Source organism: Poecilia reticulata, chromosome 22 (assembly GCF_904066995.2).
Source record: "Poecilia reticulata chromosome 22, P_reticulata-male-v2, whole genome shotgun sequence".
Classification (NCBI taxonomy): domain Eukaryota; kingdom Metazoa; phylum Chordata; class Actinopteri; order Cyprinodontiformes; family Poeciliidae; genus Poecilia; species Poecilia reticulata.
Genome location: NC_088851.1, coordinates 5,153,908 through 5,276,649, shown reverse-complemented (window position 1 = coordinate 5,276,649; position 122,742 = coordinate 5,153,908). Strand labels below are relative to the sequence as shown.

The following is a 122,742-nucleotide window of genomic DNA, read 5'->3' as shown; positions in this document are numbered from 1 at the left end:
TGGTCCACCTAACAATCTAGGTCTCTCTCTTTTCAGCTGAAGTGAACTCTGGCACGGTTAGAATGCATATGTGAATGCCAAGCAGATCAGAGACAACTCCAAAAGCAGAAAGTGGTCTATTCGGCATTCTGGGTAGATATGACCAAAACAAACATACAAATCTAGAAATGGGTCGTGGTCTTTTATCAAAGACAAAAGAGAAATCTTACAGCCGCTAAAATCTGATGCTGCTCTATTTATGTTTACATTTCGTAAAGAAGGAAATTGCACTTAGTGTCTTTTTCTGAGGTTTTCGTGTCATTTACTTCAGTGGTTCTTGGTGCAGCGCCCCCACAGGCGAGGAGGTAAACAGGTTTTTCAAAGGTTTTGGTTGGTTTGACAAAATGCAACTGAAAGTGTAACAAATGTTGCAATTTTGGTCCCCAATTGAATTGAATTTAATGGACTATCAAATGTGAAACATCCAAAGTCTCATCTCAACAATGAACATATTTAAAGGCACAGAGGAGCCCAGACGTCCACTGATGTAATTTAAGGATAGGAAAGACTTTTTCTTATGACTCTTGACCAGTTAGCATGTTGATAGCATCTACTGGTTTCTGCTCTGAGTTGCTGTAATATTTGGAGATCTCTTTGCCATCCAGAAGGAGCCCGTTTCCTTCCATCGGAGTGTTTACCAGCGAAGCAGCGGCTGCCTGTGACTCCCACTCCCCTGCAGATTTGACATTTTAGTCCACCCTGGTGAAAAGAAAGGTTACCGGTTCAAGAGAGGGGGGGAGAAAAAAAAAAGCTGTGCGGCATGATTTCTCTTCTGCACATATAATTAATTCATTGAGAATGGACCCTTTCTCCAAATATCTGCCCTTTGGTCACTCATTTCTTTTACACTTTTATCCTCTATTTTTAGAGTTTTCATCAAAGAGGAGGATATTGCATTGCATAACAGACTTTTCCTCACGCAGTAAATGTGTTCATAGAAGACCTATTAAATTAATACTTGTGATTCTGGCTGTAACTATCACAGGTGCTGCACATAATTAGCAGTTTTCGTATTGGATCTTTTTCTCCATATTATGTCATTGAGGTTAATTGGTTAGCTTTTTATTTTCAACAAAAACAAAATTTCACACTCATGCTGATGCTCTGAATTCATCTTGAAGACTGCCGACTCTGAACGCAAATGAAAAGATAAGAGCGGATCTATTCAGTCTAATTCTATGCTTTGTGAGCGACGTCATCATTTATTATTTATTTTATAGTTAGAATACTATTTGATTGATTTGATTTGTTAAGGTTCATTGTTTTACATATTTGACCAAGGTAGTCATTCTGTTGTTTTTGTCAGTTTCACTTTCGTTATTATTTATTGTACACTGACTGAATAAATTAAAGTTGTGTTGTTTTGTTTGACCAAGCTTGTGAGGCTATTTATGTGTTTTAGTGTGTTGTACTGGTGCAGAGGTAGTAAAGGAATTTGTAATTCAGTACATTTATGTCTGTGTTTTTAAACAATAAACATTTTAAATCAATTCAGCACCGTTTTTCTGTCGGATTGGTATCAGCTGAAACTAAACCTCAGATATCAATATCAGTACCGGTATCAGAAGTGGGGGAAAAAAAGTGAATCGGTGCATAATGTAGAAATATTCAAAGCAAATTCATACTTTTTGCACAGTACTTTATCTCAAGCTAAAAAAAAACACACATCTGTAATAACACATATGCACAAATTCATAATTTCCGTTTAAGAGGAAAAAGCAAGCCAAAAATTTTGTCAAAAATGTTACCTAAACTACAGTGTCAAAAATCCTTCCTTGTGTCACCAACATGCCTGAACCCTGTTAGAATATCCAGTGACATTCACTGCTGGACCTAATTATAGCCAGAAGTCCAGGAAAATCCCAACGTGTGTTTAGATGCTCGTATGTTTGTGTGTCAGAGGAGCCAGAAGAGATCGCCTCTAATTGGATCCTGAAGGTGGATTGTGAACTGGAGCAGGGAGGCCCGGTCGCTTTGAAACGACCTCCCGCCGCTGCATGATGTGGCGTGGAGACGACCTTTCACCCTGACAGTCCGTCTTTGAACAATGAAACGAGCAAATGAGGAAACAAATAATCTTGATGTGAAATGTCTGTTTAAGACCATATTAACCCAGAATATTTATAGCTATATTTGGTCAGCTTATTTTTTTACATATATATATATTTATTTCATATTCGCACAGAGTGATACAATTATTTAGAAAGTTAACACAAAACACCATATCAGCTGTACTGAGGAGATTTTTCAAAAGATGCCTATGCATCTACAGCATTTTCCTTAAAGGAGTGAAGCTCATCCTTTTTGTTTGCCACAGATCTCACGTTTTCCATCATGATTGATGGTAAATGGTTTAATCTTCATCTTCTTTCTCTCCGCTTTGCTTTTGTTCTAAATTCACATACCAGCTCTCTAAAGCATATATTTGGGGTTGTATTTATGGATATTTTTTTTATTTTGGAAAACTCAGTACCTGCTTCCACTTGGAAAGAGCCGTCTTGGTTATACGTCAACAACTGTTCAGAAACAAAAAAAAAACTAAAACGCAAAGATTTTTCCAGCTCCACAGCATCTAAAACCAGAATGGAAAATTTTTCCAAAAAGCATTGTTTCAAAAAAAAAAAAAAAAAAAAAAAAGTAATAAATTGCAAGAATTGTAGTGGAGCTACAAGCTAACTCAAGCAAGCTAGTCTGTTGTGAAATTTTAGACTGTCATAATGTATGTCAAATTCTTTGGTTGCTCTCATATAGTAGCCAAAGAATAATGCTAACATAACTTGTTAGCAATGGGTTCTACAAAGACACATGTACTGTGTACTGTTTCAGTTGCTTTAAAATGCTAAAGTTAGCTAAAACAAGTAGCATATGTCTCATTAGCTGTTAGCTTCCACCACAGAAAATGTAACGGTTCCAAAAAAAAACTGAAGTAAAAAGACATTTTGCTACAAAAGGTAAGCAAATTATTGCTAACAATACCTTGACAGGTTTTTTTTTCAAAGAAATCTTGACCTTTCATTGAGATATTTAAATTCATAAAGCTAAATGCTATAAATATTCCCACTGCTTAAAAGTTAGAAATTTAGAGTTTAAACCCCGCCCTAAAATTTTTTAAAATGGTAAAAAAAATTGTAGTAAACAATATTCACAATCCACAAAATAAACAAGTAAATATAACTAATCAGTAGTAAAATATGTTTTATGATTAAAATTATAGTAACCAAAGAATCAGAATAAAGAAAACGTCTGTAAAGAAATGAATTTTTCATTGATTCAAACTGGACCAAAAAAAAAAAAAGCATCAACAATAACAAAGAGACGACGGGAAACTTACACGTGTTCAGTGAATCTAGGTAAATGATGGTTTCACTAAAACAACATTTATGACATGACCTAAATTGCCCCAGTGGATTAGCTGTGAATCTAATATGGGAAAAGGGATCTGTGAACTGTGCATGTAATCTCTGAGCATTCTTCATTAAACTGAGAGATTTGATCCAGGTCCAACTCCATTTTATCTCTGATTAAAGTCATGTTCAATAGCCATTAAAAAGGAAAACAACGATCGCCCTGATAAGTAAGAGTGTTTTAATGCTCACGTGTCACACAAAGAGAATCACAACTTGATTGCCGGAGTTTCCATATATACAGTTGTATTTTTACAAAAAAATAACAACAATAAACAAACGTCCTATAGACAGTGCATCAAAGTTGTAAACAAAAAGAGATATTCAAAATAAAAGTTTAAAGCGTAAGTAGCAACAGAGCCGTTCCAATGCTTCATTCGGAGTTAGACATAATTTGATCCATATATTATATAACTGAAATATTTATAGCCGTTATTTACAACTAAACAGTCAGATCATTCACGCAATGTATTATGTTGATTGACATTGACAAAGGACTGCATGGTGCTTGAATTACATTCACTTCACATAAAGCGAAACAAATGAAAATATGTTAAGCAGAAAAGTATAGTTAAACTTTAGAGTTGCATCCTAAAATGTACATTGTAATAATAAAAAAGATTTAGACTATTAATATCTCTCCTGATTGATATTTAACATTATATGATTTGCATGTAAAATTTAGAATTTTACAATTTATTAATTGAAATTGTACTACAAAATTATTATAATATTAAAACATTTTGAAAATATAAAAATTGTCAAGCTATTAGAAAGTAAATAAATAAATAAACAAGTGACGCATATAACTAAGTATATGCACAATAAATAACTTTTATATATACTCAACATTTATGTACTTAAAGTTTTTCATGTACCAAAATTCTAAAGTAAAAGATTTTGCTTAAAAATTTGATTTGTATTTTCAACTAAAATGATCAGTTATTTTGATCCATTAGTATTAATCAACAAATAAGACCTTTAAAAAAAATCCAATATTAAAAAAATGTAATAATAAAAACAAATGAACACAAAGTTTTGCTATGCATTTTTTTAAGACTACACTAATTAACAAATAACATTTTAAACATTGTGAATCCCAAATGTAAATGTGCAAAACAAAATCTTACTCTAAAACTTTTGTGACAATTCTACTGCTCTTTAATTCCCCTGCTGGTGTGGAGGGGAACTGCTTAGCTCGCCGATGCCTTGGGCCGGCTCTGTATAACGCCAAACCATGATATTGTACAAGTTTATATTACATCTAATCATGCTCACGATACCAAACAGGCTACCTTTAGCAAAGGTCTGAGAGGGTGGACGTACTAAAGCAGCCAACAACAAACAGAAAATCTCCTGCTAAAAAGCAAACAAACAAAAAAAAGTTCATTACAGCATCTTCTCCTCTTTCTCCCACGGAACTGGATCGTGCTCGTCCTCCACGTGCGTGTTCCGGCGCCCCGTCCAGAAGTGCTCCACGTCGGGGAACGTCGCCTCCTTCGTCTGTGAGACGGCGTTGCCCACCGCGTTCGCCGCGACCTCCGCCCCATTCCCCTCGGTCTGCGGGCACTTCACCTCGGGCGCGCGCTTGTCGCTCCTGCACGTCGCGACGAACCAGATCGCGACCAGTCCTTGGCGCACGTCGTCGTACATGGTCATCAGGACGACCGGGGACAGGGCGCTGCACGCGTAAAGGAGGACCTGCGCGAACATTATCAGCCCCGCCGGGGGTCTGTTGTAGCCCAGTCTGATCCACGTGAACGTCCCCCACTCGGGCAGCAGCATGAGCCCCACGGCGCCGCTCAGGCACAGCAGAACCAGCACCACCTTGCTCTGATGTCGCGGGCTCGGCGCGTGGTTCACGGCGGTGTACAGAGTTTTGGTGTAGTACGCGATCGTGAAGATGACCGGCGCCACGAACGCCAAGGTCGGGTAGATCTTGTAGAACAAACTCATGAAGTCAGACGCGCACACCGGCATCTCGGAGACGCAGACGAAGTCGTCGCCGCGCGGCAACAAGGCGGCGAAGAGCATCTGCGGGATGGGGAACATCATGGACACCGTCCAGATGAACGCCAGCGCTCCGTGGATCCACGTGGGACTGTAGATGGACTGCGACGCGGCGGCGCGCGGCAGCAGCGTGTGCTTGGCTTTGGTGGTGGCGACCAGGATGAAAGTTTTCGCGACCACGCACGAGTGCTGGAACCAGTCCGTGGTGCGGCACGCGAAGCTCCCCAAGGTCCAGGTCTGTCTGTAGTAGGTGACGGCGCGCACGGGCGCGCACAGCAGCAGGATGGCCAGGTCCGTGGAGGCCAGCGAGGCGAGGAGGGCTTTCACCTCAGAGCCCCTGCCGCCCCGGAAGTCGCGGATGAAGATCAGCAACACCAGCAGGTTGCACACCGCGCCGGACACGCAGATCCCGATCAGGAGGACGGGCATGGCGGTCCGGGTGTCCTCTCCCTGGAGGAGCTGGACTCCTCCGACGAAATCGAAAAAGGAGACATTAGTCGGTCGATCAATATCCATCTCCTCCTGCTTCGAGTTTCTCGATAAAGTTATCCACCCCCCAAAAAAGATTCAAATGAACGATTCTTTAATTTTATTTTTTTTAAGTTCAAAATTCTCTCCAAAAGCAAAGCGGAGGAGCTGCCGTAGTGCTGACACGCAGCAAGTGGGAGGGCAGGCTGGTAGGTACGGGCTATTTCAAGTCCTGCCATTTAGCATCGTCAAGCGCTCACGTCACTTTATCAGTGGGACTCCAGGCTGCAGCGCGCGTAAAGGCGAGCGCAGCGTACCGCGGTTTACACTCCAGCCTCAGAGGAATCGCTGCTCACACACAAACACACACACACACACACACCTCCTCACACCTTCCGCATTCATCACGTTGCAAACCGCAAAGTTCAAAAAATATCACTGGGATTTGACGGGACAAACCGAGAGGAAGTATTAAATGATTGTGAAACAGAATAAAAATACATCTTTTATTTTGTCCTTCCATTGTTTACAAATACACATGTGAAAAATGAAACAAATTGCCTTCAGAAATCAGCAGGCGAGTCATTTTGAGTGGAAATTAATCTCAAGTAATAGAATCCTATTTTTCACAGGGATGTTCTGAAGTTGTATAGGGCCTTGAGCAGAATTTGATTTGGGGTCCCTCTCCCGGTTTAGAACATCATCACAACTAACAGCCTTTCAATACAGATTTGAAATCATGTTATTTTATGGATCTAAATAAAAATAAGAAAAATCCATAGAGAGGTAAATGAAAAAAATGATGTGATTCTGCCTCTCACACTGATACCTAATGAAAAGCTACATCTTGCAGTATGTTGTGGTGGATGGATAAATCCAAAATATCGATAATATCGATACCAAATGTATATCAGTATCACATCAGTGTGGTAAGAAAGATACTTTACTTTCAGATTTCGTTTAGAATTTTTTTTTGTATTGAAGTTTCTCAACTCTACCTCAGAAAAAAAACCATTTTGATTTGCTTTCAAATTAGCTTTTTTTTAGCACTCAAAATGTTTTTATTTTTAAATTTTTTTATTATGTTAACATATTAAAGTATTTTACAGGCACCTGTGGACTTTGTACACATTCTGTCCTATGTTATAACAAAAATAATTCAAAGGAAAAACCACCAGAAAAAATACACATAAAAAGATCAAAAGTTTAATGATATATCATTAAACTTAAATAGCAAAAAAGTGTCAATATTGATAATGCTGGTATCGACGATACTGACCTAGTATTCATTTGGTATCAGATCGATACCAAAGCATAAACTATCACACACCTTTAGTTGTCCTGTTGTTAAATGTTTTTTGTAAAGTTTGCGACAGTACAGGGTCAGTGCTCTCATATTTGATTTGGAAATTTCCCCCAAGAAAACGTACTGTGGGCGAGTCAAGACAGCAGGCCGTGCTCTTCCCCAGGCCGTGCCTTTGTAATGTGAGCACAATGGGGCTTTGCTTTGACTTATTAAAAATGTATAAATGTCCCTGGGAAAAACGTATGTCTTGGAGACAGCATATGCTGCTCCAAAATCTTATTCTTTTCTGTATGAACGCTGCCACATATAGTTATGAACCAGTTCCACCGAGAATGCTGGTCTTGTAACGACACGTCTGTCTGATGGATCAGACATCACAGGTGTGAAGTTAGGCTAAACATGCCTAAAACTTAGTTTTTTGAAATAGTGTTCCTCACTTTGTCACATTTTATCAACAAACTTTAATGTATTTTATTGATGTTGTGATAGACCCTCAACAAACTGTGCATAATTAATTGCAAAGTGGAAGGAAGTTCCAAAAAACTAGCAGAGCAGATACCATCACATTCCAAGTAAACAGTATAAACTAATTGAAAACCTAGTGGCCATGTCATTATTTAACCATTATGTACACATGTTTGAAATATTAATATAACAGTGGCTCATTACTACAGACCCAGTCAAAGTCCAAACCTAAATCTAACTTGGATTTTGTGGCTGGTCTTCAAAAATTATTGTTCACAAATGGCTTTTATCTAATATGATTTAAGAAAAATGAAATGGGTAAAAATTTCAGGCTATGGGAAAAAAAAGCCAAACAGGAATTCATAATTATGAGTTTTATAATAATAATTAGGAGAATAAAAGTCGTAATTTCAAACATAAAAGTCAGGATTTTGACTCGCAAAGTCATAATTATGAGACTCAAGTCAATTTTAACTTTCAAAGTCAAGAATAAAAAGATAAAAAGACACTTTCTTTTTTTTTTAAAAAAAGTCTGCCCCGGCGTCTTGTAAAGATGAGTTTGAAAGTCAAAGTTATAACTTTCTCTAAAAATTTTTACTTTGTAACTCATAATTATGACTTTGAATCTCATCATTATGACTGTGAAAGTCAAAAAACATGACTATCTCGAAATGATGACTTCCATCCATCCATCCATCCATCCATCCATCCATCCATCCATCCATCCATCCATCCATCCATCCATCCATCCATCCATCCATCCATCCATCCATCCATCCATCCATCCATCCATCCATCCATCCATCCATCCATCCATCCATCCATCCATCCATCCATTTTCTTCACACCCTTGTCCCTCAGTGGGGTCGGGAGGGTTGCTGGTGCCTCTCCAGCTAACGTTCCGGGCGAGAGGCGGGGTCACCCTGGACATGTCGCCACTCTGTCGCAGGGCAACACAGAAACACACAGGACAAACAACCATGCACACACACACTCACACCTAGGGGCAATTTAGACAGACCAATTAACCTGACAGTCATGTTTTTGGACTGTGGGAGGAAACCGGAGTACCCGGAGAAAACACACGCATGCACAGGGAGAACATGCAAACTCCATGCAGAAAGACCGGGGCTGGGAATCGAACCCAGAACCTTCTTGCTGCAAGGCAACAGCTCTACCAACGCCACTGTGCAGCCCAAAATGATGACTTTATATTTCATAATTATGACTTTAAAATTTCAAAAAATTACTGTGAAAAGTTGGTAAAAAAAAAGTCAGGCAAGCAGCTAGAGACAAACCCTCAAAGACTCTACAGCAGTAGTAGAAATTGGTCAAAACTAGATCAAAAACTTTTGAACTTGATCACTTCAATGATCTCTAAATTCAGCCCAATTATCGGTCTGGCGGTGGGCCTGAGGTTCACGACACCAGTATGCAGCACAGCGAGGTGTTTACTGGGCTTGAGGTGCCTCCGGATGGTGAGGGTGGTCGTGGTCACGGGGGGTGAGGAGAGGGAAGAGGAGGGGATGAATGTGGAGAGGTGTGGGTGCCCACTCAAATGCTGTCACCTCCTCTAAGAGGGCTGGTTGCTAGGAGACCGGCACTACCATCGCAGCACGGGGCAAGAAAGATGTGTGAGGTGTCATGAAGTAGTGTGGGATATGGGTGGATGAAAGGATGAACGGATGGAAAGGCACTAAAGGGAAATCTGGAGATTTAGATCTGTTCAGTGCAGCTTCAGCACAGTGGCTGAACCCACTACATGTCTTAAAAACATCCATCAAACTGTTTTTTTTAAATCAAAAATAACTTCAGAAGCGAAGGAATGTATTAGAACAGCTTGAGTTTTTAGTCACCTTACATAAATGGATGCAGTAACACTTTTCAGTGTTACTGAAAAGTGATTATTTTGTTTTTGTCTAAAAACAAAATAATCAAAGAAAGGTTGTCATAAAAACATATTTTATATTGTGGATGTCAGAAAAATGACAGTTTGCATGAGAAAAAAAGCTTCATGTGCTCTATTAAACTGGGCACAGGTGTCCCTCAAGGACGTGTGCTCAGTCCTGGGTCTTTTATTTTTCTGATAAGTCCACTGCCAAATTCAGAATAAACCGGCTTTTCTAAAGAACGCTGATAGATACAGGAGTTATGGAGCGCAAGAACTTAAGAGCCAGGGGTCCATCAAGTTACAAACAAAAAGGCTATCTTGAAATCTCCTAACTACTCATAACCATTTAATATACAGCTCTGGTAAGAATTAAGAATAAACTTTTCATCAGCATGTATGTCATAAAAATCTAAGGGTTCCTGAGGTTTTAGCTGAACGTCAGATGATTTGTCATTCTTTGTGAAAATTCTTAAATCGACATGTCATACAGGCTGCATTTGCAGTCCCGTTTACATTTGAATGTCCGTTAAGAAGTTGCTGAAAAACTACAACTTTGTCTTTTGGTTTTTGTTTTTTTTGGGGAAAGAGGGTTTGCTATCATCAAGTCTCTGGTCAGATTGTGAATGGAGTGTTTTTTAAATTGGCTGGGTTTATGACTTCTTATTATATAATGTTTTTAATTCTCTAAAGGGGAAGAAATTGGGTTGTTTGGGATACTTAATATCAACCTGCTGCTTGATTAATTCCAGAACTAACATCTGTACGTCTGTAGTGACGTACCTTTCATGATTCTTGGGAATCCCCATCCTCATTTCTCATAGACCCGCATCTTCCCCAATTTTTGCTTGTGCAGAGCTTCAAATCACTGCAACATTCAATCCTCATTTTAACTCGGTCTGTTTATCATTCGTGTTTTAATGTGGCCTGAATGATTCCTGGAGGAATATCAATCTCTCTGAGGTTTGACATTACCAAGGTTTGATTCCTTTGACATAATTTTCGATGTTTCTGGAGCCATTGGTTTTTCCTCTCACCGATCTTCTGTCTTGGATAGACAGAAGATTCTTTTCTGAATTGCATGCGCACCTGCACCTCCTTCTTTGAATAGTAGAGCTTCTTCTTGGGAGATGACCAAAACCAACTGAGAGGAACAAATGTCCATGAGTGTCATTACCTCCTTTAGATCCCTGGATCCGCCACTCAAGCCTCGACTGGGTCGGTATTGTGTGGGAGTTGGATCCCTCGCATCCTCCTGAGGCTAGCACGAAGTCGCAGAGGGACAGAATAACAGTAAAAGGGAATGACAGCGAGAAGGGGGAGCGCATACACAAAAACGCCGGTGTGGGTAAGAGTAAGTAATGTTCCCTTTGGAGAAATTCCAGAAGAGACTCAAAAGAGAAAGTACTTTTTCATCCACAGGGACGTCTGTCCTAAAAAGCAGGCCTGGCTGTTGCAAATGCTTGTCCCACATCCCTGGGTGCAGAAAAGCTTTCACAGTGCTAAAGAAAAGCAGCACGTTTCATTCAGAGAGAGATCAAGGGTCGCCTCAGTAACTGTTATTGATGTCATTGCTCAGATGTGGAAAACCGATTAGTCAGTTGCTTGTGTTGTTATTGTTAGCCTGTTTTACATAAACACTGACTCCTTTCAAGCCACCAAGGGAGAGCCGCCATCAGACTGAACTGTCGGCTCCTCAGTAATATTCATACCAGGGCCATTTCTGGTTTTGTGGGCAACCTACACAAGATGCTGTTTGGGAGCTTAGGAAAATTTTTGGATCACATTTTTCTGTATCTCATTGGTTTAGGAAATGATTTTAGTATTTTACCAGCAACAAAAATGAGAACTTTCGTCAAAAACCCTATCTGTGTTTAATCCTTCATGATGACACTGGTGTTCTTATGAAACCATGACTTACATGTGAGCAGTTTGACAGTGACAGTTAATGTATTAAAACACAGTTAAGGTATTAAAGAAGTTCAATTAATTAAGTTTGTTTCGTAAAGTTAGAAAAATGCTGGGCATTGTTTGGTTTGTCTCACCGCATTACAACAAAAGTAAAACAACTAACTAACTACTAAAAGGAACATACTTTGTGTTGTACCTAACCTTTATTTTATTTAGGGAGACATAAATATGAAAATCTCCTAAAAATGTACAAAAAGCCTTCACTCGTATCTCCTCCATTTGCTGTGTGGCCAAATTTGTATCACTATTGAACTGCTAATGGAGGTAACAAATAATTATTTCAAGGGCCACCAATGGGCCCAATGGGCCCCGGGTTCCACAGTTTGGACACCCTTGCTCTGAGGACATATTCTTACTTGAATTCTGCATCTCTGCAAAGTTCTCCCAGAGCTTCCTGACTGTTCTTCATGGTGCCATATGTTCACTAATGTCTTCTAGCAAAAAAAACTCTTGAGAACTGTAGAATCTTCTCTGAGAAAAACACACACACACACACATTAACTTGTTTAGAAAAAAAGTGACTTCTGAAGGCAGTCGATTGCAATAGCTATTATTTTAGCGGTATCAGAGTAGAAAGGGTTGAGTACACACTCTACATTTTATGAATCTGTTTGAAATAAACAAATAAAACTGTAAAAACCATGTTTTGTTTGCATTCCATATACAATTAACCCCTAGCTTTTTTTGTTTTGTTTTGATCTATCACATAATATTCCACTAAAACACATTTCAGTTTGGGGTTGTAACATCACAAAATATGGGAAAAGTTCAAAAGGTTTTCAAGTCTTGAAACAATGGAACTACCAGTTTTAATTTCCCTTTATTAGCTTTGCAAGCGACTGCAGGAAACATAATTATCGTCATCATAGTTTTGTTAATTTGAAATCAGGCATCACGCGAAGACATAAATGAGTCTCTTTAGCAAAAGGGCAGACTCCCCTCCTGCAAAACAGCAAATAATTAATGGCGGGCTTTTTTATAATGTGTAAGTGGATAGGGAGGTGGGGAGTAGCGGGGTGGCGGATGTAGGCTTTAATCATAAATACATAAAAAGCTGAGACATACCCTAATGACTGCTCAGGAATATGACATTAGCAGGTGCTGTGTATGTTATGACATTCAGAATTTTTTACTTCCTGCTTTTAAAAGATTGCTTCTTGTGTTGAAGGTTAGCTTGGTGCTGCCACCTGCTGTGCTCCTGCTGGTTGTTGTCGTGGCCTGTCAAGTCCCAACGGCGATACCGGATCGGTAGTGTGTCTGATAGATTTCAGTGAGTTCGGGAAAATAAAAGACTGTAGCTTAATGTTTAACCACCTTAGTTCCTATTAACACCTTCCATCAGAAGCTGAACACTCAATTTGTGGGTTTTTCCAGGCCTTTTAACATGAACTGGGGCTGAGGGAAGCAAACTTGTGTCAGAGAACTTTAATAGGAGGCTGCCATCTTGTGACGGAAGAGGGTAAATGCATTCCTTGTATCAGAAATTGTAATTACATCAGCCGGTTATTTTAGGGGCACAGTATCTCTTAAAGTTAAAGAATATTAGCTTTTTTTAATTGTATGTTAGAAAAATATTTTTAAGAAATAGCCATCAGTTGGTAAGAACAGTTTTTGTTCAAACAATCAGAAAGCCATTATAGCCATTCACCGCTAGATGGAGACATTAATGCATTTTTTTAGTGAACTACGCAGTGAATTGCTTTAGTTTGGGGCCATTCTTTAGATAAAGCTGTGTTTTGGGGGATGATTACGTGCTTATCAGATTTGTTATTGACAAGGTACTATTTTTTGTTGTTTTTGCATTTTGTAGTTACACACACAAACCTCATATCAGGACTTTGTGTAGGAGATAAACAGAATGTAGTACAAAGTTGTGAGATTGGAGGGAAATTATGAATCATTTTAATGTTTTTTTCAAAGAAGTTAAAAATGTTTCTTTCAGAATTACTAATATGCACATCCAGAGACTGAAAGTGAGGCCCATTCTTCTTTGAATGGGGTAGTATGTGAACAAAAGTTTGTGGGTCTTGTTCCAAATTCTAGATTTAAATCTGGACTGGAACAGAAGCATTTAATACAGTTTTTTTTCCACAAATAATAAATTGTTCCTGAATTAAGTGACAAAAATATGTCAGTGGACCTAGTAGTTTTTGTAGACATATGTCGAAGAATTACTGACTTAGAACAAGCCGATTTATATACCTGAAAACTTGCTTTTAAGTTATTCTTGTCTTAATTTAAGTTACTGAGATATTTGCACTAGAAACTAGACAGAAATTCCTGGTAAGATCTTGTGTTTTTGCAGCGTGGAAAGCCATACTACATGTGTGTTTTCTCATTCCTCCCCTTGGAAGGACTATTTTATCAACAAATGCTATGTTGTGAGGATCCACTGCTCCATATGGGGCCCAAAACCCAGGCCCCATAAGAAGAAGTGCTGTTTTGTGTTAGGTTTTAAGTTTAGGATGGTTAGGTTCAGGGTTAGACTATAGAACCACATAAAGACAGTTAGAAAGTTGGCCTTCTATCACCTGAAGAAGATTTTCAGGATCTAGAGAAACTCATCCATGAGTTTATCTTTAGACGGATTGATTACTGCAACAGTATTTTTACAGATCTGCCTAAACAAAATCAGTCAGACAGCTGCAGTGATCCATAAACTTGATTAATTGATGTAAATGAATGAAAAAATGATTGGAAGTAAATCAAAGTCCTTGTGAAGATAGAAACACACACACACTCACACAGAGCTGAATTGCTTCAAGTTAAAGTTTAATACAAGCAATAAGAGACCAAATGTGTTTTTCTTATGGACCCGCAACATAAAAAAGACTCTCTTTGTCTAATCTAGATGACGTCTACGTTCTCGACTTGATGGCGCGCGAGGCCCCCCTAATCTTGTTCTCCATCGGCCCCCGGTGTGTGCATAATGAAAACGGGCTTATCGTGATGTTGGCCTCGGGGTGACGTCGACTTTCTCCGTCGCTGCAGAGGACAAGGTGAAAGCCGGTGAAACCACGTGACCCGGGGTGGGTAAGGTAGGAGGGGGGGGATCTCCCAGCAGCCATAGGTGCCATCAGTGGCCGGAGTGCGAACAATAACCGAGAGAGAATAAAAACGAAGAGTTCAATTGGAAAGCGATTAAAATGAATAGAAGCTCGGTCCAGATAAGGCACATCCCATTTCCTCATCTATTTAACATTCATTGAATTGAATAATCCTGCCTTATTATCGTAAATAGTCTGCATATTTACCCTGAATATGCTAATTTATGTTTGCTGCGAGCGCTCGGCGACTTAATAATTTTTTCATCAATATATGCATATCTCCGGCTTCCTACTATAGCTATCTCTAGAGAGGAAATGGAGAGAGAGAGAGAGAGAGAAACCTGGAGACACAGTCATATGGTACTCTTTGAGTCTGTAACTTTTCTATTCTCCCCCCCTTTTATTATTTTTATTTATTTATTTTTTTATGTTTTGCACTTTGCCCAGGGCCAACCCAGTTACATTTCAATCAAAAGATTCATTGTAAAGTCATTATCCCAAACTAGGCTCTGATAATTGGCTGTCGTTTTGCATAGTGGTGGCGGGCTGCCTCCGGGCCAAATGACTGTGGCCTTATCTTTCACTTTTAAGGAAAAATAATAGACAATTTATCATTAATCTTTTCCGGGAAATAATAACAAGTTAAATGTCATTCCCTGTGTCATGCCTTACAAATCAAATTGTGTCGCTCTGGGCCCGAGCCGATCGCTGGCTGACCTATCCTCTTCATTGTGAAGGTAACAGAGAGCACAGAGAAACTATTACCATAAGTCTTCTGCGCTGCATAAATATACATGTAATGCTGGATATAAGGATGTTTTCCCTTTGTGAGCCTGTTAGGGCTTTAGCTCCTAGTGACTGAGTAGTTCATTTTTCCCCTTAGAATTGCTTTTCTCCATGTTCTCCAGTTACAAAGTTTTCAATTAGGTTATTGTTCCTCAAAACTCTCCCTAATGCTAAGCAATGCATTTGAATTGCATTTTGGGCCTATAGAGAACGTTGATTGCTTTATTTGCATCAATATTCTATTTTTTCCCCATGAAAGTGTAATTGGTCTCCAGGTGATCATGTCTGTCTTTGATTCTCATAGTCATTTCTACAGTCTGGTGTGATACTTTAGGCTTTACTATATCAGATCAGTACTAAGTGGTGTATAATGGTGAAATAAATGATATCTAAACCCGTGTCTCTCAAACTTTGGCGCAACTGCCGCTGGTGATATTTGGGTTGCCTTGAGGCAAAATGTTTTGGCATTAATTATTTGAGAGATAAATATGACTAACAGAGAACTCGAGGCTAAAAACACACCAGTTTAGAAACAGTTGGTCAATATAATTGTTTAGAGTTAACCAACAAAAATTGTGCATTGTTCCAGTTGGTCATTGGACGTTTCTGGATATTGATGATTTTGACGATGGCACTCGACAAAATGTAACGTCTGCTACTGTTCTGTTTGGTGTTTTTTAAATTACTTTTTATTGTTATATTTTTTCAATATAAAGCACTTTGAACTGCCTTGTTGCTGAAATGCGCTATACAAATCAACTTGCCTTGATTTAACTGGTATGACCAGCAGCCAAAACCATCTGAATTGTAGAAATGCAATTTTTGTTTGCTTTGTCTTCTACTGCAGTCCTCTCATCAATGAGGCAACCATTTTGGATTTGGAGGTTGGGATTGGTGGAAAACGTCCGATTTTGCTCCTTGGGGTTCACAACTAGAAATCTCCGTTTGTAAAAAAACTGAAAACGTATCGAAACTTCAAACCTTCGGCTCTCTGTCAAGTGCCAGCGGGTAGGACTGAACAATTCCAGAATCTGGTGTGCTACTAATTAAAAATAGGAATATTTAAAGTCTGTACCTCAAATATTGTAAAATATGAACCAAAGAATAATAAAAGAATCTAAAAAGCAATTTGTATTTTTTATCTAAAATGTAGTTAAGATAAAAAAATAGATTCTCAAATCAGATTTAAGTACAATAAACACATTTTTTAAACCGAATGGTTTTCCAGTTACCTGCAGCTGGGTTGGGTTTATTGAGTTTCTTACTTTTGTCCAAGCAAAAGTTGTAATTCTTGTTTTTGATAAAAGGCTGTGAGGCTCAGTGAGTGAGTGACCCTGATTGTGCTGAGGTTCCTCATCAGCAAACACTGCCAGATAAACGGCAGAGTGGCCGCTCTCATTCCCATTCGTTTATTGGATTAGGCCGCGGAGGCAAGATGAGGCGAAACGACTCGCTCGGCATTCAAAGGCAACTGTGGCCCAATGAGAGCCTGTTTGAACAGGGATCAATTATCAATCAGTCTATAGAAGGGAAGGAGGGATTACCAAAGCCTTTCTAGTCGTATCGACAAATAAACCTCAGAAATCCTGTCAATGAATGCAAACAGACAGCCGCCTTTGGCTTTGACACTGGCCACTGCTGAAATTCAGATTAGAGTCCATCTTAGAGGCAGATTGAAGCTGTTTATGTCTGTTCAGGTCATTTCAGAGATAATCCCCTGACTGGACCCCGGTCAGGCCACCACGTCTTCACAGCCTCACGTGGAACTGAGGCTACATTTTCTCTGTGACTTTACATATTTTCTGTTAATGATCTAAGTTTTAAAAAAACGGAATAACATTGACTTTACTTTAATTCAAAAATTCAATTAAAAAAAATTCAAAAATCATCCAAGTATATTCAAAGAGTCATAGGCTGCGTTTCCATCAACCACAGAATTGTGCAAATCGAAATTACGAAAACAAATTCACTTAACAAAAACAGAGCAATTTTGGAAAAACTTGTGTGTTTTGATGAAATATTTTTGTGCTCGGGTAAGATAATTTTTCTGCTACATTGACTGTGGAAACCCACAAGTCACACATTATCAACAACCAGATGTTACTACTGGCAAAACCCATGACAAAGACAACAGGAAGTAGTAGGACGATGGTTTGTTTTTGATTTTTTTCAGACAATGTGCAGCTGGCTCCATCAGAGCTCTCACAGCATCACATGGTTCATAAAAAGTCATCTATCATTCAGACGTATTGAATCCATAACTCTTCTGTAAAATCACAAATTACATTTTCCCCAAAGCTTGTTGCTCCAACGCCTGAGTAAGTCTCCTCTGACAGCTGATGAGTGCTAGCACCATGTCTAAAATATCAATATATCTCATGTAAGTGTTTATAACCGTCGCTGCCATAATTTTTAAATCCATATCACATGAACAAACTTATTCATGTGTGATTCTAATTTAATTTCTTATTTAATCAAAGCACATGTCCTCCTCAGCAACAGCATCTTTTTGCAACTTGTGCATCATATCATCTTTGCATTGACAAACTGACTGTCTTATGTCTGGACATAGTAGTTCATATAATGTATGCCTTGGTGAAGAATTCTGTAATGTGGAATTATACACTTCTCTGACCAGCATTCATGTGACCAAATATTTCTGATGCTAGCTTTGCAAAGTTCAAGAACAAGTTCCTATCCTTAAATAAAGATGGATTAGACATGTTGTCTTTATTCTTTTGTGCATCAATAGTGGCAGTCAGTGTGTCAGTTTGGAGGGCAGGTTGAAGGTTACGGAGCGCCTCAAAGAGCAAACAGTCCTGATGTAATCCTGACCTTCCCTTTCTCCTGGTTCAGGCAGCAGTTGACCGTGATCGGTTAAGACACACAGTGGCTCCTGGGACACGTCTGGGGGCCCTGAAGACACAGATGGACAGAGGAGATGTCTGTGCAGGAGATGAGATGCATTTGTGCAGATTGGGCAGAATTACTACAGGCTTACCAAGAATGGCTACACTGACATTTGATACAAGCAGCCCAGAAGTTGGAAATTACAGTTTTAGAGTCATTGCTAGCCTGGTAAAACCTAGTCCCTTGTTTCAACAGAGTCTGGACCGTCACCAGTTGAAAAGCGATTGCTTTGTGGAGGCCTGGACTCTGTTGAAGTTTAAGACTTCACCCAATTGCTAGCGTTTGCCCCGTGACATACGTAATACGCCAGTTCAACGCTATGAAGCTTACCGGAAATTGCCTGCGCTATAAACAACCGTCCTCTGTTCCATTCTCCTCTTAGCTGATTGGCTCGGTTGAAATTGTACTGTAGAAATCTATTTCAACGGGAGAAATCCCATTGAAATTGAGCAGAATTGCGTAGAAAGGCAATGGCCAGACTAGGTTGATGCAAAAAGTCTCATTAAAAAAATCCAACTAATTTTGTTTTTCATTTACATTACCATTCATTTACAGGGTCTGGGGCAGTGGTTGAGAAAGTACTCAAAAAATGTACTTAAGTAAAAGTACAAATACACAGACAAAAATTTACTCAAGTAAAAGTAAAACTACCACATTAGCATTTGTACTTAAGTAAAAGTAAAAAAGTACTGGCTTTTAAAAATACTTAAGTATTAAAAGTAAAAGTGCTTGCTGAATGGATTACCTAATCGCTAATATCATTAAGTGTACCGATCGTATTTAATTTTAATACATTGGAAAACAACCTGCTGAATACTATTAATCAATCATTAATCATTTTGTCTAGATTAATGTCAAGTTGTCAAAACAAAGACATTTTCAATAATGTCAACTTTGTATTAAGTGTCATGATTTACTGAATGACGCTTTATGACAACAGTCATAAATATTTATGAAGACTTATTCATGTTTATGACAGATGTTTATGATGGTGTCATGTCAGTCTTATTCACTTGCCTTCAAATAAAGTGTTACCGGCTGGGTTTATGTAGCATTTGATTTTTTAACAAAATATTTATAACTGTATTTCATAAAAATAATGGTAGACTTTCGGCATTTATTTTGAAGTATGTTGGTCCTGTTTACAACTATGATTTTCATGTTCAAAAACAATTTTTTATGTTCCATCTTATAGTAATAACTTAACAAAACTGTTTATTTGACTTCAAAGACTAGAGTCAAAAATGCTTTACATTTAATTTATACGTTGAAAATGTGTATAGTAAAATGCAATAAATTAGTTGTGATGTACAGAAGATAAACATTAGCAAGCTCAAGAATATGTTTAGCTCTTAATATATAATAGTAAAGGTTAGTTATAAAGACTAGATGACATGTCAATTTATGGTCTTAAATTGCAAAATAAAGTCTGCAAATTGATTATAGAATGGTTTCATTTTCAAACTAAGTGTTTTGTGTTCTACAACTACATTTCCTGTGGACTTAGAATTTAATTTTGTTTCAAAATTATGTTAAGAATATATTAAATACATTAACTTTAATATATTTTACACTATAATTAACATATGGTATAGAATACAGACTTCAATGGTTTGGAGGACAAAAGTATTTGGAAATGTAAAAGGTTTTAAAAAAAGTTTGTGAATAAATCACAAACGACAGAGTAAAAAGACAGAGAATTTCAGTTTTGGGTTAACAAAATATTGGTAAATTTGACATAAAAACTGTTAAATTATGGAAAAATTTTTGATGGAAATTCTAAAAAAAAAAAAAAAATACAGAAAATGTCCTGGTAATTCTCTGCCATGATATTTTCAGTGTTTTTTACAGAATTTCCATCAGAAGTTTCCCGTAATTTAACAGTATTTTATTTCAAAGTTTTCCATACAAAAACAGGGAACTGTCCTGGTAATTTATTATTATTTTGTCAGTTTTTTTTATATGATTACTCGATTAATCGTAAGAATAATCGATAGATTACGCGATTACTAAAATTTTTGTTTACAATAGCCCTAATTATATAAATAAAATAGCATTTATAGGTGGATCGGGGGGATTAATTCTCTCCTTCACCCCCCTCCTTCTACAGCCAGACCTCCTCCCCCTTCTTGCAATTCGCTGTCCGGCCGCCCCGCCCACCCAGCACTCAACGGTACGCTAGACCGGCCCCACCCTCTTTGACCCCTCACATATACCTCTACATTGAGGGGAGGCTAGTGTACCTCTCATGGTACACTAGCCCCCCGAATGTCTCTCCTTCGACCCCCTCCTTCTACAGCCAAACCTCTTCCCCTTCTTGCAATTTGCCGTCCATCCGCCCCCCCAGCACTCAACGGTACGCTAGACCGGCCCCACCCTCTTTGACCCCTCACATCTACCTCTACATTGAGGGGGGGCTAGAGTACCTCTCATGGTACACTAGCCCCCCGAATGTCTCTGCTTCGCCCCCCTCTTTCTACATACAGCCAGACCTCCTCCCCCTCCGTGCAATTCGCTGTCCGTCTGCCCCCACCAGCAATTAATGATTCGCTAGACTGGCCCCACCCTCTTCGACCCCTCACATCTACCTCTACATTGAGGGGGGGCTAGTGTTCCTCTCATGGTACACTAGCCCCCCCCTCAATGTCTCTCCTTCGTTCAATCCTTCGCTTCCCCCACCCCCCACCTCTCTAACGATACGTCAGCCCCCCACCTTCTCTCCTTCTTCTTCGAACCCCTTCTAGCCTCCCAGTGGGCCATCGTTCCCTCGGCCTCCAATTCTGATTCTTCGGGTCAATCTACCCGTCTTGCTCTCACTATAATAACGGATGACTAAAGGTTTCCGGTATTCTCAGATTGAAAACTTGCAAGCAATCTTTAAGGCCATAATCATCCGCTCTGGTAAGTTGCGAAGTTCTGCTGAGGAACAGTTTTGACACTTCTGACAAGGTGTCACTACGTTGGTGAGATTAGGCATGAGGACTCAGAGGTCTGTCGTGAGTGGGAGACAGGTCCTGACTCAGAGGCAGGTCATAACTCTGAGGCAGGTCCCGTTTCTGAGGCGGGTCCCGACTCAGAGGCGGGTCCCGTCTCAGAGGCGGGTCCCGTCTCAGAGGCGGGTCCCGTCTCAGAGGTCGGTCCCGACGCTGAGGCGGGTCCTGACTCTGAGGCGGGTCCTGACTCTGAGGCGGATCCTGACTCGGAGACGGGTCCGGGGACGGGTCCTGACTCGGAGACGGGTCCCATCTCAGAAGCAGGTCCCGTCTCAGAGGCAGGTCCCGTCTCAGAGGCAGGTCCCGTCTCAGAAGTCGGTCCAGTCTCAGAGGTCGGTCCCGTCTCAGAGTTCTGTCCTGACTCGGTGACAGGCCCTGACTCTGAGGCGGGTCCTGACACTGAGGCGGGTCCTGACTCTGAGGCGGGTCCTGACGCTGAGGCGGGTCCAGACTCTGAGGCGGATCCTGACTCGAAGACGGGGATGGCTCCTGACTCGGGGACGGGTCCTGACTCTGAGATGGGTCCCGTCTCAGAGGTCTGTCCTGACTCGGAGACGGGTCCCAACTCTGAGGCGGGTCCTGACTCTGAGGCGGGCCCTGACTCTGAGTTCGGCCCTGACTCCTCCAAGTCAGTACCAACTTCTGAGTTGACCAAATTTAGAGGCCCAGCCAAGTGTGGACTAAACACAACATTTGATCCACTCTTGGTGGGCTCTTGCCTCTCTTCTTCATCTGGATTGTCTCCACAACCCGCAGCCTTTTTCATGAGGCCCCATGCCTTTTGAAGAAAGGTGTCTTTGAGATTGATTTTTCGTGGTCGTGCAAGGGTCCTTTTAAAGCATTCCACAACCTTGTAAATCACTATTGGGTTGTTGCTTTTGATCATTTTGAAGAGCAGTTCTCTAACTGCGTCTTCATTGCCCCAGAGAAGTTGCAGGATGTCTCGGCAGGCTTTTTTTTCCATTTTGTCATAAAAGACAAAATCTATATCCTTGACTTCTTTCCATATTTTTGGAGCAAGCTTTCTCTGGACCGGTTCGGTGTGCTTCCTTTTGTAATGCCCATAGCTAGATCTGTAACTGGACTTGTAAATCAATCTCCAAAGAATATTATGAACCATAACTCTCCTTTCTTCTTCTGTTCCATGTCTAAATCCCATCCTGTTTGCGTCCCTCAAAAATTGTTCAGGGTCCATGGTTGCCTGAGTATAATCTTCACTCAGGCAGTTTTCATCTGCGTACAAGTCTTCAGTTGGAAAAAAAGTCTTTCGGATCTTTCTTTTGGTAGACGCTAACATTTTCTTTGGAGGAACAGGATTCTCCAGGTGCTTTTTGAATTTTTCCACGATGACTTGGTGTCCTTCTGGGTAATCCAGTAGTGCGATTAAATGCAGTCCACTGGCAAAGTGGAATGCATCTCTTGCAAGACTCTGGAAAATCCTTTCACCAAGGTCTTCTGAAACCTCCGAGAGTACGTTCACATTTATATCTCCAGTTTTTCTCAAAAGCAAGATCAAAATTTTGCTATGTTGTTCCTCAAAGACTTGTCGGACAAGATGCAGAGTTGGTCCATCTGCAGCCTTTTCAATCACTTCCCACAAAAGTTCACTGAGAAAGTTTCTCTTTTTGTAATCTGGGCTTCTTTGACCAGGATGAACTTTGCTGGACAATGTCTTTTTCACTTTCGTCCAAAAAGAAACCTTAGGTTTCACATCCATTTCTCTCTGTGGGCTTTCGTCGTTCATCTTTATTGTGCTGAGCTAAAACGTCCAAATGAATCTCGAGTTGGCTGACTTGTTAACTGATTTGTGGTAACTGATCAGAGAATTAACTGATCAGTTGGTGATGTCATAAAGTCATCCTCAGAAGGGCCTCATGACACATACATCATTTGAAGTCATGCTGATGACATCATTGTCAGCAGCATGGCAACTGTTGCTGAAGGTAAAAATAGCACGCAGTGAGCATGCGCTATGAAAAACAATTTAATCTGTGGCCACTAAATGCATTATTCCCGCAAGTCTGAACTGGCAGTGATGTGCGCAGCTTAACAGGAGGGGCCAGGGAACCATTGGCCCCTCCACTTACCGCCCACCCATTTTTATTTGGGTTCCATCTCCTAACAGGAATAGAGCAAATGTCAGTGGAACCACAACATGACCTGGGCCGGTCTATCAGTCAAACAAACCTCTTGTGATGCCCACTGGTGTGTGAAAAAAAAGTGAAAAAAGGAGCATTTAAATGTTGGGGTCATGGGGTTATGATGATAATAATAATAATAATAATAATATTTTACTTGTTAACGGGTTAAAGACGATGGGTGCAGTAACGGTGTTTCACCGGTATGTGGTGCATGGGAACTCTGAGCTGCCAGTTGCTCTGCAGTTTCTCATAAACTGAGAGAAATTGGAGTAACACAGACTGCGTCTCCCGTGTGCTAATTTACTTGAGGTGAGAATAACCCTCAAGTTTATTTTAACCAGTGGTGGAGTACTCAAAAAATGTACTTAAGTAAATGTACAAATACACACACAAAAATATACTCAAGTAAAAGTAAAACTACCACATTAGCATTTGTACTTAAGTAAAAGTAAAAAAAGTACTGGCTTTTAAAAATACTTAAGTATTAAAAGCAAAAGTGCTTGCTGAATGGATTACCTAATCGCTAATATCATTAAGTGTCCCGATCGTATTTAATTTTAATACATTAGAAATGTGCCATTTTAATGAACAATGCCACAGATAAAGCATGTTTTTATTATGTTTACTCTCTGTAACATGGTTTAGACTTAGATATGTGATTCTATGCATCATAATTTCAGGGATGGAAACATCTTGTCTCCTGTCCTAACATAACATGAACTTCACTTTTTTTTTGTTACTAGTGGCATTTATTTTTTAAAGAAATCCAACAGAAAGGGGATGGAAAGAAGGTGGGTGGGAGAGGACAGGCAACCCAGGAGCCAGTAGCAGAGTTGTAGTCAAGGTCACCGACCCAAGACCAAGTCAAGACCAGCACCCCGCGCTACGTGACACAAAAAAATTAACTTTTACTTATCAAAATTGCTTCTCAAATTGATCCGAAAGATCCACATTCCCATAAAAAACTAGTTATTAAATACTTGGAGCTTAAATAAATGCAATCAGTAAAGATCCGTCCAGAAGAATCGGATCGTTCCTGAATGTACCAGCGTTGTCCCATATTTGCAACACCTCAGTCAACACCTCCACACAATAATTCAGCGCATGAATGACTTTTTTTCATCGCAGATGCAACGTGTGTCTACGTCAGTACAGCTAGCTTTGCTAGCATCACGTCCACAGATCTTACCTTTCTTTAAGATTTCCTTCCAAGTGACGCTAAAAGTTGGACGAAGTCCCCACCGTCTGTGAAAGCGAAGCGCTCCTGATTTTACATGTCGCCATATCAATTTATGTAGCGCTATTATATTACTGATGATTAGACTCGCTCAGAGGAAACCACTGCGCATGTCTGGAGCTTCGCGTGCGAGTAAAGGTGGAGGCGATGGGTGACAACAGACACGTAAGTTACGATATTGCTCGGATTTTACGGCGCCACCTTAAGTCCCTGAACTTCACATTTTAACGGAAAAAAAGCGCAACGCGACTTGGATGTAACGAGTAACGCGACAGTTTTGTAGAAATGTAGTGAAGTAGAAAGTACAGATACTTACTGTAAAATGTAGTGGAGTAAAAGTAGAAAGTATACATTATTAAATCTACTTAAGTACAGATACACGAAAATTGTACTTAAGTACAGTAACGAAGTCCTTGTTCTTCGTTACTTCCCACCACTGGTCTGGGGGAAATATCTACATCTGTGAACCTTTCAGATGTTTCCACATTTCCACTGTGTTCAGCAAATACTTTTAAAGTCAACAAGCATTGTACCACTTTTATCCAATTGTAAGTTTCTATTCTGCTGTAACATAATATCAATGAGTCACTTTTAAATTAAACTTTGTAAAGATCACCCAAACACAGACAGACAATTTGTGTGTGGGAAACTTTTACTCACCTCATATTGAGACCTGAGATCAGGGGTGTGTGTGTGTGTGTGGGTGGGAGGCATCTGGGGGGGGGGGTCATGTCACTTTTCTGCCCTCGTGACCTCCAGGGGGTCAACAAGAGCAGCTTTACAAATCCCAACCTTATAAAAACACTGGAGGAAGGTCCTCAAGGGAGTTACGTGTGCCCAGGCAACTCCAAACAGTAAATTACAGGGGGGCTTCCATGATTTCTGCATTCCCCTGGGACATAAAACACAGAAACAGAGCAGCCCATTCCAATTTCTTTTTTTTTTTTGGCCCACTTTTTTAGTTGAGTGAAGGGAAAAAGCTGCTATGTCTCTGCCTACTCGACATCTCATCATGTCAGTCTTGTTTAGGTTTGTTGGGAATCACAAACTCAGGTGACAATGAACTTGTTGGTTGTAAATTTGTAAAAAGAAGAAATATTAAAAGAGTCATCTGGGCCATTTTCTGTATGAACAATACAACGAGCAAATTCGCCACTTGTTAAATAAAAACATATAGTATAAATTAAATGCTTGAAAAGACAGAAAGAAACATAGTAGGGGTGTCACGACACAACTTCACTTCCAATATGATACCAATATTGCAACTTTGAGTATCAGCCGATACCAATATTGAATCCAGTGATATTACTCAAACAGAGAATGACAGTCAACAATAATAGGTATAGGAACAACTGACCCATTTATTAATCAGTGGGTCTGCAATATACATACAGCATGCAATCTTACAACACATTCAGCCAAATTGGTTACCGTGGAGACTAAATGCAGACTGGGGAGACACTGCTGTCCAACATGTACTATTCATTTCTCCTCCACTACTTTTCTTCTTAGAACTGAGGACTGTGGAAGTCATTAGCAACATGCTAATGACATTTTTAGAGGCTAGAAAGATGTCTTCTCAAGGTTTAATAAAAAATGGATGAAATGTTAAAATTAGTGATTCGCTAACAGTTATTGCTTTTGTTTTAATGGTTTAATGTAGCTGTATCTGAACACATCTTAAAAAATACCCTTTTTTGTGTGTATTTGAATTACACAGGATAGCTGTCCAGCATCGACTCAGGGACCAATGCTCCTGTATGTATTTCTTTTTTCAGTACTTCATTGGGGTGGAGGAGCCCCCACTGAGATCAGATTAGCCTCTTCATGGGAGGGCGTGACGGATGGAGAGGAAGTATCAGAGGAGGACAAACACAAGGACAAATCATCAGGCTGACTCTTAATATTCACTACAGACATACAGGCAGCAGGAAGGGGGCTTCCTACAACCTGCAGGGCCATCGCTTGTTTTCCTCTCATTTTCAACTTTGGTTTTCCAAGAAGTAACAGACAAAAAGTAAAGAAAATTAAAAATAATAATAATAGTAAGAAAAATTAAGGGGGGAAAAATCCATAATGAGCCAACTGCTAACATGAAGGCTCCAACATTAGAAATTAGATTTTTTTTTATTAAGTACATTTACAAACATGGTAAAAGCAGTCATCTTAACTGAATTGATAATTTACATTAATAGAAAAAAAACTGATGACACGTGCATAAAAATATATTAATTTAAATCTGAAAAATAGTCAGTGAGAAAATAAATTGATTTGTTTACTTAATATATTTAGCTTCAAAATAAACTACATAATAAATCAATTTTACCAAAAGTTTTTTTTCTTCCCCTAAATAAACTTTTGGCAAAATATAACTTTAACTATTACCTTAGGAAGGTGACGATTATTGAAAGGAAGACATTTAACAATATATTTTTAAAAAATAACTTGTGATTTGGTTTAAAGGGTTAATTTCGCTACCAACAGATGGCGCCAGAGTACAAACTGGCGTCCACATAAACACCGCTTGAAAATTAATTTCTACAAAGAAGTGCGTCGTTTGTGTCCTTCTATTTTAGCACAAAACTCCCCTCATCGAATCTTGCTGGCTTTACCTATCTGTTGAATGGCACTTCAACCACAAATAATAGAGCAGCGTTGGTGTTTCTGTCTACAACCTTTGACCTCTTCTTACTGAGTGACTGACAGCTGCCGAGGTCAGCCAGCGGCTCTTTCCCACACCGCCCTCAGCCACAGTTTAGCAGATAATTAAAATATAAATCGGACAAAGACCACTAAGCCTCCCGGCTGAGCGCTACAAAAGCCGAGCTGGTAAACCAACACCTTCATATGGACGGCGCAAAGAAAAACACCGAGCTCTATGCCAGCTGTTCAAAATGGCCGACTGGTGTGTTCACGGTCCACACTCAACAAAGGCAGCGGGAGCTACTTTACGTTCAGGTGAAGTGGGAAATTTGAAGTTTGCCATTTTACCCGTTTTATGTAAGTTTACAAATATTCTCCAACTATAAGCGAGCGGGTGTGCTAATGCTAACCCCTTTGAGTTTCAGTTTTAAACTTTTTACTGTGTTTTCCATTGAGGTCTAATACAAATGACATAACATACAGTGGCATTCAGAAGTGTACATTATTTTTCCTGGATTAAATTTTTACAAACAAATATTGGAGCCCGATAAGAAAAGCGGTTGAACCAAATCAAGAAATATTAGTGGAAGTGCCTATATTTGAGCCTATGTGTATAATTTTGAACTAGTGTAAATTAAATACAATTCTGGAATAAATTCAACTTTGTTCACCCTGAAAAAAAAAGGTCAAAAACTGAAAGCCCACAGTTACTTTCATGCTGATGATTTATATAATAAGCTTCCATTTTCCTGCTACGTGTATTCAAAGTGGACTTATGGAAATAATAATGTCTCTCCACACATGATAGAAAAGAAACTGTCCAAGGTCCACACCATTTCAAAACAACATGTCAGCTCCAGATGCTTTATCATTCCTATGCTAATCTGTTTGTGCATCGTTAGCATCATTAGCATCATTAGCTTACGTCAGACCAGTTTTATTTTGGCTATTAAAGTAAGCAAAAATTATTTGGATTTTCAAATACAGAGGGATATTTATCAGTGCGCTGTTATTTTAACTAATTGCCAATAAGCACATAATTTACAGTTAACAAGTTAACATTTTAATATTTTACATTTCTCCAACAGTGGCAGCAGCAGAAAGATATTAATTTATTATTTGTGTACCAACTATAAAAAATAATATAGAAATCTTTTCCCCATGTGTAATAGAATTTGGTTTGTATTATTATGTTATTTTAAATACATAATTATATTTTATCATGTTCGCTTGGTGCTCTTGAGGGCCCCCTTGCGTTGTGGAGGCCCTACGCAGCCGTTTAACCCGCATTGCTTCAGGCGATTCCACCTGAATAAGAAACACTAGATTGTATTCATTTTTGATCAGTCTTCAAGTGTTTTTTTTTTCTTAGCAGAATCCACGTTTATTGATGTTTGGTTACCATGGAGACTAAATGCAGGTTGGCGAGAGACATTGCTTACCAAGGAACCCCATTTAGCTTAGGCTAGTTCGTCTGGGTCTTCTGTGATTTGTGGTCACAGCTGTTCTGGTGTCCATCAGTCTGGGCCGGTCCCAGTGCCACTCACCACGGGAGCACGCGGCATTTCATTACGTTCATCAGTAGGGAAGAAATGAGCCCCGCTTAGGTTTCTAATTACTCACTTTAAACTCTAAGTAGGCCATTTGCACTCTTGTGCTTGAACTGGATCCACCTCGGGCCTTGTCTGTGTGTTTCTCTTGCGTGCGTGCGTGTGTGTGTGTGTGGCAGCTGCTGGCCTTTACGTTGTTTTATGTGCGCGCGCCCGCATTCAATCGCAGCATCTCGAGCCCGGATTAGCCGTAGTTATGTAACAGCTGTTGGTGTCGGGATCTGATGTGAATGCGCGAGCCTCATCAGCGCGTGATTGGCAGCTCCGCGTCTAGAATAGCTGAAGCGTCTCAGTTTGATGAAGCCCAGAGATCAGGCCTGATCTCCTTCCAGTCCCTGTCTTTAGAACCTCTCTGATGCCTTTACGACCGGTGGAGATAAAATCTTAACTAGATTAGATTACTTTCTGAAAAAGAACCGCTAAATATTTAAAGCCTTCGTTTAAGGTTTTGGAATTTGGTGATTATGAGGATCCAAACGGCCACAAGATCTCCAAACTAACTCGGGAGGGTATTTTAAAAAACCTTGGTAATTTGAATAAATTAGAATATACATTCTAATGAGTTTTGTTTGTCAAATTAAGAGTACATTTTGAACAACCTCTTCATTAAGCCCACGTTTCTGTTTTTGAAAAGTTTTTTTTTATTTATTTGATGTAATATTCTAACTTTAAATGTTATTTTCAGCAGCTGTTATCAGAAAAGCATCATGAGAAATAAAGGTCTTTAAAAAACATCAGTCTTTTTTTATTAAACTGTCAGATTTTTAGTCATGTGGGAGTTTAATTGTACAGCAAGTCATAATATATGCGTTTTTTTCTTTGTTTTTTGTTTTATTGGACTACGGATAGAAATTAGCATTGACAGAAGCATTGGATGATCATTAAGATGGACTTTCCCATTTAAATAAAATCAACCTGTCAATCAACAAAACAACAATACACCAACAATTCATATTTAGCTTTTCAAAGTTTTCAAATAGCTTTTCTGCTCTATATTAATTTGAGAATAGAAATATTCTCAAATCTATACAGAAATGTTTATGACTTCAAATTAATTGACAACAATCCATAATTATGCATCATAATCTTTTGGTTTTTTAGTTTCTGTATTTTGCAGCTTTCATTCTTTCACATGCTTATTTGCATCATGATTGAATGTTTCAATATGTTAGCAATGTGTTGTCACATATGTATTAGTTTCAAGGAATTGAAAAAAAAAAAAAAAGATTTCAGTGCAAGTGTTTGAAAGTTTTCTGTTCTCGCCATCACTCTGCGTGGAAAACATTTGTCACTGTAAATAATTATTTCAATTTTAATTTGCTGGACAAATACACCAGTACTTCAGAATTCCATTGTGTTCCTTTAATGAAGTCCTTTAGTGGAAAACGCGTTCTCTATTTTCAGAAGTGTTCTAATTATTTATTTAATAGTGATATACAAAATTAAGCAAGGTTGCATTTTCATGTGAAAATATGTTTGTATTGAATTTATTTAACTAAAAAAAAGCCAGATTTGCATAACATAAAGAATAAAAAAAAAAATACGAACCTGCAAATAAGTATGAGTACAAATAATTAACTAATTTAATTTTGCCTGCAGCAAAATGCTGCAGCTTGTTTAAACTTGCATAAATGCTGACCCTCCGGTTTGTTTCCCCGGAGGGTTTGTGTTTTTAAATTAGCCCAAAAGAGGGCGCTATAGGCTGCAACTCCGAACGGTATATCCCCGCTCATCATTTGTGCAAAGTATTCGACCTAATAGTTTTACTTCGCGTCACTTATAGATAAACACTAATGACTTAAAGTGCTGCAAGTAACGGGAATGCATCAGTTATTCTGGTTTAATATAAAGCAAACAATATAAAGGTTTGAGTGTGCATTATTAGAAAAAAAAAGAAGCAAAAACAAACAAAAAAATTTCGTAAAACCCAAAAGGCAATGTGAGGTTTTTCAACTTTCCCATCGAGCCTCTTTGATCCGATTCCTCATGCAAAGCAGCAGATTTTCGCCGTTTTGATTTGCATGAATAGCAGAACTGATGCAGCTGAGGTCACAGATGAGTCAAAGCTTTTGCATCGTAGCCTGATCCATAGATATAGCATCAACTCATATTCAGATGAAACTTGCGCAATATTTGAACTGTGTCATTTCAAATATGAAACATTTTTGACATTTAATGCTCTTTAAGGAAAGTCTCACTAAAGTTCTACTTCCTGATTTCAGCGACTTTCAGGATGAAACGTTCAGACTCTTTCTATCCCGATCTGCTTTGCTGCTCTGCCATCTTTTCATCTTGGCAATGCTATGTTTTTTTTTCTCAACTGCGTCTTCCAAAAAGTAATTATCTCCAGATTTTCCCAATTTTTAATCCATAATTATGTTCAGTCAAATAGGGGGGAGGAGGGGTTGGGACAAAAAACGATTAAGGTTATTTTTGTTCCCCAATTTAAACTGGCATTTCTAACAAACCCCAAACTTATTTATTCCCAAACTTAATTACTGCCATGACTATTAACTTCAGTCCCATGTCTGGTATCTAAAATGATTTGACCACAGTGGACAAATTGTTTTTTTTTTCTTTCTCTGCAGCAGTAATAAGTTAAATGTCTAACAGTGAAAAGGTCATTTATTATCTTCCCCTGTGTTCTACAATCGCTTTTCTACTTATTTTCAGCACCTTAAATGTAATTGCTGGAGTCAAACTTTGGGATTCCACTTTTTTGTTAGAGTTGGAATCCAAAAATATTTTTTGCCATTTAGAAAGAATAAACATTTTTAGCCTCTTTTTTTTTTTTTTACTTCAGATGTCTCTGAGATGTCTTAAGTGGACCATCAGCCTCTGTTTTTGTGACTGACTTTGTTTATCCAGATTTTATCTGAGTGGAAAAACTCAAGTGGCTCTGTCAAAACATCACCAAGAAATCCCTATAGAGGAACAAAAACTTTCCTGTCAACCTTAAATCAGTGTAATAATTTGTATGTGGGTAGACGTTATAAATGTCACGTTTTGCCACGTTGCAAACTCAAACACTGTGCTTTTATTAGGACGTTTTGTGACAGCAAAATATCGATACCACATCGGTTTCAGTATCGTATCGACACTGAATGTTTTGTTCCGTTTTGAAATTATATTTTGTTTTTGCTGTTGCAGTTTCTCAACTCTTCCTCAAAAAACATTTAGTTTTGATTTACTCTCAAATTATAATTTTTTTTACGCTTTGTTTATAAAAACAAACACAAATCATGTTAATATGTTGTTAAAGTATTTTTCAGATACTTATAAAAAAATAAAATAAAATAAAAATATAAAAACACCTAAAACGTCAGACATTTGATCATATATCAAACTTGACAAAGAAGTATCGGTATCAGTATTGGTATCAGCAATACGGGCGGTGTATCGGATCGATAGCGAAATATGCAGCATCGCACGAAAAAAGCAGGGCTTAATTTTATAAGGAATAGAAAATGATTCATGTTTTTCAACCTTTTCTTGAAAAAAAATATATTTAGCATCCATTTTCTGAGCCCCCTAAATAAAATCCATTGCAACCAAATGCCTTCCAAATTCACCTGAAACTGTAGTATGTAACTTTTATTTTTAAAAAAAAGTATGTATTTTTTTGACATACTTTAAACTGTCAATCTTGGACAGTATGGTATGAAACAGATAATCTTGAAAAATGTTCTCCCAGTGCTAACTGGAAACAACAGCAGGGAGGTGTGTGTCGGGTAGCAGCTCCCTGTTTGGAATACTCTGGATTTATCCCACCCTGAAATCTCTTGTAATTTCCTGAATTTTAATTGGTTGGAGAAAGAGGAAGTCACCCAGGGCATTATTGATGCAGGAAACGTCCACCAGCAAACGAGTGGAAAACCTACTGAAGACATGGCCGCCCAGCACACTGTTTCTGTAGAAGAACAGACTATCAACACCGGTGTTGATGAGTCCAAACAGACAAAAATACTAGAAGCCACTCCTGAAAATAGATCATCAGTTTACTCTTCAGATATGAGATAAGCATCAGTTACTTTCATTGTCATAAGAACTGTTACACCCAATTCAACTCAGCAGGACGATCAGTAGCCAGAAGGTGGGTCATGTATGTGGAACTGCTTTTCCTGCATGTTCCTTAATGTGGCATTTTTGAGCTTGAAATCATCTGTAATGTTAATCTTATGAAACCAAACATGTTTAGCCATTCACACAGGGGACAAAAAACCCTAAACATCCAATCAGAGCTACATTTTTCAGTAAAAACATCATACCTTCTCAGAGTTCTCGGTTCTTCGTGTTCATTAAAAAACAACACTGACGTTCACCATGAAGGCTTTCAGTATCAAACAAACGTGGATCCATGGATGATGATAGAAATGAAGGACAGATGACAGAAGGAAGGACGCAATGCGAGCATAACGGGATACAGAATAAAGATTGAAAATACGAAGAATCTTTTATACTTCAATCGTTATCCAGATTGAAGTATCTGGATAACGATTTCTGAAAAACTCAGAAATCAAGTCCCAGACTGTGTGAGAATCCTGGTTCTTCAGTCAAAGTCCAGATCTGGGAATCTGTGGCTCGACATTGAAAGTGGTAGAGACATCCCCTGATAGATCTGTAGCTGGAACTGCAACAAAAGGTGATTTTTACAGTATCAACTGAAGGAAGCTAAAGAAACATAAAGATGCAGCCACGTTAAAACCACGTATAATTTCCTTTTCACTTTAAAACCAGGCACTAAAATCACAATAAATTACATGGAAGTTTGTAGTATGAATGCAGCAAAAAGTCGTGCAGTCATTCAGCTTGAATCAGATGCTATCTTATCTTTCCTAAGCTAAACGCCCTAAATGTTTTAAGTCGTTATAAGAATAAAAGGAGTTTTGGGGGGAGGAGGGTTAAGACAACAAACTAAAACATGTTGCCTCCAGCTTTGATAGAAAGTAAATGTTGATCCATATTCTAGAGCTACAAACTGGGAACTGACAGAGCTACGCTATATTAAAGCCTTATTCCAAAATAGGTCAAATTCCTTTTCCCTGAAACTTCTACACACAGACCTCCATAATTGGAAAGTAAAATAATAAAACAAAAAAATAAATATAAAAAAACTAAAACATCATCAACATAAAGCTTTGGCCATAAAGTTGATCGTGTTTCCAGGATTTATATCTTAGATGTTTGTACAATGTGACTGCATCCATCTTTGCTACAATGGGTTGACTGGACAATTGTTTGGGTTGGAGCCAGCCTCACTAGAGAGTCTCTGAGACTACTGACTGTTTGACATCACTGGTGTTCAGTTCTTCAGAAAAAAAAAAGAGTTTAATCCATTTTGGAATAGGGTTGCTCCATAAAATCTGGAGGTAGGGGATGAACTAAGCACCAGTTTATCCAGTGGAAAAAAACTGTGCATTTAGATAGCTCAAATCAGCACAACAATAAGATCTTTTAACCTTATTAGAAAAACAATCAGTGGTACTTCCTCCCGAAACAACTCGGTGACACAGCCTCGCGTTTCCCTGCGTCGTACAAGGCCTTGCTCTGCTGCAGGAGGAGACAGACTGAAGCTGCCAAGTCAGCTGGGAACTCCTTCACCATGACAGCTGGTGTGAGGCAAACAGGCTCTCAGAGGTGAAGAGGGGCAGGAGCGGGGGGCGGGGGAGGAACAAAAACAAAACCTCGAAGGAGGCCAAGAAGATTAGCTGCACACACATCCCCATACAAATAAATACTTGTTGGCTAAACACGGATCATTTTGCAAGTTCTAGTCGGTCCTACGGTTCTAAGAGCTCGGGAGGTTGTCATGGAGCTGTGGTTTTATTGTCAACACACACTAAATATTTTTATTAGGTATGTTATTATTGGTAAGTTGCAAAAAGATTTCTTACCTTTCACTGTGTGCAGAGCTGGTTTCTACCATATGCTCCACTTGATCTATGTCTGAAACTTTGTTAGACGTTTTGCTTTGGTTTATTTCAAATGTAATGGACACCGAGATGGAAAAGAAAAAAACAAAAGAAAGGGAGAAAGGTGGGAAAAGCTTTAAAGGGAAAGAAGAAGAGAAAGAAGCATGGAGAGAACACAAGTCAACACGGTAAACATCTGCTCCTAAACCTGCAGAAAGAGCGAAAAAAAACCTGAGAAACCACCACAGCAAACAACATTCGCATATATAATAACAACACAAACAAAAAAATATTGATGTAAATATTAGAAAATTGATATGGCTGCAAACATTTTTGACTGTTGTCTGCAGCCTTTTGCAACTCGATCATTCTTAGGAGTTTTTTCTGTGCAGCTGAAATGTTCATTTTTCATCCAGCGGTAAATTTTTTGTGGCTAAACTAATCTGCTGTTATGTAGGTACATCTAAAAAAAAGTTGGTTGTTATGAGAACAGGTCAATATTTTTTGTCACTGGTGTCAGAAAGTGACACTCATGTATTCCATAGATTTGTTAAACACACAGTAGAGGGAAATATTTTAAGACTTGGTCATTTTTGATTACAGTCAACAAAAAGCCAGAATTCAACGTCTCAGAAAAACAGCATATTAAGCAACATCAGTAGTGGCATTGATGTTGCCACTATTGGCAGATGGTGGCAGGGATATCCAGTGACACCCCGAAGATGTTTTCTATTGCTTTAAGGGGGCAGTACTGTGTATTTTCCAGCACAATTAACTAATTGTTAACTTCAGTTTTTATAGAAATACTACATACATATCAAGTACGAGTTGAAAGAAATTGGAATTTGTAATTTAACGCCTTGAAATTGGGCTTCTGTCTCTTAAAGAAATGCTACCTTCAGGAAATCACCACAACATGGCTCCTCTATCAACCCTTGCACGTTTTTACCAGCTTTGCACTGAAAAGTAGTTTGAATAATGAGCTCTGCTGATGAGTTCCGCCAGGTGTTTGCTAACTGCTGCTGGCTAGTCTGAAGGAGCCACCGAATATTAAAGGATTTCTTAAACATGCATAAAATAATCAAGGCAACACTCCATGTATGTTTTTGATGAGGAAATAACATTATAACATAATGTAAAGCCCCAAAAAGTTGATTTTACATAATACTGCCGCCTTAAGACGTGAGGTCAATGGCGTCATATTTGTATCTCCGTAGCTTTCAGCTGAAAATTATCCCACCATCATGGGTAACTTAACGTCTCATTCTAATGTGTTGGATGCGGTAGAAGATGTGTGTAGTAGAAGCTGATAAAGTAATTTTCTATAATGCTACATTGTTTTATGTTGTAGTTAGTTAATAAAAAAACACTTATTTGCCTAAAATATTTGTCTTGTATTTGATTAAAATCAACTAAATTAATTCAAACCATCAAATTATTCCATAATAATGACATTCAAAGAAAAAAGTATAAATATCAGTACAGGTATTGGTGATACTAGTCCTGTATTGACTTGGTATCAGATTGATGATTAAAATTCCCAGTATGGCACAACCCTACTTAAAAGTGTTGTGGTAAGTTTCGTTTTGAACTTGGGCTGAAACGACTAATCAGATTAATTTTTGACTCGTGATGAATCGTCAACTTTAGTAATGGATTAATCGCTAATTGCAGTATCAATTACAGACTCAAAGAAGGGAGTTTCCTGAAAAACTATTCAGTGCAGGAACTAAGCCACAACTGTACAAAATAAACAAAAAATCTGCATATAAGATAAAAACACCTTTGTCTGTGAATGTGTTTTATCCAAAACTCCTCAAGTGGCATAGTTTAAGCAATTAAATGCTTACTTCTTTTTGTTTAAAAAGGGAATTGTATTGTTTGTTTGCATCTTCTGATATACTTTTGCAAAAAATATTAAAATGAAAAATCTTTAGAACGTGGTCATTTTTGTTATCAGATAGAACAATCGATTACAAAAGCAAACATTGGTTACAGGCTTATTTTTGAAACATTATGTAATACAGAAAATTTGTGTTCACTTTAAATTTAGTCAGCTAGTTCTGGTTGACTTTGTATATCGAATTTTTTTTTTTTTTTAACAGAGGGTTTCTCTTTTATCCGGTTGAGTGACATGTTTTTACTTTTTAAGTGCTAATTTTGTGAAATAATAGAGCGAAAGGAAATCTCACATCCGGCGTTGCAGCACACAGGCGTGTTATTGTGGTCTCTGTTTGCGCTTGCAGCCATGTGCTGAGAAGCTGCTTGAACTTCCTCGTCCTGCAGACGGAGGATGGAGGAGGCGTGACGTCGCTGTCCGCAGACAGGCCCATACAGCAAGGGGGAGCGAGGCGGGGACGGACGCTGCATGCTGCCGCAGAGCACACGGAGCAGCGGCCGAGGCTCAAAACAAACTAACCCTAACCGGAGGGGGGAACGGTGAAGGCGGCCATAACAACAATAGTAACAATGCGGCACCGCCCGCGGACCCCGGCGCTGATGTGACCGCGTGCCAGTTCGGAGCAGCTGGGAGGAAGCGGCGGACGGACGCCACCACCTCCTCTACTACCGCGGTGCGCGCGCTCGGTCTCTGTCTGGAAAGGTGGGGGACATGTCCTCACTAACCGTAGACAAGGACCAGAGGTGGGTACCGACGCACGTCCAGGTGACGGTGCTCAAAGGCAGGGGCTTGCGGGGCAAGGGCAAACACGGCACCAGCGATGTGTACACCATCATCCAGCTGGGGAAGGAGAAGTACTCCACCGGCGTGGCGGAGAAGACCACCGAGCCCGAGTGGAGGGAGGAGTGCTCGTTCGAGCTGCAGCCCGGCGTGCTGGAGAACGCCGAGCGGAGCGGATACCCGGCCGGGAGCAACGAGCTAGTCCTGACCGTGATGCACCGGGCGCTGATAGGACTGGACGTGTTCCTCGGTCAGGCTGTGATTCAGCTGGATAAACTATTTCACGAGAGTAGATACGTCAAAAACGAGTAAGTTAAACTGCGAAGTATGTAATAGTTGTCTGTGTGTAGCAGCTAATGTGCTTCGTCTTCTTCATCTGTTTTTCTGCTCACTGAGCCTATCGGGGTGTTTGTTTCTTTCCCACTCTGCTCTTTTTTTTTTTTTTAACTGGCTGCAATAGTTTGTTGTGGGACATAAACACAGCTGTCAAATCTCCCTATGCTGCATCAGGGCCCTGCAGACACACCCTCCCTCCTCTCAGATACACAAAACCAACTCTGAGGACATCCACCACTTCCTCACTCAGGCCCAAGGCAATCCCCCCCACACACACCCAAAAACTTCTAGAAACATCACCCATTTCCAGTAAGATACTGGAGGGTTCTTCAAAATGTTTGCCTCTCAATAGCCAATGTGGAGAGCATGCAGGAAGGGGATTAATGCTTGTCCCAAATCCAGGGATTAACTCAGAGTTTCATGATCCCAAAGCTACAAGGTATTTTTATCATAACATGTTATCTTACAAAGGAGGGATGGATGGACAGTTGGTCTGCAGTCCCTTCCAAGAGCATACAACATATTTTTACAGTATTTAGTTTGGACTTTGTATGATAGATAAAGTAGTGCCTATGCAGTCCTTCCAGGATATTGCCATGTTTTTTTTTTTTTTGCTTGATTGTTGTGGCTTAAAATGACCGATTTTGTGGCAACATTAAAAAAAGAATTTGCTGTTAAAGTTGCAATTCTTTTTAAAGGTTTAGTTTTTGCCATAACATTGTCTTACAAAAAAGTTGGAATGACTTCCAAAAAAAGACAGTATTTTAACATTTTATGTGTCAAGTAACATTTTCAAGTACCTTCTTGAAATCGTACAAATAAAATCATGTCCTGAGGAGTGGTCAAAGGGCAAAAGAAGAATTGCATATTGGTCAGTCGGGGCTAACATGAACTGTAAACACAGTAAATCCTACAGAAGATCTAAAAAAAGGAACAGCGTGAAACTCTAAGTTAAATTAGAAGGTGGCTGCTGGGAATCGACTCAAAATTCAGCCGAGTTGCAGTGATTGGTCAGAAAAGAAGGAAATACGGATTAACTTTAAGGTGATTGGTCAGATTTGCGGAAAACTTGCGAGTGAATTCGTAGTCGGTTCTGCAAAGGTCTCAAAGGTTTGTTGGAGAACATTCATGAACACCAAGGTCAGGGATGAAACTGGAGGAGTTGAAAACCCTGGTTTGGTTAACAAACCGAGCTTGAACGATGAAAACCCATTACCACAGTTTCACCATCCCTATGGTGAAACAGGGCGGTGGCACCGTCATGCTGTGGCAATGCATTTCCTCACCATTGTCAGAGAAGTCTGTAAAATACACTGATGAATACAAATCTTTTTTTATACCAACCAACATCCTGCTTTCAACCTTTCCCTCAGTTACAGCCACGAATTTGAGACGAAAGAGGAACCAACCGCTCTCCTCCTGGCGACCCTGTGGTGGCCGGTCGCTTCAAGATCAGATAGACACAGTCGGCGATGATGGTGTGTCAGCAGGTTCGCTGTCTTGGTACAGTCAGTGTCTCAATGAATGAGCCGAGCATTAGCAACACTCCTCACAGCCAGTTTATCCATGTTAACTACAAGTAAGACTGAACAAAAAAAGAAAAACAGGGTTGGTGAAAAAACATTGAACAGAAGATGCAAGCTGATCGGTTCTTTTAGGGGTGTCCCAATAAAACGTTTTCACTTCTGATACGATACAGATATTGGAGCTTTGAGTATTAGCGGATACCAATATTGATCCAATACGATATCAGCACAAATGATACATACTTGTGTCACTTATTTTGTGGTGCGGAATAGCAGAAAATGCTTAGGTCTAAATCTTGGAGCGCAGTACTTATATCTGAGATTTTAAGATGCAAGCTGATATAATCTGATACTTGTTTTCTTGCAGACATCACAGCGATATCCAATATCAGTATCAGGACAGCTTGAGACTCTTTATAAAATGTATGAGGAATATTGTTGAGAATAACTTGCTTATCTTTAAAACTTAGATTTGGGTTTAGACTTATTAGAGATGTGTGATACCTCATATTTTGATAATGATCCGACTAGGGGTGTAGTGATACAATAATTTCACGATACAATATACGATATTCTGATCACGATACAATATGTATCATGATATTTGTTGAGCGATGCAATTCGATACGATTCAGTGCATTTTTACGATCTTCTGAAAGATTTTAGAAAGACAGAGTGATTTTAGTGACATTTTGTGTTCCATAGACTTGAATTTAGTTAACTGAAAACTGATTAAAAGCACTAACTACACAATACCTGACTGTGATTGGACAGTCTAACAGTCTGCAGCTGGACAAAATGAATCAAAGATGCAGTGAGAGAATTAGTTTCTGTAATTTAATTCATGTGGATTTGACATAAAACTCAAAAGTTTAAACGGTAATCCAGGAGCAGAGTGGGGAGATTATCAGCCTCTGTAGACTCTCAATATGCAAATGATTGCACTTATGTTTTTAATTTTGGACACTGTGGCAGCATTTTGGAGTAAAAATGCAGCCACAAATGCAGTCTTTTGGACTATGGGGAAAAAGGCTTTTCTACCTTGGCTCCCGGAGTTAGCCGTGGCTGTAAGCTGCTTTCTTCTAACTGCTAAAGTAGTGGCTCCGCCTCACCCCGTAGTGATCGACTCCCTGCAGCTACGCAGCGCCGCTATTCCCCTGCTTGGAACTATGAGAGGCCCTGCTGGCCTCTCATAGTTCCTGAGAGGCCAGGAACTATGAGATCCTGGCCTCTCAGACTGCCAGGATCTCATAGTTCTCTCAGTCTCTGATACTCTTTGTCTGTTGCTAATAAGAATGATCAATCAGCCATTGTTACCATGGAAATCCTCACTGCGCCGCGGTTTCCGGCTGGGGGGTTTTCCTCTTCGCCTTCCTGCTCAAAACACAGCGCCGCTGCGCGCCCGCTTCGGAAGTTATCAACCCATGTTCATTCTTCAGGTAATCCTTTATATACAGAACAGAAACCGCTATGCTAAAAACTAATTACAAAGTGAATGCTACCAGTCGAAATTTGCATTCATTTCGCGATCTCACTGCTTTTTCAGCCGCTACTCCCTTCTCCGTTCCGCTTCTCTTTCACGGTTACTTGCGCAACTTTGCTTCGTTTCTCAGCAACAAAATACAGCCCATCGTTATTTATTGAAGATTTTACATTTCCAAAAACACAGGAATCTAATGTTTCGTTTCGTTTTGTACGTTTGGAAGCTCATTATCGGAAAAACCGGGGAATGGCGGCGCTTTTGACATTTCTCTGACATTCAGAAAAATATGGTTTACTAATTTTAGCATAACCCCGGTTATACTTGGCCTATTGACACAATTTAAAAACTGGTGTGTAGTTTATAATGTGCACTTTAAGCTCAAGTTGAAAGTGAGACTAAGGGAGGCGGAGTCTTGCTGCTACGCCGTAACAAACTAGACGTTGAAAAGAGCTATAAGGCTATGGACCCCTATGGTTTAACGGATCGATACTCGCGGATGAAAAATCGATACTTTCCGAGGGCAGAAAATATCAATATATATCGCCGAATCGATTTATTTATACAGCCCTAGATCCGACACCAAGTAAATGGAGGACCAGCATCACCAATACCAATACCGATTCTTATTATTATTTGATTTTTGATATATCATCAAACTTCTGATGTTTTTGTGCTTTTCCCTTTTGAGTTATTTTGGTAAAACCTATTACAGAATTTGGATAAAGTTTTATAGGTGTCCATAAAAAACTTTAGAAATATTATAATGATAAACAGAAACAATGGAAAAACATTTCTCAATAAACAAGGGGCAAAAAATTATAATTTGACCAAAAAAAAAGACTTTTTAATAAGATAACATATGGGTAAAAATAGATTTTAAACGCATATTACTCAAAATATTATTTTTTTCCATGCCTCGTACAGATGGTTCACCAGGCTTATTTCTGTTAGAGTTTTCATGCAAATCAGCCTGCAGCTTTCTGTGTGAAAACAAAAGGCAAAAAAACAGCATAATCCACCCCCCCCCAATTGAAGTAAATAATTATAAACAGAACAATGGATGGGCGACTGTGACAAGAAATATGTTTGGGTTGAGTTTACTGATGTAGAACAGATTACTGGAAAGGTGGGCGTTGGGTGAATTCCCCTGAAGGGTGCACTAGGAGGAAGTTACCAAGACTCAACCACATCGAAAATAAGTTCAGCTACTTTTCCTTTGTAATCATCCTTATTCCCAAAAATATAATTTCACATATCATCTTCATGTGTGTCACATTAGGAACTAAAGTCATTAATTGTGGTAAAAAGTGAACCATAGAAAGTATAACTCTGTACCACACAATGCTACAGAATATTCTCACATATTGCGACACAACAACAAATTTCGCATCACCACAAAGAAGTGTGTAATAATTGTGAAAAGAAAGTGAAATGGTGCAAATACAAAACCACCAGAAGGGAAGCAGCTGTTCCAGGTTTTGTTTTTTTTTTTAATTTAGCAGATTTTCCTTTGAAGATTGCCCGATATTTAGCTCCATCCATCTTCCTATCATCAACTTTAACTATCTTCCCTGTCAGTGCTGAAGAAATTCTTCCCACAGACATGATGCTGCCATCACCATGTTTGACCGAAGGGATGATGTGTTCATGGAAAATTGGTGAGGTTAGTTTTGGAAGTAGGCTCAAAAAATCACCATGTTTCTGTTGTGTCCTTTGCTTTTTTTGACTTTCAGTTAAAAGTTTTTTTTTCTTCTCAGTCTTTCAGTACAGAGTGCATGAGTCACCGTTTTCATAACAACTGATTCTTACACCTGTTTGTGGTTATCACATTACAAAATAGTCTGACTGGGCTGGACGATAAATCGATAACAGTATATATCGCGATAGACACGTGATCAGTATCGATAAATTATACGTCTGATAGAATTTTCAACATATAGAATATTGACTGACCTCTGGTTCAGAACCATACAGCATTCTGGGAGGCAGAAGAAAGGCGTTAGTCTTTAGCTCAACCTCTCATGGCTAGCTAAGGAAGGTGGGTGGCATCAACTTCTCACTCTCTTTGGTTACCTAGCAACAACTTGTCGCATATCTTGAGCAGCAGTAGTTTCATGTTTTCCCACCGTGCCTCATAGCTGCTTAAAAATGAAAAACAAAGGCATGGAGTGAAAACTGTAAAGGTCTCTGTCAATTTGGCAGTATTTTAGATATTTAAAACAAAAACAAATAAATCAATAATTATCGATATCAACATCGTGGTCCGTTTTTCAGCCACATCGTCCAGCCCTGTCAGATTTAGATGTAGCCATGAACAAAGCTTTGTTCCCATTGGATCTCTGTCCCAGTCGTCCTGCTCTGTCGTAGTAAGCACACCCGTGATGTTGCGTAAGGCCTTAGAAGTGAACATCTGTTTGCTGAGCAAGGCAGAACGTGTGTCTGTGTGTTATGTGCATCCAGATAAATCCCCTGCCAACGACTGAGAGCCTTTCAGTACCTCTGGCCTTGGGGGCGGGGGGACATGCAACCTAATAGACAATATAGGTTATATAAGCATGTGACCTAAAACATCAAATGTAGGTCTGAATTTATAAAACCTTTATAAGTGTAAGATTAATTCTAGCAGTCATTAGATAGAAAGCATCTCAGCGTTCATCTCAGTCCTGCTAAGTTGTGTTCTTGAAACCAAGAAACCAAAAGTGGATGTTTTGGATCACAAATCTTTTTTTTTTCAGCTCCTTTGGATTAAATAAGAAATTGGAAAATAATCTAGAGCCTAAAATATTTAATCAATACTCTCAGTTTTGAGAGTGTTAAGTAGACCAGGTTATCAACGCTTAAGTAATTTTTATTATGAGTGGAATAGTTCAGAAAAAAGGAAAAAACAATCAAATCTCTTGTTTCAGAGTGAAGACATACACCACCAGCAGCAGCATTGTTTCATTTGGAAAGTGGTGGATTAATACGAATAAAATGTCAGCCATGATGGATGCTGAATTGGGCTGCCCGGAAATTTCCGACTTTTTCAGGTGGAATTCCAATTTTATTGGCGAGTCTTATTTATTTATTTATTTATTTATTTATTTATTTATTTATTTATTTATTTATTTATTTATTTATTTATTTATTTATTTATTTATTTATTTTAGTCATAATTTTGTGAAATCCAATTTGACCATACAGAAGAAATCGCCACACTGTTTTAGCCGTTCTCAGCATCTTCTTCTTTTGAAGGATAGCAATGTTAATGTTATTGCCTCCTGCTGGTGCAGCATAATCATTACAGCATTTTTGACTGAAATATTAGAAATCGTGTAACAGATTTTTTATTACTGAAGAGAGAAAAACCAGAGTACTTGTCCCTTGGGTAAGACACTGAATGTTGATGGCAACTGGATGAGGCTTCTCAGAACAGACTTTACCTTGAAGAAAAGTGTCAAAGTTTTAATATATCAGTTAGAAACTGAACCAAACTACCCTAACCTAGATCATTTTGAGCCATTTCACCTCTAGAATCCACATGACTTTACAGAGACTAGATCAGTTTAACCTTCTTAATGTTTGTGTGAATATCACTTTGGGAACCCCATCAAACACAGTTTGTGTCATCTTGTTCTGCTTTCCGCCAGCAGTAAGCTTCTTTTTTTTTTTTTTACTATTTTCAGTTGTGCTATTTTGATAGCTTTATTTTTTTTTTAAATTTAAAAATAATAAATTGGTTATTATTGTTTGAGAAGAATACCCAACCATAATCACAATTTTTGTAAGTATTTTTTAGGGATGATTCAGAATGTTTGGGCCACGTTGGTCTTAAAGAGACAGGAGCGCAGCAGTAACTTATCAGTAGCAGCATGGAGTCCTATAGCACATTTTAACATATGAGAAACATTAACACCTCTTCTAGTAGACACACTAAATAAAATGGCCTACTTGTAAATTATTGTAATATGGAGTGCGTACATTTTTACTACTTTCTTTTATTTATGTGACTAATACTCATATTTTCCAGGTTTCTATGCACAGCACAGCAGAAAAAATAGAAGAATAATCTTTCTTCAGTCGAACCTCTTTAATAGCCTCCTATTAATCCCGTAAATAATGCTTGAAAGGAATAACCCTGTTGTGCTTTCCTGGTTATCGCCTCATAAATCTCCCTTTTTAGTTTTTGATTTTTTTATTTTTAACAAAACTAATCAGTCTTGAACAACAAATCCACAAAGAAATTTCTGCATGCTATTGAATCCGATACCTCATTTACAAACTATATTTGTTAAACACTTTTAGATATGTCGTCATTAGCAACAAATTGCCACAGGTGTTCATGCATTTTGCACTAAACTCCAAAAATTCATTTCACTCCTGAACCTTGTTGCTGCTTTTGTATCATTTTGCGTCTACTTTGTAACGGTTTATTTCAGTAGGCTGAACAAATGTGATACTTTACTGATAATTCGTGTGAACATGATGTTTGCAAAGTTTTCCAGAAGACGGGACCTCGTATGATTCCAAGTAGATCCTTTCAGCTGATAGCGGTTTATTTATTGCGATCTCTGTATGCACGTACAGTAATTTTACTTTATTCAGATTTTTGCCATTAAGTATTATCTTATTTTTAACTGTTGGCTTTGTTAAAAATGAATAAACAATCAATATCTTAGCAAGTTTTCTTTACCGGTCCCAGTAGCCAATTAATCTATTAATCATATGATGAATTAAAACGAGCTCTACAAGTTTCATTCTGATGATCAGTATGTTCCATATGACTTCATAATCCTCCATATTTATGGTTTTTGTTTGTATTTCATTTGAATTTATTGTTTTTGATGGTGGTTTTTTTTTACATTTTAAAATATTTTTCCGTTCTGGTGCAGAGAGATTATTGAAGAGTGCAGCTGTTGATATGGAGTCAGATAAATTTATAAACTAGCTTTGAATGACATGTTGTCAGATGTTGACAGAGAATGGATGGATTGAATAGATTAAGAGTTAACTTCCTCAACCTATTTAACCTTAAGGCTATCCTGCAGCTATCCTGTTTGGAACAAAGTATCTGTTGTTAAGAGAAATACAACATTAGTAGAATAGAAATGGTCCCGCAGTGGGAAAGTTTCTGTGCAACAGCAGCAAAGTGACAGGAAAAGCAAGTCGATTCACATGAAGATAGGAATATGCAATTTATGAAAACAGAATAAAGAACAAAATTCTGTACAGTAAGAGTACGTTACATAAAATAGTGTAGTCATTAATAATTGTATACTCTAGTCTAAGGGAATGTGCCTTAGGTCAGTGTTTTTAAGCCTTTTTTGAGCCAAGGTACATTGTTTTAATTGAAAAATACACCTGAACAGTGCCCAACACTGTCATGTGGTAACATTCATGCATCACTAATTCTCTTGTTTTAATCTAAAATGCTCTGTACCTACTGCCATCTAGTGATAATAAAATTACATGATTACGCTGCTAGTCACTACTACAACAGAGACACTCAAAGATGGCATTATTTGGAGATAATTAATTTGTTTTCAAAAAATCTTTTAAGACTAATTACCGTATTTTCCGGACTATGAGCGCACCATACTATAAACCATACCTTCAAATTTTTTGAAGGTATGGTTGGAAACTTACATGTATCAGCCGCACCAGGCTACAGGCCGCTACTAGCTCTCGGTTTCCCATAAGGACCCAGCAGAGGGCAGCAGAGGGCTTTGTCCTAATAACTTCTGGATATATTAAGGACGCAGTTCTCAGTCTCCAAATCCAGTTTTGTTCACGCCGAGTTTATGTGCAGCGGCTTTATTTCCCTCCTGTACTGCCAGATCGATACTCAACTTAGAAGCTGCATCATATGAGTTTGAAGACATTTCTCCGTCGTGCCTGCTGCCAGCATGGCTGCTAGCATGTGCTTGTTCTAAATGAAAATTAGTGCATTCTTCTTTGATTTCCAATTTTGACTTCCAATGATTCACTTACTGCTAAAGAGCCCCCTGGTGGTTGAAGAAAAATAAACAGAAAAGCCGCATGTTCAAAGTTTAGGAAAAAAGTAGCAGCTCATAGTCCGGAAAATACGGTAGGTGAAATTGGATAATTCCCACCGCACACCTGACAATCACTCACGGCACACTAGTGTGCCGCGGCACAGTGGTTGAAAAACACTGCCTTAGGTTAATTTAAAAAATATACAAAATGAGTATTTGAGCATTAAAAAGACAGACTATATTGAACAGAAATCGGTGTGGAAGAAAAATCTTGACCTTTCTGTAACCGATTTTCTTTCCATATCGACGCCAGTTCCAGAAAAGATAACCATTTTAAGGAACAGCGCTGTGATCCTGAACGCTGGTCTCACTGTGTGCCCTTTAAATAACGCTGATTGTGTTGGTGCGTGTGAGATTGTAGGAGGAAAGTTGGAGCTGAGGTCAGAGCTCATCACATCCAGATGTGGAATGTGCTGTGAATCCCATGGTTTGTCTGTCGTTTCTGCACAGGGCGGACGGTCCAAACCCATGTTCCTAGTCTGACCCACAGTCCTCCTTGTGGGCCAGTTGGCCTAAAACATGTAATTGAAAGTATGCAGTTGGTAACGCTAATAAAGTAGGCTGATTTAATTACCTTGGTTCTTTTTTAAGGAGCAAGGTATTTCTTCTCACATCTGGGTAACAGCCTTCTGCTAAGAGGTTTAGCTGACGCTTTTGATGCATTTTGTTGAATTGGTGTATTGGGTACATTTTCTATAACCTGTCTGCAAATGGGATAAGCAATTCATGAATCGCACATTAAATTAAAATGAGCTCAATAAGTTCCATTCTGATTAATATTTTTGGAAGGCTAATTTTGTTTACAGACGCTACATGATTGTTTTTATTTACAATTTTTCTTTTTATTTATTGTTTTCGGTTGTCATGTTTTATTTTAGATGTTTAGAATATCTTCAAGTGTAAAGTGACTTTGTACAAAATTAAAGTTCATTGGATCATTATGCTGTTATCAATATATGATGTGAAAATGAACTCAAAATAACAATAATATTTATCGCAATAATATTTGGTAACACTTTATCGTTTAGCAAAATTTGTCATCGTGACAGTTCTAATTGGTAAAATAACTTATCCTTCTACAACTTGTATATTTCACATAGACTTCTTAACCTCTCATTCTCACCAAGTATTTCTTAATAAACCAGGATTTTCAACACAAGCTGTGTTTATTCACATTAAAATAATTCAGCTTTTGGACACATTGATACCAATTTTGTTTATTACTCGTATAAGATGGCAAAGACAGGATAAACGTCTGTCATCATATTGTTTTGCTTTTCAAACATAATATTGAAATCCTGTTTAGCTGCTCTCTCTCTCACTCAGTGTGACATCACCTCTGGTCGTGAAAAACGGGATAAAGAACAAAATGTTGTACAGTAAGTGTTTCATTTCACCATAAAATAGCATCTGAACAGTTACAATAAATCAACAAATGAGTTAAGATTTGAAAACATCTGATATTAAATCAGTTCTTTGTGCTCTGAAAAATTAAGTTGGACAAAGCTTTCATTTGTTTTGAACAGACCTTATGGGGGGCAGGGAGGGAAAGTTGATGTCATGTGATTTGGAACAGTTCTTCACCATGATGTTTGTAAAAACATCATTTTACATTCTAAAGATATTTTTAGTCCTAAAGATCAAATCTCTACATCAGAAACTGGCCAGATATCGTATCAGTCTGCCTTTCTGTTATACTGTCGTCCAAATATCTCCTCTGTGGATCATGGAGAAGATGGGGTGGGGGTGACATGCTGGATTTGGGTGGAGTTTTGTGACTTCCTGTATTTTTTTGTTTTTTTTTTAAGATGAGAGGAGATAATGGTGTCACGGTGTGCAACTCTCTGGAATGGGATTGCTAATTACTAAATGCGCCCGTTCAAACCGACTTCCACAAGTTCCACAGAAAAAAAAAACAAACAGTCAGCCCACAGATATCTCCAAGCATTAAATCTTGTGTTTACAGCCTTAAATACTGTGCGCCTGTTTAGTGTTGTGTTGTAGGGCTACAGTTTCTGTGTGGGATGCTGCTTTATGGCTCCTTTTTGGCAACAGGCTGCTCTGTATGTGGGCTGTGCTTTGGTCTCTGTTAAAGAAGACTCTTTATTCAGGCTTGTCTATTATATTATGTTCACATTCTGTTTTTCTCAGACTCACTCAGCCATCACCTGACCCACGGATGTACAGCTGTAAATAGACCTTTAACTTGTGTGCATCCTCTCAGAAAGGAGAACATGGTTAATCACTAGAAAATTTTTAGGCCACGGTTTCAAGTCAGTGTCATTTTTCTTTTTTCACATTTATGCTGCAAACTTCTGTTCGGTTGAGTTTTATTAATGATTGTGATAATGAGTGCACAATATATCGGCACTAACATTGGAATCGACCAATTTTTTTTAATGTATCGGTATAGGTCTGATAAGTAAAACTGGGCCGATATTAATGACTGATCATTTTGATGTGTGGCTGTTTTTGTTTGTGTTTGGTGAGCCGGGTGACCATGTGGTGTTTGTTTGAAAATGTAAGAGTGATGACAATGCATCAGTTTTGAGAGCAATGATAATATCAGATATCGACCAGTTGTCATATCGACACATCACTAATTTATATGTTGCAACGTTGCCATTTAGTGCAGATTTTAATGCCTAGTCAGTCGCAGTACTTTTAAAGCAATTCATCTTTGTTTGTTTTTTGTTTTTTTTTTACATACAAAGGCTCCAGTGGGAACCTTCATATGCTTTTCTGGTACGTACACAAATCCGATGCACAAACAACTGCATTGAACGAGAAAGCTGCATCCATTAGCTCAGTTGGGGTTCATTTTTGCTCCTAAAATCGATTTAATGGAATGCTGGAAAATACTATTACTGTGTTAAAGTTGTGCTAAAAAGAGTTGACCCGTCACCGAAGCTGAACCTTAGCAGCTTAGCAGCAAAAAGGGTTTTTGAATGGAAAATGTTGCTTTGTTTGTTGATAGTTTTTGATTAAAATGCCATTATTCACAATTAATCAATTACAGACCCTGTAATTAACTAAATTAAAAATGATAATCAAGTCCCACCGCTAGTTTTAACTGTAGTTAAAATTCAAGATCATGCATAATGATCCAGACCCAGTAACAAAAAACCAAAACATAGCATTTAGCTTCACTTTAACATGGTGGTTCCCATCCTCATCAAACACATGGCGACAGTGGACTGAAACAACTCTTGACGGGAATAATTTTTTTAAACAAAAAAACTAAACTCAAGCTTTTCTTTTATGTATTGCCAGAAAATAGAGATGAGCATTCTCGACAAATCGTTTCCAAATTAGACAGCGGTGTAATTACAGTGCCAGTGAGTGGATTTTTGTGTATTTAGTCGGATGTGAGGGAATTCCCGTCCACAGCTCCTCCAGGCTGAATTTGGAGTGTCTGCCCCACCTCGGCTGCAGGCAGCCGGCTGGTGTGTCAGGAGGGCTGATGCTATTGTTGGAACGCTGATGTGAAACTCGAGTCCTTTCTCACAAGTGGATCTTTGAGTTTCTATCAGCGCCTGCACAGAAATCTGGCTCGAATGCCTCCAAATGTAAAAAAAAAAAAAAAAGTTGAAAAATTCAAACCCAGAGGTTATAATCCAATGACTTATTTGAATGAAACGCTACATAATAAATACTCTTTATCTGGATTTGTGAAACTCACTCCAGGCCAGGTTGATTTAGGACTGTGTGTACTTGCTTTTTGGGAGTGTCACTTCTTAAAGCATTTAATGCTCTGGATGTGTTTGTGGCCTTGTCGCTGTGTAAGCTGTAAAATCCGACGTGTTCGCTTGGCTCCATCTGCTCGCCGTGATCCTTGCCGTCTGATTGTGGGGTGGGATTGTTCTCTGCGTGTTTTCTCTGGCGCGCTTCGTGGGTGTTGCCGTGTTTTTTAGGACCGAGCTTGAGGTCAGTGGCAGGATGATGATAATTGCATAACAGTCTATGCAGTCAATGATGTGACCTTCTTTTTTCCCTCTCTTCCCTGCAGCCTTTCGATTGGGGGCCGGTGTTTTTGCTGTAGCAGGAACTCTGCCTGTAATTACATTAAAACAGAACAGGGCCTGTAAATAAGATGGCCTGCGTGGCTGATTTATGTTATTTAGCCGACGACTCGTGTTGGTCTGTAGCCACCATCAAATTAGACTCAAATTCTAGAACATTAGGGGATAAAAGATGTTTTCTTCTTTTTATCTCTTCTCCACGCAGAGTTCAATAGGGTTATTGAATTGTCTGCAAATGAAGAAAATTGTTTTCATGCAATTACACATGTATAAAAATATTATAAAGTAATATTTATAGAGTAATGGTAAAGTGAAGATGAGGTATAAATGCATCGTTTGAGAAATGTACTTGTTTCATTAAAAATCTGTGCTAAAAAAAATGTAGTTTCCTTCTGTTTAACAACAGAAGGAAACTTTTCCAATGCAGAATTTTACCTTTCGGTAAAACTCAAGAGATCAGTGAGTGCCAAATTTTCCAAAGTGAATGTATCAGATTATGGGCCAGTTAATGTTCTGAAGGAATCCTGTGGTTTTGAAAGTTTTTAGAACCATAAAAATGTCTGTCGTACTTCTCCTAATGTTTCTGTTGTGCTAGAGAGTGGCGAAATGGAACAAATTGCTATTTCTGTTGATTTAAGCTAAAGTTACGTTTTCTGTTTATAAAATTCAAACTGCAGTACTAACATTGGTATCGGCCAATTTTTATCATTTTTGACATATCGTTATCGGTCTGATAAATAAATCTGGGCTGATATGAACAACCAATATTTATTTTCGTCTTGTTGCTGTCTGTTGTCTTTTTATTTTTCTCCAAAAGTTTGGAAACAATGTTGAAATATACATAAAATATCGGTAATTGACTGTAACAGTAGTATGGACCTTACCACAGGGCCTGCATTTCATTGGCTAATGCCCATCTTACGTCACAGCGCAGCTATCACGTGGGCTACCGTCTCACAAACTCATGCTAATATACATTGTGGACTACCAGACCGACAGTTTTTGCGTCAGGACTCGAAAAAGAATGGTTCTCCGTCAGAGGGGTATCTGTACAGGCGATGTCAGGTATCCTGATCATGTTTGTGGAACTAAAATTCACAGATTTCCAAAATCTGAAACGGAATGTCTTGCTTGGATTAAAGCTTGTGCACGACCGCATTTGCAGCTCAACTGTTGTAGGATCAATAAGAACAAAGGATTGTCTGCTGGTGTAAGTATTATTGCTTTGCTTTTTTGTGTTTAGTGAATAAAAAAAGTCAATAATAAACACATCCATTATGAAAATCTTTTAGCCAAGTACAGCATAATGGCAGTACCGATACAACTTCTACATCCTGAAGCCTGTCTGTTACAACCTTACGTTAGCTGAACAGATCAATATGCAATGTTGCGTATCTGACATACATTAAAGATTCTATTTCACCTGAAAAGGCTTTTTACTAAACTGTAATCGTGTTAGCCACGCTAGCACAGAGTACTGTGTATAAGCCCTTTTTCCAAGAAAAAAAACAAAACAAAACAGGCATTGTGCAAATTGTACTGCTATCGGTAATACTGTCTTTAACAGACTGAAAACATATGAAGGCTCTGAAGAGGCTAAATAGTGTGAAGAGTCAAAATAAAACCTCTCAACATTGCCAAAAAAATTCAAGTATAAAACTTAACATTCAAAGGCAAATACAGGATCCATTACAATAAACAATCCTGAGTTACTGAATAAAAACTTTCTGATAGCATGGCGGCTAGCTGATTACTGCTAGTTCTGAGTGGCTGTTTCTGACTGAGCGGAGTAATTATGCAGAACTGGGAGAAGATCGATTATTTTTTTCAGAGATTATGTGTCTCATGTTAGGACAGCGAAAGTTTTAATACGTATGTAAAATGTATTTTTTTTTAGATGCTGCAGCTTTAAACAGAGGTTCGGTGTGAGAGTCACTACCAGGTGGAGCAGAAGCGGCGCTCCATCTGTGAAATATTGCTACCTGTAGCGCGTAGCAGCAGTTCAACAGCGAGAGCAGAACCAGCTTCTTACATCGCAGCTCGAAGACTTAAATAATTTTGCGGGTTATTTGTTTAGCTTTCTGACCGTCATGCTAATCCGGGTGAGTGTTTGTAGATGTGCGCTGCTTTACCTGCTATCTGATCCTCCATATGTCTTTTTTACTGCAGTGAGCCTCGATGTAGCCAAACTCCGTCAAGTATGAGATTGTTTTTATGCCATATTAGATTCGTCATGTTGATGCATTTTGACCTGCTTCACCCCACGTGCTTCAATTTTCCGCCGCAACATGCAAACTTTCCCATTAAACTCAGTGCGTTATAGTTTCACATCGCTTAGGATTTGTTGCTGCGCGTTTGCGCAGTGTGAAGGAAAGAGGAGACCAGCTGCACAGGCAGGCTGAGAAATGAGATGCAGGTGATCGGTTTGTGTGATCGGCAACAAGAGACCGTGATAGTCGATCACCGATCATACACTTTTTCACGCAAATCGGCTGATTATGATCGGTGGTCGATCAATCTGCACACCTCTAGTCTCTTGCTGTTTTGCATAATCTTACTCTAGAATCATAAAAAGAAAAGAGAGTAAAAGAGGAAGAGACCCAGTGAAAGAGATATTGGGTGTCTCGGATAGCGGAGGTGTGAGGTTCCTTTCTCACATCACACTCTGTAGATAAGAAAATTTGCGGTAGTCTCCATTTTTCTTTCATGTCGGTGGGGTTTTTTAAGGTTTCATCCTTGATATAGAAATGTGGTTTCATTCCGGAGGGTGACAGTTAGATTTCCTTTATGTCTCAACAAAAAAGCTCACCTGTTGCAGTAGGTTTTGAAAGGCTGAGCATCCTGTTTTCATAAAGTTACTGCTGCAGCGACTTATTTGGAAATGACAGAAGTCTTCCTCCACAATGAATCATGTTTGGTTGAGACACAGTGACTTGCAAAAGTGTTCACACCCATTGAAGGTTATGCAAACTTCTGTGTGCGTTATCTGGTGATAGACCAGCAAAAAGTTGCCTATTACATAATTATAAAGCAGAACAGAAAGGAGTTAATACTGTTATTACACTAAATTTGGACGTTTTTCTGGGTGTGTCTCTATCAGCTTTACACAACCAGATGCTGATATTTTAGCCAATTCGATTTCTCAAGCTGAGTCTGACTGGATAGTCTGACTAATTCTCAATTGAGTTCTGGCCTGGGCTTTGACTGGACCATTTAAACACATGACTATATATATATATATATATATATATATATATATATATATATATATATTACTTCAATATTTTTGGTCTTTATTACATTTTTGTTGCCCAATGTTCTCTAACAAACCTTTTAGGCCCTAATAGAACCACTGAAGATTAATCAAACAGACCGACTCCATTCGCTTTTGAAGGCACCAGAAATGTGTGAATACTTTCACAAGGTACTTTAAGTGTATGGTATTTCTGAAGTTGTATATTAATATTTCAGCCATACAATCCTTTTCATTTCAAGTGTGAAGACATCTTTAACCGGTTATTGAGATATTAGCTTGTACTTAGCACAGTGGTATGCAAAGTCGGTCCTCGAGGGCCAGCATCCTGCATGTTTTAGTTCTCTCCCTGGTTTAGCGCACCTGGATCAAATGATGGCTCATTAGAGGCCTAAGAAGAACACTGAAATGTTGAAAAGGTCGTTCCTACCACCAGGGACAGAACTAAAACATGCAGGATGCCGACCCACCAGGACTGACTTTGAGCACCACTGACTTAGAAAATGGGTGGAACTGTGATCTCGAGGTCTAGGTAAGGTTTATGTCTGAAACTGCTCTGAATGCTAGAGGACCCACGTGGCTGACGTGTGGCATGAAAATAGCCCAGCAGCACAGGAAATGAAAAATCTAAAAGCAGATTTTGGTTTTCGTCTTCCTGGTAGCACCGGCAGCTTCCCGTTGGTTAGGAGATGCAGGCATTAGCCGGGGGAAGTTTTGTTCAGTCATCTTTTCTTTGCTGCTGCTATTGTTGTTTGTTTTGAACAGCAGAATAGATGCAACTTTCCCGTGAGTCATGATGTGGTTACTTTGTTGGCGTTTCAAGAAGTGCACCTCTGCCCACCCTTTACAGAGTTTTCAGTCAGCAAAACGCCTTTACATAGGACGCTTGTTTATTAAATTAGAAGAAAGGATTGTTTTGCTTCATTGTTCTTGCTTATAGGGACAGAATGAATGAATGAAGCCTGACTGAGGTATTGTTGGATGCTTGGTCACACTCAGCAGGGATGAACTGCTTTAGAGGAGTACACACACTGTGACCCTGCATCCTTCAAGGTGCCTAAATACACAGAATCTCAAAAATTCAGACCTGCCTTAGTATTTGTACACTTTAACGTACAGCATTAATCATTTTCAAACTTCTTATCAAAGATTATCAGCTCTTAAATCCTGATTTATCTTGCTTGCGGTGTTGCAGAATGTTAGGACGACTGCCAGCACAAACTTAGCCATGCTTTTCCCAAACATTCCTTGGATTCGGTGCTGTGTCATCCAGTTGAAGGACTGCAGTAAAGAAACAATTGTTAAACTGGTAAATGAGGAAGGAGGCCTGAAACCTTGCTTGAGTTTCTCACTGGTTCATAGGGAAAGCAGGGGTGTGGCTGTGTTTTACTAGAGCACAGAAAAACAGACTGGGACAGCTTTGCATTCAAAACAAGTTATGTAAGACAGTGTTGAACTACGCAGATAAAATGTGCATTGTTCTGTTTGGTATTTCCTATAAAACAGGGGCCCCCAAACTTTTTCCAGTGAGAGCCACATAACTTTTCCCTTCTCTGGTGGGGGGCCGGAGTCAGTTTGTAACAGAAAAAGTGTGACAATTACAGGAGTGCCTAAATATAAAAATTTATTGTTTTCCCGAAAGCACAATCAAATAACATTCTCTGGGTTCTTCACAGAACAAAAGTCAGGAAATAAATAATAACACTATTAATGAAATAAATAATAACCAAATAACCCTCTCTGGGTTCTTCACAGAAAAAATCCAGGAAGGATTATAGTCCTTATTTTCCGAACTATGAGCCGCACCGGACTATAAACCACAACCCCAAAGTTTTTTTTTGTTTTTTTTTAAACCAGTAAACATACACATATAAGCCGCAGATATCTCTGCCGCTCCAGGTTTTCCACAACGATGCAGCAGCAGCAGAGGGGGGCGGACACCCAACATTTGAGTAATAACAGGTCAATTGAATATCACAATTATTACGGTTGAAAAAGAAAAAGTTGCCAAGATTAGATTTAACTGAATTGATTACAGCAGTTTCCGAATGGTAACTGTAACAGTAAAAGTGCTGATCCTTTGTGTTGCTACTAGCATGTGCTAAATGAATGAAAATGGGCGCTTTCTTCTTCTTCTTCTTTAGATTTCAACAGCAGCTTGCATCCATTATTGTTGCAATACTGCCATCTACTGGATCCTAATATCTATACCTCAAATTCTCAGTGATCCCAGTATTATTAAAAAAAAAACGAAAATTTTCTTTTTCCCCTCAATGTTATTTAACTGATCAACAACATTCTCAAATTTCAATTCCCTATTAAAACCTAATTCCGTTTTAATGGGCGCTTTCTTCTTTTATTTCCAATTTTGACTTCCAAAGATTCACTTCCTGCTAAAGAGCCCCCTGGTGGTTGAAGAAAAATCCACATATAAGCGGCTTATAGTCCGGAAAATACGGTATATGAAAAAAAATCTGAATGCTCTCTGGTATTGTTCAGGGGTCCGGACCAAATGTTGAGGTGGGCCGGATCCGGCCCACGGGCCGTAGTTTGGGGACCACTGTTATAAAAGAACAAGGATATGGACAAATTAAAAACAGGGATTCCAATAGATGTGGTAGTGATATTAGAAAATCTACATTGTTTGAAACACAGTGGATATTTTGGAAAGTGGTGTTAACTCTGACATCAAGAATCCAAGTTTTGACTGTCCAAGTTTACTCATTTTGGTAAATAGACATTTATTTTACATGTTGTTAAAACATAAGATGTAATAAGAGGATTGTATTTGGTATTTAGTGGAAAGAAAAGGATATAAAAAGGTTGAATCTTAGCTGAGCTGCAAAAGAATCTGAATTTTTCCAACAAATGAATGGGGGGGGACTGTCCTCAGAGAGATTGGAAAATGTTTACTTAACCATATCAGCTCTTGGTTTGAAAACGTTTTGTAGATTACTAAAGTCCTGAGTGACAGCAAGTGACGTATTCAGATGTTTTGTATGGCAAACAAAAAAGTAGCAGGTTCATAAGTCCAAATCTGATTCCTAGATAAGCTAGCCTGAAAGTATACTAGCTAGCAGGAAGCTAATCATAAAGTTTTGGCTTCTTTTCATGCTGCACAAATCAGTCCTAGCAACTTGAAGATGATGATATCAGGCTAGTATAATGCGGGGGGATAATAATTGTCACACTTACTTCATGTTTCTCTACTTTTTGAACAGGAACACACTTCTGGTGGCTTAGCAGATTGTCTCCCAAAGCCAGTGCTGGTCAACAGAGCTAGTCCAGTGTTTAGCACACATTGAACATGTCCTACTGGCATGTGTCAAAACAGAGGAGATTAGTAGGATTTTCTGTGGATAGTATTATGATGAGCACCAAAGCTGCTGGGTAGAACAGGTTCAAAAAGGATTGCCAAGTCGGCCACCAACCCAACTGGTTCCAATGTTTCATAGAAATAATAAAATTTTTGGATGGATGTCTAGCGCTGCAGATTTATGTTGCCCTTTAAGATTTAAAGAGGTTTCATAATTCTACATATAGACTAAAGTCACACCTATCAACAAACTTTTGGTTAAAGGTCTGAGTTAGGTTCGGAAAGTATGCTCAATTGGCTTATGTATATAGTAAGATTATAACGGTTACCATAGATACGTCTCTTGGCATCTTAACTTGGTAAAAATCAATAATGGTTATTTCAAAAGGCCTAAGCCAAGATTTTACCCAAGATTTTAACACACCAAGATTTGGTGTGTTAAAAATGTAGGGGGGCCGACCTTGGCGGACGTTCTTTACATGGAACAGCAATATATTTAAACAAATTTCAGCAAGCCATTCTGTGTTTCACATTTGCTTTTTTATTTTAATTTCAGCGATCTTAAGCATGTCTTTTGGTTCATTTGAAACATGCATATCATATGCAATTGAATATTCACTTAACTTCACTTTTTTAACACCAACTTTTTTCTAACAATATTTACAGAATTTTTAAATAAAATAACAGAAAAATGTGCAAGTAATAGTCATATCAATAAGTGCAGGGCTCACTTGAAAGATGACATATTAGTAAATGTTGATCAGATTTTTAAAAGTTTATTATTCTGGAGTGAAAACTGAAAAGTTGTCTGAATTTATGACTTATTTTGATCTTAAAAAGCAAAAACAAAATTTATTCAGAGACTTGTTGTAAATGACAAATGACTTGTCTGCACTAATGTGATACTGAGATCTGGATTGCAGCACATAGGCCAGGTCTGGCTCAAAGGCAGTGGTATTGATGCGCATGATGTCTCGTAAGTGAGCGCCCGCTATTTAAGTTCACAACTGAGAATGTCTTCTCACACAAATATGTCGACTAGGGTTGCAACCCGTCCCGTAAAATACGGAACCGTCCCATATTTGACTGTTAAATGTAGGGTCCCGTATAGTGTCCCGAAACGGGACGCGATTTGTTCTGTATTCTACAAATGTGTATGTTTAATAACAAAGAAGTGGTCCCCGAGTACTTTATATAGTAGGCTGCCCCAGTCATTGTTTCACTCATGGTGTTGCGATATTGTGTCCAACACCAAGAGTTGAACGCAACTCATGGTGACTCTCCACCCCCCATGAGACTCATGTGATCGTCGGATCTCATGTGATTCAACTTTTGTTGCAGGTGGTATAGACTCAACTCCAAGACAGGGAAGAAGGAGAAGGAGAGGGGGGACATTCAGGTCACCATCTTGTTCACCCGAAACAACCTGACGGCCAGCATGTACGACCTGGTCATGAAGGACAAGGGCGCCTCCACCTTCAGCAAACTCAAGGAGCGCATGAAGGGCAAGAGGAGGTCCAGCGACGAGGAGTCGTCCTCCGCCGTGGTGCCGGGCGGGTACAGCTCCCTGTACCGCATGCGCCAGAGACTGCCGAGTGACGGAGGTGGGGAGGAAGACTATGAGGACGACGAGGGCGGAGAGGTCCGGCGGAGCAAGATGAGGACCTTCTTCCTGCGGGGGAAGCTGCGGAAGTCGTCTGACACTCGCTCCAGCACCTCCCTGGGCTCTGAGAGCAGCGAGTCGTCGTCGCGCGGCGGCAGCCTGAGTCCAACAGCCGGCATCAGCGTGGTGGTGTCTGACCTGTCCAACTCCCCCAGCAACAGCAGCAACTTCACCGCAGACAACAGTCCAGGTGAGTCCGGCAGGGAGACGATTTATTGTTGTTACTTGGTGACAAGTGTCTAACCATTTTCACATGTTTATGCTTTACATGTAAAGGATTAAACCTACTAGCCTGACATTGATGCATTTTACTTCAGCAATTTTGGTAGATTTTCTAAAATGTAATATGAAATATATATCCTATAAATGTAATTATTTATTGTTTGGGTTTTATATTTATGTCTTGACTGAAGAAGATGACTGCTCTTTGTCTGACCTGAACATGATTCTTTGTCCAACATTTTTCAAGAGGGACCCATGGCCTCCCGTGCCCCCCTCTAGGGGTCGCCACTGCTGTGTACATCTGTAGTTATGTTATTGTTGGAGGCTTGGCATGCGTTAGCCAGCTAAAGAAATGCTCAGTGTCCTCTTGTGAAGCATTTTGCATTTATTACTATAAAGCTGCTGATTGTTTCAGCACAAAAGAAAGATGGCTGACTCTTTGCCATTTTCCTACATTTCTCTCTTTAATCCTCTTCATTTCTGCCCTCTCTCGTCGCAGAACACACAGCAAACACTTCGCCCAAGTCGTCCTCTCTCAGATGCGAGTTTGGCGACGAGGCCGGCGAAATCACCATCGCAGTGCCTCCCCCGATCGTTTGTGTAAACGGAAGCCATGTGTCCAAAGTCCAGGCCCAGGATCGAGGCTCAGGAAAACCATCAGGTTCTTTAGGGCCGGGACTGCTGTTGCAGCGGTCCGTGGCCCACTCCGTTTCCCTGCAGAACCTCAGCACGCGGCCCACCGCCGACCTGCCCAAGGGCCCCGCGGGGGACGGCCGGCGTTGGTCCTTCGACAGGGCCGGCGAGGAGGAGAGGGCGGCCATCGTGGCGGCCCTGGGGCAAAGCGGGGCCGGAGAGGAGGAGCGGCCGGCACCGGCAACACTGCCAGACGCCTCCCAGGCGGAGCTGGAGAGTCAGGTGAAAAAGCAGAGGAGGAACTTGTTCTCACATGGGCGGAGTGAGTCTGCGGGGAAGGGCCAGTCCAAGGGCGAGTCGGAGCAAAGCGCTGCCGCCACCGAGGAGAAACACAGAGCGTGGTTCGGATCCAAGGACTCACACAACAAACCCAGGTGAGACACGCAGCCGACACATCAGAACGTCTTCAGCTTCAAAAAATAAACTCATGTGGAATTCTGGTTTTTGGATGTAATGAGTTTTTAAATTTAGGTCAACAACTTTTGGCTTTAACAAAAAAAAAACAAAAAAAAACTGATTCATTCTCCTACATATTACAAAAAAAACAACAGTTGCTAATGTGAGAGATGAATGTTTCATTTTGTGGCGGCTGAAATTAAAACAACTCAAGTCTTAAACAAGTCATTAAAATAGAAAAATTAGAAGTTAGAACACGTATATCGAAGCTGCATACTTATTTTTAATAAACTGATTTACTCCTCTAACCTGTAACTTTACCTCTACTTTAATGTGACTCGTTCTTCCAAACCTGCAAGAAAACCCACATAAACTTTAGTTTGTTTGCTTTCATACTAAACAAGTTGATCGGTGCGTTCAGTGGCCTTTTGACAGAGCAGGACTTGTCAGACCTGTTTTCTCTGTGTCGGATTAATTACCTGATCTGCTGAATGCAGACACCTACATTCCTAACCCTGTGGAAGAATGCTGAACCTGTTCTCCGACCAGCTGGAGTAGGCTTTCAACGCCACTCTGCTTTGTGGTTTTGCTATATTTAGTGCGAGGGAAAGTGTGAACACCACTTTTTATCCGTTTTAAGTATCTACGTGGGATTTTTCGTGACGGGTTGATGGAAAGAAGAGCATAACTGTGAAGTGGAAGGAAAACGATGCATGGAGTTTGAAGTATTTGACAAACTAGCATCTGAAATGTGTGGAGTGCAACTGTATCTCATTTACTCTGAGAAAGCTAAATATAACTGAACACAAGCAGCTTCTTTCATCTCTGTCTATAAAGAAACTAAAGGCTGCTTCATTTTTTTATTGTTGTAAATGTTTAAAATTTTTGAATCACTTTGTGATCTAAACTCAACTTAATTCAGTTTTAATAACTTTATTTGTCAGTGAGGGGGAATTTAAAGGGTTATGAGTAGTACAAATGGACTCAAAAGTGATGATTCATACGTCTGTGAAAGGTTTTATAGAAATAAAACTTTACTCACTTTACTTACTAGCTTATGCACAAAAGGTGGTGGTGGCAGCATCATGCTGTGGGCATGGTTTTCTTCTGCAGTGACAGGGAAGCTGCCCACAGTTGAGTTGAAGATGGGGGAAGCTTAAAATGGACCAATCCTGAGGTGGGGAAAGCACTCCACACATTTCAGATTTATTATTTACAGCAGAGTTAATGAGCCATTCGCCAATCTCCTGCTGCTTTGTGTTGCTCTCTCACATTAAATCCCAGTGACATACATCACTGTGTAAATGTTTTCCCCAGATAGAAGTGGGACAAACACCTGATGCGAAAACAAAATGAGTGCAGCGCTCCGTTCCAGCATTACAGATGAGCCTCCGGCTCTGAACACGTCCCTGCTGCTCCAAGTCTCTGGTTACAGGAGAAGTCTGCAATGCAGATGGAGGAGTGGAGCTGCTTTTATAACGCTAACCGTGTGTGGAGCATAACGCCGTAACGGAATAAACGGTCCGTTTCTTTGGAAACGTGATCTGGAGATATCGCTGCTCTCGTTTTTATCCCGGTGCGTGTGTGCAGGTCGGTCACTCGTGTGTGAGCAGCCAGAAAAAGGCCCGAGATGTGAACCTTTCCGCCGGTCACACTGTTAAGTGGGTCGTTTTATCATTTGTGGCGTTTTTGTGCCACCCTAATGTGATAAAATGCATCCACACCGAAGCTTTTCATTCTTTCTGTTAGTCTTTTATTCAGATAACTCTCATCTAACCCTTGAAAAACTTCATACCCGCTCACTTTTTTTGCTCCGTTTTGTCATGCTACAACCTCAAGCTTTAATAAAAGGAACAGATTGAAAAGTTAAACATGAGCTGGAGTCCAACATATTTATGCCTTTATGATGTGTTTTTTACTCACTGTGAATTTAACAGCGATGCAAACTGTTTTGTAGCTGAACACATTTTTGCAATTACTTTGTGAGGTTTAGGATGAAGGAAAAAAAAAAACATTTAGTTTACAAGCTGATCTTATTCCATAAGCCTCTTGTGTCTGCTGCTAATCGACTGCGCCGTCCTGTTTGCTTTTGCGCTTCTGCTGCTGCTAAAATGTAAAGAAGAGATTATTTTCTTGTAAAAACATTTGTAAAAAAATTAAAAATTCTCCTGTGTTTAATGGCAGCTGCCATTTATTTTTGTTGAAAAATATACCTGATAAATCAGCTTTATGCATGACTGCTGAGCAACAAGTGACAGATGGCTAATGATAACAGCTAGCCAAAAATAATAATCATGTAGCGTTTGTTGGTTAAAAAGCTAAAAGCTTTTCATATGTTTACTATAAAGAGTAATGTTTTGCTCCGACGTTTTAGTTGGTGGTTTTATATTCATAAAAAGAAACTATCAAAGTTGTAGGTTTTCATTAATCATTATTTGATCAAATGTGATTTTATTTTTCTTTCTATAAGCAATATATGTTGCAAACAACTCTGTAAAAACAAATGAATGTGTAGAGGCATACCATGCAGAATTTCAACTATGATTTTACACATGACTTTTTCTCTGCTTTGCTGCCACCTAATGCTGCATTCAATGAACCAAAAACTGAAGAATTTCTTAAAATGGGGATAAATAATTTTTTTTTTAAATAAGCGTTTTTTATGTCTCAGCCATTCTAGGACTTTCAGAGGTTAACAGTGTTGGCATGAAACACAGATTGTTTTCTCTGGTTTCATTTACACTGTAAATAAGAATATTGATGTGGCTCAGAGGTCATGAAGTTCACTGTCCGTGGTGCAGAAATTATTTTATCTTTATGGCCTTTTTTGTTAGCTGTAATATTTTAAGTGTTTGTAAAAAGTATTCACACCCTTGATTAATTTTACATTTTATTTTCTTACAACTAGAAACTTTTGTGAAATCTATTGGGATGTCATGTGACGTAATCTAATACAATGTAGGGGAAAAAAAACCCGTGAGAGATGTTGGTTTTAAAAATTTTAACAACTTAAAATCTGACTAGTGTGGCCTGCATTTATATTTTGGCCTCATTGTGGCAATACTTTATAAAACCACCTTTTACTAAAATAACACCAAGTCTTTTTGAATATGTCTCTGTTTTAGAGACGATTCGAGCTCAGTCGCATTCTGTAAACTCGACTACCAACTACTGCCACAAATCATCAATTCAATTTGAGTCTGAACTTTGACTGGACCATTATAGCACATAAAAACACCTTGATGACCATGTAATTGAAACTGTGGTCTTATATTTGGGGTCTTGAGTCTCCAGAGTGGAGAAATGTGGTGATGGGAAAAGGTTTGCTTCTTTAGTTTTTTATTAATTCCACTTATTACTAAGAAGGGCACAAATATTTTAATAAAATAAGAATAGAAATGTTTTAATTATTTTGAGAGGTTCCCGTTTCCTGACAGTTCACATGGATGACCATGTCGATTGCTTTTATGACATAATCCTGATTATTCACAACTGCTTTCTTACTTTTTTCTTCTTGATGTAGTTTGTCACTTTAATAAACCACTGAGGCCTTCACAGAACAACTGGATGTGCTGTATACTAAGACTAAATGGCACAAAGGTGGACTATTTTTACTCTATTTACAAGTTAATTTTAGATTTTAATCATTTTTTGTGTGAAAACTGTCATTTTCATTTCACTTAATCTCTAACTAGATTATATTAGCCTGTCTGATAAAATCCCAATGAAAAGTGTTTAGAGTTTCTGGTTGGGGCATGAAATGGTTCAAAGGTTAAGAGTAGCTTTTAAGGAGCTCTACAATGTGTCCACTTCTGTAATTTTCTTTTTTAGAGAAACATTTTACATCGTCCACTAAGTTTCTATTGTCTTTGAATGTGGCACTATGGCAACATGCGTTGTTTTTTTTTTTATGAAATCGATTTCAGAACAAACCATCAGATCTAAGGTAAACCAGTGAAATAACATCTTTTATCCTCTAATAAACAATCTGGTTTTTGCCAATGAGACAGATTCTGCATAGTATGCCTTTAAAATGTGACTTGAGCCAAATGCTTTTTGCAAGCTTACGTTGAGCAATGTGAACAAGCCTGACTAATTGAGAGGACTGTGTGTCCTTCTTTTCACAGCCTGGTGGTCTCCACTAAGTTAGAGCCAAGCACTGACCCCCACCCACCACCTCTTCCACTTAGTCACCACCCCCCGGGTGTCCCCGTTGATCCTACCTCTTTGGTTTCCGCACTGCACCACACTAACCCCTTTTCCCGTTCACAGACCGCACCGCCTCGCATATCCCAGTGCAACCCTTTCTATTCCCGCTTACAGCACAACCCCTTCTTTACAGATATGTTAACTAACCAGACACTGAAGTCACCGTTGCCTCCTTTGCCTTATCTTTCCAGCTCCCGGCCCCCCATAACAAACCTCTTTCCACAGTCAAGTAATCCTGACTTGATGCAAGATGTCCCGACAGTAGAGGACGCGGCTGATGCCAAAGACCAACCTGTTGAGAGACCTCTCCCTCCAGTTACCTTAGCAAATAAAGAACCTTTAATCAAGAAGTTGTCAAACCCCTTTCTGTCTGCTGAGGAGCGTAACGTGGACTCGGAGTGGGACGAGTCATTTGCAGCGTTTGCAGCTGGCAGACTGCAGTCTCCCGAAGAGCTCACCATGCAAAGCAGAACACAACAAAACACAGTCGATGACCATCCACTGGAACATGGCCGCAGTAAAGGTGATTTACAAACAGTCCCGGATGCAAACGAGCAAACGAGTGTTAATGACGTTCTCTATGATCAGCCTGGGGGCAGATTTTTATCCAGTGAACTTTCAGTTCCTATCCAGATGAGGAACAACAACGCACTTCACTTCGACGCCTTTCCGCAATTCCTTGAAACGATCCCAGAGCATAGAAGCTTTGACAGCGATGACTCGACGTTAAACACTCCTACTAACTCCCCTGAACCGACTGACTTTATTGTGACCGAACGGGACAGCAACACTACTAATGATTTTACGCACACTAATATCAATACTGCTCCCTTTCACACCTCATCTGCACAACTCAACAACAACAGCAGCAGCTCTCCAGACCCCAGCTCGTCGGGCCTCGGCAGTTCGACTGAAGAAGACGGGCTCTCCTGTTTTTCATCTCAATCTGAGAAATTCTCTGTGTCGTCCTCCGAGGAAGCGGAAAGCACCGTCCTTCGCTTCAAGAATTCCTCCGACTCGACTGCTGTAAAAACCATAAAGACCTCAGAGTCTGGAGACGGCACCGCTGACAAGTCCGTTGATCAGTTTTTAATTGATGATTCACATAAAACTGTCAATCAGCCACAGGATAGTCATGTTGAAATGGCTGGTTGGAACTTTTTAGAGGACTTGTTTCAGCCTCTTTCTCTAACGACGTCGGAAAAGGAAACAGAAAGTGAACCTGGAGGTAGTCAAACACCTAAAACTCCTGATCTGAACCCTGATCTGTTGCAGTCACTACAGCCGATGTCTGTTGTGTCTCACCAATCAAGCAAAGATCATGAAGAAGAAAGCAAAGATTGCGCTGTCGATCCTTCGGAGGATTTCAACACTCGTTCTAAGAACAGTGCCACAGAAGAATTGATGCCTGCTACTTCAGACGATGAATTCTCTTCCACACTACCACCGGTACCTGTCATAACCTCTTCCCCCGAGGTCAAGCAGGATTTGTTGGATGTGACCAATGGCAATACTGGTTCAGAGGAGCAGAAAGTTCGCCCTTATTCTCATGTGGAATTTGGGATTTTTGATGAATACCTCAATGTCAGTCACCTTGCAAGCAGTCCTGGCCAGGACTTTGACAGCGCTTGGTTGAACATACAGACTCCTGAACAGAGTAGCAACACTTCACGCCATAGCCATTATTTCAGTGCTGACTCGCAGGACTACCTAACCTGTGATTCTCACTCATTTTCCAACGGGTCAGAGCTGAATGAAACGCTATTCTCGGCTAACTCAACTCTCCGTGGTGAGATGAGCGACGTTCAGGCCGCCCCTGATGATCTTTTGACAATGGGTCATACAAATCTATTCCAGTCATCAAACCTTGAGGTCAACCACAATGAAATATTTGGAGACTTCCTCCAGGGGGATCAAGGCATCTTGGTAAACCTGGAGACAAGCCTCACAGGGGGCGATGGATTACAGGTTCTGCCTGCTCCACGGTCAGATAACAGCTCTACTCCAAAGATCCACAGTGACATAGGGGAGGGAAATCAGGACGACATCTTCTTACAGTCTCCGCAGGGGCAGCATGCCGCGCTGCAGCGCTCTCTTTCCGAGGGCATGCTAGCGCCTGCCTTTGACCAACTTCTCCCATCCTCTTTCGGGAGCGATCCCTGCGCAATACAGGAATCCTCCTTCGCTCAGCTTGACCCTGTCTTCCCTTTCCCTAATACATTTGCTCCTTCTCTAATTCCTGAAAGCAATAGCTTCCATGTAGCGTTCTCTGCCCTCTCTCCCCTCGCAACCATTTCGGCGACAGAGCCAACTGGCTCAGAGCCCGGCGCCACGCCAGAGCCAGACGCGACCGAGTGGCGGCAAGCGGCCGATCAGCCGAGCAGGTGAGGTCGCACGTGCTCAGTGCTGGGTGAAAAGGTGGAAAAGGGATTTCTTCCTTGTCTTCTCGTATTTCCTCCTCTGCTTCTGCCTTGCTTCTTTCCTGTGCCGACTCTCGGGGGGTCTCCTTCTTCTTCTTTGTGGTGTGATCCTCCGTGTTTTGTCGCATTTGTTGAAACGCGTAGACTTCCACTGGTGTTAACAGGACTCTTCTGCAGGTTTCGTCTGCGTGTTCTGTGGTAACAGGAGAGGGGGAAACTAAAGCCTCGGGCCAATTAGCAGTTATTATTTTACCTTCATGCCTACCACGCTTATTCTCCGTCCCAACACACACACACACACACACACATATGCAGAACACCCCCCTCTCCTCGGGGACAGCCAGTGTTCTCACACAGCCAATACATCAACCAGAAATCAAGCTTTTTACATGAGGAAAAAGGTGTTGTTTTGTCATTTCCTTTTCAGCTTGGGGTAATAACACTCTTAACACAATTCTTCTTCATGATTACACCTATGCATACAATTACATCCTTCATTTCAGGATTCATTTTCACCACTTTTACACCTGTTTACCCTACGTCGAACTTAATCAGAATGAAGTACAATGTTGGTTTGGATTCCTTAATGTCTGGTGTCATATTGGAGGGCAAAAAAAAAAGAATTAAACTGGGCTTTAATAAGGATTAATCTTGCATCGATTGCACTAAAGACCGTCAGATAGTGATGGTTTGCTGCATGTAGGTCATTGACACAGGAAACTGTCTTCCTGTGCTTTTATGAAGACATTGTCTAATATGTTTCTTCATACCATGATATAGGAGAGCCGGTATGTGTTTGTTTGTGCTCAGAAAGGAAGCCACAGTTTCCAAACACTGCCATTGTTTCCAGAGGAAGATATTGTTCCAAAGGAAGTTATGTACATTTCACAATAAAATCTAAGATTAAAGTTTCTTTTCTTTCACCTGTTGTTAGAAATATAAGACCTCCACTATGACCACCAGAGTTGTAGCTGGGCAGCTGATAGGGCAGTAGGTTGGGTGTCGGGTCGGTGTTGGAACAATGCGAATGGCTCACTGTGTGTTTGGTTTTTTTTGTTGTTGTTGTTGAAGCCCCCACCCAGTGAAGCCACTGACCACTGCCATGCTGGCTGAGGAGAAGCGGTCAGTGCTGGCCACTGGCCTGGAGAAGCTCAAGTCCACCATCCATCCGGGGAGGAGCAGCCAGATCGAGCAGGAGGCAGACAGGAAGAAGGTAGAAAAAAAATGAATAAGTGGCCATTATCCAATGTGGTTGATGGCCTTGAAAATTTGGATTTATTTTCATTTACTGCTGCTGCAACAATCAATACAAACCTTGACAAAGTATTTACTAGAGGTGCACCGATTGCAGTTCTTCAAAACGCCTGGCCTACCAATTCCGATTTTGGTAGATACCGATTTTTCTTTTTGTGTGAAATGTTGCTAAATATTGGGACAAAGTCGCTAAGTTGGCAACAGTGGGGTGACTATTGTCCTGACCATACCTGGTGGGCGTATCTGTCAGTCAGTCCTCTGACAGAGCAAAAGTGGCTAATTTTAACGAACTTAGTAGAGGTCGGTAAAATGGGTGGATCAGATCAGTTTCTCATGTAACTGATCAGCCAGTCTCATAAAAACTAAGAAAACCGGGTTGATTTCTTGGCTGTCCAATTTATAGGTTCAGCGCTACTGTTCATAACCCGTCAGCTTTTGTCACATTTAAACACTAACATTTTCTTTTTTCATATAAGTATCAGCCGAACTCCCAAAATCAGGTCGATTTCTTGGCCTGCCGAGTTATCGGTGCATCTCTGTTATCCACATCCCTTCACAATTTGTCTCGTTTAAACTGCAGACTTTATTTTATATGATAGCCCAACGCAAAGTAGCTCATGTACATAAAATGGAATAAAAATAGTACTTGGTTCTCTTTTCTTTTCCGATTTAATTCTGAACTATTCATCTAAACCTGAGCTCCTTTTTTTTGCCTCGGTTATTCATTTTTAGGTCAGTTTAAAAAGCGACCCCACTCTGTGTCTGTCTGTCCTCAGTCTCTGACGGAAGGAGCGGGCTCATACTACCACCTGACCCACAGCGAGCTGGTGGCCCTGCTGGTGCAGCGCGAGGCCGAGCTGGAGGGGCAGAGGGCCGAGTTCGAGCGTCAGAAACTGTTGCTGGCCAAGCGGGAGGTGGAGCTGAAGAAGCTGAAGCCTCAGGTCCGAGACCTGGAGGACTACATCGACACTCTGCTGGTGCAAATCATGGAGCAGAAGCCAACGCTGCTACAAGTGCGCCCCAAGTTCAAATGAAAACAGACGGGGGGGAAAAAAAAGATCAACAAATGACTGACCTTCTAGTTCACGTGTTCACTCGAAAACCTCCACAACAGCTCTCTGTTTAGTCACTGCTACGCTGTCCTTTTTGATACAGATATTTAGGCACCCAGAGGTGTCGAGGTGGTGTTTTCTAGCTGGCATGCTTCCCCCTCAGACCCGTCCCCGTTCTGTTTCCTCGGCGGTGGCAGGTTTGTCTCCAGTGGTTCTGAATGTAGCGCGTCCTCAGGTTGTCGTCAGGCTCCAAGAGCCTGGTGGAGGGTTCCAAACCCAGGCGCTGCCAGTCTGGCATCCTGATCCGAATCCTCTTTCGTCACCGCGCTTAGCGCCTCAGTTGTCACAAAATTTTCCTAAAGTGTTTATTTATAAAACAAAAATGTTTCTTTTGTCCAGTTACAAACAAACTTTCAGATCAGCGCAGGGGCATTTTCATGGCTTTCAGACTGATCTCCTCATCTTAAGGGCGGAAGATGTCTGTTTCCTCGTGTGCCTAGAAAGTGCTTGCACATTTCTTATGACGTTTTGACGCTTAAAACTGGAAGGTGTTGCGTTTGTCATGTGGGAGAGAACAGGAGAGAGGATTTCTGACATGAGGCATCAGCAGGTTTTGGGTTTTATTTTCATAAATCGACTGTTTATCCAACTTTTCTATAAGATGGTTGGAATGCACTTGAAGAGAATCCCCCCTCCCCCTGCCTTCACTGCACTCGCACAGCAGCAAATTGTAACTGAGGGATAACGCAGCATGACGGGAAGTCACAGTCACCCTGCAAGTCGAGGCTTGACCGACAAATATGTCAACTACAGGCAAGAATGGAAGGAAGGGAAGAGAAATCGGCCAAATACAGAGCTTTACAGATGCATTCATAAGCCTTGAACTTTTTCTGTTTGTCACGTTGCAAATGCAAACTTTGTTGTGTTGTATGAGAGAACAATGCAAAATACTCCACAACTGTGAGGGGAGAGGAAAATGAAACATGGTTTATGTTTTAATAAGCATAAAAAGTGTGGCATACATTTATTTGTATTGCAGGATTGTAGTTTATTTAGCTTGGCCCTTATCAGCTTTCTTGTTTTTGGTTCAGAGTTAGCTTAATGTCGGAAGCACTAGATTTTATTTACAGGTAACTGAGTTCCGAGGGGCTGAAGTAAATGTGTGCCACACATTGTAGATTTTTAAAAATTTGGGTTACAATTTTAAGAACCATGCATCATTTTCCTTTCCACTCCTCGAGGATGCCTTCCTGTCTGTTAAATCCCAGAGAAATGCAGCGACGTTTGGTGTTGAAATGTGACAAAAATATGATAGTTCTGTATGTCTGAGTGTATTTTCAGAATTCATGCTAAGTAAGTTCATCAGCATAAGAAAAATTGCTTCTTTCGTTTGACTCCCTCATTTTTTTCCAGATGCTGCGAAATTTTGCCTGTTGGCAGCAAATGCTAATACTCGTTTTTCTTCTTCTTCTTTGAAATGTGCAAACCAAATGAGACAGGGTTAGCATTTGACCCTTTCACATCACTGAGAACGGACCTGAATGTTCAAGTGTTCTTAATAAAGCCAACAGGTGAATATAGGTTTCATGTTTCGAACACAGGATAAGTGCTGTTTGTTTTTAGCTAGCTAGCTCCCGTCCCCTCCAACGCTCAGCGTTATAAGCTAACCGATTCAGGTGGCGACAATATCAATATCTTCCGTCTTGCTTCCTCACATGCGTGTGTTGCTGACAGATGAGTTGCCACAAAGGGACCGCATTTTTCAGCGCGTATGCGTATTAAATTGCCAAACGCTGCCTTACTTTTGTTTTTTGAGTTTGTTTTCCTTCGATGTTCATTAGGCTAGCACTTAATTGTATTTTGCGTTCGGGCGGACTCAAAGCCATCCGTTTGCTGAAAGAAAGCTATCGAATCTCTAATTATTGCGCTTTGTGATATCATTTAGCTCAAGAATCAACTGTATGCATACAAATAGAAAATGAGTATTAGCAGCGATTTACTGTGACATGCCAAAAACGACAACAAAAAAACATAAGGAAACAAAATCATTAACATACAGCCTTGAAACTTAACTTATAGAGCAGATTGATACACCATAAAGTATTCTGATATGATTCCACCTCAAACAGCATTCGTAGATGTTCTTGCACTACTTAATCGTCAGAAGAATAACTCTGCTGTACCCGTCTTTGTGATATCGGTATAGTTAGATCGACTTCACGCCGTATTGCACTTTTTCTAATCGCTCTGTGGTTAAGCACTAGGCCTTCCTTCCACACCTTGACGATGATTCGCCATCGAGCTCAAAGCATCAAACATAAAAAAAAAGAAAAAAGAAAAAAAATCACGTATGTCGTCACATCCGTTCAGCTGGGCGGTCGCAATACAAAGAGTGCAGATGACTGTAGAAACATAGAAGAGGTGATTCGGCGCTCGCAGAGAGCGGGAATAGGCATTCTCTCTTTCATGTCTTCCATTTGGCGAGGTTTTTATTTACCTTTTGAATCGACTGTGTTTTGTCCTCGAGTGTGAAGCTGGCAGAATGTGCTCAGTGTAAGACTGGAACGTTTACAATCCGTGATGCAATTCTGTTTCACAAATTTTGTATATTTAATAAAGAGTATTTTGTGTTTCCTGCTCACCGTGTCTTTTGTGGTCATTTCCTTTTGGTGTCGATGGAGTCGGGATCGTTCCTGCTCCACTCACCAGTTTGGAATCACAGGTTGGTCAATGTCACTCTGAATGTGACGTGTATTATTCAGATATATTAGGTATCTAAATTTTTTTGCCACGAGAGCCAAAGTGATCAAATTTAGAAAAATTTTAAACTCTGCATGCACCAATTGTCATTTTTGGGCGGATCACCGATCTTTAAAAAATGCTGACATGGCGAAAACGAGGCCAATTTATCGGCTGACCACTAATTGAAACCTTGTTTTCAGGCAATAAAAATGGAAAAACGCATTTCTTGTCGCATGTATTTTTATCTGTTTGATCATATACTAGAAATGCAAGACTTTTAAATCTACGTCAATCGTAGTAGAAAGAAAACCTGTAAATTGTTGTTGATGCAAAACATACAAAAGTGTCTCGTGATTATCTTATCAAAAGAAAGGCAAACAATCCCCATGTATTTTTGGGTCAGTTTTCATTTTTGGACTAGAAACATTCTTTAGACTGAACAAGAACAGGATGTGGCTCTCCTCTTGCTGTATTTGGCCAAGTTTAATGAATGTAGAGGAGGGAGATGAGTTTATTTACTGTGAAGTTAAAATGTAACCAAAAACACGGTCAATAAAAGAGAAAAAGCTTTTTCTTTTCCCAAAGTGTCCGCTGTGGTCGGGGGGCTAAAAATAGTGACTCAGTCTGCCTCAAATGAGCTCTGGGCCACATTGTGGACACCTTAGTGTTGCATGGAAAATCTATGACGTAAATAATGCAGCATCAACTATATTACATAAGTTTATATAACGTTTTGATTCAGTCTAATTCCTGACATTCACTGATTTATGTCATTTAGTTGAAAAGTCAAAAAGACTTGGATATCTTTTTCCCTGTGAAAAATGATGCAAAACAAAAAAAAAAAACACATACATTTCCCAAAGTAAATGAAATAAAAATGATCTCAAAGAATACTACTCAATGCAATTACTCCTTGGAAAAAACTGCTGAGACTTGCATTTATAATCAAACTTTAATATCATGCAGAATATAACAATTTTCTGGGTTTTTTTGGTTTGTTTTTAAAAGCTTTTGGAGAACATTCGAAGTCTTGCAACTGCCAAAAGTTTACAACTAAATTTGACAGGAAATATACAAGATACAGATAAGAGATGTTCTCAGGAGTTTATTTTCAAAGTATTGACTGAATATTAGATAATTTCCCAGAGAAGATGGATTTATGGTTTTGAATCAGAAGATGCATTCAGAAAGAATTAAAGGCTGTGCACGTTTATGAGATGGGTTACAATTATAATCAACCCAAGAAGGATTTTTTCATGTCACATTAAAAGGCCACATTCAAGACACATGCCATTATATTTTCTCATGAGCTCAAAACAGGCTAAATCTCCACTAGAGGGCTACATTTCCTCTTTAAAAACAGACCGGAGTCCTGCCTGTCATTCCAGTTTATCAAAAGTTTGTTTTTTAATGAAAGTGACAGAGATGTTAAAGAGGTAACTAGTATTTTATCTTTTGTTGGTAGATGGGTTGGACTTTTGCTGTAATTTCCCAGTGGGTAAAGTCATTTGTTTCAGCAACACAGTGATAAAACATACCCACATTAATATAAAATATCTAAAAACAATATGAACAAATTAATATTGACAAAGAGAATTTTAAAAATAAAAATCTAAAAATCCAGAAAATGTTTTAAATTTACAGGACATGTACAGAATAGTTCTTCTTTTGTACATATGAAAAAAAGGGACTATATGTATTATTTATATAAATATTGCACAATTATGCTTGAACACATTTATATTAGGGCTGCAATTAACTGTTATTTCACACATCAATTATCCTGTCGATTATTCTGATGATTAATCACTTAAGCGGATAAAATGATACAGATTTCTCATTTAACCGCTAAAGACATTTTTATACAATATTGAAAATACAATAAAAGATGCTGATAAACAATTCAACTCCATTATGAAACAAGAAAAATAAACATTTTATTGCCTAAAATGCAATAACATGTCATTCCTTTGTTCTTGGTGAAAATAAAACTGTGCTACTTGAGGAGTTTTTTTTTAATATCTTAAGTCCAAAATGTATATTTATTTTGTATAGTTTTGGCTTAATTACTAATGTGAGTGTGTTTAATTTTCAGAAAATATCCCTTTTTTGAATCTGTATACTGTAGTTAACGATTAATCATTACTAAATTAGTAGACATTTTTTTTCAAAAATCGATTCATCACGATTAAAATTATTGATTGTTTCAGCCCTATTTTAGATTCTATTTAAATTCTGAACAATGGGCAAATATTTTGTTGCCTGTTAAATATGTCAAGTTTATTTGCATAGCACATAAAGCAGTTCAAAGTACTTTACGTGATAAAATGTTTGAATTACTAATAGTAAGGACCATCTTTCACGATGTTCGAGGTCACTGTCTTGCTATAAACTTTTTTTGTTTTGTAAAATTATAAAACTATAAAACAAAGCACAGCTTCCTGGGAAATGTAGGCACGTATAGAAAGCAATTCACGGCTTGCATGCGTGCGCCAGCATGGCATTACTACATTGCCCACAATGCAACGTGGGAAGACAGCTGAGTGTTTTTACGGTGCAGTTCAAGACGGCAAAAGTGGTCGAGGAGGGGAAAAAAACAATAAAAGAAGAAGTTGCTAAACTTGAGCAATAAGGAGGAGAGTTGTGTTGTCCGGCAGCATGTCTGACTACCCACCGTTCCAGTACGGAAAGTCTCGTTTCAACCAGGTACATTTATTTTAGCCGTGACCCTAAACGCAGCACAAACTTTCATGCTGAGCTCAGGTCTCACTGTAGGCGCACACATGAATTGGTCTCAACTCGGTTCGGGCTCAGACGCTCGTAATTTTTAAAAGAAGCTGCTTTTAAAAGGCCATAATGAACATTTGGAGCGTGTTGCTGCGCGGAACAGTTTAGTTCCTGGTTACCGCGTTGGCAAGGCTGAAGAAAACCCAGTCCAAAACAGAAACAGGGAGTCTAAATGTGTTGAAAGACAAATGTGTCTTTTTAAAAGTAATGTGTATATGATGAAAGAAGAAGAAAAAGGCTTTGAATAGAGCGCGAGAGGACGTGACGTCATCTAAATAATTAATTGCTGATTTTATTTCAGCGCGAGGCATTCCTTAGGGTGCTATTTGATATCTTACTGTACAAACTGGATGGACAGCTTGGAAAAAAAGAGATTAAATGGCTGAATTGTTTCCAAAATTTGATAATCTTAACCATTGTATAATCATATTCAATAAAGACTGACGTTTAAAACGCTTATTATTATTGTTCTTTATTTCAAAAGCAGTAGCTAGATGTGTTCAAGTTTTATTTCTGTTTTTCTTCTCACAGCAAATATTAAATATTAGAATATTACGTAAGGGCAACAAAAGAAAACTTTTTAAGCTGTTTTGTTTTTTAAACAAAAACAAAGCAAGAATGTTAACACTTATTAAAATGTGTCATACCTAGGCACGCTACATATTAAAATAAATGGATAAAAACGACCAACATGTTTTACTGTTTTGGCTAATGTGCATAAATTAGTATTAGCTTCAGCACTCTGAAGCCCAGGAAGTATTAGGTGAGAGGTGGGATACAACATGACAGCGCAACACCTTTGGAATAAAGAAAAAAAAAAGTATATATTTTTTTAAACTAACTCTTAACGTCGCCTCAAACCGAGCCATTTAAATAATCGGTGAATAATCTAATTGAACAGATTTGAAAAAGCCGTCCCCCCCTCGTGCCATGTTTTTGACAACCATCCATATGTTCATTAAGTGACGAGACGTAGCGATGAGTCAAATAGCAGATTTCTGTCCAAATTAACAGTTAGTGTAATTAAACCCAAGTGAAGGAGGCGGAGGGATTCCTTCTGCTCGCCTATGAATTAATGATTGAAAGGTATTCCTGGCACCGTCATTAAAGGGCTTAATTGCGTTCGGCGCGATGCGGATTTGGGCCTCTAAAAGACGAAGATGGGAAACAGTTTGCCAGCGGCTGTAATGAGGAGGCTCCACCTGGAGCGTTCAAACAGCTGGCGAGCCGTAATGTCGCTGTTTACCGGAGGGAAGAGACAGCTGGAAAATCTCTGGCTGTTTTGTCGAAAGAAACAATCCGGAATCTGTTCGTCTGCCTGCGTTTCAGCGAAAAATACGTCAAGTCTTTGGAAAGTTCTAGATTTTTTTTGTTCTCTTTTCTTGCTAACTTGTGAAAGAATAGGTTTTGTGTAATTCATGTTGAGCTGTTAAATGTACAACATCAATTAGGAAACAATTTAAATTGTATTTAAGCTATAAAACCAATTTATGATTTTTTTTTTCTCTCAGGAGACTTTTCGCGGGAGATTCCGTCATTTCCTGGATGTGATCGACCCCAGCACACTCTTCGTGTCAGAGGTACTTTGCTTCAGATCACTTGGTGTTTTTAGGGGGAAGTTATTTATAAATTCTGACCTGTAAAAATAACTTTATGAGAGTCCGTCCACATAAAACGTCTCTCGGTCTGGTGCTAAACTGAAGCCTGATTTTGTGTACAGGTGTGGGCAGAACTGTCGGCACCGATCCACTTTTTTCTCTTCCGATACCTGAGGTTTAGTATCGACCGATGCCGATCCGATTTACAAAAATCAATCTCTGAACAACCAATCGTTTGTTTCCAATATTTAACTTTTTTCACAATATTACATTTTTTAAGACACTTAATTTTGGGGTTTTATTATGTAACTAGAGGCTTGAAATATTTCACTCAGCATTGAATAAATGTAAAATATGAGCTCTGCTTTCTGAGTGATAAAAAGTCTTGAACTTGTTTACCATATTCCAGTTTTTTTTTATGAACCTGTATAATAAGTATTCACTGGTTTCACTGGTCTCTACATCCACTGGCCCAGAAACCATAGCCAGTTGTCCTTTAGACATATTTCATTTTTCACATTTAGTTTTACATTAACAACGAATTAAAAAGTAAGGTGTTGCTCGTTTAACTTCCACAATGAAATATCGCCCTGTCTTTCTTTGTTGTCATTGTTTCTTTATCATTTGCCGCCCATGAAAACTCACAGTCCCCACTCACTCACTTATACTCAGGTAAGAGTAGCACTACTTGAGCATGTTTTTACTCAAGTAAAAGTAAAAAGTCGCTGTCCAAGAAATTATTCAAGTGAGAGTAAAAAAGTATTTGGTAAAAAGTTTACTCAAGTACAGAGGAACTGATGAAATTATCATTTAATATTTAAAAATGACATCATCAAATGGATCAAAAGTATTCAGGGTAAGTGGAAAGGGACCACATTGACAATAATTAATATAAGTAACAAGAAATAACTAAATCAAGCAAAATATTTTTTTCCATATCTGTTTCTCTCAATATTAAACTTATGAAAGTTTAACAGGTGTGTGTCTGTGTCTGGTGAATTTTTTTTTTTAATATGGGTAACACTTTATTTGAAGGGGGGTGAATAAGACTGACACGACACTGTCATAAACATGACATAACACCTGTCATGAACATGAATAAACCTTCATGAATATTTATGACTGTTGTCATAAAGCGTCATTCTGTAAATTATGACACTTTTAATACAAAGTTGACATTATTCAAAATGTCTTTGTTATGACAACTTGACATTAACCAAGAAATCATTACTGATGTAAATTTGTTCTAAAAGTATTACTGATTGTACTTTAAAAATTAGGCAACTTTATGCTATTAAAGATAAAGTTTAAAGCTAACATATACCAAGGTTGATAGTAGCAACTTCTAGGTTTGTGTTTGCATATCATTAGATTGTAACGCAACAACAAAAAACAAAGCTCATTACCATTCAGTAGAAAAAATTTGTCGTCTTAAAATCTGCTCAAAGATTTTGATGAGACTTGTTGAGTAAGTGTAGCTTTCCGTTTTATCTCCCTTCTGTCACGCCAGAAGCGGCTGCAGGAGTGCATTAAGCTGCTCAATAGCTTCAGACAAGGAACTCTGCCTCCAGGAGTCACAGACGCCGAGGTAAACACACATCTTTTCTTTTTATCAAATATTTTTATATGGCTATAAATGAAAACATAATGTGTGAAAATTTGTGTAAAAACAAACTCAAGTTTTACTTTTGGTGGATGGTGAACTGTAACTATTAGCTTTTGCACCGGCCATAAACCAGCTTTTGAAAGTTTACACCAGAGGACAATTTTAATTTTCATCTCTGATTTCAACAGCTATGGGAAGCCCAGAAAATAAAGCAGGTAAGAGTTGATTTTTTATTTTTTTAATAGCCTTTTGGCTCACTGTTACACTGTGTTGTATACACGGCATTCTGAAGTGCTGTACAGATATCAGAGGAACAACACTGGAACAAAGCTTTATTTGTTACATGATCCCATCAAATTAGGCTCGAAAGAATCAGCCTTATCAAGACCTGATGACTTTACACGCGACTGGGCTGGATGAGCGATCTGCCCGTTTGATTCTAAAATCTCCATCTTTTTTCCATTGGGCAAGAATGACGTGTCTAAATGCTTACGATTAGCATCTTTAAAGTTCAAATAACACCTGACCTATGACCCCACATCACAGGGGAGTTGAAAAGGAGGATTTTCCAAACCGGTGACTGGACATCTACCACAAAGTCTCCGATTGGTTAATCGTTAACAAACATTTTATTCAGATTGATGTGCCGTTTGGTCAGAACGAGCAGGTTTTGAAAGATAGCATATAATTCTGGAGATTTTGGTTGAAGTTGCCATTTGCTAATATTATTATTCAGAAGTATACAAAGAAGTGACAGCAAAGCCACACATGCCCTGTTTAGTCGATTTTGGCTTTAATTGAACTCTAATTTGATTGCTTCTAGTCTGGTTCGTTTGGGGAGGTGTGAATGTATGATTGTACTCTGATGTGGACCAAAACAGCTAACTGGTCCGCCTAAAAACCTCAGTTCAGTTCAGTTGAAGTGAACTCTGTTGCTGTTTAAATGAAAGAGAGACCACTGCAAAAGCAGGAAAGGAACTAAAGTACAGGGCATTCTGGGTAAATACAACCAAAACAAAGCGTGAGCCTAGCGCTAGCTAAAGAAACGGGCCAAGATCTTTTGCCGAAGACAAAAGAAAAATCCCACAACAGCTAAAATCTGATGCTAGTCCATTTTTGTTTACATTTTGTGAAAAAGGAAGTTGTGTTTAGAAGTTTTTGTGTCATTTCCTTCAACAAATATTGGTGCAGCACCACCAGAGGCGAGGAGGTGAACAGCTTTTTCAAATGGTTCGAGCGCAGTGTGGAAGCGAATGACAGCAGCTGAAAATACAGCAAAATATTCAACTTTGTTCCCCAATCCAACCAAGTCTACTGAACTATCAGGCGTGAACACATCCTAACTACTGAACCGGATCAAATAAAAGTCATAAAGATGCGTCTGTACCCACGTTACGATTGTGAGGTGATTTGGTCAGAATTTTTTCTAAATGGTTCATCTCAGGTTAGCACATAATGACAAGCAACGTCTCTGTAGCACATGGGAGGCACCGGTTCCACTGTAATAAAGGTGATATTATTCCCCCTTCTGGGAAGTAATTCTTGTGAATTACAGTGGTCTGAATCATTTTGTTCTCATTATCGTCTGATTGTGCTTTCATTACAGGCCATCATCCACCCCGACACGGGGGAGAAGATCCTCATGCCCTTTCGGATGTCAGGTAGAACGCCTCGGTGTGGAAGTCCTGGGGGACGTGGGATCTGGGGGCTTGTTATGTGGTCCAACATGGAGGCGTCGTTCACCCTGGGACCTGTCAGGGCTCAACGGGGCTCTTCGGGTTGTTTCGGGCCCTGGAAAGGTCACACTCAGCTGGGGGCTGATTAAAACCTCTCTCCTGCAGTGGCGGAGAGTGTCTCTGGGTCTTTCAAGAAGCAAAAAGGAGTGTTTTGGTTGTGAAAATAAGCCCATCTTTTTTTGTGTGGCGACTGCTATAAGTCAGAAGGTGGGTGTAAGTGAGAGATGGAGAGCTGGGTGGTTGAAGATAAAGTAATCAGCTGTAAAACAGGCCAATGCTATGCAGGATAACAGCACAGTTAGCGGAAACTTAACATGTTAATGTTGAGTTCTCTGACTCCATTTTTATAGTTCCCTTCATTTAATCTGAGTTTCCATTGACCATATTGAAAATAAATTTGCTTAATGGAAACGCGTCACTTTCGAAAGAACTCGTTCTTCAAAAAGTTTCAATGCTAGGATGAGGTGGTTGTTTGAGTCACATCAGAATCGGTTTACTTTGACAAACTTCAATGAAACACTTTTTTTCTTTTTACGTTCACACAAGTCACATGATCAACAACCGGATGTTCCCAATGGCGCCTGAAATTCTGGAAAATGTGACTTGCATTTCTAATTAATAAGACATAAAATATTTTAAAATGTTTTACTAATTGGTGAGAAGGAAGTAGTTTCAGTAAGTTTGATAAATGCAGTTTTTAGAGCCATAATACTGACTGTCTTCCATAGGTTTTGTCCCATTTGGCACTCCAGTGGTAAGTCTTGGTTTACATGTTTACTAGTCATCAAAAATTAACCTTCTTTTTTGTTTTTGTTTAAATAAACAAATTTAAATAAACTTTTTTGGTTAAATAAAGAAGTTGTGCTTGGGTATTTTTTTATTTAACAAATGTGTTTTTTGCAGGTTATTGGCCTCCTTCTCCCTAATCAAACAATGGCGACAACCATCTTCTGGCAGGTACTTTTCTCAAAACGAACTTTATTTTATCACTTATATTCACATGTACATCAACCATGGTTTCCTCAGTTTAAAAACAATGCATTTTACTTTAACTAAGCAAATATCTAATAAAAGATAAATGTGGCAGAAATCAGAAGATGTGTTGAACCCTGAGAAATCAGCATTACATCTACCATCAGCTTCTCCTTCATTTGACCTTTTCACCTTTCCAGTGGTTAAACCAGAGCCATAATGCCTGTGTCAACTACAGCAACCGTAACGCAACAAAGGTACTTTACCGGATATAAGAACTGAACCTTTTTTTATTATTATTATTTTGCTGTTGTTTTTCTAACTTGTCTTCTGCTCTTTCGTTAGCCCGCTCCATTCTCCAAATTCTTCCAGGGTTATGTGGGGGCAGTGACCAGTGCAGTCTCTATCGCTGTGAGTTCATGTTTTATTCTGTTGATTAATAATAGCACTTACATATTTAATGTCCCAGACACATTTATTTGCACTCTTAATAGTTTAGTAAAAAAAAAAAAAAAAAGTCAAACCTTTATTTTCAGAAGCATTTGATCTGTGTTGGGGAAAAAAAAGCTGAGGTAGGGAATAAAATAAAATAAAAAACACTAGTGGCACAATTATTAGCACCACCGTATCTTGTGAAATAATATCAAAGACAAGGTCCTGTTCTGTTTTTGTTTTCTTTTTTTTTTAAGTGGTTTGTACAAAGTATTTCCACATCATTGCCATCAATTATGCAGCCCATGACTTTCTCTAAAATTATTTCCTAACAAATGTTTTTCACCTTTTACCAAAATTAAAGTGTTGAATGTGAGATTAGGATATGCAATGAAATATTTGGCTTTATTGCTGTTCTTGTTGTTTTTGTTAGTAGAGGTTGCAGTAGTTGTAGTGGTATGGATAATAATATTTTAAATGACGTTAATAATCATCTAAAAAGGTTCATCATTATAAGAATTTGATATCAAACTTATTATTTAAGAAAATGTAACTTGCAGATCGTATTGGATCAATAATTGGGGTAGTTCTGTCAATTTGTCCTGTAGATTTTAAGTTTGTTTTAAGAAATAACAGCCGTATTTAGTAGTACATTTATTTTTAAAAAATGTTTCTCAATTTTTGTTATTGAATTTATTTCAAATTGCGTGAAAATCACAAATTGTTTATCTCCAATCTGCTTTGGTTTTACTTTGTCAAAATGATTTTTACCCAGTTCAGAAACATAGCTAACAGTGTTCAAAAAACTTTTTCCTTTCCTTTCCCGTTGTGAGAATTCCTAAAAAAAAAATTCTATTTGAAGCAGAGGTGAAGGTAAATAGCTTGAAACATTTTTTAAATTTTAATTCTTTAGTTGACATTCTAATCCGGCTTTAGCTTCTTATATTAGCTGTTAGCGCTGCTAGTATTACTTAGGTCACCTGGAGAAAACCTTTTCTTTGAGATCTCCAAATGTCCCAAACCTGCATAGAATGAGGTTAGAAAAGGTAACACATGACACAGCATGCCTTAGAAAATGAAGTTAACTCTAACGTTGAACATTTTTTCCACTCTGGAGAATTTCTTCTTCTTCTCTATATGGTGGCTCGCAAGCAACTTCAAGGTGCATACTGCCACCTACAGTACATGAGTGTGTAGTAACCCTAACCCTACCTAGCTACATTAAGTCATACTCATAAAATTCAATTTTTTAACTTTGCTGGAGAGTTTTGCTGCCCATCTAACCTGGTAAAGCTTAGCATGGTGCATCCACTGACTGAAAAACAATTTGATTTTTTAAAGTGTCCAAACAACCAGTTGCTGATTAGGTCCAGTCAGGTCCAGTCAGGGTGAAAATCAGAAAGTAACTGGAAAATCATTCCAGTTATTGGACAGTTTCCTGCTCCATCTCTACTTAGATTTAACTAGAGACCAGATATTATGTGAAAAACCAAGATTTGACAAGAGTGCACTTTATTTTTTTACTAGTAAATCTTTAATATCCACTTATTAGAAGGAAGATTTTCCTGAGACATTACTTATATGCTTCCTTCTCTGCGACACATTAATCTTGTTGACTTGTTTGTCATTTAAAGAAACCTAAATATCAGTGTAAGCCTCGCACTCAGCTCTCAAAATACCGTTTTCATTTGTCTTACCTCCATGTCACTGCTTTAATCGTGTAGAAGTATAATGTCTTCCTGTGCGCCTGGATGAAACGGCCTCCATCGGGGACAAAGACCTCAAACTGAGCCAATTACTGGTCCTGCTGGGCGTATTCCGGCTGATGGCCTCAGGCCTGACAACCACGGTAAAAAAAAAAAAAGATCCCAGGGAGCCTGAAGGGAGGAACGACACGCCGGGAGGGGGGCAAGAGCCCTCCAATTACACGTCCGTTCTTGTGACAACCCCATGCTGGGCTGGAGGCTGAAGTTTTTTTTTTTTTTTTTACTTATTTTTTGTGCCGGCGTTCTAGTTTTTCATTAGAACGCTTTGGGACTTTGAAATATTTATTTAAAAGTTCCTAAGTATGTTTTTTCTTTTGCTTGTTGCACACTTAACTGTGTGATTTGCCACGTGTTTTATCTTCAGGTTGGCCTGAATGTTTTAATCCAGAAAGCAGACCGATTAAATCCAACTACCAAGCTCTTGGTGCAGAGGTTCGTCCCTTTCCCTGCAGTGGGTGAGTCCAGAAAGAGTCGCACTTTATTAGAATTTCCTTTGCTTCAGGTTTGAGTCCATTATTACCAACAGCGACCACTGCAGCATTAATTAAACGACATGAAGACTGTTTTTTTTTCTTTCCTCTAAAAACCACGCACTGTTTTACCCTCGGAGCTCGTACAGTTCTGTTTCTTTTCTTGAATCGCATCCCTTCTCTGTGTGAAAGCCCAAAAAGGAGTTTTTTCCCTTTAATTTATTTTTTGTGTGTTTTTTATTTGTCCGTTTTTGTCTCCGTGGGGTTAGAGACGTGCTGAGAGCTTGCTTTTGTCAGATGTGCGCCGAGCCACAAAGCTGATTTTCGTGCCACCTCCCCGCGTCACAATCACACCCAGGGGTATAGACCCATGTCCCACAATGCCCCGGGGCTGCTGGCGCGTAATTAAATTGTTTGCCTGCTGCCCGTGCCCCCCCCTGTCCCCCACCTCGCCCCTCCATGCCGTGGCGGCTCTTCTAATTAAATCAACAGGTTTCTGCAGTGCAGCCTTTGCCTGGTAATTGGCTGCTCGCTGGAACTCTACTGCTGCAAACAAATTGGATAATTACCCCTAAAGTGGCGTCTATGTCAAGGCCCCATTTACCTGATTTTGGTGTGGGCATTGTTGTTGCAGTTGTTGTGTTTGCAGACCCGTATAAAAAGGTAATTAAACGGACTAATTGGAGCCCGGGAAACCAAAGTGCTGTTTGAATCTTCACCCATTTGATTGTGTTTGGTTACTTAAGGCCAGATTTATCCTGTAATAAGCTCATCAAGGAATTGCCTGTCATTCAAATAAATTGGACTATACCTGGAGCTAAATTCATGCTAGCTTAAAAAAAATAAAAATAAATTTGGCAAAGAATTTGTTTTCCTTAGAAAGTATTTGTGTTGTTTAGGTCACAATTGGTTGCATTTCCCAGTAGCTACCAGATATATTTAGAATGCACATAAATGTAATTATTTAAAATAATTACAACGGGGAATGTCAGCACTGAGCTGTCCAGGATTCGTAATTATCATTACGATTTCCCCCAATTACTTTATTCCTTTTATGAAGGTAATTACAAAACATGTTTTTGAGAATTTGATCTTTCTGCTTTGTTTTTTTTTTCTTTGTCATTCCTTGCCAAAATTATTGTATCTGTCCTTTATATTTTTATATATATATAAATTATCCTGGATTAAATGGTCTCAGTTAATTAAATTCCCCTCACAAGGCAACCTGCCGTCCCTCCGGGGCGCAGCAGAGATAACTCCGGATGCCGTTGTCTTAAATTAAAAAGGCCCGGGGCGAGAGCACTAAACTCTCTAAAATGAGTTTTCCTCATTCCTATTAGAGTCAAGAAGAAAGGTCTATCTACATTAACATACATTTGTGTTCATTTTGGCGAGCGTGAATAAATAAGGCCGCTGTTTGTCGGCTCGCCAGGGTTTTGTGTTGTGTTGCTGATTTGACTCTTGTTTGTTTCAAAGTCCCAGTCGGGTTCAGTTCTGTCTTATCTGACAATTATATATGTATTTGCACATTATTTGGCCTATTAATAAACATTTGAAGATGGTTTAACTTGAAAACAAAGGTTCATACAGCTAAATACAACTAGAAAACTTTTAACTCGGAAATTAAAATTCATTAAGTGGATTTAACAAGAAACACAGAGTTAGACATTTTTTTAAAGCTCATTAATATTGAATTGTGACTTTTTTATATAACTTAATCCTGTAATTTAAACCAAATCTTTAACATTTTTCAAGATAACAGTCCTCAGCTGGTTGAACAAGCACAAATGTCTGTATTATGTTCAGATTGAAACAATGACTTGTTTTCATCTAGAATAACTTGAACATGAACAACCTGAATAAAATAACTGATCTGATGATGCACATTATTAAACATCACACTGAATTCTGCCCAGAAACATTTATCTAGAACAGATAAATAATGTTAATAATTAGACATTGTCTTCAACTTTTATATTTCCTTCTCACTCACGGAGCGACACAAGATGCAAAAACCTTGCCGCTAAGCACCCTGGGAAGTAGTCCCCTCTTCTGCTTTTTTTAAATCCTAACTTTAAAGAACCATCAATTACTCAATTATTGGCAATATAGCAAAATTAATAAAAAGTCAACACAACTTATTAATGTAAGTTTATCTTTCGCGTGGAGCAGAAACATTTAAGTTGAACATTTTAAGTAGATCTAAAACTTTCCAGATTTCTTTGACTTTAAGAGTAGAAGTTAGTGGACACAACTAAACGTGACTCAAATATTTCACACGTTCACTGTTAGTTGATTAGATTTCCAACAAGCTCTTAATTCTGTGGCTGTCGTTTCTTCAGAAACATGATTTTGAACAAACTGTGTGTATTCAAAGTAATGGCCTCTGTTGCATCCAAGGATACTGTACTGTCTTATAATAGTGAACAGAAATAAAATCAGAGGTTCTATAATCTGATTTTTCTGATTGGGACAATCAAATGAATTCAATTACAGATTGAAACTTTACACAGAATAATAAACAGATGAGAGACTGGAAAAAAGAGCTTTTCTCACAGCTGAAGTTGGAGAAAGTGACAATAAATTCTGGATTTCAAAATAAAAATGACATTAGCCATAATAGACATTTTGTTCAACTTTATCAAAGATGGACTTTCACATTTGTCGTCAGGAATTTAGAGAAACGTAAAAAAAACAACAAAAAAACCCAACCTGACAGGAATCTGAATGATTGAGTCAATCTATGAGCCTGCATGGTTGTTTGAAAAAGGGGAAACATTAACATTTTAGTAGGCCACTTCAAACAACAATGACTTTCTTTTACTTATGTAATTTCTCTTTGCAGCGAGTGCAAACATCTGCAACGTGGTGCTGATGAGGCACACCGAGCTGTCTGACGGCATCGATGTGCTTGACGACAGCGGGAAGGTGGTGGGAACGTCTAAGATAGCCGCGAGGCATGTAAGTCCCCAAGGTCTTATTCTGTTTATTCTATTATTATTTATTATAATGACTCTACATGCAGTTATGAAAAAGAAAACAAAATAAATAAATGCTCTCTTCTAGTTCTAATGTTTGGGATTTTAGATAATAATTTGAAAAAAATGACCTAAAATGCTAAACGAATGTCAATATTTATCACTAGTATTATTATTATTTTGTGTTGTTTTTTTTATATAACTTATTCTCAACAGGCCCAGTAATGTCTCTGCTGAATTATAGCTGATATGTTTTCACTCTGACACTGTGATCACACGCACGCACGCACGCACGCTCGCACGCACGCACGCACGCACGCACGCACGCACGCACGCACGCACGCACACACCTAAATATTTACAAAGTCCAGCTGCCTAAACTTTTGCTTTAATTGTGTTTCATCAATTAAAGGTTTCATTGGCAGCACCTTGCTGCCCCATTTCTGTAACAGCTGTCTGTTTTATACTTTCCTTTACACATTTTCTTATCTGTTGCTGAGTAAAAAAAATGTCACTGTATTGTTTTTTGTATACATTTTATGAGTTTGCATTTTTATGACAGGCACTTTTAGAGACAGCCCTGACCAGAGTCGTCATGCCCATGCCCATCATGGTGCTTCCTCCCATGGTCATGGCCGTTCTGGAAAAGTAAGAAAATCTCTTCCACTAATTTTGACTCTGTTGAAAATTTCTAATCTATCTGGAAACTGAATACTGGATTTAAATTTGGATAATGTTGCCTTCACATGCATCAAATAATCTGAAATAAATTTTAGCTTGTTTAAAAAAAAACAAATGTGTTATAAAATCTTAGTTTGGATGATATTGGGATTAAATTGAAAAATACTCCATGACTGGATTGAAAAGAATCAAAATGGAACACAGATATGAAGCTGGCAAAAATGTCATTCTTATTTCTATAACATAATTTCATGTTAGAAATTTGTTTTTTGAGATGTTTCTTTGGTGGGAGTGGCTACCTTATATATTTTTAAAATTATTTAGCAACACATGCTAACTTTAACAAACAGCATGGCATTTCCTGGTGGATTTAAAAAATGTTTTTTTGCCTTTATCTATTTTGGTTTTTCTTTGTTCAAACCCATCAAACTTTTAGATGAATTTAATTCTTCCTATTTGTTTATACTAGGAATAAATTGTTGAACAAAACATTAAAGTTGTCAGGTATGTTACATCCTGTTGGTAGCTACAAATCGGCAAAGTAATTACAAAACTACAGAGTTATGAAATGATAGAACTGTAAAATAAGCTGCATCAGGTCAGTCCAGGTCTGTGGTTAAAAAAACTACAAAAAATATAGCTAATCACCGAATTGAGCAGAAATTAGTTTTACTGTAAGTGCGGTTATAAGAGCAATAACTTTTTTTTCCATCACATACAATGAATGATGCACTGGTAAAACCATAGAAACCTTTCAGCAAAATATATGGTTTCATCAATCTCTTCCATCAGACGCTTCCTCTGCAGTGAGACACGGCATTGTTAAGCACTATGTTGATGACGTCTTTATGACGTGACGCGTTTAGTTGGTCGTCTTCAGATTAACGGAGTGTAGTAGAGGAATGCAGAGATCTCTGGGAATCCCTGACAGCACTTGTCCCGACCGCTCTGAGTGGGCGGGCTCAGACGGCGCGGCCTGCTCTCCAGGTGTGTTTGGGATTCCTGGCACCTGAGTAACTGAACGGGAAGGTAGAGAAAGACAGAAGGAGTGTACATGCGGGGGGTGTTGGTGCATAAACGTATCGGTGGGGAGCTGTGAGATCGACTGAGCCTTCCTTGTGTGTAGTTCTCAACTCTCCTTTATGTCAGCTTGCCTTCACTGGCTCTCAATGGGGCGAGAACAAGGGGACAGAGACAGGTCCCCCAGGCGGCCCCTCAATGATGGATTGCTCTGCTGAGAACATGTTCACTGGACTGACAGCAGAATCTGTTCTCATGCACAGCCACGAGTGTATTAGGCAACGTTCATTCAGAAGAAAGTTCCCAAATTTAGGCAAAAGTGACGTATGATTCAGGAACAAGGTGTTGTCGTAATGCAGCAATATTACAGCATCACTGTTTTCGTTGCTATTCAAGGGCTTCATACTTTCCAATGGTTGGACGTATTACCTTAAAAAAAAACCATAACAAATGCCATTAAATATTAACAGCAGTGTGAAAATATGAGTTACTGTCACAAGTGAAAGAGACACCCTGACCCTTTATTTTTAAGAAACATTCATTAGCAGTTATATTAAAATAATTTAATATCTTATAGGAGTGGCACAAAGCATCCAATCATAGTCTCCATCTCAATCTCAATGTGTTTTTTATCCGTGATCTTTGACGGTTTGTTACTGTGACCTGCACGCACGAGTACAGGTTTAAGAAAAGGTTCACTGAGAAAAGTGAATAGTGGTAATGATGACTTGGATGAGTGGTGATCTGTGCCTCAGATTGGGACACTCTGCAGAAAGAGACCAGAATTAGACAGGGGGAAGTTTGCTATTGGATGATGTGTTTATAGCTTATGCAAAAGATATAAACACAATATGCAAGTCAGTGTAGTCGGCCCACCGCTTGTACATCTGGTGAACGACCAAACACAATCATCAAAGCCCTACAAAAATGGTGAATGGCCTGTGCTTGTACAGCACTCTATCAAGTCCAGAGGACCTCAAAGCGCCACTCAATGTTCAAGAACACATTCACACTCTGATATAAAGCTACTGGATAGTAGCCACAACTGCTCAGGGCAGTCTGACAGAGGTGAGACTGTTATAAAATAGCGCCATCGGACCTTCTGACCACCATCAAAAATGGCGGACAGAAGGTCGAGTAAAGTGTGCAGTTGAGTGAAGTGTCTAGCCTAAAAGCGAAGTGACTTGCCTTAGGACACAATGACAGATACAGAGTGAATAGGGAATTGAACAGGCAACCCTCCGACTATGGGACACCTACCACCATCACCCCGGTGACAAAGCCTTATTGATGTTGGGGTTAAGTACCTTTGTGGCTTTAGAAATGTGATGAAACAATGACCAGGTTAGTAGTTTAGGTCAAGAAGACACTGGGACTACAGCAGTGTTGTTTGGTCTGAACTAGGAAGATAGTTGAGAAGCTAGTGGGTAAGTTCAAAATAAAGTTTCAGGTTTCCAAGTCTAGAGCTCAGGGAATGTATAATTTGTAATCTTTGAATAATCAATAGCCACAAGGATCGATTACCTCATCTTAAATGGTACAATCTAGCATACCACTGTTTTTTCGTTTAAGGCCGAGATTTACTGGATCCGATATGGCTTCAATGTGACGGAAAATCGGGTTGGATGATGTCCGCAGCCATTAGAACACATTAAAGTTAACGTGGCCTCACGGGCGGCCAGCGATTCCCTGCATCTCCGGTTGTCCAACGTCAACCTGAGCATGTCCAGTGCTCGGGTTGCATAAGAGCATTTAAAAACAGCCAGAATCACATTCATTTGTCAATAACGTCTTTATGACATCTTATCTCTTCCCCTTTATTAAGGACGCCCTACTTTACCTTACCGCTTGTGTTTAATAATGTGCAGCAACTTTTCTCTTCGTAATGCACTTCTGCAAGATGTGCATCTATGCTGGTGTGTCTATGCAGCCTAATTAAACCATGGCAGCCATATGTGTTAATGAGCTCCCTCATTAGGCAGTAGCTTTCCTCACCATGAGGGGAGGGGAGCGTCGCTGGTGGAGGAGAGAGGAGCGGCTCCTTCTCAAGCTCCTGCTGAGTTCGCTGTCCCACACACTGATCAGGAGATTATCCTGTGGCAGACAGGCAGGCAGGCAGGGGGAGCAGAGCAGAAACTGTGCTTCACAAGACGAATGCAGAAAATAATGCATTCTTCCAGGCACTATTTATAAAGTGTAGTAATTCAATGTCTGTATAATAATTCAATAAACCGGTTCCTCATTTGTAAAATGACAAAGTGAAATATTATGTAGATTAATTACATACAAGTGGATGTCTTTAAGTCTTTATTGATGACGATTAGGGCTAGACAATGTGTTCTGAAATCAATATCATGATATATTAAGCAATTAATCTCTCTAACGATAAATGAATAAAACTAATCCACCCAAAAATAAAGAATGTCAGCATAAATACTTCCTGGATATTTATATTCCCCAGGAAAGCAACTATATTTTTCCATTTTACTTATTTCTTTAATTAACTTTTAAGCTACAGTGTCTGTAAATACGTGAAAAAAGATGTGTTGTTAAAGGGGCAGTATTACATTAAACCAACTTTTTTGAGCTTTACATCATGTTATAACATTTTTCCCTCATCAAAAACAAACCTGGATTCTTGCTTTGATTCTTTCATGAATGTTTGAGAAGTCCTTTAATCTCCGTGGCAACCATTCAGCTGAATAAAACACCTGGGTGGACCTAGCTCAGCATTCAGGACACAGCTCCTCCTTGGAGCTGCTGTTTACACCCGACTTCTCTGTCTCCCCCATTCAGTTCCTTCAGACTAGCCAGCAGCAATTAGCAAACACCTGGTGGAGCTGAGCATCTACCTGAGCTCATTATAGGAGCTACTTATCAGTGAAACGCTGGTAAAAACGTTTTTAAAGGGTTAATAGAAAACCATGTTGTGATGACTTTCTGAAGGCGGAGTTTCAGAAAGAGCAGGAGCTTCTTATAGAGACAGAGGCCCAATTTCAAGGCATTAAATTACACAGTCAATATTTTTAAGTTATATTTGATGTAAAAAGCATTTTTACAACTGAGGGCAATATTACTATTTGATTGTGCTGTAGAAGGGCACCATGTGTAGGGGAAACATAATACAGCCCATTTCAGACTTATTGCACAATGGAACAAGTTTAGAAGTATAAAATAACTTCTAACGTCTTTGCTGAACCCAAAATGTTGCCAAATGATTTACATCACTTCTTTTTTCGGGAGGGGGCAACGAGCTGCTCCTCTTCCTACTCAACCAGCTCTACCACCACCGCTTCAACATTTGAAATTTCCTTAGTTTCCTCAACCTCACCATCTCTTTCACTTCCTGTTACAGACCAGAAGGGGGTGGAGTCATGTGACTACAGACGACACACGTAGCGCTACGTCTTAAAAGGCCATGAATAGCTTAGCTGCACACGGCCAAAACTAAGACAAAATCGACTTTTTCTTTCATTTTTTATAAAACACTGTAAATACCAACATGGGTGGAATGACGTCAGTCTTCGTCATAAATTTCGGTGTCAGTTCATTTTTGGTTTATCACTTATAATTAGGTTGAATTTCCACTTACAGCTAATGAAAACACCATACTTGACATGACAATATTACTTTAGACAAACAAAAAACAGTTTTTATGCTGAACTATGACCTTAATGAAACATATGTCTAACACCTGCCTTAAGGTTCTTATTTTCTAAATGTACGTCTTTGTACATCCGACAGAGGAGCCGTATCCAAATGCAAATTCGATAAAAACAGAAGGGTCCTGACTGTGTCCTCTTCTCTAGGCTCCCTCTGCTGCAGCGGCGGCGGCGGCTCGTCCTGCCCGTCCACAGCCTGGTGTGTCTGGCTGCCTTCGGCCTCGCTCTGCCACTCGCCATCAGCCTCTTCCCACAGATGTCTCAGGTACCTCACCGCTACGCTGCTCCACTCTACCACAACTTTTATTCATTTTTTTTTAGTCCTACCATAGCCTATAAAATGGCCCCTCATAGCTATTATTTTTTCTTCAGCAGAGCCTTTTAGTACAGGGTCCCATTCCTGCACTGCAATAACACAAAGTTGTTCAGTTTTTTTATGTCTAGTTTCTTGTGCAAATATCTTTGTACGCTTGAGGTAAGACAAAACTTCCAAGAAACTTTTCAGCAACATGTAGGAGCTTGTTTTAAGTAAATAATTCATTAATATTGACATAAAACGACTAGTTCCACTGACAAATTATTTCACGTATAACAAGACATTTTTCCATGTTATAAGTGAAAAAATTTGCCAATGGAACTAGAACTTTTACATGAGTGTTAAGAAATTATTGACTTAAAACAAGGAAAACTTACTCATCAGTTAGCTTTGCCTTATTTCAAGAGCACTAAGACATTTGCACGAGAAACTACACTAAAAATACTTGTGGAGATTTTATGTTTTTGCATTGAGGACTCATAAAACATCAATAATCAAAATACAACTACATAAATTCATTACTTGTGTAACAAATGATGGGATGTAAGCAACAACTTGTGAATTTTTCATTTGTAACTTTTAAGTTGAACTTTTCCTGAACTCCTCCTGACTGCGCTTCCTAAACGTAACATGTTGTTTCCAGCGTGTTTAGCTGAACCTGCTGAGGAGTTGTTTGTTCCAGTTGTTGGGAGAGCTCTCAGACACCAAAGAGCAAATGTGAGCATGTTTGCAGGCGGGGTAAAGGTCGCACCCGCATAACAGAGGTATCGAATGTTCAGGAGTTTTCCAACCGAGTGGGTGTTCTGTGGAAACCAGTGGCATTAAAACAAATAATCAAAACCAAGAAGACATTTTCTCAGTTACCTGGTGACTGAGAGTGATTTCTTATATTATTATTATTATTATTATTATTATTATTATTATTATTATTATATATTTTTTAAATTGTACCTGTATCGACTGTGTGCTCCTGACTGGGTTTCAGTTTCCGACTGAAGCCTTTTCCCGACTTCCTCAGTGTTTCTGTAATGAGGCGTAGTCCTCCGAGACTTGACCCCGTGTTGTCCCGTTGTTCACTGCCACCGGTGCCATCCAGGCCAAGCGGGCTGAGATCTAACTTTAGCCCCCGTTGGCTCAGAACGCCGCCATCCTGCTCATTAATCGGCAGCGGTGCAAAAAAAAAAATCTTGTTTTTTGCTCGGTTTTGCTCCGTCTTTGTGTTGTCTCTCTTGCCAAGTGACTTGCTGACATGAGCCAGCCAGCTCTGGCTTTAAAATGTTTAGGATTTAATTACCCGCTGGAAATAGCTCAGATAGCCATATGGCAAAAAAAAAAAAGAAAAAAAAAAAAGAAAACTTCAGACATATGTGCCGCCAACGGTCCTGTGAAAAGCCTGTTTTTCTCTCCCTTTTTTTTGCACTTTCACAGGAATAGCAGATGAAAAAGAAGGAGGAAAAAAAGATCTCCCCAATAAGCAACAAGAATGCCCTGCTCTCCGGGACCCCCCGCCTACTCAATTTGTCCCACTTCCCCACTTCACACCTAGCAAGATGTCTGATTAACGATTCTGCCTCCAACTCCGACAGCCATCTGTCTCTGGTTCAAATATTAGGAGACGTAAACCTCAAATTAGACTTTAATCTGCCAAATTGGCTCTTTTTGCACATTAGCGGCAAATGGAGAACATTTAAAAGCTTTAAAGAATATTTGCTTGCGATTAAAAAAAAAAAAAGAAGGAAAAAAAAACTGTTGCAAAGCTCACAAGCTACGCTTACAAAGTATAGATCTGTGTATGTATTGGATGTAGATGACGTAAACTCATCATCTAATTGCTCGTGCGAAATATCTCCACCCGTGCGACTGACCTTTTTCTCTTTTTTTCTCTGTTCTTTGACTCCCACAGATAAGCGCCAATCAGCTCGAGCCAGAGATCGCGGCGGCGACAGATTGTCAGATTTTGACGTACAACAAAGGGCTGTGAGCGTTCCCTCCCGACCGGTGGGTCGACCCCCGCCGTCCGACGATGCCAACGTGGAGGAGGTAGCTCGCATTTTCACAAAACAGCAGCTGATCCCGACAACGCATGACATCGCGGAGATAGCGGTCGACAGCGACAGCTAAATGTACATCACAACACCTTCGAAGTATTAGCAACGCGACAACATGGAGACTTACCTAAGAGTCGATGCCAAAAGCGGTGCGCCGCTCGAGCCTTAAAGGCTAATTCTGGCTGCTGCGCGACTTGTTCAAAACAGGAAAGGTAACAGCTTAAAAAAAAATTCTAAACATTTGCAGAAAACTCCAAGCTGATAATAAGTCGACTTACAGAATAGTTTGGAATTTTTCCAGGTTTTTACAAAAAAAAAACAACTTCTCGAACAAAGTGAATGTAGAAAAGCCTTAACAGTTTAGCAGTAAACTTTATTCCATTTTCCTCCTCTGCTCCCCCCAAAAAGTTGTTGTCGCTTTCAGAGTGAAAGTTTCAGGGATTTTCTGAAGGGACGAAAAATAATACTTGACAAAACATGTTTATCTTTAGGTTTTCTCTTTTTCTGTCTTTGCCTTTTAATCTGAGCATAAGAACACAGAGATTATTGCTACAGCCAACCAATGGTTGGTGGAAAATGTCCAACTTTGTAACTTTTCAATTCCACATACTTGCAATAAACGGCATACCTCAATGTCTGCCCCCTTACATCTGTTCACTGAAACTTAGTGTGTAACGTTAAGCATCGCTGTTTCTGGATTCAAGATTATTGACTACGAAGTTATACTGTTAGTTTAGTGTTCAGTAAGGTTTTGAAATGAACAATAATTAATTAGACCCGGCACAACCTGAAGACTGTTGAGTTGAAAACATGTTTCTTTTTAATGCACGTTGGTAACTCGGGCCTGATTTGCATTCAGCCGATGATATCTTTGTTTTGAAACTCACTTCACTCTGAAAACACAAACAGCTGGGTTGACAAGAGAGTGTTCTTCAGAATGACCCGTCTTTGTATTCCAACGCTGAGTATGACAGGTAGATCTGCATGGCATGCTGCTGTAATCCAAACAAAAGTTCTGAAATTCACCCTGAGAATCTGAAAACTATTCCTGCAGACATAAATTCTTCCGATCATATGATTTGTCTTTGCGTTGTTTTCTTTCCACCGGTGTCTTCAGCTTTTCTTTTGAGTGAACCAGCCTAACGCCACTTCTATTTTATTATTTTTAAACACGGTCTTGTAGTAAGCTAGCTGTACATGTTGTACTTTGAGCTCATGTCACGACAAATAAAAGGTTTTTTACATGCAGTACTTTGCGGACCACTGGGGGGCGTCTGGGGACCACAGTTTGAGTAACAATGATGTAAAAACATAGCAACCCCAGATCATCAAACTACCACTTTGTCTCGTCCATCCACAGAATGTTTCCCCAAAAATCTTGGGTATCATCACAATGTTTTTTTTTTTTGTTGTTTTGTTTTTTGCAAATAAGAAAGTGGGCATCTGTGTCATTTTCGGTTACCAGAGGTTTGAATTTGAACACCTGTAGATGTTGTGTTTTATCCAGTCTTTTCTTATTGTTGATTAATCAGCATTGTTCTGAGGTTTGTAGGGTGGACCGTAGCCTGGTAAAACCCAGTCCCTTATTCTACGCTTCATTTCGTACTGAGGGTTTGGCCCCCCTACTATCGAGAAACGATTGTTTCCTTAAGTCGTGGACTCTGTTGAAGTTTGACCCAAACGCTGCCATTTGGCCATGACGTGTGTATACCGGAAATCCTACACTGTAATCCTGTTCTTAAACAACCATCCTCCACTGCAAAGAAGAGAAGTGCCTAGCCCAACCAGATGACTGGTAATATAAATTCAGTATTTGGAGGTGTAGCCGACACAGACTGAATGGCTCACTTCCTCTGCTGCCATTGCTATAACTACAGAGAGGCTATGATACTAAAACAGCGCAGAAAACCAACGTCATCGCTCACAACTTCTCCTTCTGTTGGTTGATTGGCCAATTTGTTGAAATACTACTGGAGGAATTGTACTCAATGGGAAAAATCCCAGAAGGAGTTGTGAAGGGAAATGAGAATTTAGCTGTATTTTGTAGGAAGCTTGACATGCTGTGATTTATAACGTATTACTCCTGCTGTGCTCTTGGAGTAATCTTGGTAGACTGGCCACTCCTCAGAAGGTTCATCATTGGTCCATGTTTTCTCCAGCTGTAACTAACTCACGGTTTTGTTGTTCATGTATTTGAAAAGGGACAATGTGCATCATATAACATGCCAGAATTAGTCATACAGGTTAGTTTTCATCTGTAGTCTGTCAGGGTGCAAAGTGGAATCCCAAAGTTTTAGAAAAGGGTTTGTAGCCCTTTCAAGATTGACGTCATCCTTATTTCATGATTAAATGAGTGACAGTATTTTCAAATGTATTGGCATTTATTGATGCTTGAACTAAAAGCATCAAATAAAACATGGGTTTCAGTAAAACCATGAAACGCAACAATAAAGACAGTTTGGAATGTATCGTGACAACAATAGATCAAAATTCTTATCACTGTAAGAAGTTTATCGTGATAAACGATACGATAAATTCTCCCCCCTAATAGTTTGATTTACATTGCTATTTTCTCTTCTCATTTTTAAAACCGCTCTGTTTAATCTGATGATCTTTGTCTTATATTAGCATTTATTTGAATGAACGTCAGCGAGGGCAAAAGAAAGCAAAAACACTTTATGAGAAAACAAACTTGAAAGATGTTTTTATTTTATTTTTGTATAAAGATGCAGTTAATCAAGTCATAAGTCTGGTTGAGTTTATATGCAAAGCCGTGTCTATTAACCACAAATTCAGGTCAAGATGGAATTGTGTCAAACAAGATCCTGATCAACACATTTCAGCAAACACTTCCACAGACTTATCAGCATCTTATCTCATGTGTCCAAGTTGCTGCCATTAGTGCTGGAGTAACTTTTTCAGCCGGTTTATAGATCCGTATCGTCGTGTTTATGTCATCCCTTGGCTTATATAAACGCTCCATCTTTTGTTGTGATCTGTGTAATCGGCATGTTTGAGCGGTTGCCTTGGGAACAGTGCACAGCGGGTTGCCACTGACGAGACGCGGTTGCATTGCCGGCGACGCCCAGATCAACAGAAACACCTTTGAATCAGTCGACATCAAAGAACTGCATCTGGTAACGCATCAGAGATTAACACCGAGTCGTGTCGGGATGCGAATTGATGCGTTTTCAAACCTAGCAACCTAAAAGGGAGATTTTTAGGCTCATTTGTAGATCGTAAGAAATCTGGAAGAATTATTTGCTTAAGCTAATTGCTGTTTCAGCAACAACAGCAGGCCCCTCCACCCCCCGTCTCCTTTTTTTTTTTTTTTGCACCTCTCTGTTCCTCTGGAGAGTTTCTCGTTTCTCACCCTGGAACGCCGCTCGATCCCCTTCCTGCTGACTCGGCTGACAGGAGACGCGGCGTTTAGGGAGGCCAAGGTGATGTTCCACCTAATTCTTACCTTAGCCACACAACAAAGAGGCCCTTTAATTGTGCTAATCTTTTACCAAACCAGAACGTGACCTGTTCCAGAAAATCTTCCTGACAAGAGGAGGTTGTAGAGCCACGGCTGTCAGGGCGAGCTACAGAACATGTTTGTTTAGATAACCCCGCGCCTCCTTTCAGCACGTTTCTGCACCTGCAGTGAGTATAGGATATCTTGAGAAAACTCAAAACAAGTCGTGTGTGACCCCTTTTGGGTGCGTTTCACAGTGTATTTTACCTCTACCTACTGCCTCTTTTGTCCCTCCTCTTTCTCGCTGACAAAATAAGACACCTGAGTCAGACATCAGCTCTCCTCTGAGGTCGCGGGGTCACTAGGCAGTGGTTTCTTCCGGACAGCTTTGAGCTGTTGCTAAAAAAGATTGCAGCAATATCCAAACCAGCTCCCGCCTCTTTGAGAACTATTGCAGCTTAGTAAATGTCTGTTTCGCTGTAATTTCAGAAACATTACTATTTATTTGTGCTTTTTGACATTTCGAGAATAAAATTGCTTAATGGGAACACGGAAATTTATAAAAAACTAATTTCTATGATTGAAAAGTATTGCCGGTCGTATCAAAATTGCTTTATTTTTCCTAAAACTGCAATGGAGACACTTTTTTTGCATCACATTGGTCACATGATCAATAACCGGATGGTACTACTGGCAAAAATGACGAAGAAGCTGACAGGAAGTAGTTGGAGGATGATGTCACGCCATGTTTTTCTATGAACTTATTCACATGATTTTTAAATTGTGAAATTGCGTTTTTTCGACATTAGCGGAATATTAAGGTTTTTCGCACATTCATACTGACCAACAGGTAACACACCTGACACTTCCTGATGCTTGATGCTATGCCGACGACATACAACTTTACATTAGAACTGGAGCATCATCACCACCATTTTCACTCACTGCCTTCACCACCGGCCTGGAAGAGATAAGAACGTGGATGAATCAGAATTTTCTTCAGTTAAACTGCTCCAAAACTGAGGCCATATTGATCGGAACACCTTACCAGGTTCAATCTTCAACTTTGACGACTATTTTCTTTTCTGGACAAGACATCCCCTTTTCCACCACAGTTACAAATCTTGGAGTTAGAATGGATTCTCATCTTACATTTTAAAATCACATTAAGCATCTATTTAAAACCCGTTTCTTTCATCTTCGCAATATCTCCAAAATTCGTCTATCTCTCTCTTTCTCTGATGCCGAGACTCTTGTCCATGCCTTTGTCTCCTCCAGGCTCGACTACTGCAACTCTCTGTTCATTGGAATCCATAAAAACCATCTTCAGAAGCTTCTATACATTCAAAACAGCGCAGCCAGGATTCTATTGAGGGCCTGTAAATCTGACCATATTACACCTATTCTGCATGACCTTCATTGGCTTCCTGTCACCTACAGAATTCAGTATAAAATCGCCCTCATTACCCATCAGTGTTTAAACAGAACTTCACCGGATAATCTGAAGGACCTTCTCATTCCACATTCATCCTCCAGATCTCTACGATCACAAGACTGCAACTTCTTCCACCTTCCTCGATCCAGATTAAGGACCATGGGAGATCGGGCATTCGCTGTGGCTGCCCCCCGTCTCTGGAACTCTCTCCCGGATTATTTGAGAGCTCCGCAACTACTGGTTGGCTTCAAAACTTTTTTATTTAGGCAAGCCTATTCTGCCTCCACGTGATTTTTATGATGTTGATTTTATCTACGATTTTAGTTGCACTGTGTGGCACTTTGAGATTTTTGCTAATGAAAAGTGCGGTACAAATTAAATTGATTATTATTATTATTATTATTATTATTGTAATGGAGGTGTATATCAAGGTGTGCGTTTATCACATTGTTTATCATTTATCGGGATAAATTTCTTAGATTTAAAAGAATTTTGATTTATCATAGTCCCGATAAATTCCAATTCATTTTATTTAAAACTTTGAAAGATTTTAGTATTTTCTTCACTGTCTGTTCAAGAAAAGCATCGATAGATACCAATACATTGAAAGTGCAGTTTAATGATGTAAATCACATTTCTTTGTGACTGGGTTCATAAAGAATTGTATTATGGAAATGTTTTTCAAGAGCGTTATTTGTGTCTGGGGGGCTGTAATTGCTGTGACACAGTTACATGGTGACCTAAAAAGTATGTAATAAATAGTTATCTTCACTTTTATTATAACAATAGTACCACAAAGTATTGTGATAAAACTTAAGTCCATATCACCCAGTTGTAGGTGTTTACACCCATCCATCCTCTCCTCTCAATTTGCCCTGGAAGAGTCAGTTTGTGCCTCATCGGACGTGGCAACCTAATAAAATAAAATCTGGATCTCTAATAGCTTTGGGCCTTGTTATTTTTTTTTTCAGTTTTCTTGTTACAATTCAATAAAAGTCAATAAAATTTACCAATCAAACTTTGTGGATTCCTTATTCTTTTCAACGCATCACAAATCTGACCAGCTTGAAATATCTGTCAAAGGACACCAGAATTGTGTGTGAAGATCAGAAACTTCAGTTGCAATGTTTGGAAAGCTCTCCATGCCTGTTACGTTTTTAGATAAATGTTAGTTATTGACTTTTAACAGTTTATTTAGCCAGAAGTGTAAGTTTGTTACCAAGCAGTGTGCGGGTTTTACTATTAAAACAGAGACAGATGATATTCTGCTTTGAAATAAAAATATATTTAGTGCACTTTATACATTTAGGAGACATTCTTTCAGTCTGGTCAGAATCTGGAACTGTAGCTTTAGCTAATTCCCATTCTGTCAGCCCAGTTCTTCAGCTTGTAATTGTCCTTCACTTCTTTCTCCAAATGGAGCGATAGTATTATAGCCAAACAGTTTACTAATTAGGCGACTGTAAATAGGTGAGATAGATTTCATCTAGTGTTATCAGAGTAAAGGGGTGTGAATACAAATGCTCAGCACTCTTTTCTGTTTATTTGAAACAAATGTTTGATATCCATGGATTCATTTCAAACATTTTACAACCATACGCTAATTTGTATAAGCCGGTTGCATAAAATACACAGGGATTTGTGTTTGTAACGTGACAAAATTAATAATTTTGTCGCTGTATCCTAGTCACCACTGAGCCTTAAATGTTTGGGGTTTTTTCTTATCAGCCCCTGCAGCAGCACGTTTCACAGCAATCTGCACATCCACCAGCTCAGCTGGAGAGCATCAACCTAATGAGTGAAATCTGCAGCTGCTGTAGCTGCTGGGAACAAACTGCTGCCTCAATTAAATCAATACGCAGCAATCTCTCATGCAACAGGAGCAAGTCTCAAAGTTTTTATTTCCAAAGCCGTCTGTCAGTAAATACATTTCGCGCTTGAAAAACGCGGCTGCGCACGCGTCTTGCTCTACACGCGGCGCTTCGTAAAATCTGCAACAAACGGGGACTTGTTGTCTTGTGCATCGCCCACGGCGACGGTTCCACGGTGGTGAAAGACAACGATTTCGTGATTGCGACTCGACTTGCTTCCCGGGGTCACAGGTCGCCTCCCGCTGGTGGGAAACCTTCATTGGCAGGACAACAAAGACCGTCTCTAAAAATAAAAGTGGTGAGGAGTCTGAGAAGTTTTCTGTTTCGTTCCGTTTCACCAACATGTTCACTGACTGACCACAGCTTCATATCGAGGATGAGTTCGACTTAATGTGGTGCACAGGTGAAAGCGAGTGAAGTAAAGTGGAAGTGATCAAACAATTAGCTTTTTGTTAACCTTCATTATTGGCCTATGTACAAAAAAGGAAAAGGAAAAAAAGAAAAAGTGAGCACCATGGTACTCTAGGGTACGACTTTTCTCTTCAGCCATCGTAAAATGATGCTCCGCTGTCGTCGCGGCGGCACGAGACGTCCAAACTCCTCAATGAAGACGTGGAGTGATCGCACATGGAATCCTTGAGTCTTCCTCTAATGAGTCTAACAACGCTTTTAATAATCTTACATAATAAATAGTGTTGGTCCTCTGAGGCTCAGGCCCGTGTTCAGTCCTCTGAGGTCACGTCGATGTCCTCGGAGCTGGCCTGCTTGGTGGCGATGCGCCACCTGTTGATGTGGTGGTTCCCCTTCTTCTTCTGCTGGCTGTCTGGACCCTCCTCCTCCAGCTTCTGGCGCTTGTACTTCGTCCGTCTGTTCTGGAACCAAACCTTCACCTAACAAGGAAAAACAGGGAATCAACGTAAATCTTTATTTGCTTTGGTACTTTGTAGCTCTTTTGATTTATAAATTGGATTGTTATGGTAAGCTTCAAAGAAACACTGATTCTGACTTTTCGTGTGAGAAAGAAAATACATAAAAAGCAGCAAACAATTTTATTTCTGTTTAGCAAATTCACCAAACTGGATACAAATCTTGTTTTTCAAATAAGTTTTATTTTCCATATGAACGTTTCTCTTTCAGGTAATTGCTGCAGACTTTTTGTTTTTACTGCTTAGCTCAGTTTTCCTCCTTAAGATTGTATTAAATAATGTTTTCACACATATGCATGTATCTAGGGTTCAGGACTATGATGGCATAGAGAATCAGTTCTGCACAACAGGAATCTGAGGTTTAATTGATTTAATGTTAATTTGATTATTTTTATGATCAAACTAATTTTGGTCAATGATTTGCCTCTGTCATACTTTTACTGTGTTTTCTTTTATGTCTAAATTTGATTATTTTCATTTTTATTATGTTTAATTTTGGTTTTTCATTATTTTTTACTTTGCTTTTGATTTTAATTTCTATCATTATTTTCACCTTGTTTTATGCATTAGCTGATTTTACATTTTAATTTGAGAAATTCTCTTTTTTTATCTTTAATGTTTTTGTTTCTATTCTCGCTCTTCTTGATTTTCTTGTTCGTTATTGATTTTATATTTGAGTGTTTTGTTTTTAGTTTGATCTTTTTTAATGATCTTTTCATTTCTTTTTTTATCTGTGCTGTCTTTGTTTTTATTGTCATTTATTGTTTTCATATTTTCATTTTTGAGAGTTGTCTTTTCATATGCACTATTGTCACTGATAGTTTTTCTCTTCTTTAACTAAATAAATATTCTGGAAAACTCAGCCTAAACCTTTCACCACTAACTAAATACATCACCAACTGTTCTAATTAACACCAGCAAAGTATGTGGGTGTATTAAACTTAAACATTTTTAATTGTATTTTGGGTTTATCCATCCATCCATCCATCCAAAACCTTAGGTATGAATAATAAATGCTATTTTGTTTTTGCAGGATTTTTTTGTGCCATTTACTATTCTTATTTTTGTTTTGAAATACTTGTATTTAAGATATTAGCTGTCATTTGCTCCTGGGTTTTTTGTATGAATATTGTATTTTTCTACAGGTTTTTAAAATACCTTCCTAAATACCTATATGGCTGTTGGAGGAGCCATATTTAAGAATTTGATACTCAGACACCATTTATGACATGTTTAGTTTCAGCAGGTCAAATCCAAAATTTGACCTGCTGCTAAAAATAGTAACATTTTACCTGACATTTTCCAACCAAGATGTGAAATGTACTTCAAAACTTGAGTCAAATCTGCTTGTAATGAATGTGTGTGGTCTGCACTGATTTCGCTGGTTTTCAGTAAGATTCGCCTCTTGTTCAGATTACATCTCTGCCTTTCATGTTGACTAAATGCACAACATTCCAGCTTATAGCTTAACACGCCTCATATTAAAATGTTAGACGGTACAATTTCATTTTTATATCACTCAAGATGGCTGTGTTGCCCAGGATGACTAAAATATTTATATATATTTCTTAGTTGACAGGTGTGACATGTAGTAAAAAAAAAAAGTTGTTTATTGTGTGTGAGCATCTCTACATTTTTTACAGAAATGGCGTTCACTTTGTGTAAATGGTCCCTTGTTATTTAAGTCCTTTGCGCTCTCAGTAATGAAGTAGAGGTTAACTGTTAACTGTCTTGTGGGTAAATATTTAACACTAATTTCTTAAATTGTTTTTATTTTTATTGTTTTAGCACTCACTTCAGCAGTAAAATGAACTCTTAAAAACACGAATTTCTTTAATTATGGCTCTTTTATAAACGAAATAAGTGTTGAATTGTAAGACGTAAAAAATACATTCTGAGGCTCAAAATTAAGTTTAATAAAAAAAAAAACAAATCTAACAAAAGCAGGACAGGCGAGTGCCAAGTGTGAGCTCAACTTACTTGGGTTTCGCTCAGACTCAGGCTGTTGGCCAGCTGCTTCCTCTCGGCTCCGACCACGTAGTGGTTCTTCTCGAAGGCTCTCTCCAGGCGGAGCAGCTGCGACGGAGAGAAGGCCGTCCGGATGCGCTTGGGCTTCCGGGCGAAGGGACCGTGCAGGAGCAGGCTGTCCTGGGACACCTCGTTACCTGGAGGTAAAGTCAAAACACTTGAGCTAAATATCCCTTGTGTTGTCTCTCGGTTAGTAAGCCTTTTATATTATTATTATTTAGACACTATTGAGACACTTCTGTTCATGTCGACGCATATTTTGAAGTAAAAACAATGGAGTGAAAACCTCGGCATTTTTTGTGGCATCAGAATAAGCCTGATCAAAAACAGGCTATAATTAAATAAAAATGTAACTCCCATGACTACCTCTCACAAATTCTATTACTTCTGTGTAAACGTTTTGTTTTACACATAATATTTTATCAAAAATATTGCGACATTCTGGACCATTTATCCACCACTTATCTTTTTGCAAGCGGGAGTAATATTTGGTTTCTAAGCCAACTTTCCTGGCTTGTTAGCAGCCCATCAGCTATATGAATTCTTATTTTTCTCATGGCACCCGTCACTAGTGGTCTGGTTTTAAAAAGTAAGCAGTGTTACAATTTTATTTGGTATTTTACTCTCCCAGTTCGGGCAAAGAGTCGTTGGGTAAACAGAGAAAATAGGAACATGTCTTCAGTCTGAACTGAGAAAACGTCCAAATAAGATATTTAGTCAGAATGTGATCCAGTTGAGCAAGCCAGGTTTTAGGATCAGCGACTTTGTTGAAGCTGAAGTCTGATTGACCTATGAAAGTCCTATTTTTCTACAATTAACCGGACAATAATTATCCAACCCTAAACAGCCACTTGACAGCGGCGTAAAAACACAATGATCTTTTTGTACTTGGAGCTACTCGTTTGTTTTGAAGTGTTGGCGAATTTTATTTTATTTTTTTTACATCACATTTTACTCTTTACTGACTCTTCAAACGCTCAATGTTTTCCTTTCCTTTTCAGCCCTATTTAACACCAGCATTTAGATTCTAATTTCGGAGTAAACTGCTCGAAACATAAAGTCGACTATAGCAGAGTTAATTGTTTGTCACATTCCAAGTATGACGCAAGTAAATTGTAAAAGTTATTTTGTCGTTTTAGAGGACAAAAAAACCCCCAAATCTAAAACATTTGATGTAATAAGAATCAAATTTCATAGAAAATTAACCGCATTTCGAAATGCTACATTTCTCTTTTCTCTTTATTTTACTTTTTTCCTTTATTTTTTTCAGGATCTTCATTTTGCACTAAACATTGCACCCTTCCGTTTATTTATTTATTTATTTACGTACATGCTTTTATCAGAACTTTTTAATATTTCCAGTTTTTCTTTTGCTTGAACCTATTAAGAATAAATATGTCATTAAAAACCCATTTTTAATGTGAAATGTGAATTTCAATGTGAAATCAGAACGCCTTTGGATGACTGAAAGTTTGCACAATTTGAAAGCAGTGTTTTAAATTTGATCGGGATTTCTTTCTCTTTTTTTGTTTTGTTTCTGATAACATTTCAAGAAATTGCAAAATAGAAAATTATCATGAAATTCTTCAAGAAATGTGTCATATGCGTAGAATGTAAAGTTTTTTTCACATTAATTATAATTATAACAGATGCAATAGACAATTGTGCACAGACGCCTAATTATTTCTATTACTATTAATATTTCGCCTATATTTGAGTGGTAAATATTATTATTATTATTATTATTATTATTATTATTATTATTAGCCTATTATTAGCCTATTATTATAATTATTATTTTATTATAAAAATGTCTGCGGCAGGAAAAGCGTTATGCGAGAACCAGTTTGTTTTTCTCTTCTTCTGTTTTTAAGAATAAGAAGGGAAAAAATTGACAGCAGCTTCCGGATATTACCAATGCTCATCTGTTCCCAGTCTCTGCTGTTTCACTTTGCAAACAAGAATCTCTTACCTTTAAAACAAAAAATCTTAAGAAGCTATCTAAAGAAAATATTCACTCTCAAGTCAACACATTTGCGCAACAAACGTCCGGCAGACTACTGCTGATCGTACAGGTCGCCCCCACATCTTTCACCTCAGCGCGATCTCTCTCCATCTCCTCTTCGTTTCCGTACCTTGAAATCTGTGTCCAAAAAATCTGTTCCGTAACACCCAGGGGTAGAAGTTGAGCGGGTCCCGGTGTTGCGTGCCGAAGAAGTGCGGATGCTGTAGGTGGGAGCCTCCGAGCTGGTGCGGGGCCACGGTGAGGGACGGGTGGTTCACCGTCTCCGGGAACACCAGCTCCGGGCTCTGGTAGAGAGGCCTGGCCGCCGGAGCCTGGTAGCCGTTCATTAAGGCATCTGTGGTCGGGTTGGAGTAACTCAACGCCGTCGGCCGGATGGGGTCCTCGGCTGGCAGGGGGTTCTCTTTGGCGACCAGAGACTCTATCGTGAAGCAGCGCTTCCCGGCGGCAGAGAACATCATCTCTAGGCAGGAAGAACAAAACTGGACCGTCGTTCTTAACTTCCTCCCGCTGCTTAAAGTTGCATCTTGACCGAAGGATGGTGGGGTGTCCGCGGGTGGTGGAGGTGGTGGGGCGGGGAGGAGGAGGAGGGCTGCCCGCACAATCTAACCCTCTGAAGATGCTGCTAGAAAACTCAACAGTGCCGCAAGTCTGTGCGCTCCCAGAGGGCGTCTGTTCACAAATGCGCACCCAGAGCAAGCGGCCCTCCACGCTCCCCCCCAAGTGGCTTTACGCTGCGCAGGAAGGGAGCTGATTGGACCGGAGCTCCTGCCAATTGGTCTCCCGGAGTACCTGCTCCACAGATCACAGGAGCCCGGGACCAGCTTAGTTACAGGCAGCACATGTGTCCAGCCAATTAGGCGCTCATTGCGGCGCACATTCAGGCTTAATATGTCGTGTTTTTTTTTGTTTTGTTTTTTTTTTGTTTCTGTTCGTGGAGGCAGTCTGCCGTGTGAAATCTGTTTCAGTGGAAGTTAGGAGCCACTATTTGGAAGGTTGACTGAGGAGAAATGAAAGGTGACTCAGTAGAGCAGCTTAAACATTAAATCAGTCATTTTTCTTTAAAGTGACATTCAAATATTTTTCTCTCTCTCTCTCTATTTTTACCCCAGGACAAAATGAATGTATTTATTTTTTATTTGGCTTTCAATAAATGTTTTGCCAACTCCTCTGCTTTCATTTTACTTATGCAAATTTACAGTGTGTGGCTTCATTACACTCTGAAACTGCTAGGTTAAAGCAACTCCAGTTGTTTTATTGTGCATATCCACCAATATGAAGTAATCCAGAACGTAGGCGGATTATAGGTTTGACTCATACTGAATAAGTTTTCAAATGCAAGCGACTAATATGTAATGAGATTGATAAAGAATGGATTGAAATGAAATAGTAAAAAAAAATAATAACCTTGATTTCTAAGCAAGTCGTGTTTTTAGGTTATACTGTATGAAAATGCTGCTACATTTGGATAAAACAATCACTACTTGATTCATAAGAAATGTATTTTATTCTCTGTGCATTGTAATAAAAATAACAGCTAGAACTCAACCAAATTGTGAAAGTCTGCATTTTATGTAGATTTCAATACATATTTCAAAGAACAAATAATGCAAGTTTAACTGTTTGATGACTTTAATAAATTACATTTCAGCAATATTTTATATGTACTTATATAAGTTTTTTAAATCTAAAAAATATATATCAAGACTGTTTATTCTCACATAAATCTGTTAGAGGTTTGATTTATCCAGAGCTGGCCACAGCTGGATTCTTTGCTCCAACACAGAAATCTTCTGAGCCAGGAGTTTCAGATCAGTTCTGAACTCTTAACAAGTTCTTGATATTCATTAATTGATGAACAAAATAATAATAATTAAAAAAATAGCTTTACATGATTTGTGTCACAAAAAAACTATTGATTGATGTTTGCATTATTCAATGGCTAGTTATTACCATCAAAATTCAGTTTTTACAGTGCATCTTTGTTTAAAACTCCAAAACTGAACTAATTCTTGGATGTATGCAGCTAAAAATGTTAATATTGAACCATAATTATGAAACCATAAACTAGAAACAAACATAGCTTATGAGAATCTCCCTGTTGGTCAATGTGTGGATGCTAACCGTTGGTAACCCTAGTTTCTGCTAGCTGCTAAGTGGATAAAAGGCTATTGTTATTTTAAATGAATATCGTCATTCTCTAGTGTGAGCTGATGTCTAACCATTTTGCTTTCCATCCTGTGGAAGAAGTTCCGTGAGGTCACATTTTTACTGAACCTAAAGCAAATGTAAAAAGCAAAGCAGCAGTAATACCTGTACATGTTGGCTTTAGTTTACAGAAAAATACTTCAACTGTACATTTTTTAACTCAAATGCTGAGTTGATGAAACTGTGTAAGAGTTAAGTTAGTTTAAACCAAAACATTGTGTCCTATTTGTTGGGTTAAAGAGACTACAAGAAGACAACTTTAACCTTTAACCTCCAAAAGCTAGCGAAAGCTAGAGCTAGATATGTTTGACCAAAGTACTACTAGGTTATAGAGACAAGATTATACGTTTTCCATTTGCTTCATGAGCTTCTTTATTTATTACTTTGAAAATGTATTTAATTTTGGAGCTTGCCTTTGCAAAAAAATACTTTAGATTGTAATAAAAATATAAACATTGGTATACATTGATTTGTTTTGCTGATGAATCCTGTCTGCAGATTTTGCTTTGAATTCAAGCTAGCATTATTCTCGTTCTTTGTGTACGTTGAAAACATTAAGGCCGATATAATGTGTTGAATTATCACTCAGTGTGTCAGCTTAGTAAATATTAATGTCTTTTATGTTTGAGGGTCTGTCGTGATTGATAATGTTTATATTTTGGCGCAAGAAGTTAAGTTTAAGTCCAGTTTAGATAGCTTAGCAACAGCGCTAACAAACTTCTTTACACTTTAGCAGAAGACTTTGCTAATGAAGAGCTCTTAGCTGTTGTTCTCAAAGAATAGATTTGTTGGAATTAAAAGTTTAGAACTATTTCAGTAACATTTATTTACAAACAGTTGTTTTATTTCTTTTTAACATGTGAGGAGAAACCAGGTGAGTAAAAGTTATTTTAATTAGAATTTAGTTCATTGAGTCCATTTGTAAAAAATAAATAGCTGTAATTTATCTATTTAAAGTTTTTAAATGTTTTTTTCTACTGAAATCAAACAAAAAGAATTGCTATTTTTTTACAGTTTGATTGTATCAGTGTGGATATAAGCCAGCGGTTTTTAGAGTGCGTTGTTCCCAAAGGTCATTTATAAAGTAGCAAGTCTCACAGCTTTCATCTGCAGCGAACTGCAGTAAAGATAAGGCTCGTTTTTTTCCATCCTGATATTGATTTAGCTTTTTGCTCAAATCAAACCAGCGCTGATTTGTTTACAAGCAAACTTCATTTCTGGATTTTTAGCCAACTAAAGTCCCTTAAATTTGCGCTGACAGCGTCTGGACGTCGCCGCAGTTCCTGTCCTCTGCATGGGGACGGACCTGCGGGAAAACGCCGCCCTCCTTCTCTTTTGTGCGCCACACCAGTTAATTATTATCCGCTTTAATGCGCTCGTTTGCGTGCGGGTTGCATTAGAAAATCATTACCGATGGAAATTATGAGGTAAAACAAGTTGTTGATTAGGCGTTTAGAGCTAAAGGCTACTAAAGAAGGCAGTAGGTTCTGTGAACGGGACCGCGCTTTCATTTCTTTTAAATGTTAAAGCGATTCTGTTTAAAGATAACGATCTGACTGCGAAGAAAACGAGAAGTAGAAGAAAATAAAGGTTATTCTTCTCTTTACCCGAGGGAAACTGCTAATAGCCAAATTGTTTTTTATGAAAAGTAGACTATTAGTTTGAAAACAACAACTGGAGAGAATGAAGTTCATGGAAATATTTGCATTCAGCTGTTCTGGCGTTTAAATCAAACGCAGATCTGCCTTAATAAATGCACAAAGACATCCCAAATTTTACTATCGGATCTCCAGAGATTGCTCTCATTTCTGGTGTCATGCATCAACCGTCTCCTTGCTTCACCTTCCAGCAGCAGGAACTTGTGGCTTGACCGAGCTTAATGATGAACCCCCGGCGGGCCTGTGCGCACTGACCCCCGTCGCTCCTGCTGCTGCTGCTGGTTAATACATGATCGGATCGCGGAGGCTTTTAGAGGGGAAAAAAACCAAAGCGGAGCATACAGTGGCCCTCCGTCCCCTCCTCCTGTTGTTGATTTCCCAGCCCGAGGCTCCGAGAGAGTCGGTCGGTTTGACCACAGGGGGTTTCACTGAGCGCGGCGGTTCCTCTGTGGAAATATCTGGACGCGTTTATAGTTCAGTCCCTTCAGGGGGAGGTAGATTTAATGCTGCTTTCCCTACTAAATATTTCTTGTTAAAAGTCAAGCATAATGCGACCTCGTTTGATGTCCCAGGAAAACAAAGGGCGTTAATTTAAGAGGAAAAAGTCCAACTTTTTTTCTTATTATTTTAAATATTCAGTTACACACAGTATTTAAACTGCAGCATGTAACTTTGATTAAAAAGACATTTTTTTCACCTATTTCTTGAAACGGTCACTATGTCGAGGCAGGATGAGACAGACAATATGTGAAAAAAAATCAAGCACCTCTGCCTTCTCCCAGTACTAATTAAAAACAACCAATCAGAGTCGAGAGGCGGGTCTTAGCGCTGTCAATCACTCGCCATGTGGTGGTGATGGTCCTCTGTTCCTCTCCCCTTCTTGCTCTGTGCTCCACAGCAGCTAGCATAGCTTGTTTTGAATGCTAAGGCTAGTTAGTATAGCCACCAATAACAGCGGATGAACAGTTTTTCTTAAGTGGTTTTTCCAACATTAGCACATTTAGCAGCGAGTACATAAGTTGATTGACAGCGCTAAGACCCTCCCCCTGGCTCTGATTGGTTGTTTCCTGTCGGGAGCTGTACATTTCTTCAGAGGGCAATAGGAGCTCAGGAAGGAGGCGTCGATCAGTCTTATCACAGATTATCCGTCTCACAACACAGTGGCAGTTTTAACAAAGCAAGTAAATATGTAAAAACAGACTTTAATAAAGTAAATGATTTATTCTCTTAAACCGTTTCTCTTTTCTTACTGTGAAACCACAAACCGGTTTTACTTGACAGACCAACATTGAGTCGGGCCTATCCGAAGTGGAAGTAAAATTATGTCGAAATTGCTACTAATGAAAATCTGAAAAGTGTGGCATACCTTTGATTGCAACTTGCCCTGAATCAATATTTCTTGCTACGATTAGCTGCATTTTGTTTGTTTGTTGGGTTTTTTTTTCTCTACCACCTGCACTGTTCTGGAAACTGACTTTTCACCGACTGTTCTTTGGAAAGTAGCTGAACTCAGTCTGAATCAAGAGTAGATGACGATATACATTTTCAAGTCCTCAAAGATCTTGAACGGATTTAGCCGTGGACTTGAACTGGAGCAATTTAACACTTGCATCTAAACCACTGTGTGGCTAAGGCTGTACGTTTAGGACTTTTGAACTTCTGCCCCAGCATTGAGTCTTTGCAAACTCAAGCAAGTTTTCCTCCAGGTTTGCCATGTAATAGTTCTATCCCCAGAATCCTCCTGAAGATGAGCAATCCCACTTCATGATGCTGCCACCACCATGTTTTACCATGATGTGTTCAGGGAGCATATGCAGTGCTAGTTTTTTTGTTTTTTTTCTCCACATAGTATGTGGACCAAAAAGTTACATTTTGGTCTCATCCAACCAGAGCACCGTTCTCTCCTCAGCACAGATTATTGAAAACTGCAGTTTGTCTTTATGTGTAAAGAGTAAATAAATACGAAAGTAAAAATGTGTTTCCTTTTCCTGTCAGGAAAAAATGAGTATTTAATATTTATTAACTGCTATTTATTTCACAAATAATGTGAAGTAAAAAATGCGAGGGTCAACCTTAGACAACTTAATCCAGATGTTATAAAACCGTAGTAACTGGTAGGTGCCTGGCTGAATTAGTGATGGGGCCTCATATTAAATTTTGCTCAGGGCTCTATAAAGTCTTGGGTCGGCTCTGTTTGAAGTTGTAATAAAAATGTAAACAACCGATGTACAAAACATAACAACTCTTCGCAGTGTATAACCAAGTTTCACCATCTTTCAATGTGTCTCAAACTGTGCACTAATTTGACCTAAATCAATGCGCCATGTTTACTGTTGAGACGTAGAAAAACATTTGAACAATTAAATACAAAGTTGTTTCGAGGGTCCAAATATAGTAAGAAACATATGGAAGCTCAACAAAATGTAAGTGCTGCCCTCTAGTGGAACCAGACCCAAACATTTCCACCACAATAAATAATGATTTGAAATGGCTCAGCTGCTCTGACTCTGATTCAAAATGTTTTGAAAATAGTCACATAAAAATACAGCTGGCTATATGTAATATTTATATAAAGTTTTCTCAGACCAATATAACATTTCCTATTTTCTTAGGCCATCATCATAATGTGTAGTTTTCTTACAATACAGTATAAATACTCTAAGCGGTCACTCAGCGTTGCATTATATAATTATTGTTTTCGAGGCTACAGCTATCAAACACAAAGCAAACTTGGGCGTGTCTTGTTTGTTCCAAATTTCTTCCGAAAAAATATATAATTTAACATTAATATGAAACCATGTATATGACTTGAGATGCAGCAGAAGAATCTGAAACCCGAGAGTCGGCTGAAAAGTATGGACTCTCGTGCAGATGCTGCCATCTAGTGGTGAATTTAGCACAAAATTCACAGCCGTGACTTCAGAGATTCCAACTAGATACTGAACTCCGAGAGTAACAGCGACAAATACATCCGTAAACATGCTTATTTCACAGTTACTATAATTAAAATCAAGCTACAAACCGATTTAAATTCCAAACAATTAGCAACACCGGTTGTTATGTATATTTAGAGGAACTTATTTTTTATGCTTGTGATATCTGGGTCATCCTTCCCGGTCCGTTGTTGCATTTAAAGGCCTTCTTCGCGCTGCCCTCTTCATTAATAAGCTAATAGGCCGTTTTGTCCCGCATTAGCGTTGTGTGCTCAGCTAATCTGTTCCAATTAAATACTTGGAAAATTTCACCCCGTTATAACGAGATGGGAAAAGTAGCACGTCGCTGCGTTTGTGCCACATGCGTGAGAAGTGGGGTCCTCCAGGAGCCACCTGCGGCCCCCGGGCTCCTCCGAATAAACAGACACCCGACTACTAACGAGAACACCGGCGAAGGAAGGTCTGAGGGGTCGGTGTCTGAAAATGTCGGCAAAAAAAAAAAAAAAGAGAAGTATACCCGCTCCGGATATGTTTTTATTTTTAAAATTATTTCAATAATGTCGCATTTTGAATTCATCGAACCGTATCCGCTTCCTGTTTTCTGACTCACTGACTCCTGCTGCTTTCCAGGAGCCTGCGGTGGTGATATTGCGGAGGAGCCCCTCTTGTCTCTATTTTGTTCCCTTTTCACGACCCAACAAAGAGCTGATTCCACTTCAAACGCTGGTAATGAAAGCTAATGACTATTAGATGGAGTAAAGTGGTTCTTCACCTCTGCAAATAAAATGCAAAAAAAGAAAAAAAGAAGAGAAAAGGGGAGGGGAGGGGGGTTTCTATTTGGAACAATCGCCTCCTTTGTCTCAGTCCTGTGTCTCCCTGCTGGAGCAGCGGGTTGTTGCTCTGCAGAGAACTTTCACACCTTCTCACAGCTGCATTACAATCTGACGCTCAAACACTGGAACTGGTGCTGCGTCTTGTGGTTACCTCTGACTGACGCAACCACGGGAAACAGTGCTTCACCGCTAATAGTTTCTGAACATTAAACAATTCAAACTACCGTGTAAGGGATATGAACTACACTAAATACAATAAATTATCTTGATATGTTCTGTTTTAGCATTGTTAGTGTGAATATTATTGTTGTTGTTCGTTCAAGGGGCGCTGCTAGAGGGGGCGCCAAAGTAATGACAGAAAAATTATTTCTAGTCGGCATTTTCTGTGTTTAACAGTTGTTTGTGTAATAACAGAGCATGATATCATGATGTCCGCTCCATCATCATAATTTCACATTTCCACAACAGAAAATGTGTTGAGTGCTGAGTGCTGCTGTTACGTTTCATCATATTATTATACAATATATAATTTGTTTTATTTGTTTTTGATTGAGCCACATCATATGAAATAATAAACATCTTTTATTTTATAAATCCATGAAAGCAGAAAGCGGACTGTAGTGCAGGGCATTCTGGGTAAATACAAAGCTAGCAGTCTGGAGCTAGCAGGAGAAATGGCTTCTGGTCTTTAGCCAAACACAGAGAAATCCTACAACCTCAAAAATTTGACACGACTCCATGTTTGTTTACGTTTCTTGAAGGATGAAGTTCCGTTCATGTCTTCTTTAGAGATGTTTATATCGTTTTCTTCAGTGGTTCTTGGTGCAGTGACATCACAGGCGAGGAGAGGAACAAGTTTTTCCACACCAGTCTAAAATGCAACAAATGTCGCAACTTTGGTCCCTAATTGAACCGAGTCTACGGGACCAGCAGGTGTAAAAACACCCTAAAAAATGCTTCATAGTAATCCCTGTTCCAGTGTAACCCCTGTACGTTCCCATCATGGAGACAGACTTATCAAAGATGATTTTCCTCATAATAAAGCTGCCAACATTTTACAAACAGACCCTCTGTCAGTATAAGTACACAGTGACTAAAGAGCCACATCCTCTCTGACTCTGCAGGGTGCTAACCTGACTCCTCTGATGAGAGCAGCAGCTATAGAAACAGATGAAGATGGACCAGTTGACTGTCATAAGGAGCTTTTCCCTCAGACCCTGCAGAGAACCTTAAGGAACAGAGCCAGTCCCGGCGTGTTTCCAGCCGTTAAGGTGCCTCGTGCTAATTGAGGCGATGACTCCCCGCCTCGGGACGCTCTTAGTGTTTTCTTTCTTTCCCAGGATTCTGTCTGCTTCAGTGTGCTTCTCTCAATGGGATTACGCCGGGCAGCTGAGAGGAGGGAGGGGAGCCGTTTGGTTTCCTGTTCCAGGCTGATCGCGTCAGACAAAGCTGGCCATGGGTTTTTACACAAATTCTATCCGTCTTCAGATCCACTTCACCGTTAATCAAAGTGATCAGGAGAACCAGATGGGGAGCGAGAGACAGAGGAGATCATGTCTGCTGTTTATTAAGATTTACCTATAATTTGCTTTACTTTCCAGTACGCGTCTTATTTTTCACCGCTTTCCACTGCAGTTTTTAGTTGATTTAGCTCATTTTTCCTTTCCCTAGAGGATTTACACATTTTTAAAGGTTTTTCTGGCACTGGTGGTCTTTATTTGCAGAAAATTAGACAGGAAATGGACGATAGAGAGACAAGGTGGGAAGACATGTAGTGAAGTTGGTCTGCAACCTGTGGTTCATTGTGATGCAAACTATCTGCTTTCATGTTATATAAATTGACAGAAAGGAAATGTATTATATTTCAATTCAAATTCAAAGCTACTTTATTAATCCCAATGGGAAATAAAATAAATCAATAATATTTCAAGGCAAAATGTAGTTTTTTTGCTTTGTAAATTAGAAATCTAACCAAATTTCCTACTGCATATGTTATAAAAATTAGCTATTTTGTTTTGAAGAGCCGCGTTGCTCTTCTGGCTATAAGGACATTTTATTTGGCTGGACAGAAAACAAAAAGTGTGACGTCAGGGCCACGCTAAGAAGATATAATAAAAGTGCGAGAATAAAGTTGAAATAGTATAAGAATATAGCATTAAGAAAATAAATAAGAATTTTACAACTTTATTCTAAAGTCTCCTCAGGTGCAGCTTTCCTCTCCAAACACATTTCCATGAAGCCTGAAAATATATTAGAATATATCTGTTAACACAAAATTATGACGCTGTGTCCAGCGTTTGCCATCAGCCACTCTGACAAGACTCCCACATCGACGTCTGCCAGGCAGATCCTTTTCCACCTGGAAGGGAAACGCTCCTTCTAGTGGAGCAGAGCGGACACCTGCCTGTGGTTGGGCGGGCCTGTGGGAACCGTGTCCACCGACTTGCAGTGAGAACAGCCATGCTGGCGGTTTAAACAGATTAAGCAGCGAGAGCTTGGCTCTGTGGCGCTGAGACAGAGTGACCCCTGCCACCCCGGGGGTTACAGATATCCCAGCTAATCCCCACAGCTGGGTATTTATTTGCTTTGCACAGATCGGAGGGGAACCTGAGTCTGTCCCCGACTTTATGTGGGAGCAGACCGGGGAGGACATGTCTCCATCGTTGTCACCCCGGGCGCAGAGGGAGGCGAGATGATCTACGAGCAAATGTTGGAGGCCAGCGTGATTGGACCGAAGAGGGGTTCGATTATAGCAGAAGCCGAGGTAATGAGGAAGTGTAATTTATCGCATTTATCAGCACAAATGTTCAGGGGCTGAAAGGTTTTGGTCAGAAGTTTACCTGCAGTCATCACTGTCCGTTTATTGTATTTTACAGAGCAGTGTTATGTAAAATAGACTTTTTTTAGCTTTACATCATGTCACAATGTCATTCCCTCATCATAAACATATCTAGCGTTGCCTTGATTCTGTCATGCATGTTTGAGAACCTTTGAATCTCTTATGGCAAACATTCAGGTGAGCAAAACACGTGGGTGGACCTAGCTGCACCTTGTAGGAAGAAGGAGGAGATGCAGTTTCCAAACACTCCTCCCCTGAAGGAGCTGATGGCTCCTTCAGACTAGCCAGCAGCAATTAGCTAACAGTTGGTGGAACTGCAGCTCTGCTGAGCTCAAGACTGGAGCTACTTCTCAGTAAAACGCTGGTAGAAACATTGTTAAAGGGTTAATAGAGGAGCCATGTTGTGATGACATCCTGAAAGTGGCGTTTCAGAAAGAAAAAGAGTTTTTAAAGAGACAGAGGCCCAATTGTTAAATTTTTTGAAGTTAGATAATACATTTTTATAACAACTGAAAGTAACATACTTATTTGATTGTGCGATTAAATGGCAGAATGAACTTCAGAAACAAATCCAAGGTTCGCAAAACTAGTAATTTATACATTTGCATTTGAATTTATACAACTCAACTTTAAACGTCTTTTGTAAAATATTTAACAAGCTTTGGAAATAATTTACTCTGGATATTTGACCGCCTCTCCTCTCAGAGATCATTTAATTTGGTGATCACAGACCCGACTTTCAAGTTTATTCTGACAATCCTCGGTAGGGCTGAATTCAAGATCTTAAAGTTGGCCTACTTTTGTCATTCATAACTGAGTTTTGTTGTGTTTGGGATCATTGTCCTGATGGATCCATTTGTATAACTGTGTCCAGGTTTCGACCACGTCACTCAAAGAGACACCTGTATGTGAGGAAAATGAAGGAGAGTTCAACATCAACCAGTGAAGTTGCCTGAAGCGACCGGAGGTATGAGTAAAAGTGTGTTGGTCAAGCATGGTCATGATGGCATCGTGAGAGGAATAGGGAAAATGAACTACTACTGTTTAAATACTTTGATTCTCATATAACTCAAGAATAATGCCAGAAAATTGCTGATGGATACAAAAAGCATGTGGTTTCTTAGCAAATTGTTTATTCTTGGATATATTTTATGTGTAAACTTAAGGTTGTAAATAGTTTTGTTCCTTGTACAGCTCTGGGAAAATGAAGAGCTCACTGAAAACCTCGTGGTTGTTCCACCAAATATTGATCTCTGAACTCTTCCTCTGCTAAAACATTAGTATTGTTTCTAAATGAGTATGAACTTGTTTTCTTTGCATTATTTGAGGTCTGATTTTGACCAAATTACTCATTTTCTGCAAATAAATACTACATTTTCACTTGGAATTTTAGAGACATGTTGTCAGAAGTTAATAGAATAAAAGAACAACATTCATTTTACTCAAATACCTATAAAACATAAAATCAGAGAAACTGATCATTTTAAGTGATCTCTTAATTATTTCCAGATCTGTAGATTAGAGAAAACCCACAGTATATTCACATATTGTGAATACAATATTAGCTTGCAAAAATGACTAAAGTTGCGTTGTAAAATTAATCCACTCCCAAAATCGAAGAGTTCAAATAAATTATTTAAATTCTCAAGTTAGCATGATATTCAGACCCCTGATGAGTGCAACTAAACGGATGACTGGAGTGTGTCTTTACTGAGGAGAGGCAGAATCTCAAGATGCTTTATGTGACTTTCACAAAATGTGTTATTTGAACTTTTAAATTATGTCTTTTATGTTTTCCTTTGAAAGCTTCTGATGTGAAGGGCAGAGGAGAAAGAAAGGAACACAACTGAACTGGCATTAAAGTCCTAAAATATATTTAAAAATATGTCAGACATAAAACGATACAGGATACGTTCTCATCTCCGAGGAATAAAAGTAGAAAATTAAATATATAAGTATAAATCTATTAAATAGTCATAGTCGGAGGCAGCCGTCTCCTTTCTCAGCGCTATGTACAGGGAAGTCTTTGTTCCGAAATGGTCAACAGTGGTCCACAGAGTCATCGGAAACATCAATATCCACATCCGAGTCGGAGAAGTCCTCGTCTTCGTCGCCTTCGTCTCCGTGGCCCTGAGATCCGGGACTCTTCGGTGGAGCCGCCAGTCCCAGTTTGGCCAGCTTGGCCTGCTGCTGCTCCAGACTCTGCTTGCGCCACTTGATGCGTCTGTTCTGGAACCAGACTTTGACCTGGAGAGAGACAGAGAGAAGAATATTTATAAGGATTTCAACATGGATTTAAACGTATTAGTTTCGAAAAGTGATGTTCTACTCTAGGTAAATTAGCAGATTTGTCTTAGTGAACATTTTGAATAGACTAAAGGAAGCTAGCCGTTAGCCTCACCGGTTGTGTGTTGAGCAGAGAATGGGAATACTAATATGTTTATGAAAGTTATACTTTGAATGGATATGTCAGTTTTTGTAAAAGCTGAAAAACTATCATAGAATTTGTCATTTAGAGCAAGATTGTAACTTTGTATAAAGTTTTGGTTAGCTTAGTGATTTTAATGCTAAAGACAAACCTGCTAGCAAAGGGAGGTGCTGATATTTTATGCAGTTGTCTCAGAAGTAGGAAATCAAGTGATGTCACAACCAAATATCTTTGGTTATGTCCAGCATAATTTAGCTGGACATAAAAAAAACAGTAAGATTTGCTAATGGTTGTAGCACTAACTACTATTAACAAGCTAACAGCAGTGTGTTTCTCTCCAACCTCTACATTCAAACACTGATATTAACAAAGCCAAACATGTTCACAAATGCAATTGGTGGTTGAGGAAGTTTTGTATTGAAACAAACATTTTAGTCTGGATAGAGTAGTTAGCCACAGTGCTAACGCTAAGCTTAAGGTAACTAGTAAAGCTGAGTTTCTTAAAACCATGAGGCAGGGTTTACAAAGTTTATCGCTATCGATTCAATTATTGCTTTATTATTTATGTAACATAAATAATACAAACATTAATGTTTTGTGTGTTTGATATTTGTCAATTGATATACGTCAGTTTTGCATACTTATATATTCTGAGAGATAACTCTGAATTGAGAATTTTTAAACACTATGATCCTTTTTTTCATGAGCTTATGCTTGTGAAAATGCTTTGTCAAATTGATTAATAACATAAATGCTGCTCAATGTTTCTAAAGCATTAAGTCGACATTAAACAGCTTTTAGAACTGATTTAATTGATTCGAGGAATAAATTAGATGCTAACAGAAATAAATCTTGAAAATCTGCACGTTTTCTGTAAGTCTTTAAACTTTTAATTATTTCTTTTTAGAAATAATAGTTTATTTTATTTTATTATTATTGTTTTGTTTATAAAGCTGGTTCTAATTTTCTCGTGCAAGTTCTCACCTGAGCCTCTGTGAGCTGCAGAGCGGAGGCCAGGAGGAACCTCTCGGATCCCACCATGTACTGCTGCCGGGCGAACTCCTTCTCCAGCCGGGACAGCTGCTCGCTGGTGAAGCTGGTGCGCATGCGTTTCGACTTTCCGCCTTTCGTCTTGAACTGGTGCATCGCTGCGTTCGCTTTGGACACCGTAGCTGCGAAAGAAGAGAGAAAATGTTTACTGACACTGTAACGTGAAGTCGCGATCTTCCACGCATCCGACGTCGCTCCGTTTGTTTGTTTTTTTTTACCTTGTGCGTAAAACGCTCCCCGGCAGGATGGTGCGTAGGTGAACGGCGGGTAGCAGTAGACGGAATATCCAGGCTGCGGGTGAATGCTGGGGTGCAACGCGTTGGATGAATAGAGGTATTGTGCCGGTGGAAGCGTTAACCCTGCCAGGTGCGGAGGAGGCGCGTTTTGCGGGTATTTTACCTCGCATTGGGTTGGTCTGCTCCGGTCTCTGGGTGCCGCCTCCTCCGGCTTGGCGAGCAGAGCCTCGATGGTGAAAGACTTCCCGCTTGGAGCCTTCGCGACCGGAGCGCAGCGGCTCCCGTCGCTCTGAGCGCATAGTGAGGCCTGTGCGTAATTACGCACGGAGAATCCGCCAGTTTCCATTGGTCTGTTCGGAATCTGCATGTTTCAAATTTGCTCTCTAAGGGGGAAATAAAATTTAAAAAAATAAAACAAAGTTGCTGCTCCGAGGTCCACTTTGAGAATGAATGCCTGACCCACCTGAAGAGCCCCGATTTATACCCCGGCAGCACGGGGAGGTGCAAACACCCCCCCGCTAAGCCTTTGTCTTTGTAAGCAACAGATGAGAGAGACCCAACATCCCTACTACAACGTATCCAATTAATTGGTGGAGTTGTACAAGCTGGGATTGTCAAACATCCTAACCCTTTGAATAACAAGGCTTTTGAAGAGCGCCGGGGGCCTGGGTGGGGACTCAAGGAGATTTATTGCGCAACAAATTCTTGCATGGATCTTAAGTCCAAATGTAATCATTACCGCTGGGGAAAGCCTTGATGTTCCTAAATCATCTTATTTGGTGGCCTTTTAAATCCCGCCTGGCCAAGAGATGCTTTAAGCAGCGTAGCAACTCACCGTGGGCCGTCTAAATCACATATTCTTGGTTGGTTTGTGGATTATTGTCTTGTTAACCTTTCATTCAGTCCTAACATGACCGTGTTCTGTTAGCAAAGTGTGCTTTTTAGCAGCAGCAGACCTGCTGTAGCCGAGGCGTCAGATTCAGCGGGGGTGTGGTGGGCTCACGGCGCGGCTCCACTAATCCCACTTCACTACATTAATCCACAGGTTGATTCGGCTCATCCTCACAATGCGACCGCGCGTCCACCTGGACCGTTGCTCGGCAACAAGCCACAAGCCATTAGTTTGCTCAATTTTGAGCCTTAAATTCTTATCTTTTTAATATGAATACTTCTTATCTTTTTTGTTATTTGTTGTTACTCTTGTTTTAGTTGTTGCGGTTGTTTCTCTCTTTGCCCCCCTCCTTTCTCTTTGGCGTTTCATTATACTGTGCATAACGTGCACGTGACAAATAAAGCTAAGCTAGTCTAAATTGTTTAAAAAACAGAATATATCGGTGAATTAAGATGGTATCTTGGATTAAGTAGTAAAGTCTGGCCTGTGGTTGCTTACTTACACTATCCGGAGAGTCTCCCCCTCTTTTAACTCGGGATTACTTCCAGCTCTGCAAACTTTCCAGGCTCATTTCCATCATTTGGAAAGCGACAGAGAGCGTCCGCAGCTTTAAGTGACTGTTAAAACACATTTCAACACCGCTCGTTCCCTTTGACCTCCGCTCCTTTTTATTTATTCTGCCGACATGACACTAGAATGTCTAATGAAGAGGGCAAACACAGACGCTCTCCACCGGTAGCTCAACAATGACCGCGCGTCTTCTGATGCCCCAAGTCCCGGACCACCCACCCCCAGCAGTGCTGTTTACCGAGCTGAGCTGAGCTGAGCTGAGCTGAGCTGAGCTGAGCTGGGCTGCCCCCAGCCTCCAAAACGTCCCCTTTAATTCACAATGAATCTTGAAACAGATCTGCTAGTTTGTAGGTCAAATCAGCTTTAATGGGTGGATTTGTTTCTAAATTGTATTTAATTAAAGAAAAAAAAATGTTTGTACGAACAACAAAGCAAAATCGTCAAACCAAATAAAAAAAAAATAGTATAAACTTTGTATATTATATATTTATTATATTTATTTATGTCACAAAATTAGCTCTTAACCAATAAAATTGGTACTACAGTTTACATCCACTGTACTTAAATTCTGATTTAAGAGTAGAAATCCGTAAGTTTTAACAGCTGAAAGGCCCTTTCATAAATTAGTGCAACTCCTGTGAGTGAACGCAACAAAATCAGAAAGATTTTTAAGGTCTTTTTACTCCTTCTACTATTCATATGTACAGTTAATTATATTCCAAAGATTTTGTTTTCTGTTGCCTGGAATGAAACTGGCTTAATAATCTGTTTAGATCAATAGCTCTGAACAGAAACTATAAAGTTTAATGCAGAATTTTAAAAATTTGCTTCCTCAGCAAGCTGGGTAAATACATACATATAAAAAAACAACTCTAAATTACTCAAAAAATGCATTATGCTTCAAGTATTGTCTGTTACTTTGGCCTACACTGATGAAGAAAGTTGTTGAAATTGAACAAATAAAACTGTTGTAAGGTGCAAACATTTTTTGGGGTCATTTGTAATCCGTTTTTTTTATAAGAAATTATTAAGTTTAACCCTTAATGGATACTCCAATGCATTTCTTTAAATTCTACCCCACTTTTCAAATGCTTTACTCAGTAAAAGCCAGTTAAATTCAAAATTTTTTCTCATGGTACTTTTGTAAA

General features: G+C 39.2%; 5 protein-coding genes and 2 long non-coding RNA genes across 14 annotated transcripts in view; 3 read left to right on the top strand and 4 right to left on the bottom strand.

The window, feature by feature from the left end:
* Positions 1 to 3,610: 3,610 nt before the first annotated feature.
* Positions 3,611 to 6,660, bottom strand: LOC103458181 (G-protein coupled receptor 151). The gene has a single exon (XM_008398816.3). It carries the CDS (start codon positions 5,967 to 5,969, stop codon positions 4,833 to 4,835), a length of 1,137 nt encoding a protein of 378 aa, XP_008397038.2. The 5' UTR covers positions 5,970 to 6,660; the 3' UTR covers positions 3,611 to 4,832.
* Positions 6,661 to 18,089: 11,429 nt separating this feature from the next.
* LOC103458180 (uncharacterized) lies at positions 18,090 to 29,964 on the bottom strand. Its single transcript, XR_532552.2, has 2 exons — positions 28,751 to 29,964; positions 18,090 to 18,300 (listed from the first exon to the last, which is right to left on the bottom strand). It is a non-coding gene; the product is annotated as an uncharacterized LOC103458180 (long non-coding RNA).
* Positions 29,965 to 37,071: 7,107 nt separating this feature from the next.
* rab11fip5a (RAB11 family interacting protein 5a (class I)) lies at positions 37,072 to 72,028 on the top strand. 3 transcript variants are annotated; one of them, XM_008398812.3, is made up of 6 exons: positions 37,072 to 37,818; positions 58,823 to 59,334; positions 59,866 to 60,433; positions 64,856 to 67,048; positions 68,156 to 68,297; positions 69,115 to 72,028. In XM_008398812.3, the coding sequence occupies exons 1-6, from the start codon at positions 37,442 to 37,444 to the stop codon at positions 69,370 to 69,372; spliced, it is 4,050 nt and encodes a 1,349-aa protein (XP_008397034.2). In that variant the 5' UTR covers positions 37,072 to 37,441; the 3' UTR covers positions 69,373 to 72,028. The 3 variants fall into 3 exon arrangements, with proteins under 3 accessions (XP_008397034.2, XP_008397033.2, XP_008397037.2); XM_008398811.3 differs by having other exon boundaries at positions 64,583 to 67,048; XM_008398815.3 differs by lacking the exon at positions 64,856 to 67,048 and having other exon boundaries at positions 37,074 to 37,818.
* A 2,548-nt stretch (positions 72,029 to 74,576) lies between these two features.
* On the top strand, positions 74,577 to 105,520 carry sfxn5a (sideroflexin 5a). 4 transcript variants are annotated; one of them, XR_532551.3, is made up of 15 exons: positions 74,581 to 74,838; positions 76,431 to 76,499; positions 78,028 to 78,105; positions 78,312 to 78,338; positions 79,730 to 79,784; positions 80,588 to 80,613; positions 80,763 to 80,816; positions 81,032 to 81,088; positions 81,177 to 81,242; positions 83,394 to 83,484; positions 86,345 to 86,460; positions 87,040 to 87,125; positions 91,988 to 92,105; positions 94,060 to 94,196; positions 99,201 to 105,520. XR_532551.3 is itself a non-coding variant. In XM_008398810.2 (14 exons), the coding sequence occupies exons 1-14, from the start codon at positions 74,791 to 74,793 to the stop codon at positions 93,588 to 93,590; spliced, it is 897 nt and encodes a 298-aa protein (XP_008397032.1). In that variant the 5' UTR covers positions 74,577 to 74,790; the 3' UTR covers positions 93,591 to 94,053. The 4 variants fall into 4 exon arrangements, 2 of the variants coding, with proteins under 2 accessions (XP_008397032.1, XP_008397031.1); XR_532550.3 differs by having other exon boundaries at positions 98,943 to 105,520; XM_008398810.2 differs by lacking the exons at positions 94,060 to 94,196; positions 99,201 to 105,520 and adding an exon at positions 93,585 to 94,053 and having other exon boundaries at positions 74,577 to 74,838.
* Positions 101,693 to 106,827, bottom strand: emx1 (empty spiracles homeobox 1). Its single transcript, XM_008398808.3, has 3 exons — positions 106,060 to 106,827; positions 103,877 to 104,061; positions 101,693 to 101,860 (listed from the first exon to the last, which is right to left on the bottom strand). The coding sequence occupies exons 1-3, from the start codon at positions 106,406 to 106,408 to the stop codon at positions 101,693 to 101,695; spliced, it is 702 nt and encodes a 233-aa protein (XP_008397030.1). The 5' UTR covers positions 106,409 to 106,827.
* An 8,784-nt stretch (positions 106,828 to 115,611) lies between these two features.
* Positions 115,612 to 122,742, top strand: part of LOC103458175 (uncharacterized) — a 9,814-nt gene continuing 2,683 nt past the window's right edge. The window contains exons 1-2 of one of the 2 annotated variants that reach the window (XR_532549.3): positions 115,612 to 116,343; positions 117,293 to 117,385. This is a non-coding gene — a long non-coding RNA (uncharacterized LOC103458175). Of the gene's footprint in view, positions 116,344 to 117,292 lie in introns of both variants that reach the window. The other variant, XR_014085899.1, reaches the window with a different exon arrangement.
* noto (notochord homeobox) lies at positions 118,271 to 121,650 on the bottom strand. 2 transcript variants are annotated; one of them, XM_008398807.2, is made up of 4 exons: positions 121,527 to 121,650; positions 120,115 to 120,515; positions 119,831 to 120,018; positions 118,271 to 118,665 (listed from the first exon to the last, which is right to left on the bottom strand). In XM_008398807.2, the coding sequence occupies exons 2-4, from the start codon at positions 120,497 to 120,499 to the stop codon at positions 118,459 to 118,461; spliced, it is 780 nt and encodes a 259-aa protein (XP_008397029.1). In that variant the 5' UTR covers positions 120,500 to 120,515; positions 121,527 to 121,650; the 3' UTR covers positions 118,271 to 118,458. The 2 variants fall into 2 exon arrangements, with proteins under 2 accessions (XP_008397029.1, XP_017157879.1); XM_017302390.2 differs by lacking the exon at positions 121,527 to 121,650 and having other exon boundaries at positions 120,115 to 120,659.

What these genes read in the sequence shown, in the direction of transcription:
- sfxn5a (XM_008398809.2), top strand. Translation starts at nt 74,791, where the DNA reads ATGTCTGACTACCCACCGTTCCAGTACGGAAAGTCTCGTTTCAACCAG. An exon ending in GAAAGTCTCGTTTCAACCAG is followed by an intron (nt 74,839 to 76,430) that starts GTACATTTATTT and finishes TTTTTCTCTCAG; the next exon opens with GAGACTTTTCGCGGGAGATT. An exon ending in GCAACCGTAACGCAACAAAG is followed by an intron (nt 81,089 to 81,176) that starts GTACTTTACCGG and finishes CTCTTTCGTTAG; the next exon opens with CCCGCTCCATTCTCCAAATT.
- emx1 (XM_008398808.3), bottom strand. Translation starts at nt 106,408, where the DNA reads ATGATGTTCTCTGCCGCCGGGAAGCGCTGCTTCACGATAGAGTCTCTG. An exon ending in TTTTGGACACAGATTTCAAG is followed by an intron (nt 104,062 to 106,059) that starts GTACGGAAACGA and finishes CTTTACCTCCAG; the next exon opens with GTAACGAGGTGTCCCAGGAC. An exon ending in TGAGTCTGAGCGAAACCCAA is followed by an intron (nt 101,861 to 103,876) that starts GTAAGTTGAGCT and finishes TTTCCTTGTTAG; the next exon opens with GTGAAGGTTTGGTTCCAGAA.
- noto (XM_008398807.2), bottom strand. Translation starts at nt 120,499, where the DNA reads ATGCAGATTCCGAACAGACCAATGGAAACTGGCGGATTCTCCGTGCGT. An exon ending in GGGAGCGTTTTACGCACAAG is followed by an intron (nt 120,019 to 120,114) that starts GTAAAAAAAAAC and finishes CTTCTTTCGCAG; the next exon opens with CTACGGTGTCCAAAGCGAAC. An exon ending in TGCAGCTCACAGAGGCTCAG is followed by an intron (nt 118,666 to 119,830) that starts GTGAGAACTTGC and finishes GTCTCTCTCCAG; the next exon opens with GTCAAAGTCTGGTTCCAGAA.
- LOC103458181 (XM_008398816.3), bottom strand. Translation starts at nt 5,969, where the DNA reads ATGGATATTGATCGACCGACTAATGTCTCCTTTTTCGATTTCGTCGGA.
- rab11fip5a (XM_008398811.3), top strand. Translation starts at nt 37,442, where the DNA reads ATGTCCTCACTAACCGTAGACAAGGACCAGAGGTGGGTACCGACGCAC. An exon ending in AGTAGATACGTCAAAAACGA is followed by an intron (nt 37,819 to 58,822) that starts GTAAGTTAAACT and finishes CTTTTGTTGCAG; the next exon opens with GTGGTATAGACTCAACTCCA. An exon ending in GCGGCCGATCAGCCGAGCAG is followed by an intron (nt 67,049 to 68,155) that starts GTGAGGTCGCAC and finishes TTGTTGTTGAAG; the next exon opens with CCCCCACCCAGTGAAGCCAC.